Raw genomic sequence first — 144,179 nt, forward strand, 5'->3', positions numbered from 1 at the left:
TGTGTTTTTATATAATACTAATAAATGTACTTGGCGTCGCGACGCTGCTGCGCTTGACAATAATTTTTAATATGTCACTTCCTTGATACATTATTACACACTACTTCTCTTCCTTGTTCTACACTATACTTTTATTTATTTCTTATAATTTGTATTTTTAAACAAATAATCTGACTGCTTAACCTGTCACTTCTCTTTCTTGTTTTACACTATTCCGTACTATACTCCATTAAATTAATCTCTCACACGTACGTACACACATACATATACATATCATACGTATGCACGCATATGATATTGTCTCTTAAAGCATTGTACATATCGAAGCAATAATCGTATACGCACGCTGTGAACGCTGCTTGAGGGACAAACTCGCTTTGCGTGTGTGCGTGCGAACATATGTACGTGAGTCTGAACCTGGAGAAAAACGAAAAATGTCACAATTCTGATATTCGATCATCATTTCTCAGGATTGACTGCACCGATTTTATTCAAACTGGTCGCAATCGAAAGCTTATATTCACATTATATAATAAAAGTGTCGTTAGATTTTTTATTACGGCTTTAGTTTATTAAATATCTTAATCGAAAGTTTACTTGACGTGAAATTCCGGATAAGCTACTTGGTAGCGCCGCGTCGAGAACAGTGACTCTCAACTCAATGCTGAGACCTGTTTTTTATGTACTTGGCGTCGCGACGCTACCGCGTCGCTTGATATATATAATTATATACTATATAACTATAGAGTTATAGATAATATGCAAATATTTTCCCCCAAAAAATAATTTGCAGAAAGGGTATAAAATTTTACAAAAAGGTGTGAAATCCCTCTAAAAAAAACCTTACAAAGGTAAAAAAAATACGCCAAGTACATAAAAAATATTCTACCTTGTATGCATCTTTAATAAAAAAATTCCTTAAAAATAATTTTTTACAGTAATTTTCCCTCAAAAAATCATTTTCCTAAAAAACAAAACCTTAACAAATAATTTTCATAAAAAAATAATAAAAAATAAAATATCAAAACTAAATATGAAATCAATAATTACTATTAGCCGAGTACTTAAGAGCAATTTGTAAATATGATAAAATATTTGCCGTGAAATATCAATTTTATACAGTAGAAATATTATACATAAGTTCTCCCTAAGAAATTAAAACGCATTTTATATTTATTCAGAGAAAATTGATTTTTAAAATATTTAATGAGAATTAGGATTCTTTTAATTCTCAAAACACTTTTTATATAATGTATATAATTTAAAAAAAAAGTTTTACGCGTTTTAAATCGCACAGTCTTTAAATCGAAGTAAGTTATGAAAACTTGGCGTGCCCGGATTGTTTACATTATAAACAAATATATCTCCAATAAAATGTAAAATATTAGACATTATGTAATTAAATATTTAATCTGTATTTGATTACGATCCGGGCACGCCAAGTTTTCATAACTTACTTCGATTTAAAGACTGTGCGATTTAAAACTTGCGTAAAACTTTTTTTTTAAATTATACACATTATATAAAAAGTGTTTTGAGAATTAAAAGAATCCTAATTTTCATTAAATATTTTAAAAATCAATTTTCTCTGAATAAATATAAAATGTGTTTTAATTTTTTAGGGAGAACTTATGTATAATATTTCTACTGTATAAATTTGATATTTCACGGCCAATATTATATCAAATTTACAAATTGCTCTTAAGTACTTGGCTAATAGTAATTATTGAGTTCATATTTAGTTTTGATATTTTATTTTTTAATATCTTTTTATGAAAATTATTTGTTGAGGTTTTGTTTTTTAGGAAAATGATTTTTTGAGGGAAAATTACTGTAAAAAATTATTTTTAAGGAATTTTTTTATTAAAGATGCATACAAGGTAGAATATTTTTTATGTACTTGGCGTATTTTTTTTTACGTTTGTAAGTTTTTTTTAGAGGGATAATAATATCTATAGATTCTTAAAAGCCTAAACGCACGTTAAAAAAACTAGAGACATCCAATAAAATAATCCCATCTTAAGATAACCGTCAATGGTTTTCATTTTAAAATAGACCCGCTATATTTGCAATAGCGATAAAAAAACAATTCTCTTTCTAAATAATTTAGGAAGATATGGAAAATATTCTCACCTCGAATCCATCCTAGTGAAACCCTCATCCTAAATCGATCTATTTTTTTCTCATGCTGAAACAGCATATATACCGTATCGACTAAGAAATCTGATAAGATTTCATTTTACATTATTTAAATTAAACATTCGGATATATCCCCGCACGTAATATCTATAAATTTATCATTTAGATTTACGAGTCTCTTTCTAATTATTTTAGGTTAAGAAAAATATTTTCATGATGAAAAAATCTTCCCTAATAAAACATCCTTAAATATTTCTCACGCGGTGAAATATTTAAGGATGTTTGTGAGATGAATCACCGATATAGCTTAGAGAAAATTTTTTAAAGTTTCTAGAAACGTTTATAGAAGTTTCTCGGTATTTTTTCTTTGATTATTGTAAAATATTTTGTTTGAACACGCATTTATGCTCACTTCTGCGCATATTATTTTCCCCCCACTCTTTTTTAAATTTTTTTTAGGGGGAGAAGCAGTAATATAAGCGCGACGACAAACCGCGTATTCATTCGAATTCCGTCGTTAACAGAAGTTAAGCCTCGAGCGAAAAAGAAAAATTCTACGCAAATACGCTATCGTTGTTGACTATTTTTTACATAGTACACTCGAAAGTTAATAGTAATGGCTGGAACGACGGAAATAGCCAGTTTTGTGAAATCCGCGCATGTTTGCGATATTAAGGAGTCGGGAAATGGAGACAATAAAATCAGCAACGATGGAAGAAACCGACATTTGTTGCTATCAACAACATGTGGACTTAATTCATCCTTCACTAAGAAAATACAAGTGGGATTGCAATCGACGAAGGAAGACTGCTTCGTTCCAATTGTTAAATTAACGAGCAATAATGCTGATGGGATTTGTCTCGACTCCGACACGTGGCAGCAATTTCAAGCCTGCATGGATTATATCAGGAAGTATTTGAAGGAGGATCAAAAAAGAACGGGGGGATTAAATCCGATTATTATTAACAATATCACCATCAACTTTACCAGCGCTTATTCCGCGAAACCACCGAATATTCAGCGACTAATGGCGAAAAGGAAAAAAAACAACCTCCGTTGAAGAAAAACTTATAACACCGCTATCGTGATGCAGAAAGTTACTTTTCTCGGCTTGGAAAATATTATAAAATGCGTAGATACGCATTTGTCGCAATTAATTAATATCGTTGATACTGTCAATACATGTGCTAACTATATAATAAACGAAATAGAATTAAAACTTCCCTCGTCGTACATAAATTGTGAAATTATAAAACTCACAATTAAAGGAAATTATGAAGAAATCGAACAGTGTCCGAACTCAAATTAATAATTTAACATTTTTAGATGTATATTTCAACATTGTATTTGTAGAGATACTTTCGCTTAAATTTAATGAAATTTCTCGTACGATTTTACAGAAACGAAAATGTTATGAAAACCAATAAATAAATGTACATCGATAAAATGTAATAATAAATATCGTTTTTCTTAAAAAAGTTGACAGAGTATTTTTTTTTACTGCGTTTTCAATATATCTCCCAATATCTCCTTCTGTCCTTTATTGCGAACATGCAGCAACACGTCGTATTATTATTATTAGCATTAAACGAGTATTTTTTCTTATAAAGAAACAAATAATTTTAAAAATTTATTCTACTCGTGTAATAGCTATGGTCGACTCAAAATAAAAATCTTTGATACATGAAATAATTACAAATTTTTTTTATTACGTTTTTAAGAGATCATACGTATAACAATACTTAATTAAGGTAATTAGAAAAATGCTTGGCGTCAGTTGCTTTCTCGAAAAACAAAATAAGAAATCAAATAGATTATTCGCTTTTTCGAGTGGAGAGGAAAATATATAAAATGGACAACGTTTAACCGAATATAAACATTTTCAAGATTTTCTTCGCCCGAGGAAACTTGTACGATTTTCGCTCGCGTGTTATTCCTTTGAAAAAAAAATGGCGTGTAATAAGAATTTGATATCGAGATGTGTAAAGTGTTGATGTAGAAGTGTAATTGGCTGCGAATTTATCTCCAAAGATAAATTCCGTGAGTTACATTTCCAAATTAACGGAAACGAGTGAACATAATTATAGTGTATTTTCAAGTTTCGCGTGTGCCTGCTCCGACACAATGCTTGCAATTTTATAAATTGGAGCATTTCGGCGGCCACACGAAATTGCTAAATCTTGCTGGCGAAATAATTAGTGCACGAAGAGCCTTGAGAGAAAATGAGAAATACGAAGAAGAGGAAGATGTAGGTGGACATGTAACCTACCTACTCCAAAACTACAGCAGGATCCAGTCGGCGGGTAATTATTTTACTTATTTTATTTATTTTTATTTTCGATGAAAAAATACGAAAAATCGCGATCATAAAGTTAAATATTTAATTACTAATTAATCACAGGAAACATTAATCCCGCGAGAACAGCGACGGTGCGACCTTCGCGTAGACGCCGCGTTGAGGAAGAACCCGAGGCAGGTCCTTCACGTAAGTTTGCACGTAATAAAAACACATGCTAATTTTTCTCAGATAGATTTTTCGGTAGTAATAAAAATAATAATCAGTACTAATAAAAAATATTCTATATTTCAGGAAGACCGCGATTACTCGAGGAAAATCCGGCGATTCCCGTTGTCGTTCTTGACGAGAAGCCTTCATTGGCACACAGTACAATTGGACACGTTGCAATTGCACACCGTGCTATTAGACACATAAGATTGCGCACCGTTCGATTGGACACGTTACATTTGCACACCGTTCATTTAGACACATATCTTTTGCGCACCGTTCAATTGGACACGTTGCTTTTGGACACAAAACTCAATTTTCCATAATTTAAAACATGGACGCATGTATGTAGAAGACTTGAAATTTTTATCAATTTATTAACTTTTAATTTTATAAACGAATGACAAATACAGTAAATTTGCGCACAGTTCGATTGCGCACAGTTCTTTTGCGCACAGTTTGATTGCGCACAGTTCTTTTGCGCACAGTTCTTTTGCCCACAGTTCTTTTGCGCACAGTTCGTTTGCGCACAGTTCAATTGCGCACAGTTTTTTTGCCCACAGTTCATTTTGATAGGGGTTCAACATTTAATACAATTTAAATTTATATAGAATTTAATACAATTTAATACAATTAAAAAATATCAGAAATGTATGTGTACACACACACACACGCGCGCGCGCGCGCGCGGGGAGTGCAAGGGGGGCCTTCGGCCCCCTTCCCGCAACCACCTCGCCGGTAGGCAAGGTGGACCTCGCTTTACAACTTACAGCATATATCCATTGTGGTTGTGCGCAATTGAACTATGTGCAAAAGAACTGTGCGCAAAAGAACTGTGGGCAAAAGGACTGTGGGCAAAAGATTTGTGGGCAAAAGAACTGTGGGCAAAAGAACTGTGCGCAATTAAACTGTGGGCAAAAAAACTGTGTGTAATTGAACTGTGCGCAAAAGAACTGTGCGCAAATTTACTGTATTTGTCATTCGTTTATAAAATAAAAAGTTAATAAATTGATAGAAATTTCAAGTCTTCTACATACATGCGTCTATGTTTTAAATTATGGAAAATTGAGTTTTGTGTCCAAAAGCAACGTGTCCAATTGAACGGTGCGCAAAAGATATGTGTCTAAATGAACGGTGTGCAAATGTAACGTGTCCAATCGAACGGTACGCAATCTTATGTGTCTAATAGCACGGTGTGCAATTGCAACGTGTCCAATTGTATTGTGCTCCAATGAGCCACTCCCGTTCTTGACGACGACGACGATGACGACGAGGAAAACATGGACGATGACGCTGCCGACATCACATACGCAGTCAGCAGTCCCGATAGCGAAGTGTTCTCGCCAGGTAAGATGATGATGTAAAATATAGATTAAAACGAAAATCCGAATATAAAAGTATTTTTAAAACTTTTTAAATTTTGTTTCTATAATATTAAATATTCAAATCTTAAAATATTATTAGAATTTCTGCGAGAGATGAAGGAGCGCGAGAGAGTGGAGATTAATGAAGAAGTATCCGAGGAGCGCGGGAAAAAAGAAGTGCAGGAAGAGGAAGAAGTGATAGTGGTGGAAGAAGAAGAAGAGACAGAGAGGGAGGAAGAAGAGAGGGATAATGAAGAAGAAGAGGAAAATGTATACGCTCCCTCCAGAGAAGGTAACTTTATTAATTTATTTCTCGGTATATTTTTATGCTCGAATTTAATCCAACAAATTCTTAATTTTTCTTTAGAAACTCGTCGCTGGGGGATTAGCTATTCCCCAGAATATTAATAACAGAATAAAAGGCAGCGAATATTGCTAAAAAGGTGAGTTATTTCGTTGTATTATAACATTCATAGTACGGATTACAATTCGAGTATAAAAATATTAAAATAATAAAAATAATAAAAATGGTATTTTATAATTTACACGGTTTTTTATTTTTAACAATGCAATACGGAGGTGGTATTGACGGCGAACAAAATTCAGCGCTCTCCCGCAGCAATGAGGAAGAAGGAGGAGGAGGAGACTGAGGGGGAGGTAGCTCGGAAAATATTTCATCCGAGACTGGGGAGGGTGAATAGGACGCGGAGGAGGAGCATGAGTACCAGCAGCAACAACAATAACAACAACAGCAACAACTTCAGCAATAGGTCGGAAATAATAATTTTAATATTTTACATTTAATATCGGAAAACGCGCGACAATTTAGAAGATTCCGGGTAATCGGTAGAGAAGCGAGTTTCGCGATACGACCGTTGATTGAAAGCGCCGATATATATCGCTCGTTAGAAATCGCGTTTCGCGAAATTCACGCGTATGCGTTAAATTCATCAGGTTTTAAGTTTTTATTGATAATTATTATTTAATTTATGATTTTATAAAAATAAGATTAATTATATATATATATATATATATATATATATATATATATATATATTATTTATATTAAAGTTAATAGAAAATTTAAGTTTCTTTATTATATTTTCAAAATATAAACTTTAATCAAGTTCATTAACTAATTTTAATAAAATAGAATTAAATCTCAAACTTTTAATAATAGAATATTAAATAAAAAATAAATAAAATATATTATTGATAGTAATTGTCTAATAAGAATATATGGATGTTCAATGATTTGAGCACCTGCTCATGTTAATAAAATGAAATTATTAATATAAATTCAATAAGTAAGTTGATTTAGGGGGTAAGTACTTAATGAACTTAGTTTAGAGTTAATAAGAGGAATGAAGTATAAAATAATAATTGATGATACAAGAGCAATTAGAGCGAACCGGGCGATTACGTAGGATTATCGTTTGATTCGCCGAATTTAACGCATGGTCCTGCGGGTATATCTTTTCGTCCGGCGTGTGATTTGAGTCATGAAGATATTTGAAGACTCGTGAGTTCGTTAGCACAGAGCGCCGGTGGTCTCGATATCGCTGACCAATTTAACATACGAGTTTATAATGTCTCAATGCCTTCAGGTCGCGGTCGCGTTGCGTTAACACGCGGGAATGTCGCGAAACGTTCAATAGTCGAAATTAATAATTCGGATAACCCCCCCCTGTGCTTCCTTCGCACCCTCGTAGTAGCTCAAACTTATAGCGAACGCGGTAATATCCGTATAGGTGAGCTGCATGAGAAATGGAACGCGATAAGATATCCGCATTCTTCGTTACAACGCGAATGTGCGTTGCAATTAACGAGAAATGCCGGTGTCGTAATATCGGAAGAGGGTTGCAGGGTTCGCGAAATCGAACGTTTCCAACGTTTTTATTTCGCCGCCAACAATATTGCGATTGTTATATATAATTTTAATACTTTTGGTCGCGGCGAAAAACCGTTGTATGACGGAACCGAAATACTCGCTTCTCTCGGACGCGAGTCCTCACGGCGATTAAATATTTTGTATTACGAGGATTCGCATCATTATAATCCTATTTTAAATTTAAAAGCCGCCGCTGGTACTCGTGATTATTGTGTAGCGTGTAATGTAGGCTTTCGAAATGATAGGCCTAATAGTCACCGGTGTTTAAATAAATGCCCGCGATGTTTAGCCGTATCGCCGTGCGATTCCACTTACGCCGAAATAAAATGCGACGCGTGCAATCGGTTATTTTACGGTGCAAGGTGTTTCAGTTACGGTGCAGGGGAGCGTCATCGTAGCGAGAAATCGTACGACGGTAAAACACGCGCTAATGTTTGTAGCATCGTGCGATTTTGCGATAGTTGCGGTCGTATCGTTAAATCGAATTTAAAATACGAATGCGGCGTTTTTTATTGCAAATTATGCCGTTCACAACAACCGCGCAATCATATGTTTTATATGCAACCTCTTCGTCAACATGGCGATATTTCCTCTGCCGGGCCATCTTCGTCAACGATGGTACCGGATGAGATAGATATATCTAGCGCGAGAGAAGAAGCACGGAACATATGTGATAACGCAGAAAAGAACGAACGTGCATATGAACGCGGAAAGGGACGTGTGGCATTCGTATTTTACGATTTTGAAATGCGACAGGACGAGACGGTCGAAGGAACGGGAAATATAAAAAAACATTCCGACATTATGCATCACGCAACAGATTTGCGAAGCATGCGCGGGGGAAAATAACATGTCCGTGTGGTGTCGTTGGTGCGGAGTGCGAGAGTTCGTATTTCAACACGATCCGGTTAAACAGTTTGTAGATTTCGTTACGCGTCCAATAAAATATTTTAAACAAATAATTTGTATAGCGCATAATGCGAAAGCGTTCGACGCGCAATTTATTTTGAAATATATTGGAAAATTGCAGAGATATTGAACTGAAAGTAATTTTAAACAGCACAAAAATTATTCTATTAACCGCGGGACATACAAAATTCATCGATAGCGTTAATTATATGCCGATGTGCTTATCCGAATTACCTATAGCTTTCGGGCTAAAGGAAACTGAGGATAAAGGCATTTTTCCGCATTTATTTAATACTATCGAAAATCAAACGTACGTCGGACCGTTACCAGATGTACAATATTATTCTCCGGATAGCATGAAATCGCAAGAGCGCGAACGCTTTCTCACATGGCATACCGAAATGAAGGAAAAAAATACCGTGTTCGATTTCCAACGCGAGATAGTGCGTTACTGTCGTAACGATGTTGATATTCTTCGACAAGCGTGCGTAGCGTTTAGAAAAATTTTCCTAGATCGCAGAAATGTATGTCCGTTCGAGGAATGTACAACTATTGCTTCGACTTGCATGACGGTTTTCCGGAAAAACTGTTTGCAAGCCGATACGATAGGCATCATTCCTACGGGGGGATACAGATGCGCGAGCAATCATTCGCGTAAAGCCTTACAATGGCTGATATGGATGGAGCGCGAACTCGACCGTCGTATAAATCATGCGGGGCGTGCGCGGGAATATCGCACGATCGAGGATATGCTCGTCGACAGTTACTTTGAAACGTCTGTTGCGGGAAGGACGCAGTGTCACGTGTTGCAATTTCACGGTTGCTTTTGGCACGGATGTCCGTCTTGTTTCCCTGTAAATCGTGATAAAGCGCTTTCGTCGGGGGAGGATTGCGGAGATACATTAAATTCGCGAAATGAACGAACTCTCGGTTTCATGGCGACTTCGTCAGCGGGGATACATAGTGTCGGAAAAGTGAGAGTGCGCCTTCGACCAAGAAATGCGCGACAATCGCGTAATGTATGATTTTCTCGCGAACCATCCGATGGTAGAAACTCCACCGCTCGATCCTCGCGACGCGTTTTTCGGTGGTTGGCTTACGGGAAATTTCGCAACTCAATATGAAGTCACGGGTATGGAGAAAATACGTTACGTCGACGTATGCTCTTTATACCCGTTTGTATTGAAGACGGACGCTTTTCCGATCGGCCATCCGGAAAACGTCGGCGATGAATGTAGCGCGTTAGTCGGAAGGTCGCCGAATTATAATTTCGACTTGGTCGAAGGCCTCATACGTTGTAGAGTATTCCCTCCTCGTGATTTATTTCACCCCATACTTCCGCATCGCGTGCGAGGAAAATTACTCTTCGCGTTATGTCGTAGTTGCTGCGAAACATTTTCTCAGACACCGTGCACCCATAATGATAGCGAGCGTGAATTCGAGGGTACCTGGGTAACCTGCGAATTACGCAAGGCCGTCGAGAAAGGTTATCTCGTAACGTCAATAAGCGAAATTTGGCAATATGAAGTTAGCCAATACGATCGTACGTCGCGGCAGGATGGCTTGTTCGCCGATTATATTAATACGTTTTTACAGCTTAAACAGGAAGCCAGTGGTTGGCCGAGCAAATGCGGGAAGAACGACGATGAGGCAAAAGAGCGATACTTGAGGGAATATGAAAAAACCGAGGGTATCGCTCTTGATAAACGAAACATCGCGCGGAATCCCGGTTTACACTCGGTTGCGAAACTGTGCTTAAATTCATTCTGGGGAAAATTCGGCCAACGATCCAATTTGCCGACTATCGAAATCGTAAAAACACAACAACGTTTCGCGACATTATTAACGAGCGTCGAATACAAGATAACCGATATATTACCCGTGAATGACGAGGTAATGTATGTTTCGTGGCGACTGCGACAAGAGGCTCTCGTTCCCTCGCCGATAACAAATGTCGTGATAGCCGCGTATACGACTGCACTAGCGCGTTTAAAATTGTACGAGTACCTAGAACGTTTATATCGTCGTGTATTATATTACGATACGGATTCGTGTATTTTTATAAGCACCGGTGATTCGAACAAATACGAGCCGCTTATGGGAAATTTTCTAGGCGACATGACGGATGAACTCGAAAGCTACGGCCGTGGTAGTTATATCGAGGCGTTCGTGTACGGGGGGCTCGAAATTTTACGCCTACATCGTGCGAACACCGGAGGGTAATACTCACGAAACTTGTAAAGTTAAGGGTATTACTCTCAATTACGAGAACTCGCGGCGTATTAATTTTAATACTATAAAAAAGCTACTATTAGCGAGAGAAAAAGAAACACAAGAAAACGAAGAAGAAAATAGCAAAACTTCGATAAATCTACGCTTTAATGCGATTCGACGTACGGCGTTTCATGAAATTGTTAAGCGAAGTGAAACAAAAATATGTGCGCCGGTATTAGTAAAACGTAGATTTATCAATAACAGATATTCGCTTCCATACGGATATGCGACGGTATAACAATATTCTTATTTCTTGTGCGTCTTTTTCTTTTTTAAATAAAAATCGCTCATTTTCCGATTTTATTTTAAAAAATAGAATTGTGAATATTGTAAGTAGCATAAGAAAAAATTGTAAAATTTATAACAATATAAATATAATTGTTCTTTATATATATTTTTGTATATTAATAAGCAAAAAATTTTATTAAAAAATGCCTGGTTTTGAAAAATATTAATAAATGTGAAAATTTTTTATCTTAATTCGTGTTTAATACCTTTAGGTTTTCCCTTCTTCCTTTTTATACCACCCCACCTCGCGTTTGATCATCTGCATGTTCATCTTTAATTTTCCATTATCAGAATCCACTGAAGCGCGAGAGAGTGTAGTCTCATTATAATTATTGTCTCGTGCTGAGACTGTCTTTTTCGATAAAGCGCGTCATGAACCGTTCGAGCGGGGGGCTTGTTTCGATGTTCCATAGTGGGCCCGAGACGGAGTGGGGAGGTAAGGATTGTTTCGTCGAGACATATAGCGACTACCCCGAAAGTCGGTAGGTGGGGGTTCGTTCTGCCAAGACGTAGCGACTAAGGGTTAGGTAACGGGAATTTGACTTGGAGCCCTATACCGGACCAGAGCTGGAGTGGGAGGATTGCTTCTTCGAGTTTAATACCGCGGAGGAAGGGAAATAAAAATTTGCTAATTCGGCGACATAGCCGGAGTCGACCAATCACAGCTCTGGGCCATTATGGTGCAAGCCAATCAAAATCGAGACTTCCGGGAGGTTGGGTATTGTTTCTTCAGGTATTTAGCACCTAAACTAACTTCTCAATATCCTAGTCCACCAATCAGAACGCCTCCCTCCACTTCACCTGGCCACGCCCACGGCGCCAGGAGCCGAGTGGTGGGGGTTTGTTTTGATGCACCATAGTAGCCCATATCTAGTCTTTATGCATACCCTTACTCCCCGGGGAGGGAGCAAGGATTATGCGGGACTCCCGGTCTGACCTAATCGGTCCTACCGGTTTACCCGCTAAAACCCCACCGGATGCCTACTCGGGTGTCTGGGGGAAGACCGGGTGCACGTAGGTGACTTCTACCGGACGTCCTCCCCCACCCACTTGACTTAATCCTTTTTTTTGTAACTCTGTGGAAATTCTTTATGTATACCCCAACCCCTGAGGAACAGGGTTAGGGTTGTGCGTGTAACGATGCACCCCCGAATGCATCGTTTCCCGGCGAACACCGGCCGGAAGCTGCCGCCCGACGAACACCGGTCGGGCATCGGCAGAGGCGCTGTGCGCCACATTTTTAATAACTTAGGAAACATACCGGGTAGGAATTACAATAATCGATTATCGCGACACTGCCGTCGGGAGCCGACAGTTGAGAACCCGCGCTCGGCACCCCGAACTCCCCCGGGCGGACCCGAACCGCTCCGATATTTTTACCGCCGCTCGGTGGGAGTAATTACCGATTACGCCGGCGCGGGCAATTAACCGAGTATAAAACGGGCTCTCGGCGGCACAGAAAAACAGATCCTTCTAATCCCTCTCGAGCAGCTAAGCTAGTCTGACGGCAAGCAAGCAAACACGAGAAATCCTTGCGAGAGTAAAAAGGCCAGAAGGTAGTGCGAACGCTGCCTCCACCGATTGATATCGGCGCCTTCGAAATCGCCTCCGATTCCAGATCCAAGATCAGGCGTCGCGCCTTCACGAGGTGGAACACGAGCCGCCTCCGAGCCGCTCGCTAGCGTCGCGACGCCTTCCGAAACCCGACTTCCATCCGGGGAAATAATTAAAGGCAACCCGAATATTAGCCCGGATTTAAAGCCGACCGATTTAAAGCCGCACAGCTGGGGCAATAAGAACCGTGTCAAGAAACGCGACAAAAACGCGCCCGACGAGTCGCAAAAACACGAGCGCGCCGTATCGCACGTGCGATCGCATATCGCACGTAGCGCGAATTATATTGTTCCGCGCTACTAATTGTAATAATTATTAACGTCGCTACGGGTTCCGGGGCACGTCCACCAGACGAGTATACCGAGCGACGTATTCTGACGCATAACTCGCGCCGAATACAACCGAGGCGGTTATCCCGGTACGAGATCCGTAGGGTTGCGGCCCGCGCTATCAAATCTCGAACGGCCTTGCACTCGAACACACACTCACACGCGCGCAATTGTAAACACGCACTCTCACCTACACCGATTCACCTACATATACACACACACACACACTCACACTTCTGTACACTCATTCAAGACACAAATAAAATATTTCTAAACAGATACTCGCGAAATATTATTCTATCCGCCACCTGGAACCGACGGCTATCCGAAGCTGAGATTCTGCGGTACGAAAACCGCATGTTATATGCGGGAATCCCGACTATGTCCAGCCGGTGTATTCGCTAATACCACAGCGGTGGCCTTCCGCGCAATGGAGGGGCAGGCAGGAAGTCGGAACTAGCAACTACAATATTTCGACTTCCTGGCTGTTGAGTCCCTTCCGCGCTTAGGACCCGACGGTTTTGTGCTTACCGTCGGGTCTCCTTCCCAGAGGGGAGAGCTTTTGGCCCTCCCCTCTTTCCTTCCTCACTGTGGATGGATGGGGCCACACCATCCACCCGCCTTCCTCAGGAGTCCACTATTGGTCGACACAGGTTCCCCCCGTGCCGACCGGACCTCGAGGGAGTATGCCTTAGTGGCAATTCAGCGCTCCTCCTGGCTAGAGGAGCGCTCGCATATTCCCATAGGAGGGGAGGGTTTAAGCACTCCTCTCCTGCGGGTCCCGCGTTGGCCTCCCTCTCAGAGGAGACTTCAATGATCTCCTTTTTGCGAAGGGGAGACCTTTACTCTCTGTCGTCCGCCAACACATTGATTTGTGTGTGGGCGGGTAGAGAGAGAAGGGAGACTCCTCCTTCTTTCCATCCCGTTCTACAGGAGGGGAGGGTTAAAATGCACTCCTCTCCTGTAGCCCTGAGTGCATTTTAACCCTCCCCTCCTGTAGGTCCCTCGTTGGCCTCCACCAGCGGAGGCATACGGATGCAAACTAATGCACCGACTATCGTTCCTCCCTCCTATTGCTATCTCCCATTCGTAGATGAGGAGCCTCCTCTCGCTACATTTCGTACCCTTCTGGACCTAATAGAAGGGGAGGGTGAATGTGTGTCCTCCTCTCCCTCTCTGTCTGTATCTCCTTCCCGGTCGTCGTCGATGACAGCCGCCGCCTCGTTGCGGCGGATTCGCTCCACCTCCTCTTTCAAGAGCGTGACGCTCTCGCAGAAGAAGGAGAAGGCAGCCCTCTTCGCTGCTTAGTATCCTGGTTATCAGGATCGGCAGCGAGAGGTCTCCACCAACTTCTTTAATGAGATCACGGCGCAGCACGTCCCACGCTGGGCATTCCTCCGCTGGGCAGTGTGCTGCGCCATGTCTCTCCTTTCCCGACAGTGGTGGCATTGCCTGGTGCGTTCTTTCCCGATACGACACAGGTATTCGCCGAAACTCCCATGACCTGTCAGCAACTGTGTCGTACGGTACGTGACCTCCCCCTGAGCCCTGTCTATCCACTCTACGAGACAGGACCGGATGGCGCCGACGGTCCTTTGATTCTGTGTTCGTGGGTTGAAGAGGTGAGCTGCCCACCTCTCCACCATAAACCGTCGAGCTCAGAGCCGGATGGCCTTCCTGACCCTTGGTGGTAAGGGTCCCTGGCTCCTCCGGAGTTCTTTCTCGCGCTAGCATCGTATGTTAGGGGTGGGGTCTCAGTGAGTGAGTCTCCTCCCGTGGGGGGTGGCCACCATGGGAAGCAAGAGGGGGTGGAGTGCAATAGTCCCTTCATCCCACTCCATAGGGAGTATGCGCTGTGCTCCCCTCTTCTCTAAGGAGGGGGCACTTGGTGCATTTCCCTCGGGGTTCGGTCGGCTCGGGTGGGGAACCGGGTCGGCCAAAGACGAACCCCCGAGGAAGGCGGACGGGTGGCGTGGCCCCACCTGTCCGCATAAGAGGAAAGGCGGGGAGGGCTGCTGAATGCCCTCCCCCAGGAAGGAGACCCGGTGGCAGCCAAAAGCCGCCGGGTCCTAAGTGCGGAGGGGAGCCCACAGGCAAGGACCTGAAGTATTACCACAAAGTTCCAGGTTCTTGTCTGCCCCTTCTGCGCAAGGAAGGCTACCTCGGGGGTTTTAGCGGGTATACCGGCGGGATCGCACTTGATCACTGCCGGGACTCCCGCATAACCTTCACCCGATTTTCCTAGGGTGAGGGTATCCATAAAGGATTTCCCCCGGGATATAAAAATAAAAGGGGTGGGGCCTGCCCATACCGCCGCATTTGTGTGGCGGCTTCTTCACTAATTGTGGCGCGGAGGAGCATCACCTCCACGCCACTTCCCCTCGGTGTTTCCGGGAGGCGGGGTCGGAGCTCGAGTCTCCCGCTCGAGCCCCGGCCCCCCGAGCCCGGAGTGGGCCTCCCTCCCTCCCCATTGTGGGGCGGGGATCGGGCTTACACTCCGGGCTCTTCCTTTTTGTCCCTCCAGGGGCGTGCTCCTTCCCCTCCCCTTGAGGGAGTGGACTCGGCAGTGCCCATGGAGGGCTCCATCTCTCCTCTATGGGTGTGCTCCATGGAGCCCTATGACTCCCCGGAACGGAACCCCCATCTCTCCTCGGCCGAAGGCGGGAAGGCCGTTTCAGCGGCCCCCCACCCCCTGTCAATGTTTGGGGGAGGGCGGTGGGGGCTATGACGCCTCCGCCTTCTTGGAGGTGGGCCTCCATTCGGCGGAGGCATCCCCCGTCTCTTGGCGGATTAGGAGAGGTGCCACGGCGACGACCCCTGCCGCGCCTCTCCCTCTCCGCGTCCTCCTTCTGCAGCATCACTTTGCCGCAGAAGGAGGACACTGCCTTCCAAGCCTCTCCGCTCCCGACCATCGCCGTTATCACGGCCGGGAGGGAGAGGTCCGCCCCAACTGCGGCCACTAAGTCCGCACGCTCGGCCGTTTACGCCGAACAAAACTCCAGCGTGTGCTGCGCCGAGTCGTGCGGGTGATCGCAGTGGTGGCACTCCGCGGTGCGCTCCTTCCCAATCCTGCACAGGTACTCACCGAAACATCCGTGTCCGGTGAGCACCTGCGTCATCCGATGAGTGATGCCTTCTCGCTTGACCCTGTCTATCCATTCGGGTAAACAGGGTCTTATGGCCTCGACGGTCCTTTTTCCCGCAATGTGCGGATCCTCGAATGACCTCTGCCACTCTAGGATCATAGACCGTCGAGCCTGGTCCTTGATCATTCGACGGATCCTGCCGGTAATCTCTGCCCCGTTTTCACTGTACATGTTACTGTACATTCGGGCCGCGAGATCCAACGGGGGCATACCGGTCAGGACCATCGCCGCCGCGTGACTGATCGTTGCGGGGGAGGGTCCCGTTAGCGCACGGTGCGATAGCGCACCAACCCGATAGCACACGAAAAATTGACACAATTCCCGATAGCGCACCAACCCGATAGCACACGTTCGGATAGCACACAAGGTTCCACATGGGTTTGCAACGGGGTGAGGGGGCGGGAGGCGCGGGTGCAGTCTGTGCGTGTACTTTCTCATTGGTGTGCTATCGGGATTGTGCGCGATTTACTTTGTGTGCTATCGGGACGTGGGCTATCGGGTTGGTGCGCTATCGGGAATTGTGTCAATTTTTCGTGTGCTATCGGGTTGGTGCGCTATCATACCGTGCGCTAACGGATCCCGCTCGTGACCGCCACATCTTCGGCCCACACAGGGGCCCCGTACAGGGCCACCGACGCTACCACGGCGGCATAGACCCGGCGAACCCTTCCGCCCGGTCCCCCGAGGTTCGGGAGCAGCCGGCCCAAGGCCATCGCCATTCCCTCCACTCTCGGGGCCAGACGGCGAAAGTGTTCGCCGAAGGACCAGATCGCGTCCAGCTGGAGTCTAAGATACTTTATTTTCTCCCCAACCTGGACGCGAGCCTCGCCTATTCGGATGAGAGTCGGAGGCGACAGGCCCCGCGACCTACCATGAAATATCACGGCTTCGGTCTTTCTGGCCGCCACCTCCAACCCCAGGACTCTGATGGAGCGCACCACGCTCTCAAAGGCTATCTCGGCCTTGGTGATTGCTTCCCTTCAATCCTGTCCCCCGGCGAGCACAAGTGTATCGTCTGCATAGCAGACAACACTGCTGCCGGGAGAGAGGGCCGACCGGAGGACATGGTCGTAGGCGAGGTTCCACAATAATGGGCCCAGAACCGAGCCCTGTGGAACCCCGCACTCAATGTTCCTCTCTCGTACCATCCCGTCCCGGTCTGTATAGACCAGGATTCTGTCCCGGAAGTAGTCCCGAATTATTGAGGTAAGATATGGGGGCATACCATGATGGTTCATTGCCCCCAATATCCACCTCCATGGCAGGGTGTTAAAGGCGTTAGTAGTGTCTAGTGATACCGCCATCAACACCCCGCCATCCTCCACTTCGGCCTCCACAGCGGACCTGACACGAAGTATCGCGTTCACGGTGGACCGTCCGCTGCGGAAGCCGTACTGCTCCTCATTCAGATCCGGATCGATCCAGGACAAATGCTGGATGAGGCGATTGGCTATGATCTTCTCCAGTATCTTGCCCGCCTCGTCCAGCAGACATATGGGACGGTACGACGAGGGTGAGTCCCCCGATTTGCCCACCTTTGGAATGAGGACCAAGTTGGCCCTCTTCCATTCAGGGGGGAAGCAACCTTCCTTGAGGCACCTGTTAAACAGGTGTACCCTGCCAGCTCCTTAAAGTCCAGGGCCCACACTTTGCCGTGAACGCCGTCAAGGCCAAGAGCTTTCCCAGATTTAATCCTCCTGACGGCGTCCCTCATCTCACCCTGGGTGATCCCCAACTCGGCCTCGTTCCACTCCTACTCCGGATTGTTGTCCGGAGCGGGAACAGGCGCGGCGCCCCCCCCCCCCCCCGACTGGAAAGAGGATCGCCACAACCTGTTGGACGAATTGGGGGTCCAAGATCTTCGTGGTCGCGCCCCCTTTCAGTTTTTTCATAACAATACTGTAGGGGCAGCCACACGGATCCTGGTTCAGGGTGAGGATTGATCCTCCCAGGCCGTGGCCTTTGCGGCTTTAATCGCCGCTTTAAGCGCCTGTTTGCGGCGTTATACGCCTCCAGTGTCTCCTCAATCCTTGCGGCTCTGCTACGACTGTTTCGGGCCCTTCTGGCCCTGTCGTAGCTCCTTCTCAGACGGAGGAGCGCCTGAATTCGGCAATCTCCTCTGTCCACCAGTATGCCGTTTTTCTGGGAAAGGGGTGGATCCGGGGCATTGACGCATCACACGCATCCTGCATTACTCCCCGGATCCATTGCATCTCTTCCTCAAGAGGCATCTCCTCTTCCCCTCTCCCTTCTCTCCCATACAGTCACAAGAATTGAGAAGTATAGGGCATCCTCCTCGATTTTCTTGAGGGTCCATCGCCGTACTTCACCTTTCGCCTCCTGGCGGCGGGTGAGCACCTCTCTGGAGGCGGGGGCGGATGCCATCTCTATGTATCTGTGATCAGACAGAGATTCGGTATCCGCCACCACCCTCCAGTCACTGACTAGGCGCGCGGCCAAGGGGCTGACCCAAGTCAGGTCAACAATGGATTGCCCCTGTGGCCGCACGCAGGTGCTTCTTATGCTTGAGTTCAAAATACTCAGGCCGAGTTCCGCCGCCCATTCCGCCAGGACGTAGCCCCTCCTGTTCGATTACGGGGACCCCCAAAGTCTAGATTTGGCATTGAAGTCTCCCGCAATCAGCACCGGACTCGAAAGGAGGAGTCTATTGGCACACTCCCTCATCCGGTCTAGCCTTCTCGTGTATATGGCAACGTCCAAGGCCAGGCTCAGGTAAGTACTGAATACGGCGATGCGCTTCCACTGTGCTGCAACATATCCCTCCCCCGCTTCTATCAAGGTGCAAGGGGGGAATCTGTTGCTGCCCTCCATGTGATTGCCGCCTTACCGTACGGGGACGCCATCCATAATGGATGATTTGCAGGTACCTTGTACGGTTTGGCGACAATCCCTATTTCGCAACCACGCTCCGTCAGAAGAAAAAGAAGTCGTAGCTTCCTTCTTCTTCCCTCTCTTCCTTGTGATCTCAGCAAAGTTCTCTTCCATCGGTGTGAGTTACATTAGCGGTCTCTGCTTTAACCTTTGGCTGGGTCTCTTCCTTTTTGGGGATGACCGTTTGTGTCGGTGCCTTTTTCCCCTTATTCTTCTTCCTCTTCTGGGTCTTCCTACTGGGGGACAAAGCTGCCAGATCTCCGCCGCAAGCAACATGCAACACGGCGTGGAGGGGGTAATGAGGATGTGAGCGTAAGCGTACGTGTGAACTCGGCGCTTCGGCTAGCTTCGGATAGTAGAAGAGGACAGAATACAGTCTTCTGTCTTCTTCCTACCAACGAAAGCGACGGCCGACGCGCGACGCTACACGCTGCTCGCTCCTCGATATCTCGATATGCGCTCAATGTTTCTCTTACAGCTTTTTTATCGTATAATATGTTTATAATATGTATGTCTATTATATATATATATATATATATATATATATATATTATAAATATATTATACAAATATATATACAAATATAAATATATACTAATTATATGACAAAAATATATTATAAAACTATTTCATATAATAATTGAACTTGTTTTCTACATACATATACATTTAAAATAATAAAATAAAAAAATTTAAGGAGTGTGGCGATTTTCCACACCACCTACGGGGTATCACCAATGGCGCGTTAGGTTTTTTTATGTGGACCTTCGCCTAGAGCCCTATTATACCACATTGTATTGATATGTATAAGAGGAAAAAATATCTAGGAATAAAGGATAAATGGAAGAAAATATTGGATAAATAAATATATTCTATGAATTATTTATTATTTTTTTATTATCTGTATAATATTAATAATAATAATAATAATTTTTTATTATATTTGCGCCTCCTCGGCCCCAGCTGCCTCCTCGGCCTCGGTCGCCTCCTCGGACCCGGCCGCCTCTTCGGCCCCGGCCGCCTCTTCGGCCCCGGCCGCCTCTTCGGCCCCGGCCGCCTCCTCGGCCTCGGTCGCCTCCTCGACCGCCCGCGACGCCCCAGCCGCCCCTGCTGCGCTGCGCGTACCAGCGGGCACGGGCCCGCCCGCCTCCTCTTCTTTTTGCTTATTTTCTGAAAAATAAAACAAATAAATTATTATATATATATATATATATATATGTATATAATTTTATAAAATATAATTTAATATAAAAAATAATGTATCATTTTGCTCCTGCTGTTGCTCTTCCTGCTGTTCCTGCGGCGGCGGCGGCGGCGGCGGCGGCGGCGGCTGCGGCTGCTGCGGCTGCTGCGGCTGCTGCGGCTGCTGCGGCTGCTGCTGCTGCTGCTGCTGATGCTGCATAAATATTTGCAGCTGCTGCTGAAATAATTGTTGCTGCTGCAACAATTGTTGCAGCAGCTGCTACATATTAGGTGCATCCTGCAGCACCAGCGCATTCATCTCTTCATTAATTTTTTCTATAAAATTAAGAAAGAAAATTAGAACAGAAACATTAAAATTTCTTAATAATTTTGTATAAATAATGATTTACTTACTAATCTGTCGCCGTGCTGAGCCGTGGTGAACAGACACTGAGGCACACTCGGCATTTGTTTCATGCCGTTTCATTTGTTTTATACCGTTCATTTGTTTCGCGGCATTTTTTTTCATCAGATAATCTTGTCGCCTTGTACTGTCAAGTAAACGTATTTTTTTATACGTGCTCTGAAATCTTGGTGTTCAAGAAACTATCACAATCCCGATTTGTGTGAGTTCTGATTATTTCAAATTTCTATATTTCTATCTATTCTAGATATTCTAAATATCTATCATTTTTCATCTTTAGCTTATTTTATTCACTCTTCTTTAATTCTTTGTTTCTGCCTATTTTCTTTTTCACAAAAATGTGTGATGAATTAAAAAAAAATCTAAGCGAAGCTTTTCAGATGCTTGGCTCAATGATGATCGAATTAAATGTTGGATACGCAAAGTAGCTTTTGATGAGAGCTTGTATCATTGTATTATATGCAATAAAAATATTTCGTGCAACACACATGTTTTAAGACATGCGGATTCTGCGTGTCATAAAAATAATATTAAAGAAAATAATTCATCTTTAAGTACTGATAATAAAAATAATAATAAAAATTCAGATAAAAAAATATCCGAAAAATATAAATTTCAAGACCAATGGCTAGAGATTGAATTATTTAAGCCATGGTTACGCAAAGTATCACATGATATAAATTCATTCTTTTGTTCATTTTGCGATAAATCCATGAGAGGTGATTTATCGAAAATTTATCGTCACGCAGAATCCAAAGCACATATAGAAATATGTAAAATTAAAACAGAAACAAAGAATACAAACGAAAATATAAACATAACAGATGATTCACTTTTGTCGTTTGAAGAGCGAAAAAAAATAGCAGAAATTCGATATGCTGCATTAATTGCTAATAAAAATATTTCGCATCAAACTGCAAAAGAAATCCTCAACTTTTTTCAACATATTGGAAAAGATCCTAATGTGTTAAAAAGCATGAGCATGGGCCGAACAAAATGTAAAAACATTATTACAAATGTTTTGTGCCCAGTTGAAACAGATCGTGTCGTCAATAAAATTCAGAATACAAAATTTTCAATTTTTATTGACGAAACATCTGATATAACTAATAATAAATGGATGACTTTTCTTGTTCGATACGTTGATCCAGAGACATTAGATATTCGCTCACAATTAGTTAAATTAATTGATATTGATGCCAAAGATTCAAGCGCAGAAAAGTTGTTTGAGGCATTTAAATGTGAAATGTGGAAATTACAGATACCATTTTTAAATATCGTAGCTTTATCATGTGACAATGCATCTGTTATGACAGGAAAACATTTATCGTTTAAAAAAAAATTAGAAGAAATATGTCCACATTTATTAACATTTTCATGCCCATGTCAGTCCTCCGCATTAGCAGCGCATGCTGCATGTTCTAAAATGCCTGCATATTGCGAGGAATTTCTAAAAAAAATTGCTACTTATCTTAATAGCAGTCCAAAACGTACGGCTATTTTTCGTGAATTTTGTGAGTGTTTCCAAGAAACAAATCGCAAAATATTGAAATTATGTGATACGCGCTGGCTTTCGCATTATTTATGTATCGAAAGACTTCTTGAATCTTGGGATACAATTAAATACTTTCTTACTGAAATGGTTGTGAGCGAAAAAACAAATTCTGGAGAATATCTATTGTCTATGATGAACAACGTAGAGATAAAAAGCTTATTTTCTATTTTTAAAATACGTTTTGAATTTCTTTAATGCATTTAATGCATTTTTTCAAGCATTAGAAACAAGGATTCATTTATTGCATCCAAAATCTTTAAACTTTCTTTTCCAAATCTGTCGAAATTTTATAAAAGAAGAATATTTAAAACCATTTTCTCCAAATATTATATTCTCCTTAAAAGAAAATCAAAAACCTACTAATGAAATTATTTTGGGATCAGAATGTGAGGAATATCTGAACGAATTAACTCTGAAAGATCACATAAACATAGTTACAATTGTTCGAGAGAATTGTTTAATATTTTATGTGACTGCTGCAGAAGAAATTCGTAAAAGATTACCTCTAAATAATATATTTTTATCAAAGTTACAAGTTTTTAGACCATATATAAATTTATTTGATAACAATAGAGAAACATCATTCAATGATGTTTCTTTTATAGCTAAAACTATCGGCGGTTTTGATGAAGATGATTTAAAGAAGGAATGGATGGCCTTACCATCAGATTTTACAATGGAAGAAAAACAAAACTTTTCTAAATTAAATTTCGACAGCATGTGGAAAAAAATTTTACAAAATCGACACAATAATCTTGCTAAATATCTCAATTTAACAAATGTTATAAGTACTATTAGATCTCTTTCAAATTCAAATGCCGATCCGGAAAGAATGTTTTCTCTTTTAAATAATTTAAAAACAAAAAAACGTAACAGTTTTTCGTCAGCTACTGTTAATGCTATTTGTGTATTTAAATGTGCATTAAAAACGAGAGGCGAGACAGCTATCAAAATGAAAATTGGTGAAAAGCATTTGTCCCTTATGTCAGCGGATAAATTATATGTTACCGTTGCTAAAAAAAATAAAAGTATTTTAAGGTTACATGCTGCAGATACTATTGACATAGCTGGCCCCTCATCTCATAAATAATAAATTTATTAAAAACATTACGCTTGTAAAAATAAGTACGTGAAAAACATCTTGTCTGTGTAACAGACATCATATTTGTGGAAAGCAAAAGTATTAAAAACATCTTGTCTGTGTAACAGACATCATATTTGTGGAAAGCAAAAGTATTAAAAACATCTTGTCTGTGTAACAGACATCATATTTGTGGAAAGCAAAAGTATTAAAATCATCTTGTCTGTGTAACAGACATCATATTTGTGGAAAGCAAGAGTATAAAAATTATCTTGTCTGTATAACAGACATCATACTTGTAAATGACAAAATAATGCAATGTGGTATAATAGGGCTCTAGGCGAAGGTCCATATAAAAAAACCTAACGCGCCATTGGTGATACCCCGTGGGTGGTGTGGAAAATCGCCACACTCATTAAATTTTTTTATTTTATTATTTTAAATGTATATGTATGGAGAAAACAAGTTCAATTATTATATTAAATAGTTTTATAATATATTTTTGTCATATAATTAGTATATATTTATATTTGTGTATATATTTGTATAATATATTTATTATACAGGGTGAGCCATTTTAATTAACGCACGCAATTATTTCGGAAACAAAGCATTTTAGAGAAAAATGTTTCAGACAAAAGTTGTTTGGTTTCGAGGGGGCCATAAGATGGTATCATTGGTTTGACCTTGAAAAGTTATTTGAAGGTCACATGAAGGTCACCTTCAATTTCTTAAATGGAACCTACTATTTGTCATTGCATATTCCTGTAGCTTATCTCGAGAGCTTTCCAAAACACTATAATTAAGTATTTTTTCGTTAAGTACTTTTTGAGTTATGAGGCTTGAAATAATTTCTTAATTTTACATAAACCGTAAAATATCTTGTAAAATATTCATTTTTCGATTATCTTACCTTAATACTTTTACGTACAAAATAATGAGAGGAATCAACTGGTGTAAAGAAAACACATAGTTGTTTTGAAGAAAAAATATATAATTTGCAATTAACAATTCCATATTTTTTCTTAAAAACAACTATGTGTTTTCTTTACATCAATTGATTCCTCTCATTATTTTGTACATAAAAGTATTAAGGTAAGATAATCGAAAAATGAATATTTTACAAGATATTTTACGGTTTATGTAAAATTACGAAATTATTTCAAGCCTCATAACTTAAAAAGTACTTAACGAAAAGGTACTTAATTATAGTGTTTTGGAAAGCTCTCGAAATAAGCTACAAGAATATGCAATGACAAATAGTAGGTTCCATTTAAGAAATTGAAGGTGACCTTCAAGTGACCTTCAAATAACTCTTCAAGGTTAAACCAATGATACCATCTTATGGCCCCCTCGAAACCATAAAACTTTTGTCTGAAACCTTTTTCTCTAGAATACTTTGTTTCCGAAATAATTGCGTGCGTTAATTAAAATGGCTCACCCTGTATATATATATATATATATATATATATATATATATATATAATAAATATATTATACAAATATATACACAAATATAAATATATACTAATTATATGACAAAAATATATTATAAAACTATTTAATATAATAATTGAACTTGTTTTCTCCATACATATACATTTAAAATAATAAAATAAAAAAATTTAATGAGTGTGGCGATTTTCCACACCACCCACGGGGTATCACCAATGGCGCGTTAGGTTATATATATATATATATATAATAGACACATACATATTATAAACATATTATACGATAAAAAAGCTGTAAGAGAAACATTAAGCGCATATCGAGTTATCGAGGAGCGAGCAGCGTGTAGCGTCGCGCGTCGGCCGTCGCTTTCGTTGGTAGGAAGAAGACAGAAGACTGTATTCTGTCCTCTTCTACTATGCGAAGCTAGCCGAAGCGCCGAGCTCACACATACGCTTACGCTCACATCCTCATTACCCCCTCCACGCCGTGTTGCATGTTGCTTGCGGCGGAGATCTGGCAGCTTTGCTGGGGAATTCATTTGAAGAGGAAGATGGTCCTCCCTCTTTTCCCGACGATGATGATGACCCCAGCTTCAGTTCCTTTATCCTCCTCTTTGTTTCCCAGGCTCTTTTCCGCCTGTGCCTTTTCCTTCTCCAGTTGCGTGATTACTTCCTCTTTGTTCTTATCGTCTAGGGAAACAACCATGACGTTGCTCACAATCTTGGGCTTGTTCCTCTTATTTCTCTCTCCCCTAATCGTGGGAAGTCCTCCTTTTGGAAGAATGAGGCTGTTCCTTGGTCGTTTCCGACAGTTTCAACCTCCATTTCCATCTCCCTTTCCTCTCCTTCGGGGCTCAGGGTCTCCCCACCTATGGGTAGCCGTGGGACTCTTTGCTCCCTTTTCCTCCCGAGGTTCTCCCCATTTTTGGATAGACGTGAGCGACTCGGGTTTTCCTTCCTTGGGTTTCTCAAGGCCTCTCCACTTTTTAGTAGGAGTGAGGCTTTTTGAAGCCCATCCTTATCCATTTTTTGTGACTTTTCTTCCACTCTGGTACTATTTTGGAGTGGAGTGCCAGTTCTTATACTCTCTCTGGCCTCTTTATCCTCATAGCTGCTATAAAGTCTCTCGTACTTTTCTTGGAGCACTTTATTATCCTCTCTGAGCTTTCTAATTTCTTTCGCAAGCTCGGTGAGCTTCGCATCTGTGTCGATACCACTTGCCCTTTTGGTCAATTCAACCAGGGCTCCCATTATCGTTGCAGTAGTATCTTTGATCAGATTCACGGTTCCTTATAAATTTTTGGAACGATCTGCAACCACCTGCACTCTTCTCGTTTTATCGAGAAGTTCGACGGCTATTTCCTGCGTAGACGCTACTTTGAAATATTCTGCCCTCTCCTCTTCTACGTCTTGCCATTTTCTCGTGGCTTTATACGGCTCTGGATTTGGGACTTCTACGTCCCCGCGAAGAATATTATCCAATTCCATTTCATCAGCCTCTTTCTTTAGTTCTTGCTCTCTCTCCCTCTTTCTTAGCTTCTTTCTATATTCCCAGGTTGTTTCAGGGCGCTCTCTCGATCTCTTCTCCCCAGGAAGCTTGTCCGGTGGTTCTCCCAATTCACCTGAGATCATCGCAGGTGCAGATCTTATAGTACCTGTTGATGAATCTCTGGATCTACATGTCGATGGGTTTCTAGATCCACCTGCCAACAGATCTCTAGATTCACTCCCCTTTTCGTCTATTCTTTTGAGCATTACAACAGCCTTTTGCTGCATGTCGTAATCCCGGATGGTGTTCTTAGTCCAATTTGGGCTAAGCACATACGAAATGTACGCCGCCTCGTTGAGATCCCTTGTGTACTGTCTCCCCTCCACCTCTACGGGAGGGGGAGGATATCCATGGGTTCCTACTCTACCTACACCCTCCCTCTCTTTTATTTTTCTTTTTTTTTGTTTTTTAGTTTGAGTATTTATTTTGTTTTCATTTTTCTGGGTAATCATTTTTAGGTTGATCCCATTACCCACTGCAGCTCCCTCGGCCGGGTGTACCCTCACCCCCGCCAGGAGTGTCCCGAAACATGACCGGTAACACTCCCGACGGGGGACCCCGAGTTCCCCCGGGGGGCCGAGATATACCACAAGCGGGTAGCCAGAGGCAGCACCGGCACTAGGTTCCAGCCCCTTACTCATCCATAGGGATTTGACGCCCCCATGGGCTTTCAGGGGTCCCACGCCTCCGAACTGGTGGGCACTGCAGTGGGTGGCGCCATCCAGGAGGCCCCATGGACGGTTGGAGCGAGACCGCCGCTCCCCGACCTCGCCGTACCCATGGCGACCAGCTGTTTTCCCCTCCCCGGGTCCTCTAGATACGGGGAAAATGCGCCATCCCGGTGGCTGCCGCTTCGGAAGGGGAAACGGTTACGGCAGCCACCGGGTACTCAAACTCTCGCCACCAGACCCCGGCCTCGGAATATGTCCGAGCGGCTCTGGCGGCTGGCAGCAGTGGGAGACCAGTGGGGGAGAGATTCCCCCCCATGGACACCCAACTGCTGCATCCTCCGTCGCACTGACCCGAGCTCGGAATACGTCCGAGTGGCCCGGTGCGACCCAGGCCGACAGTCCGGGCAAGCCCGGTTGTCCGCATATCTCCGGACTTAAACTGTCGGCCCGTCGCCTCTACTACCTAGTGCGTATCCTGGAGCCACGTTCCAGGCCGTTTTCCAGGTGGTGGAGGCCCTCCTCCTTGTGGGACGCCGCTTCCCCTCCACGCCAGGGGGACGCTCAGCTATGGACGACACCCCGACGCAGAGTGGACCCACATCCCCCAACTGGGAATCCGGAGACCCCATGCCAGGACGCACGCTCTGAAAAGAGCGTCGCCCCCAGACACTGCGACCGACTGGCGATCGCGATGTCGCAGAGCAGCAGCGGCCGGGACTGGGCCGCGGATCGTCGGATGACATCGGGCAGCGACAGGAGCCACAGCTGTCCACCAACCGAGGTTGAGCCAACGGGAGATCCTGAAACAAAGAATGTAAATAATGTAAATAGTACATGTGTAAGTTTAGCACGTAAGCGGATAGGGTATAGTGAGAAAAACGAAAATCAAAATAAAAACGCGTTAAAAACAAAAACTCCCAAAAATATATTTAGAAATAAATTAAGTAATAAAATACATATAACCGTAGAGAATATACGTAGAAATGTAGGAATTAGATCGATAAGTTATCTAGTTAGTAAGATAGCGCGCGTACGCGTCACCCGTGGAAATAACAAAGATCGGAGGGCGGCGTTAGTTGAAATACGCGTAGCGAAATTAACCGAGTGAATTTATATCGTCGAGTCGACGCAAAGGCGAATATTTCCAATTCCGAGACTAAAGCCGAAATAAACGCTGAAGCGCATACCGCCGGACGACTCACGGGTATTTCAACCGAAGTTAAAGTCATTAACCGACAAAAGGGTCGACGGGAGCGCGCACACGACCTAGGACAACATAGGATGCAGACGGGTCCAAACACACGATGGACGGCGCGGAAGAGGCGACGCGCGATGGAGCACGCGAGTGCGAATGCGAGTATAAGATAAAGGCGATACGCGAACATCTGATCCGCGACATGTACAGCAAAATGCTCGCGAAACGATAGACTAAGTGGTAGAAAGAAATTGAAATGTAAATATGTAAAAAGTGAAAACAAATATGTAATAGATTTAAGGAAAAATAAGACGGTCACAAGATACATAGCAAGCGCGAACCACGAAGAGTGCCGGTCACGGCGCCGCGACGCAATTGGGCGCGGGCGTCATGGTGGGGCGCGTCACTCGTTGAAGAGTATAAAGCCGAAAGACGCAAGGAAGAGAGACCACTCGCGGAGTTACCGAACGCAAAGAAACACGTGTCGGGGAAACCGTAGCGCAACGCGAAAGCATAGTGAAGTGCGATAGACCGTTAACGCGCGACAGAGTGAATGCGCGACGCCAGCTGTAACGCGACGAGCGAGCGTAAATATAGACAACATATAGCGTGACGCCCGTTTATACATGAGCGCGAACGCGAACGAATATGTATGAATGTAACCTTATGTAAAGTTTATACTTATATATACAGGGTGTCCTAGACCACCTATACATCCCTTTTCTTTCAAAAACTAAGCATTTTAGAGAAAAATGTTTCAGACAAAAGTTGTTTGGTTTCGAGGGGGCCATAAGATGGTACCATTGGTTTGACCTTGAAGAGTCATTTGAAGGTCACGTGAAGGTCACTTCAATTTTTTTAAATGGAATACCCTATATATTTTTACACATTCTTGTAGCTCATCTCGAGAGCTTTTCAAAACACTATAATTAAGTTAGTTTTCATTAAGTACTTTCCGAGTTATGAGGCTTGAAATAATTTCTTAATTTTACGTAAATCATAAAATATCTTGTAAAATATTCATTTTTCGATTATCTTACCTTAATACATTTATGTACAAAATAATGAGAGGAATCAATTGGTGTAAAGAAAACACATAATTGTTTCGAAGAAAAAATATGTAATTTGTAATTAACAATTACATATTTTTTCTTAAAAATAACTGTTTCTTTTTCTTTCTAATATATGATTTGTGTTTATTATTTTTACTATTAAGAATAATCTCAGATAATTCACTTTTTCCTGCTTTATTCATATATTTAGTAATGTACCAGGTAAGTAGCGATGATTTTTCACCAATAAATTGAATATCCATATTACCTTCCCATGCTGTAAGAAGAACAGGATTATAGTCATTTATATTAACTTCGTTATCCATTCGAGGAAGATCATAAAGTCTACTTTTATGTTTCAATTGTTTTCTTCCTGCTATCGAAGTTGCTACATCTCTCATATTCAAAGTTTCAGTAACAGGACGAGGAAACCCAAAACGACATCGACGAATAACTTTACGTCCTACTTTTTTAGAGCGAAGACAATTATCGTTATGTATATGTTGCTGATGCGAATTAACACGCCTGTACAATAAAGGAGAAATATTTTGATCCGGCATTTTACAGCTTATATGTTGTAAAATAAATTTAGACACTTCTTCAATAACAGATTCCCCGAAAATCGGTGCATTTTTAATCCAAATTAATAAGTGAAAGTGTTGTATACCTCTACCTTGGTATTCTCGTCGCCAGAAGTAGTGCGTTACTTTTCCAATTGGATGATCCTCAGAGGTAATAAAATCAAGCATTGCTCGAAATTTATTATCGAGAAACCTAGATGTTGATACAGGATCTCTTGCAACGAGTACGCTAACGGATAAAGAAACGTCATGCCATCCATTTACTTCACGAATATATTCACCTAAATCTTCCCATAACCATTCACTCGGACTTAGGGTTAAAAACCATGTCGCAGGTCCATAGTGTTGCGTCATACAATTTAAATCACTTCTCGGTTTACGCCAATATTGCTCTGTATTTCTAAGTGTTGAAAATATTGTACTCAAATTAGATTCCAATAATTCTTTCGACATTGCGTCTAAATATTCTGCAGCTGTATAACGAACTCGCGAATTTGTTACGTTCATTTTATGAAAAATTCCACGATTTAATTGACGCATATTTGCATCATTCAATAAATAAAATAAATATTGTTGATTTAATCTATACTGTGGATGTTTAGATGTTAATCGACATTTAATAAATTCATGATCATAAAGTTTTACTTTTCTAGTTTCATGTTGTCCATTAATACCAAAAGGATAAATATCTGGAAAACACATCAAATCCAAATATTTTTCACGATTATCCAAAGGCAAGTCCTGAATTTTTAACATTTGATATAAAGTTGTTGCAGTTTTATTTGCTTTCTTTTCATATAAAGGATATATAGTATATTGTTCATAATAACTATCATCTTCATCAGTAATTTGAGTTAGCATTCCCTTCTGTTGTTGATTTTCTAATACAACTTCCACATCATTTTTCGTCTCTTCTACAGACTTATTTAATACTTCAAGTTCGTCATTCGTACGCGAAATAAATAATAAATTTTCATCAGTAACTTGAGTTAACATTGCCTTCTGTTGTTGATTTTCTAATACAACTTCCATATCATTTTTCGTCTCGTCTACCGACTTATTTAATACCTCAAGTTCGTCATTCGATGTCTCTGTATTATTTTCTTCTTCCATTTGGAACTCTGAACTTTTTAATTTTGGCAAACATAATTCACTGTAATTATTTGGCAATATAATATGGGAATATAAAGCATTGTTGCGCTTTAACCACATTAAAGCGTCAAATACTTTTTTCACATCAACTATTTCTTCCCAAATAATCTTTGATTTTGTTGGGATACTTCGAATTAAAATATAAAATTCGGGATTCATATCTATTGGATCAGTAATAGAACATAACTTATTCAATGTCTCTTGCAATGGAAGCGGTAAGTGAAATGTTCTACCTTTAACTTTTTGGACCATTTGTCTTTGAGGCAACTTTTTATTAATAACAGTTCCCATTTTAAAGATAGTTTGAAATGCTTTAGTCCTTTGTATAAGAATTTTTTCAAATGTGTTAAGAGATGATATTACTTCAGGCACATTATCTGTGAAGAGATTATTCAAAATGCAATACGCAGGCATTAGGCCATTACGAAATTTGCTTGCACAATAATTACATATATATTGCGCATTAATTTTGCGTTGTTGTATATATACTATTAAATTTTTCCAAAATTGATTGTCTATTTGAAGACTATTTACCTCAGAAACACTCCTTTTATAACACAATCTCTCACATGATATGCAAATATTTCGTGGCGTGTCTATTGAACGTTTAATAAAGGCCTTAAACGCTTTATGATAACGCTTTATAATATCATCATCGCTCAGAATTGTATTTAATTGTTGATGTTTATACATATCAGCTTTTTCTTGTGCAGAAATTACAATTTTATTCAATGTATTCAAATCAGCATTAATTAATGCTTTATCTATATTTTCCATTTTTCGATAAAAACTAGTAAGTTGATAAATTAAACGCCTAATATATCTTACTTTTGGAAAATGAGGGGATAATAATTGAATTGGAAGAAATATTCCTTTACAAAGTGTTAAATCAATATAACAGCTATGCGTATGACCTAATTTTTCACTTGAAATCTTAGTTTTCATAGTACATTCATAAATACTTTTTATCAATTTTGGTACATTCTTTAAAGTGCATATATTTATAGTTTCGAGAAATTCTTGATAACGGCTAATTAACGGTTTATCAATTTTACATTACAACGGTTTATCATTTTAAAGTATTGCATGACCATTTTTTTTGGGAATTTTTTAATTGGCCTTCTATTAACGGTAATATATTTATAACTTGTCCCTTTGTATTTATTATTAAAGATTCTGATGAAGTTATATCGCGATATGTAGAATCAATAAAGTAATTTTCAGATGAGGCTGTATGCTTAGATATACCACATAATGCACGTAATTTTTCATCAATTGTAGAACATTCAGCCACAAGAGTTAAATTCACTTCTGATTTCTTTCTAATTAAAGTTAACATTTTGTATATGTTGCGAATATGACTATTTCTAATATGCATATACCAACGTATAATTTTTTCTGCTTCTAATTGTTTTTCAATATGACCTTTAATATTAATTTTTTTCACAATATCTTTTACTTTAAATATTTCTAAAGAATTACAAATTTTTATAGAATTTCTCGACCAGAACTTTTCATATTTTTTATTAATTTTTTGGACAATAGTTAGATTTTTATTTCAGATATAGATTTTGTACTTTTTTTCAAATAATATCGCTTATTGTAAAGCCATTTACGATCAGGATTTAATTTTATTTGTCTATCTCGTTCGCGCTGAAAATCTTTGGAATAACGGATACGTTTTTGTATCCGTTTATTTTCTAAATCTGCTTTATATCGATATCGTTCTTTAATGCATTTATCTTTTGAATTCTGTTTATAACGATTGCGTTGTTTAGCGCGTTTATCTTCTAAATTCTGTTTATAGCGATTGCGTTGTTTAGCGCGTTTATCTTCTAAATTCCGTTTATAGTGATCGCGCTTTTTAGCGCGTTTTTCTTCTAAGTTCTGTTTATAGCAATTGCGTTGTTCAGCGCGTTTATCTTCTAAATTCCGTTTATAGCGATCGCGCTTTTTAGCGCGTTTTTCTTCTAAGTTCTGTTTATATCGATTGCGTTGTTTAGCGCGTTTCTCTTCTAAGTTCTGTTTATATCGATTACGTTGTTTAGCGCGTTTCTCTACTATGTTCTGTTTATATAGATCGTATTGTCTAATGTGATTACTTTCTAAATTTTGTTTATCAAGATTATCTTCTAAAACTTGCATATAGCGCAATCGCTTGTTAATGCATTGATTTTCCAAATCATATTTTCTTTTATTAATATTAATATTTTTTTCTAATTCATCATTATCACCAGATAGAAAACATTTTTGAACATATTTATTTTCAGAATTTTTGATTCTAAAAATTTGTTCATTAATTGTAATACTATTTATTTCATTATCATTGCACACATTTTTATTGCTATTAATTTTGCAGTCATTATTATTAATATGTAGCTTTTGAGAAGTACGTATAGTACATAAACGAATTGCTTTTCAACCTCTCGTGCTTTTATTACTGCTAAGGGAAGTACCTCCTGAAAAATATATTGAGGATCTTGTGGAAAATGCTCAATAACATTAGACTCAAAAATCTTTATTAAATGCAAACGCATTAAACTATGATTATATTTTACTTTCTCAGGTTTAATATTAAATAATAATGAAATTGCAAAAGCTATTGCGTAAACACCACAATCATTACCGTTTGGTTGATGTTGCACAGTTGGAAATTTAACAGAGTATTTTTCGAAATCGTATGTTGGGAATAATCTTTTCAAGAATTCTTCATGATGCTTATGTAATTTTTTAGTATTTAACGAATCATAAATAAATATATTTTTTGTGTTATAATAACTGCACACCCAATGTCCATCATATAAACTTGACGAACTATGTAATATTTGTATATGTTTTTTATCTTTTGGCACAGGTTGAATTGTATCAAGACATTGTATTCGCCATGTTTCAAGTCTATAATCTGAACAATTTTTTAAAAGATGGTTAAAATGGTCCATATGAATATCAGTTAACCATTCACCTCGAACAATTATATTTTTTTCTTTAGGCAGCATAACTATATGAGTCTTTGTTTTTACAAACATTTTATATATATATATATATATATATATCTATATATATTAGATTTTATATATATATTTTTTTATATAAATATTTTACATACAATAGGTCCTTATAGGCGCACAGCAGCCTTCTGTCGGCTCACAGCAGCCGCTTTTTACAGGCGCACAGCAGCCTTATATCGGCGCACAGCAGCCGCTTTTTACAGGCGCACAGCAGCCTTATATCGGCGCACAGCAGCCGCTTTTTACAGGCGCACAGCAGCCTTATATCGACGCGCAGCAGCCGTTTTTTTACAGGCGCACAGCAGCCTTTAAAAAATAAAAAATAAAAAATTAACCCACTTCTCGAGCTCTTCGTCACTTACTACCACTGAAATAATCTGGAATAATAATATACAATAATCTTTAATAATCATCAATAATTTACAAGGTCAAATGTAAAAAAAGTAAATATAGAAATATAAAAAGTATCTGTTTAAACTATACCAAAATATTATCCAGAATAGAATTCCACTTATAGCCACACTTTTTTATATATGATTTTTGTCGAAACTTATAAAAAGTGGATATTTAAAATATTGATTTGATTTTATTTTAAACGAAATCTTATAAAATGTGTATTTAAAATATTGATTAAAGATTATTTCACTTTATAAAAAAAGATATTAAATGCTAATATATACGCTAATTGTACATATATGACTAATTGTGTGTGTCTAAATAAATATACGTTTAACTTCTGAATAATATTTCTAGATAATTAAAAAAAGTAATCATCCTACATTACTCTTTTTACACATCTAATATAGATATTAATTTAAATAGTATTTATTTATGATAAATAAATCATTAAAAAATGCATATTAAAAAATGCATATGCTTTTATATGCAAGATATTTCATGTAAAGTTTATGAAAAAGTAATGTGATTACCCAATTAAAAATTAAAAAAAAATAATTTCACTTCCTTATAAGTAAGCATACATATACAAACATTCATCAGAATTTAAATTGGATTAATATCTTTGAATCATATTTGTTAATTATAATTTGTATATTTACTTTCCTTTTTAATTTTTATTTTTTGGCAGATTTTGCTGTTGTTCAATACATTTAGTTAGCAAGCTATTTTTTGGCAGATTTTGCTATTTTTCCATACATTTAATTAGCAAGCTATTTTTTGGAAGATTTTGCTATTTTTCAATACATCTAATTAACAAGCTACGTTTAATTTCGCGAAGCTATGTATATTCTTCTATATGAAATATCTTGCATGTATAAGATCATGCATTAATGATTTATTTATAATAAATATATATTACTGAAATTGACTAAAATATTATCCAGAATGGAACTTTTATATATGTTTTTTGTCGACAACTTCTAAAAAGTGCATATTTAAAATATTTGATTGATTTTATTTTAAACGAAATCTTCTAAAATGCATATTTAAAATATTGATTATTTCACTTTATAAAAAAAGATATTAAATGCTAATATATACGCTAATTGTACATATATGATTAATTATATGTATATATGTATTATATGTATATAAATACATTTGTATTTTATATATACATACATGTACATATTTATACTTATCTATACGTATCAATACATATAAATACCTCTTCTAATCTTTCTCTGTCAATCTTCCGTTTTTTCTCTTTTAAATCTTTTTCTTTTACGAATCTTTTTTCTTCTTTCTATTTTTTCTCTGTCTTTTTTTCTTTTCTCTTTTTTAAGCAAAGTTTTCAGCTTCTTTAACTCTAAATAAAAAGTAAAAATGTTAATAATATTAATTTTTAATATTCACTTATAATTTCATTCTTTTTCTCTCTTTTTTTTCATTTTTCTTTCTCATATCTCTTAATCTCCAAATAAAGAAAAAAAAGGCGCATTATGTATATGTAACATATATATAAAATATATGTATATATATATGTATATGTTTTATTGCTTGTGTCAATCTTTTTATCATGCGGGAGATTACCGACTGCATAATAAATTGATCAGTACATAAATGTAAAACAACATTTTAATTCACCTTTACTGGAATAAAGTTTTACATATGCAGCAAAATTTTATAAAAAATTGCTATATAAATCGAATTAAAGGTTTATTATTAACATTTATTAATTAGTCTTTATGAAGTACTTAAATTTCTAAGACCAAAAATAAAAAATCAATTTTTAAAAATCAATTTTATTATACTATGCTCTAGGAAAACAAAGTATATGGTATATGTGATCTTTTTTAAGTATAACATATATTAATTTAATTGTTTATGATAAAGGATATTTGATTCTGCCTCTCAGAAAATAACAGGCAAATAAAATTAAGTATAAATCAATATGATAACTAACAAATAATTTCAAGTATCAAATTCTTTGTTCATAAATGACGAAAACATCAATTAAATTAAATGGGTCAATATCTATATGTGTATATACATATAAATACATATAAATACCTTTTTCAATCTTTCTCTGTCAATTTTTCTCCTTTTCTCTTTTTAATCTATTCTTTTTCTTACGAATCTTTTTTTTCCTCTTTTTTTCTTTCTTTATTTGGCTTTCTCTTGGTCTTCTTTTTCTTTTCTCTTTTATAAACAAGTTTCAAAATTCTTTTATTCGAAATAAAAAGCAAAAATGTTAGTAATATATTTTCAATATTCTTTTATTATTTCATTTCTTTCTCTCTTTCTTTCTTATATATATATATATATATATATATATATATATATATATATATATATATGATTAAAAGAGAAAGGGCGGGAGAGAGAGAATGAGATTGAAAGATACATATATATATATATATATATACAGGGTGAGCCATTTTAATTAACGCACGCAATTATTTCGGAAACAAAGCATTTTAGAGAAAAATGTTTCAGACAAAAGTTTTATGGTTTCGAGGGGGCCATACGATGGTATCATTGGTTTGACCTTGAAGAGTTATTTGAAGGTCACATGAAGGTCACCTTCAATTTCTTAAATGGAACCTACTATTTGTCATTGCATATTCTTGTAGCTTATCTCGAGAGCTTTCCAAAACACTATAATTAAGTACCTTTTCGTTAAGTACTTTTTGAGTTATGAGGCTTGAAATAATTTCTTAATTTTACATAAACCGTAAAATATCTTGTAAAATATTCATTTTTCGATTATCTTACCTTAATACTTTTACGTACAAAATAATGAGAGGAATCAACTGGTGTAAAGAAAACACATAGTTGTTTTGAAGAAAAAATATATAATTTGCAATTAACAATTCCATATTTTTGAAAGAAATAATAATAAAAATATAAAGAATGTAAATAAAATAAATAAGAATATAAATATATAAATACATAAATATGTAAATAATTAATAATAACAACATTAATAATAATATAATAGTAATGATAGCAATATTAATAATATAATAGTAATGATAAAAAAATAAATAATGAAATAAATAAAAAAAAAATAATGATATAAATAATATAAAAAATATAAATAATATAAATAAAAGAAATAATAATAGAAATATAAATAATATAAATAAAAGAAATAATAAAAATATAAATAATATAAATAAAAGAAATAATAATAAAAATATTGATTGATTGATTGTGTTCAAAAACATCAAAAATTAATTAAGACTCTCGCAATGGCACTCGACTAAAAAGGAGAGTCGAGGGCCCGACCGTTCGTTCGGCGCCCCTGGCGGCCGATAGCGAGATATCGCTTTGTCAGCGAATATCCGAAAACAGCGCTCGCCCTTCTCGAAAGATCCAACAACAACAAATAACCCGTTAGATCGCTCAATTTAAACATTGTCTCGGTAACCGTCGAGTTCACGAAAAATCGGGATCTTTCGAGAAGGGCTTGAGTATAAATTGACGCGATCGCGGAGCACTGGGCCTTTTGTCGAAAAGTCTCCAACGCGCTCATTTAGTTCTCTGAAATCAAAAAACGTTCTTTCCGTTGCTCGCGGAACAAATCGATTTTCTCCGTTGCTTGCGGATTCAAAATTCAGCTTGAATTTTCCGATCTTTTCTTCGTCGTTAGTTGAAAAACTGTAAATATATTAAAATTGTATTTGTGAATTAGAATAAAGGACTGTACATAGACACATATATATATCGGGACTTGTCGTTCTCTTTCTTTCGTGCCGCGCTCACTTCTCGGTCTATTCTCGCGTCTTTTGCTAACAGATTGTTTATTGCTGCCCCTCAGGGATTACAAGGCGCTTTTACAAGGAGCGTTCCCGATCACAATCCAAAAAATTTACATCCCCCCCGACCTGGCCCTTGTGCGACCACTACATTATAATTTCCCACACCCTCCCTGCGTACCCTCCCCTTCCTTTCTTTCCATCCCTCACCCCCCTTTCCACTCTTCTGACCCTTCTCCTCCCAATCTATGCCTCCTCTCATGCCAGCACCTTCTACTTCCGCACCATGCTTCCTTCCTTGCCTTTTCTCTGTCCATCCATCAGTCTCTCTTCTCTCCTTCCCCTACTTTGCTTCCTTCGCCCTGCCCCTCTTCTTTCCTCACGTCCGTTCCTCTCCTTCTTCATCTTTTCCTTTCCTTTATCTCTCCTGCCTCGGGACTGACTGCAAAATCAGATAATCAAAGGACAAAGATTCTTATAATCGTTCTTAAAAACCTAGCAGTTATCGACTCCCTCCTCTATCCTCCCCCTTCCTTCCACTCCCTTCCGCTCTCTCACCTCCTTTCCCTACCTTTTTCTTTTCCCTCTCTCCCTATTCTCTCCTTTTAACCCTACTCCTATTCCCTTCCTCCTCTTCCTTTCCTCCTCTCCACTTCCTACCTTTTTCCCTCTCTCCCCTTCCCTCTAACCATCACTCTCCTCCTCTGTCTCCTCTTTCTCCTCATACCACTCCTCTCCCAACAGATCCCACCCCCAAGCCTTTCCGTCTATCCAGATCCTTCTATTAGTCGTAACCACTGTCCTCCCCCTTGCCCTCTCCGTCCTCGCCAGCTTCCACCTTACCCTCCTTTCCTCCATTGACAAATCCTCATCTACCCCTACCCCCCAATCCCTCCTTATTTCCCATCCTCTTTCTAACAGATCCTTCTTATCCCTCACCCTCCCCATGCATGTTATCAACACTATCCCCGCGCTCCTTCTCCTTTCCCTGTCCTCCCTAATCTCTACCTTTCTCCCCAGTTCCTCCTTCACTATCCCCTCTATCACCCTCTTCCTTTCCTCCGCGCTGTCCCCCTCTACACCTCTCCACACTATGTTCCTCCTTCTTTCCCTCCTCTTTTCCGCCTCCACCTCTCTCTCCCTTTCCTTTCTCTCTAACTCCTTCCTCTCTCTTTCCCTCCTCATTCTCTCCCTCTTTTCTTCAAATTTCCTCCTCCACCAGCTCTCCACCTTCTGTCTTCCCTTCCATTACTCGCTGTGACCCTGTCACTTCTCACATACTACTCCGTCCACTATAACCCCCCTCATCGATTTCCTCATCGATCTACGCATTGATCTTACTCCCCCTGCTTCATTCTTCTCACCCCTAGAGCCATCTATCTGCCGCCCGCATTCTTCTTCCATCCTCTAGCGCCATCTCCATTCACCGTCTCTACCGCTCTTCTCGCTCCTTCTTCCTGCCTCCAGCGCCACCTTCACTCTCCCTCACCTCTCTCTTCCCGCCTCTCCCACCATCCTTCCTATCCAACTCAGCACTTTTTGTCGACTTTTCACTTTCGAATAACTCCCTGACCTTTTCTTCTCCATCTCTGCCTCCACAGCCCTCCAATTCCCTCGTATAACTCCACCTCCTCCTCAACTTTCAGTTCCCATCTCCTATTCCAACCATCCTCTTTTCCTTTTTCTCTTGGCCCACCTCTTCACACCTGTCACCTCAACCCTCGCCATTTTTTCTCCTCCAATAATAAAAATATAAAGAATGTAAATAAAATAAATAATAAAAATATAAATATATAAATACATAAATATGTAAATAAATAATAATAACAACATTAATAATAATATAATAGTAATGATAGCAATTTTAATAATATAATAGTAATGATAATAATATTAATAATAATAAATGTAAGTGTGAAAATTTTAGAAAGCAATTTATAAAAATATAAATAAATATACATAATAATATAAATACTATAAAATAATATAAAAGAATATAAATATAAATATATAATATATATATAATATAAATATATAAATAATATAAATAAAAGAAATAATAAAAATATAAATAATATGAATGAAAGAAATAATAAAAATATAAATATATAAATACATAAATATGTAAATACATAATCCTTTAACATATTATATATTAATTATTAATTTTTAGTAAAACATAAAACTGCCCGTTGGAATCGAGGAGGTCGTGGACGTGGTCGCGGACGTGGACGCGGACGTGGACGTGGAGGTGGACGTGGAGGATGTGTTACATTATATTTTAATATGTAGTAATGTATACAAATATTTTATAATTTATTAATAACTTATATACATATATGTACACACACACACACACACACACACACACACACACACATATATATATATATATATATATATATTTCTTTAAACTTTGTTACAGATGTGATGCTCCCAAGCAGAAGCTGCCAATTAACGTTTCCCCAAAAAATTGAGGAATTAATATTAATAAATCATTTTAAAACAGTTTAAAATTATAAATTATAAAAATAATAATATTATAATAATAATCTTAATAAATTAGGGAGAAATAAAAAAAATAAATAAAAAAATATAAAAAAAAGTTGTCTCTTTCCTTAAAATTGAATTTCCTCCCTCCGTCCTTCTCTTACCCTCTCTCTCTCTCTCTCTCTCTCTGTCTCTCCCTCTCATAATTTATATTATATATTTATTATTCTCATAATTTATATTATATATTTATTATATATTCTATGAATTTCCTCCCTCCCGCCTTCTCTTACCCTCTCTCTCTCTCTCTCTCTCTCATAATTTATATTATATATTTATTATTTATTCTTTATTATTATTTAACTTATTAATTAATAATTATTATCATTATTTATTATTTAATTTGACATTACTCAAAATACGATTATTAATAATAATTAAATAAAATAGAAATAGAAAAAGATAAAAATTATTTATTTATTATTTAACTTGCACTTTATTATTATTTATCACTTCTCAAAATGCGGTTAATGATATATCATGTCACTAATAACACATATGACACATGTCAAATATCGCAAAGCGTCGCTAGCGCAATCTTCTTTCGAGAGTAGGAAATGTACGTTTTCTCTTTCTATGTGTTGTGTACATGTGCGTTGATGACCATGACGATGATAAAGACGTTTCTTAATTGAAAATTTTCAGATTTCGACTTTGCGTTATAATATCTCCGTTTATAGATCACGAAGTGCAAAATAAAGATACTTTCTTTATACAATTCAAACTCGCTCTATCGATTAAGGCTAGTAAGAATTCGATCCGTTCAGCCGTTATTGAAATCCGATAATCTGAGTTACTCTCAACTGTCCGACTCGCATATAGATACACGGAGTGCCGCGCGAATGCTTCGCATGAACTTGGCGCGAGACACTACCGTGTCTCTTGATATTTAACTTTAATCTAATCTAACTCAACCTAACTTAAGTTTAACTTAATCTGACATGATACAACTTAGAGGAGAGGCTGATTAAATTAAATCGTTCAATATTAAAAAAAACTCATTGCTCGATCAAATTGTTTCTTTTAACTTTGAATTATTTTTATTTATTATATTTTATTATTATATTATTTCACCAAATATTACATTGTATTAATTAATATTTTATTTATTATTTTTTACTTTATATTTAACTTACATTTAACGTTGTTTTTTTATACTTATACTAATTGTAAGCTTATATTTATAGCTTATTAGTATATGTCAACATTTTTAACAAACATAGTATTTTATACTTCTATATCATTTTTATAAAATGCCAAGACGTAGAATTCAACGTACTGCAGAAGAAGAGGAAGAATTTCAACAACGATGTCGTGAAAAAAGAAATGAGAATCAACGACGTCGTCGTCAAATTGAAAAAGAAATAAATATAATAAAAACAAATAATTTGAGAAATCATATAATAGAATTAAATAATGAAGTTGAGGAAGAACACATTGTAGCCTCTTCTAATGATAATTATAGTATAGAATTTAGAAATCCAAACGTTGAAAATTTTTTAAATATTGTAACAAGTAAACAACGGGCGGAAAAGCAAAGCAATTATAGATCAAAAAAAAGACAACAGCCTCTTCTAAATATTAATAGTACAAATGCATTAAAAAACGTTATTGAATATTATATAGGTTCTATGGATGTGATTTGTATTCATTGTAGTGCTAAACATTTTGTAGCTGAAAAAATTCATAATAAAGGTAATTCATTTCATGATTGTTGTAATCACGGTGCTGTGTATTTAGAAACTTTGCCTCAATTTCCACACTTCCTACGTAGTTTATTCGACGGTAGTCATGCAAAATCAAATAATTTTTTCCAACATATTCGTAGTTATAATAGTTCATTTTCATTCGCATCATTTAACGCTAATTTGGTTAATTTTGAAAACAGGAGACCAGGTCCATATTGCTTCAAAATACATGGGCAAATTTATTATCAGATTAATACAGCATTGTATGCTGCTGAATCTGAAGAATCGTTTTCAGAATTACAATTATTATTTACATTAAGAAAAGGCATGGATCGACGCCGATATAATTTTCAAAGAACTAATGAAGTTGCTGCTGTTTTTCGTACAACTGCTGATGGAGAAATTCCAGAATCATACGTAACAATACGTAATAGAAATATGGATCCAAATGTTGAACAATGGATATATCCATTATTTTATCCCTATGGTACTCAAGGATGGCATTGTCATTTAACAAAATTAAATAGTAATAAACGAATAACTCGGGGACAGTATATTAAATATCGTATGGCTATTCGTGATGAATTTAATGTTTTTTTATTAGGACGTCGTCTATTTCAACAGTGGCTTGTAGATAGTTATGTAAAAATTGAAAAAGATAGAATTGATTATTGCAAAAATCATCAAAAAGATTTACGTTCTGAAACATATCAAGGTTTAAGAGATTATGTACAAACTATGGCAAATAACTTAAATGGCCGTATTGGTAAAATAGTTATACTTCCTTCTACTTTTATTGGATCGCCGCGTAATATGTTACAAAACTATCAAGATGCTATGGCAATTGTTAGTAAATTTGGTAAGCCAGACCTTTTCATTACTATGACTTGCAATCCAAAATGGCGTGAAATTGAGGAAAATCTTTTGCCTGGTCAACAAGCTTCTGATAGACCTGACATTTGCGCTCGTGTATTTAATATTAAAAAAGATTATTTAACTGAATTAATAGTTAGGCAAAAACTTTTTGGTGAAGTAGCAGCGTTTGTGTATGTTATTGAATTTCAAAAACGTGGTTTGCCACATATTCATATGTTAATTACTTTAAAATATAATTTTAAAATAGTAACTCCACAGATTGTTGATAAATATATTTCTGCTGAAATTCCTGATCCATGTGAGAATCAAATTTTATATGATATAGTTATGAAACATATGATTCATGGACCTTGTGGTGATTGGTGTTGGTAGTAGATGGACATTGTTCGAAACGTTATCCGAAATCTTTTTTAGAAGAAACTAGAATGGATGAAGATGCTTATCCTTATTATCGTCGGCGTGATAATGGTAAAAATTTTGAACGTCCTGGTGGATATATAGTTGATAATCGTTATGTTGTTCCATATTGTCCTATTTTATCAATTATATTTAATTGTCATATTAATGTTGAGGTAGTTTCAAGTATCAAATCAGTTAAATATTTATATAAATATATTTATAAAGGACATGATGTTGCTGCTATAACCATTGAGCCAATAACAGAAAATATAATTATTGATCATGATGAGATACATAATTATATCGAAACTCGTTATGTCGGACCTGTAGAAGCTAGTTGGCGAATTCTTGGTAAAAAATTACAGGACAAAAGTCATGCTATAATGCGTTTACCAGTTCATCTTCCGAATGAACAAAATATTATAATTGAAAATGTATGGATGACGCAACGATTTCTGCTTTAAATCAAGTTACAATGTTAATAGATTATTTCTCATTGAACTCACGTGATGAAGAAGCAAGACAATATTTATATATTGAAATTCCACGTAATTATACATTTAAAAAAGAGAAAATAAATGGCAGAAATGTATCACGTTGGGTTAAACGCAAAAACTATTTTAATTGTATAGGACGAATGTATTCCGTTAGCCCATCACAAACAGAATTATATCATTTACGATTATTGTTACTCACAGGAAAGGGAGCTACAAGTTTTAATGATTTAAAAACTGTAAATGGAGAATTTTGTCCATCATTTTCAGCGGCATGTTTGGCGTTAGGTTTAATCGAAGATGATGATGATGAATGGAAACGTGCTATGAATGAAGCTGTTGGATGGATGACGCCAAGACAACTTCGTAGATTATTTGTACGTATATTATTACATTGTCAGCCGCAACATCCTGAAGAGTTGTGGGAAAATTTTAAAGTAGCAATGTCTGAGGATTACGTTCGACACTTTGGTATATTACAAGGACAAAATAAAGCATATGCGCAAATTAATAGTATGCTGCGTGCTGAAAATAAAAGTCTTGCTGATTTCCCACAAATGGAACAATTAATAGAAAATAATGAAGAGGAGAATTATATAACACTTGAAGAAGCTATGGAAATAGGCACTAAACAATATAAACAATTAAATGAAAAGCAAAAAGAGATAGTCGATACTTTATTAGATAAATTAAACAATGATAACAATCATAATAATTGTTTTTATATTGATGGTCCTGGTGGATCAGGTAAAACATTTATATATACAACTATCTATCATTTAGCTAGAATTAGAAATAAACGCGTGTGTACAATGGCTTTTACGGGTATTGCAGCGACATTATTGCCTACTGGAAAAACAGTTCATAAGACATTTGGATTACCAGTTCCATTATTTGCTGATTCATCATCTGCTATTAAAATACAATCTAAAGAAGCTCAATATTTGAAAGAAATTGATATTTATATTTGGGATGAAGCACCAATGGCACCACGATATGCTTTAGAGATTATGGATAGAACATTGCGTGATATTATGAATAATGATTTTCCTTTTGGCAGAAAAATTGTTTTATTAGGTGGTGATTTTAGACAACTTTTGCCTATAAAAGTACATGCTACTAGAAGTGAAATTGTTAATCTTTCTATTAAATTTAGTTCAATTTGGAAACATTTCGTAAAATTTTCTTTAACACAAAATATGCGAGTTCTCCCAGAAGAAATTGAATTTGCAAAGTTTTTATTAGATATGGGAGATGGTATATTAAATGATTTCAATGATAACATACAGATTCCTGAATGTTGTGTAACACCTATTAATGCAGATATTGTGGAAGATGTATACGGTGAATTAATACGAAAAAAGGAATTTGTCAAAGTAGCTAAATGTGCGATACTTTCTGCAAGAAATGTTGATGTAGATGAAATCAATAAAAAAGTTGTGGAATTATTAGATATAACGGGTGAACGAATTTATACAAGTGTAGACAACGCTGTAAATAATGATAATGGTGACATTGGTGAAGCTTTATTACCAGAATATTTAAATAGTTTATCCCCACCATCTCTTCCTCCCCATGAATTGCGTTTAAGACCAAATTGTATTATTATGTTGATTAGAAATCTAAGTATCAATGAAGGTCTTTGCAATGGAACAAGATTAATAGTTATAGAGCTTGCAGATCATTTATTAAAGTGTAAAATTATAACAAGTGACAAAGCAGGAGATATTGTATTTTTAAATCGTATAACATTATATTGCGAAAATATATATCCTTTTACATTTTCTAGAAGACAATTTCCGATAAAATTAGCTTTTGCTATGACAATTAACAAATCTCAAGGACAAACGTTTGATAAAATTGGTCTAGATCTTCGTAAAGATGTTTTTAATCATGGACAACTTTATGTTGCCTTTTCGCGAGTTCGTTCTTGGCAAGCATTAAAAGTTTATCTTGGTAATCATCGAAATAATAAATACGTAAAAAATTATGTATATAAAGAAATATATATTTAATATATAAATATAAATTTATATATATTTATTATTTTTTGCCTTTTAGATTTGATAATAAATAATGATTTATGTTAAAGTAATAGTAACAGTAGAAATAAGAATTTAATTTATTATAGGAATAAAATTTTTTCTATTAAAAAATATATATATACAGGGTGTTTCATTTTAATCCGACCAGTCGAATATCTCGAAAACCAAGCCCGGGAGAGAAAAATATTTCAGACAAAAGTTGTTTGGTTTCGAGGGGGCCATAAGATGGTGACAATGATTTGACCTTGAACAGTCATTTGAAGGTCACATAAAGGTCACCTTAAATTTCTTAAATGGAATACCCTATATATTTTTGCACATTCTTGTAGCTGACATCGAGAGCTTTCCAAAACACTATAATTAAGTACCTTTTCGTTAAGTACTTTTTGAGTTATGAGGCTTGAAATAATTTCTTAATTCTACATAAACCGTAAAATATCTAGTAAAATATTCATTTTTCGATTATCTTACCTTAATACTTTTACGTACAAAATAATGAGAGGAATCAATTGGTGTAAAGAAAACACATAGTTGTTTTGAAGAAAAAATATGTAATTTGCAATTAACAATTCCATATTTTTTCTTAAAAACAACTATGTGTTTTTTTTACACCAATTGATTCCTCTCATTATTTTGTACATAAAAGTATTAAGGTAAGATAATCGAAAAGTGAATATTTTACAAGATATTTTACGGTTTATGTAAAATTAAGAAATTATTTCAACCCTCATAACTCAAAAAGTACTTAACGAAAAGGTACTTAATGATAGTGTTTTGGAAAGCTCTCGAGATAAGCTACAAGAGTGTGCAAAAATATATAGGGTGTTCCATTTAAAAAAATTGAAGTGACCTTCACGTGACCTTCAAATGACTCTTCAAGGTCAAACCAATGATACCATCTTATGGCCCCCTCGAAACCAAACAACTTTTGTCTGAAATATTTTTCTCTCCCGGGCTTGGTTTTCGAGATATTCGACTGGTCGGATTAAAATGAAACACCCTGTATATATATTTTTTAATAGAAAAAATTTTATATATATATTTTATATATATATCTTTTATAGGTCATATATATGTATAATACTTCTATATTGCTAACTCAGTAGGAGGAGTGAGCGAAAACATAACGATGTAAACGATACCTTCTCTCTCGCATAGTTAGTCTGTTTTAGCACTTCCTTTTGGCGGAAAAATTATTTTATTAGGTGGTGATTTTGGACAACTTTTGCCTATCAAAGCAATGCTACTCGAAGTGAAATTATAGATCTTTCTATTAAATTTAGTTATACATGGAAATATTTTTTTAAATTCTCTTTAACACAAAATATGCGAGTTCTCCCAGAAGAAATTGAATTTGCAAAGTTTTTATTAGATATGGGAGATGGTATGTTAAATGACAGTATACAAATTCCTGAATGTTATATAGCATCTATGGATACTGATATTGTAAAAGATATATATGGTGATTTAATACGAAAAAAAGATTTTGTTAAGGTAGCTAAATGTGCGATACTTTCTGCAAGAAATGTTGACGTAGATGAAATTAATAAAAGAGTCGTTGAATTATTAGATATAGATAATGAACGAATTTATACAAGTATAGACAGCATTGTAAATGGTGACAATGGTGACATTGGTGAAGCTTTGTCACCAGAATATTTAAATAGTTTATTTCCATCATCTCTTCCTCCCCATGAATTGCGTTTAAGACCAAATTGTATCGTGATGTTGATTAGAAATCTTAGTCTCAATGAAGGTCTTTATAATGGCACTAGATTAATAATTATAGAGCTTGGAAATCATTTATTGAAGTGTAAGATTTTAACAGGCGACAAAGCAGGAGATATTGTTTTTTGGAACCGTATAACATTATATTGTGAAAATGTATATCCTTTTATTTTTTTAAGAAAACAATTTCCAATAAAATTAGCTTTTGCTATGACGATTAAATCACAAGGACAGACGTTTGATAAAATCGGATTGGATCTTCGTAAAGATATTTTTAATCATGGGCAACTTTATGTTGCTTATTCGCGAGTTCGTTCATGGCAAGCATTAAAAGTTTATTTTGGTAATCAGCGAAATAATAGATACATTAAAAATTGTGTATATAAAGAATTATATATATAATTTTATTTTTAACTCTGGTAAAGTATGGTTTATGTTAAAGTAACAAATAATAGTAATTTAATTTGTTTCGGGAATAAATTTTTTTTAAGAACATAATACAGAAAAATAGAAAATATAAATAAAATTATATAAATTTTTAAATTAAAAAAATGAAACAACCATATATAAATAATATAAATAAATGATAAAAAATATCATCAGTGTTGGCTCTTGTATTATTTACAATTTTGTGATTTTTTATTTTATCATTATATAATATAAAGAGAATTAACTTATAATATTTCAATTAAAATTTATGAAAAAATATAAATAAATTAAAATATTATAAATTAAAATATAATCAATAGTAATCAATTAACTTTATTACAATTAATGATAATAACAATTAATGATTATAACAATTATAATCAATTTTATTATTAACAATTTATATTCTAATATGATAAATTTTAAAAAATCTTTTAAATATAGTTATTTATATATTAAAATGTAAGAGTTAAAATTATATACAATAATTTAATATTAATATTTTTTATTGTTAATCATTAATACAATATTTAAATGTTAATAAAATAATATAACAATTAATGTGTATAATATATTTTTAAACAAACTAATTTTAATAAATTTAATAACTTTGAACAAACTTAAATTAACAAAGAATTTAAAATTTTAATTTTATTTCGTAATTATTCTGTATCACATGATAAATAAACTTAATTTAACAAACATAATAAAAAATTTTAATTAATAATTTTTTTTAATTTATAATAATTAATATAAATCTTCTTATTCCGTATCTGTAAAAAAATACGACATATCATTAGTGCAAATAGTTTAAGAAAGAACAAATACACATGCCCTGCGTTCATTATGTTCACTTTCATGCTGAAAGCATCATTCTATCTTTTTTTGATATCTACTATAAAAAAAGTCATTTGTACCCTGAAGTGCCTGTTATATCGTTCGTATTGTTGCCGCTTTTCCGCATATGTGATTGGCGGTCGATTCGAGGTACGAGGCGAACTTGATCGCGGTTATGATAATGACAGTTCGTATCGTGTCAGTTTAACAGTGATAAAGGTTAAATGTTGTGGTGATCGCGGTGTTAATATCTCTTAAGAGCTTGTGTCGTGTCACGCAAGATTTAGTAGAATAAACGAAGGCAAATTTATAAATAGGAAGGATAGAATGAAGCAGTGATGAATGAAAGAAAGTAAGTATATATATTATATTGTGTGCAATTAATAATTAATAATTAATAATTGTGTGTAATGTCCTGTCAATATTCATATGTTGTTTATGTTCAGTATTGTTAAATAGTATAAAAGGAAAATATTCATTTCTTTAGATGATAAATAATGATAGTTGTTTTACACGAATCCGTTAAAGAAAAGATAAAAAAAGGGTAGTCGAGAAGACGCTATTTATGTAGTCGAGAAGACGCTCTGGATGTTTTGAAGTGTTTGATTGACCATTCAGATTAAAGAAATCTTTCCTCCTTTTACCTGATTGGTCAATCAAACGCTTCAGAGCATCCAGAGCGTCTTCCCGATCGCATCTTATATATATATATATATATATATATATATATATATATATATATATATATATACAGGGTGTCCAATTTTAAGTGTCCACCCCAAATATCTCTCTCATTTTTGATTTTAGAGAAAAATGGTTCAGACATGTTTTGTATGGTTTCGAGGGGGCCATAAGATGGTACCATTGGTTTGACCTTGAAAAGTCATTTGAAGGTCACGTGAAGGTCACTTCAATTTTTTTAAATGGAACACCCTATATATTATTGCACATTCTTGTAGCTTATCTCGAGAGCTTTCCAAAACACTATAATTAAGTACCTTTTTGTTAAGTACTTTCCGAGTTATGAGGCTTGAAATAATTTCTTAATTTTACATAAACCGTAAAATATCTTGTAAAATATTCATTTTTCGATTATCTTACCTTAGTACTTTTACGTACAAAATAATGAGAGGAATCAATTGGTGTAAAGAAAACACATAGTTGTTTTGAAGAAAAAATATGTAATTTGCAATTAAGAATTCCATATTTTTTCTTCAAAACAACTATGTGTTTTCTTTACACCAATTGATTCCTCTCATTATTTTGTACGTAAAAGTATTATGGTAAGATAATCGAAAAATGAATATTTTACAAGATATTTTACGGTTTATGTAAAATTAAGAAATTATTTCAAGCCTAATAACTCAAAAAGTACTTAACGAAAAGGTACTTAATTATAGTGTTTTGGAAAGCTCTCGAGGTCGGCTACAAGAATGTGTAAAAATATATAGGGTGTTCCATTTAAAAAAATTGAAGTGACCTTCACGTGACCTTCAAATGACTCTTCAAGGTCAAATCAATGGCACCGTCTTATGGCCCCCTCGAAACCATACAAAACATGTCTAAACCATTTTTCTCTAAAATAAAAAATGAGAGAGATATTTGGGGTGGACACTTAATATGGGACACCCTGTATATGTATAATGGCGACGGTGCCAGGCCTTGGACGGGATCGGACGTTTGTATATTACGTGTACGAGTCCTTTATTCGCATCAGTTCGCAATTTTTGTGCTTTCCTCTTTCCAAGAGGATTTGATTTTTGGTACTGTTCTTTTGCCATTAACAAATCTAGGAGTATGTCAGAATAGATAAGACATTCATGTATAATTGTACATTTTACAGGAATGCCAGAGGGTTATAGTTTCAACTCACCTCTGCAGGAAACATTCTTTAAAGATGATGCTAATCATAATCCACAGTAGTTCGATGAACAAATCGTTTCTGCAGGTTTCGTAATGGATGGCATAAGGAAATAACAAAAAATAAAAGTGGATATTATGAAACATATTACTCTTGTTATTTTTGAGATTTTTGAGTGAGTTTGCGCTGTATATAGTGCTTCGATAGATATGAAAATAAATTTTGGTGTGGATCCAGATGGTGCAATTTTAGTTGCTGATATATTATTGATAATGATTCCTGGAGACTGTGGACTTCTGGAGATGAGAAACTGATGAAAGACAAGCAGGTAAAAATCTTTTTAGTGAGCAATTTATGTTTTTTGTTATTATGTTTCAATGTTACACTTTTTTATTTAAGAGTATTTAAGATTATTTTATCTGTTATCAGGTATACAGAGATTTATCGTATGTAATACAACAATTGAGAAACAGTAAAACAGCGAGTTACAAAAAGTCGAGCGAGAATTATCAAATCTACCTACTTTGACTGAGATACAAAAGAAGCTCTCTGTGTTTTATCAAGTTGCAGTTGAATATCTGGAAGACGTTAAATTTTTAAATCCCTGTTTGTTCGAATTTAAAAAATCAGCAAAAGCTTTGACCGAAGGCAGAGTCTTGTTAATATCATACGCGAATCATTACAACAAATTAGGTTTATTACTGCAAGTCGTGCATCATAAAAGTTCTACTCAATACTTGTTGTCAACTTGAGTATTGATACTCAAGAATGCGGATGGATCCAACTCCAAAGCTGCTGAATTCAAGAGTCCTCAGATGTACGAAAAATGATGCGAAATTATTGGCTTAACGAAGAAAAGGCTATTTGTTCCGAGCACTAATGCAGCGCACGAGGTAACTTTGTACTCATGGCATATATTGAAAATAACCAAGTGCCAGATAAAAGTCGATTGCTCTTTAGTGCTGAATGATTGGGAAAAGCGGCAAATCTCACGATTTAAGTAAGAATTAATATAACAAAGCAGCAAAAATTTTTATATCTTATTCATTTGCTATTTCCTTTCTCTAGAAACGACCCACCAGGGCAGACTTGTCAAATGGTGGTTCAAGAATTAACTTCTTTATCATTTAATGCTGCTGCCAATGCTCAAATTTTATGTCCTTATGTCGAACCTATATCGAAAAGCAATTTTCAATTAAGAATAAAGCATAGAGACAAGTTAAAAGTCAAGCTTAACGACATGAGATGTATAGAAATACCAAATTTCGAAGAACAGTTTAGACCTGTATGCGAAATCAACTCGAAGATAAAAAACGGCAACTCCGGCTTAAACTTAACGATGAAGGTATGGCACTGTATCTAGATTATCTGAATATGGTGGCATTGCTCAAACAATTGAAAAATATAGATAGCAATGAAAGAGGTTTATTATGATAAAAGTATTTCTATATATGTAATAGCATTGCATGTGAATAATATTTCTTTCTAACACAATTAATATTGATTTGCAGTTGCTTTAAAAGGAAGAGTCGCGTTGCAAATGGGTAGTAACGAATTGCTGATAACGGAGCTGGTTCTCAAGAATGTGTTAACAGTTTTACAACTAGCAGAAATAGTAGCGCTGCTATCAACACTGATCTTTCAACAATGCACAGATTCAGAATCTACACTCACACCGAATCTTGCTAATGTACATGTCATCAATTGTCTTTTTTTGGAATAAATAATTAATAAAGTTTAAAGAAAATTACATATCGAATAATTAAGAGCATCGGAAAGCTAAAACGATGTTCTTTTTTTCCAGGGTTATGAGATAATGAACAAGGTGCATGCGGAATTGGAACGTTTAGAGCAGCAATATCAATTGTCGACTATACCGCCATTAAATTTCGGTTTGGTGGAAGTTCTGTCTACGAATGGGCGCAAGCTAAATCGTTCGCGGAGATCATGAAAATGACGAATGTTCAAGAGGGAATTATCGTTCGATACATACAGCAACTCGGCGAAACCTTGAGAGATGTTAAAGATGCGGCTGCGACTATAAGTAATCCGATTTTGAAAGAAAAAATGGAAGAAGCCTCGACTGCAATCAAACGCGAAGTATAAAATAATTTAAATGTCTAAAAGACATTTTAAAAAATTCTCTCTTTTTAATAATTTTTTATTTTCACATCGTAAATAGTTGGCAAGCCAAGTGTGACTTCCCACACAACATTATGTCGTCTTAAAGATGTCTTAAAGACGTCATGAAATTTCTAAAGACGTCTTAAGAAGTTATCAGAATTACATCTTTATGACGTCTTTAAGACGTCTTATGTCCCGATTTAAGATATCTATCGGGCATTGTTTTAAGACGTCTCACTCAAGACGTCCCAATCAAGATATAATTAAATGTCTCACTCAGGATGTTATAAAGACGTCTCAGACATTTCAATTAAGACGACTTTTAGACGTGCGTAATTCGGTCGGTAAAATAGCTGCATTGATTTATTGATTTATTCTATAATAAATAACAAAACTCATCTTAAGTTCATTTCTTTATTATATTTTGAATATTTATACATATTTTTATGAACACTATATGCTCCTAATAAATAATTTACGATTACTTTTTAAATTATATCTTATATGATATAGAGAGGAGAATATTACAAGAGAATTATGTATTAAATAAAATACGAATTTAAATGAAGTAATAAAGAATAGAATATGAATGTAAATATATCATAATAAAGAAATACATAAAAATATACTTTAATTTCTAATAGAAATAAACTACTTTAATATTTTTCAAAATGTTTGTGATAAATAAAAAATGATTTTTACTCTATTCATTTATGTGTATAGCATATATATGCTGTGTATGTACATACATACTATAATACAAGATTGAAATCTTATGATCTGTACAATCTAAATCATATTATTTTAGTCATTTTTATCAAGGACCTATAGCTTACTATTCTGCTGAATTTACTTCCAAAATTGAACAATTGCTAGCTTAAATCTAATTAAGTTAAACTCTAGTCTAGCTAAAATGATTTAGCTTAAAAGAAAATGGATAGAATTTTTTCTTACAGGATTTCTCTGAGAGCAAAAATTGCAGATCCATAATTTTGCACGATAGTCTACTTGATATAATGGATTTAAAATAGCTCTGCATGTAAATCTTGTACATAAAACTGGATCATATTGAATTGGCGGAAGATCTACTCGTTCCTTAATTGGTTGATACAAAGTTTTCAATGGTACAACTAGTCTAGTAGCATCAATACGCGATGATGACCAAGCATTCCATTGCGCACATCGTCACAATCTTCATTTTGTTGAATAAAATCTTCATATGTCATAGTGCTGTAAAAAAATATACAAAAGATAATTAATATATTTTTTTTTACAATATAGAATTTAATTTTTTACACACACACACACACACAAAATTAAATATATAAGTGAAATATGATTTAAGATATACATTTACATATATTAAAAAACATATATTAATTTCAATGTTTTCTCATTTTCAACACTAAAAATGTTATGCAGCAACATTATACAGCCCTATTGTTTTTTAAATAATATCGTATGGAATTTTCAATAATTTACCAACCTTTTTCTCCTTGTTTCTTAAATAGTTGAGGCGATCTCCCGCATGTCGTAACCATTCTTGGATGGTCTTTTTAATATCGTGCATATTACTTTTTTCGTCGTCCGAAACGTATGCTGAAAAACGATTTGTTACATAATTATTAAAATATTTTGTGCTTTAATTCCAATAGTTAGAATAGGGTAGTCATGAAGTAAAGTATAGCTATAAACGTTTGCAACTTTTGGAAAGAATATAAAAATTTTGATCCGTAAAAAATTGGAAAGAGTATAAAGTGTAGAAGAATATTTGAACGAAATTTGAAGTAAGATCTTATTAATAATTCTGAAGAAAAATTTAAAGTTAAAAGTGCACGTTACATCTAAGCATATGTTAGATACTATCTCGAATACTGATGTTCGAATACATTAAAGGTGCAACTATTTTTAAACAATATTACATAAAAAGGAGAAATAAAAATATATCTTAAAGAAATAATAATTACCCATAATAACTGTGACAAAACTTGTGTTCTTAATTGCCGTTGATCCTTTTTGGCCTGTCCATGATAATTTGCGGCACAATTCATCCGATAATGTGTATTTTATAATATTCCTTGTCTTGTGAACGAAAGTGTTTCCTCCAATTTTTGCAATTTTCCTTTTCTATAACAGAATGTTACAAAAACGTTTAATAATATTTTCAATTTAAGCCGCTTGAAGAAAAAGGAAACATGAATTTAATATATTTTAAGAGCTTCTTTCAAAATTACTAAGCGACAAAAGGCAGCAAAAATTGTAATAAAATTTAAAAGAATGTTATATATTACGCTTTAAGTAAATTTAAGTAAATATTTTATACTATACAGGGCGATCCTGAAAAACGTTATGTCTTTAAAATGACGTATTCCTGACACCATTCTAAGACAATTTTTCCTTTACCAAAATTTGATTTGAAGCGTAGTTTTTGAATTATGAGCAAAAATAGTTAGTAAATCACGCGTCGGGTACAGAAGGCAGGCAGGAGCGGCGCGGCGTGCCGCGAGCGCGGGCGCAGCTAACCGCCCGACGGGTGATTATCACCACATGAGTCGCTAACTATTTTATCTTATAACATAAAATTATGCTTTAAATAAAATTTTGGTAAAGAAGAAAATGTTTTAGAATTACGTCAGAAATACGTGTTCCTTAAAATAACGTTATTTTAATAATGAAAAGTTGTTCCGGATCGCCGGCCGTCCGACGTTGCAATCAGCTGATTGCTACACGCGATGTGTGTATGGCGGAGTGTGTGCGTAAGAGAGAGAGAGAGAGAGAGAGAGAGAGAAAGAGAGAGAGAGGGAGGGTAGGAGGGACAGACATTCATACACACGCACGCACTTTTTTTCTCGCTCTCTTTCTCTCTTTTACGCAACACTCGTACACTCTCTCATTCAGTCTCTCACTCACACTCTCTTGGACACTCACTCACTCACTCACCTGCTTACTCACTTGCTCACTCTCCTTGTAGCAGCGTAGCGAATCTTCATGCTATGTATTGTTGTTATCTGCTGCACGGTTATGATTGCTAGAGATGCGCGACACATCGAAATTTTTTCGATTATTAGTCTCACACTCGATTGACACAATACAGATTACACGATAACGAGTTTACTGTTTATTCACTCACTATTGATTTATCGATACCAAAAATTACTTTCAAAGAAACGCGAATGCAAACAGCACATGACTCGACGCGACGGACCGCGGAGACTGCGCGACCACAAGAGTTATGTTGCCAGAAACGCGACACGCGACATCAAACAAATGACTTGCACGTGGCGCGTGATTGACGCGAGATAAGACGAACGATCGGCTAAAACCTTCGCATTGCGAATGCGGTACAAAACATGAAACGTATAATGACATACTTAAAAAATTAATTATTTATTATAAATAATAACTATTTCTAATTATAATAAATAATTATTATTTTAAAAAGCATGTGTTGTACGTTATTACGTTTTCGAAATTATTGCATTCACGATGCGAAGATTTAAGTCAATCGCAAGAATAACGTAATTAAAATTACATTTGGAAAAATTTATTTTTATTCTGCTCACAATGAAATGTTCCAACGTGAAAATGTATTGGTCGCTCTGAAAAGAGCGGATTGACTAAAAAAAATTTTAAAGCAGATGCTCAAAATGCCCGCCATCCATCCTAATGCAAGCTCTCATGCGTTTTAATAAGTTTCTTTCGACGTTTTCCATTATTTCTTCGTCAATATTCCAAATAGAGAATCGTAATCTTGTCTCCAGATCTTCAATATCTTCAGGAAGCGTTTTATAAATTACTTCCTTGCAGTATCCCCATAAGAAAAAATCTAGAGGATTGAGATCCGGAGATCTTGCGGGCCAACGTATCGGGCCGTACCGACCCATCCAGCGTCCGGGAAAATTCTCGTTTAAGTAATTCGTAACGATCCTGGCGTTGTGTGGCCCAGCACCGTCTTGTTGGAAGATAATATCGTTTCTTTCAAATAATGGCACATCTTCTAAGAAATGTGGTAGATTTTCTGTTAATAAATCGACGTAGGTTCTTCCAGTTAAAATATCTGGAAGAATAACTGGACCAAGTATTTCAGTGCCCATTATTCCAGCCCATACATTAATCTTCCAACGAGTTTGAAAATTTCGAAATCGCGTGACTCTGGGATTTTCTTCGCTCCAAAAGTGCATATTATGCACATTAAAAATTCCTTCTTGTGTGAATAGCGATTCATCGCTGAATATCACACGAGAGGAATATCTGGGATCTCGTTTCGCAGAAAATTTTCGCAAAACGTTCGTCTTGCAGGGTAATCTGCTGGTCGTAAATGCTGCACGCGTGTATAATGAAACGCGTGCAACTTTTCTTCTTTTAATATTCTTTGTACGGTTGTATAGGATAAATCATGTTCTCGAGCAACTATCCGAATACTTGTTTCGGGATTATCCTCGAAAGTACGTATGACTCTCTCCGTGTTTCGTACATTTCTAACATCGCGATTTCTCCCAGCGTCGTGTTTGTTCGGCAGGACACTGCCAGTATCATACAGTCTTTGAGCTGCTCTAAGTATGACGTTACCCGATGGATGTCTTCGGTTTGGATATAATTCGGCGTATCTTCTTGCAGCAGGGTTTTGCTGCCCGTGACACTCGCCAAGTGCCATCAGCATGTCATAATATTCTTGACTTGTGTACACTGCCATATCTTCTTCGCGCTTATTGATAATCGCTGATAATCGCAGGCTTATTGATTGCATCATCGATCGTGCGTCTAATTTATACGATCTTCGCTGGGGGTCTATGCCCCTCCTCGCCTCCCGCGACCAATCGCGAATGTCGCGGACGCTAATTAGTGATTGGTCGCGGGAGGCGAGGAGGGGCATAGACCCCCAGCGAAGATCGTATAAATTAGACGCACGATCGATGATGCAATCAATAAGCCTGCGATTATCAGCGATTATCAATAAACGCGAAGAAGATATGGCAGCGTACACAAGTCAAGAATATTATGACATGCTGATGGCACTTGGCGAGTGTCACGGGCAGCAAAACCCTGCTGCAAGAAGATACGCCGAATTATATCCAAACCGAAGACATCCATCGGGTAACGTCATACTTAGAGCAGCTCAAAGACTGTATGATACTGGCAGTGTCCTGCCGAACAAACACGACTCTGGGAGAAATCGCGATGTTAGAAATGTACGGAACACGGAGAGAGTCATACGTACTTTCGAGGATAATCCCGAAACAAGTATTCGGGTAGTTGCTCGAGAACATGATTTATCCTATACAACCGTACAAAGAATATTAAAAGAAGAAAAGTTGCACGCGTTTCATTATACACGCGTGCAGCATTTACGACCAGCAGATTACCCTGCAAGACGAACGTTTTGCGAAAATTTTCTGCGAAACGAGATCCCAGATATTCCTCTCGTGTGATATTCAGCGATGAATCGCTATTCACACAAGAAGGAATTTTTAATGTGCATAATATGCACTTTTGGAGCGAAGAAAATCCCAGAGTCACGCGATTTCGAAATTTTCAAACTCGTTGGAAGATTAATGTATGGGCTGGAATAATGGGCACTGAAATACTTGGTCCAGTTATTCTTCCAGATATTTTAACTGGAAGAACCTACGTCGATTTATTAACAGAAAATCTACCACATTTCTTAGAAGATGTGCCATTATTTGAAAGAAACGATATTATCTTCCAACAAGACGGTGCTGGGCCACACAACGCCAGGATCGTTACGAATTACTTAAACGAGAATTTTCCCGGACGCTGGATGGGTCGGTACGGCCCGATACGTTGGCCCGCAAGATCTCCGGATCTCAATCCTCTAGATTTTTTCTTATGGGGATACTGCAAGGAAGTAATTTATAAAACGCTTCCTGAAGATATTGAAGATCTGGAGACAAGATTACGATTCTCTATTTGGAATATTGACGAAGAAATAATGGAAAACGTCGAAAGAAACTTATTAAAACGCATGAGAGCTTGCATTAGGATGGATGGCGGGCATTTTGAGCATCTGCTTAAAAAATTTTTTTTAGTCAATCCGCTCTTTTCAGAGCGACCAATACATTTTCACGTTGGAACATTTCATTGTGAGCAGAATAAAAATAAATTTTTCCAAATGTAATTTTAATTACATTATTCTTGCGATTGACTTAAATCTTCGCATCGTGAATGCAATAATTTCGAAAACGTAATAACGTACAACACATGCTTTTTAAAATAATAATTATTTATTATAATTAGAAATAGTTATTATTTATAATAAATAATTAATTCTTTAAGTATGTCATTATACGTTTCATGTTTTCTACCGCATTCGCAATGCGAAGGTTTTAGCCGATCGTTCGTCTTATCTCGCGTCAATCACGCGCCACGCGCAAGTCATTTGTTAGATGTCGCGTGTCGCGTTTCTGGCAACATAACTCTTGTGGTCGCGCAGTCTCCGCGGTCCGTCGCGTCGAGTCATGTGCTGTTTGCATTCGCGTTTCTTTGAAAGTAATTTTTGGTATCGATAAATCAATAGTGAGTGAATAAACAGTAAACTCGTTATCGTGTAATCTGTATTGTGTCAATCGAGTGTGAGACTAATAATCGAAAAAATTTCGATGTGTCGCGCATCTCTAGCAATCATAACCGTGCAGCAGATAACAACAATACATAGCATGAAGATTCGCTACGCTGCTACAAGGAGAGTGAGCAAGTGAGTAAGCAGGTGAGTGAGTGAGTGAGTGTCCAAGAGAGTGTGAGTGAGAGACTGAATGAGAGAGTGTACGAGTGTTGCGTAAAAGAGAGAAAGAGAGCGAGAAAAAAAGTGCGTGCGTGTGTATGAATGTCTGTCCCTCCTACCCTCCCTCTCTCTCTCTTTCTCTCTCTCTCTCTCTCTCTCTCTCTCTCTCTCTCTCTCTTACGCACACACTCCGCCATACACACATCGCGTGTAGCAATCAGCTGATTGCAACGTCGGACGACCGGCGATCCGGAACAACTTTTCATTTTTAAAATAACGTTATTTTAAGGAACACGTATTTCTGACGTAATTCTAAGACATTTTCTTCTTTACCAAAATTTTATTTAAAGCATTTTATGTTATAAGATAAAATAGTTAGCGACTCATGCGGTGGTAATCACCCGTCGGGCGGTCAGCTGCGCCCGCGCTCGCGGCACGCCGCGCCGCTCCTGCCTGCCTTCTGTACCCGACGCGTGATTTACTAACTATTTTTGCTTATAATTCAAAAACTACGCTTCAAATCAAATTTTGGTAAAGGAAAAATTGTCTTAGAATGGTGTCAGGAATACGTCATTTTACAGACATAACGTTTTTCAGGATCGCCCTGTATATCTAAATTTGCGCACTAATAACCGCGTGTCTTTTGATTTTTATTTGCCTTTTTACCCCTTAGTAATTTATTATTATGTTGAGCCTATTATTTTCATTATTTTATTTTTCACAATTGTTTTTATTATATGAATAAATAAATAAATATATATATATATATATATATATATATATATATATATATATATATATATACGGGGTGTGTCAGACCACCCGTATCAGCCGAATATCTCGAAAACCGAGAACGGCAGACAAAAATGTTTCCTATAAAAGTTATAGGGTTTCAAATAATGCACAGTAATATTAGTACGACCTTGAATAGCGTTGTCAAGATCATGTGAAGGTCACCTTCAATTTCTTAAATGGAACCATTTATTTTTCATTGCGTTATTATTCTTGTAGCTTATCTCGAGAGCTTTCCAAAACACTATAATTAATTTAGTTTTCATTAAGTACTTGTAGAGTTATGAGGCTTGAAATCGTTTCTTAATTTTATATAAACCGTAAAATATCTTATTTTGTACATAAAAGTATTAAGGTGAGGTAATCGTAAAATATTCATTTTTCGATTACCTCACCTTAATACTTTTATGTACAAAATAATGAGAGGAATCAATTGGTGTAAAGAAAACATAGTTATTTTTAAGAAAAAATTGTAATTGTTAATTGCAAATTACATATTTTTTTTTCGAAACAACTATGTGTTTTTTTTACACCAATTATCTTATCTTAATACTTTTATGTACAAAATAATGAGAGGAATTAATTAGTGTGACACCCAGTATATTCAATATCTAGATTTTGTCTTCTACTTTTATCTCTACAAAAGAATTTTTGTTGTTGATTGAATTATAGAAATATACATTTATTTCACATTTAAAAATAGAGAGAAGAAGAAAAAAGAAATGGACGCAAAAACAGAAAAGTACTCACTAATTGTTTCCGAATCTCTCTGTCCTTTTGGAGATCCGTGTCAAATTTGAAAAATTCGTCAACTGTTGATAGCGGAAATTCCGGCAATAATTGGACTTCGTCATTATTATATATTGTATTAGCTGGTCCTGCGTTATTTATTAAATTTATTATTATCTCCAACTGTCTCGTATTCTTTTGTATGAGATTTTTAATAATTTTTTGTTCGGTACGACACGCATCTGTATAAGATAAAAAAGAAAAATATTTATTTCTCTTTATAAGTATCATTAAAATTATCTGTTTAGTTATTTTACACAAGTACATACATACGAAATTAAGTACATATAACATATTGCTATTATAAGTACAATATAACGATATAATTAAGAAGGAAGAATAAAGAATAAAGTTTAATACATACCATAGCATTTTTCCAACTGATTGCCATTGGCATTGAAAGTTGTCATGTCATCACCGTCAAGCACATTATCGGGGCTAATCATATTGTCACCAATATCATCATCATCATTATTATCATCAGGCACATTGTCATTATTAAGCCTATTACCATCATCACGCACATTAGCATTACCGCAAGACACGTAATCACCTACTAAACTTTCGTTCAACCATTCCTCATCAGTAATGTCAACATCTGTAAATATAAAGTCTGTGAGTTCATTTTGTTAGTTATACTGTTCATCACAGTGTTATTAAATTTCATTCATTGTAAACTATTTTATATAATTTTCACTTAACGCACAATCACAATCACAATCGCACTCGATGAAAGATGGGAAGAAAGGAGCATCTCAGATAAAGTTTTCATTTATCTTATGATAGCAGTCATTTGTCATAAGTTGCTAGTGTATTCGCAATATATACTGTGTCCATTTTGTGTGAAACATTCAATTTAATTTCAAATAACTGCATTATTGCATATTTGCAACACTTGATCCTTTCTCCCACTGACATACAAAAGATCCAATTGCTCCAGGAACTTTAATTTTCTGAGATGTTTTTACTTCTAAGATTGCATTGAATGCTATTTTCAAATCACTCTTGGCATCTGTAGCAAATATTCGTTGAAAAGTTTGTTTGAATAATGAAGAATTAAATGAATCCCCCATCATCATATGACTACCAGTAGAGTTGCAATATTGTCGCCTTTCTAATAAACCAGTTTGGTGTCAAGAGCACAAAAATAAATATCTATTATAAATATCTATTATGGCCATTAGTTGCAGCACGTGATGCAAGTGTATCATAATGCTTAATTGCCTTTTTATGCTTAGCATTATCTTTTTGAATATCATGATGTGATCTGATTGGTTGTCATAAATCATCAGTTACAACTTGGCCAGGTCCTTGAGAACATGGTCCGCCAACAAATAGCATAATCCTTAAATACATTGATAGCATTATATGTAGGATTACAATGAAAAACATAACATATATACATCATATTACAACATATAAATACCTAGCATCAGTATTTGCATAACTAGCTTCTAAGAGACCCGTGGCGACTGCTAATGCCACACTTGTAGATCGCAATGAACGTTTCTCTGGACCAACAGACCATGGATCACGTTGCAGTTCTCCTAAAAGATCTGTCGAACTGTCTCATATCACACTTATGTACTGGTTACAAAAAGCGATTAGCAGCTGGCAATAGTTACGCACCAGGTCCTCTTGGTTGATTTGGATTTTGTCCAGGAATTAGTCTACCTATACCTATCAAAATGTAATGTGAATAAAATGCAATAAAGTAATCATGAAGAACAATGACTAATATAGTAAATATAACTTGGGACTTATTCTATTCGTACCTAACATATCTTGAACTTGTTTTGGTTGAAGATCCTTTGTGCTTCTAATTCATGAACTTGAATCATTTTGCCAAATGTGATAAGACCAATAAGAGCATTGAGTGAAAGCATAGACAATGATATTTGTAATGAATCTTTAAGTGCCTCTAATTCTTCATCATTCAGACATATGTATCCGCAAAAAGTAAAAATATTGATGGCAAACATTGGGCACGCTAAATAATACATATAAATACATACAATTGGACTGAGATAGAATAATATTTAAAGTAATATATAAGTAACATATATATATATATATATATATATATATATATCATAAATTTATATATAATAAAAACTATAATAAATCATGTAATGTCAATAAATGATAATAAAAAAAATGTTCGAAAAGAATCAAATCTTAAAAAAAGTAAAATCAAAAATATTTGTTTCATAATATAACTATTCAACATATATAACACATATATAACACTATTATTCAAATAAATGCATACATTTTGATCATTTAAATATATTTCCCTTTTGTTTCTTATTTCGAAGAATTTCCTCATAAATTCTTTTTGTAAAGTTTTTTTCCCATAATTATTAATATAACTCACAATATGTGTATTATAATGTAACTTAAAAAAAATAATATATAATGATAACACAAATTTAGAATTTATTGAAATATAAAAATACCTTTACAATATTTTTATGAATACTATATCCTCCTAATAAATAATTTGATTTTTTAAATTATCTTATATGATATAGACAGAAAATTACAAGAGAATTATGCATTAAATAAAATACGAATTTAAATGAAGTATAAAGAATAATAAAGAATATGAATGTAAATACATCGTAATAAAGAAACACATTAAAATATACTTTAATTTCTAATAGAAATAAACTACTTTAATATTTTTCAAAATGTTTCTTGTGATAAATAAAAAATGATTTTTGTTCTATTCATTTATAATACCTTATTACTTACCACGATAGTCTACTTGATATAATGGATTTAAAATAGCTCTGCATGTAGATCTTGTACATAAAACTGGATCATATTGAATTGGCGGAAGATCTACTTGTTCCTTAATTGGTTGATACAAAGTTTTCAATAGTACAACTAGTCTAGTAGTATCAATACGCGATGATGGCCAAGCATTCCATTTATGGAACGCACACCGTCACAATCTTGTTGAATAAAATTTTGTTGAATAAAATCTTCATATGTTGTCATAATGCTGCAAAAAAAATATACAAAAGATAATTAATATATTTTTTTACAATATAGAGTTTAATTTTTTTACACATACATACATATACATATACATATACATATATATATATATATATATATATATATATATATAACGTAGCATAAAGTTGTAAGCGAAATGAACCAAATCCATTTCCTACTATGGCCATGTTCCAAAATTCACTGCCAGCGCTGAAAATATATAATATACGTAACATGAACTAAAGATTTTCAGCGCTGGCAGTGAATTTTGGAACACGCCCTAAGCCCATTCTACAATGGCAATAACAAGGCTGTAAGAGTAAAAAATAAACTGTTTCTAATGAAGTAAAGACAAGAAGTAACGAAATAAAAATTCTCATTAGTACTCTAAGGTAATAGTAGTACAAAATGAGAATTGTCTATTTCATTACTTCTTCTTCTTTACTTCACTAAAAACGATTTAATCTCTACTCCTACAGTCTTGTTACTGCCATTGTAGAATGGGCTCTATGTATGTTCTACGGCGGACGCGCAATAAGAATTAAGAACGCACCCACACAACATGCATGTCTTGAAGACGTCTTAAACATGTCTTTCTTATGACGCCTTTAAGACTTGTCCAATTGACGTCTTTCTGATGTTTTTAAGACATTCGATTTAAGACGTATTTTTTTAAACGTCTTAAAGATGCCTTTCTTATGACGCCTTTAAGACTTGACCAATTGACGTCTTTCTGATGTTTTTAAGACATTCAATTTAAGACGTATTTTTTTAAACGTCTTAAACATGCCTTTCTTATGACGCCTTTAAGACCTGACCAATAGACGTCTTTCTAACGTCTGTAAGACATTCAATTTAAAACGTATTTTTTTAAACGTCTTAAACATGCCTTTCTTATGACGCCTTTAAGACCTGACCAATAGACGTCTTTCTAACGTCTGTAAGACATTCAATTTAAGACGTATTTTTTTAAACGTCTTAAACATGCCTTTCTTATGACGTCTTTAAGACCTGACCAATACACGTCTTTCTGATGTTTTTAAGAACATTTATTTTAAGACGCCATTTTTAAGATGGCCGCGGTGCCAGGCCAGCCAGGCATTAGACGGGATCGAGTTGGAAAATAAATTATTCCATTTACCAAAGTTGAGCAGTGCTTTGCACAGGTAAGAATTAATGATATTTAAAGCCGGGTCTGCAATGGCCATAGCATAAGGTTGTAAGATGTAAGCGAAATAACCAAATCCATTTCCTATGGATTTCGTGAGTTGTACGGTGGTCTCGCATACGCAGTCACGGAAGAATTCTGCCCACACAACATTATGTCGTCTTAAAGAAGTCTTAAAGACGTCATGAAATTTCTAAAGACGTCTTAAGAAGTTATCAGAATTACATCTTTATGACGTCTTTAAGACGTCTTATGTCCCGATTTAAGATATCTGTCGGGCATTGTTTTAAGACGTCTCACTCAAGACGTCCCAATCAAGACATAATTAAATGTCTCACTCAGGATGTTATAAAGACGTCTCAGACATTTCAATTAAGACGACTTTTAGACGTGCGTAATTCGGTCGGTAAAATAGCTGCATTGATTTATTGATTTATTCTATAATAAATAATAAAACTCATCTTAAGTTCATTTCTTTATTATATTTTGAATATTTATACATATTTTTATGAAAACTATATGCTCCTAATAAATAATTTACGATTACTTTTTAAATTATATCTTATATGATATAGAGAGGAGAATATTACAAGAGAATTATGTATTAAATAAAATACGAATTTAAATGAAGTAATAAAGAATAGAATATGAATGTAAATATATCATAATAAAGAAATACATAAAAATATACTTTAATTTCTAATAGAAATAAACTACTTTAATATTTTTCAAAATGTTTGTGATAAATAAAAAATGATTTTTACTCTATTCATTTATGTGTATAGCATATATATGCTGTGTATATACATACATACTATAATACAAGATTGAAATCTTATGATCTGTACAATCTAAATCATATTATTTTAGTCATTTTTATCAAGGACCTATAGCTTACTATTCTGCTGAATTTACTTCCAAAATTGAATAATTGCTAGCTTAAATCTAATTAAGTTAAACTCTAGTCTAGCTAAAATGATTTAGCTTAAAAGAAAATGGATAGAATTTTTTCTTACAGGATTTCTCTGAGAGCAAAAATTGCAGATCCATAATTTTGCACGATAGTCTACTTGATATAATGGATTTAAAATAGCTCTGCATGTTAAGCCGACGGCACACGGTACGATTTTTCGTACTGGATTTGATAAGATTTAGTAAAATACTAAAAATGCACCAATCAGAATGCAGCATTTCTAATATTTTACTAAATCTTATCAAATCCAGTACGAAAAATTGTACCGTGTGCCGTAGGCTTAAATCTTGTACATAAAACTGGATCATATTGAATTGGCGGAAGATCTACTCGTTCCTTAATTGGTTGATACAAAGTTTTCAATGGTACAACTAGTCTAGTAGCATCAATACGCGATGATGACCAAGCATTCCATTGCGCACATCGTCACAATCTTCATTTTGTTGAATAAAATCTTCATATGTCATAGTGCTGTAAAAAAATATACAAAAGATAATTGAAATAGATAAGTGAAATATGATTTAAGATATACATTTACATATATTAAAAAACATATATTAATTTCAATGTTTTCTCATTTTCAACACTAAAAATGTTATGCAGCAACATTATACAGCCCTATTGTTTTTTAAATAATATCGTATGGAATTTTCAATAATTTACCAACCTTTTTCTCGTTGTTCCTTAAATAGTTGAGGCGATCTCCCGCATGTCGTAACCATTCTTGGATGGTCTTTTTAATATCGTGCATATTACTTTTTTCGTCGTCCGAAACGTATGCTGAAAAACGATTTGTTACATAATTATTAAAATATTTTGTGCTTTAATTCCAATAGTTAGAATAGGGTAGTCATGAAGTAAAGTATAGCTATAAACGTTTGCAACTTTTGGAAAGAATATAAAAATTTTGATCCGTAAAAAATTGGAAAGAGTATAAAGTGTAGAAGAATATTTGAACGAAATTTGAAGTAAGATCTTATTAATAATTCTGAAGAAAAATTTAAAGTTAAAAGTGCACGTTACATCTAAGCATATGTTAGATACTATCTCGAATACTGATGTTCGAATACATTAAAGGTGCAACTATTTTTAAACAATATTACATAAAAAGGAGAAATAAAAATATATCTTAAAGAAATAATAATTACCCATAATAACTGTGACAAAACTTGTGTCCTTAATTGCCGTTGATCCTTTTTGGCCTGTCCATGATAATTTGCGGCACAATTCATCCGATAATGTGTATTTTATAATATTCCTTGTCTTGTGAACGAAAGTGTTTCCTCCAATTTTTGCAATTTTCCTTTTCTATAACAGAATGTTACAAAAATGTTTAATAATATTTTCAATTTAAGCCGCTTGAAGAAAAAGGAAACATGAATTTAATATATTTTAAGAGCTTCTTTCAAAATTACTAAGCGACAAAAGGCAGCAAAAATTGTAATAAAATTTAAAAGAATGTTATATATTACGCTTTAAGTAAATTTAAGTAAATATTTTATACTATATATCTAAATTTGCGCACTAATAACCGCGTGTCTTTTGATTTTTATTTGCCTTTTTACCCCTTAGTAATTTATTATTATGTTGAGCCTATTATTTTCATTATTTTATTTTTCAAAATTGTTTTTATTATATGAATAAATAAATAAATAAATAAATAAATAAATAAATAAATATATATATATATATATATATATATATATATATATATATATATATATACGGGGTGTGTCAGACCACCCGTATCAGCCGAATATCTCGAAAACCGAGAACGGCAGACAAAAATGTTTCCTATAAAAGTTATAGGGTTTCAAATAATGCACAGTAATATTAGCACGACCTTGAATAGCGTTGTCAAAATCATGTGAAGGTCACCTTCAATTTCTTAAATGGAACCATTTATTTTTCATTGCGTTATTATTCTTGTAGCTTATCTCGAGAGCTTTCCAAAACACTATAATTAAGTTAGTTTTCATTAAGTACTTGCAGAGTTATGAGGCTTGAAATTGTTTCTTAATTTTATATAAACCGTAAAATATCTTATTTTGTACATAAAAGTATTAAGGTGAGGTAATTGTAAAATATTCATTTTTCGATTACTTCACCTTAATACTTTTATGTACAAAATAATGAGAGGAATCAATTGGTGTAAAGAAAACATAGTTATTTTTAAGAAAAAATTGTAATTGTTAATTGCAAATTACATTTTTTTTTTCGAAACAACTATGTGTTTTTTTACACCAATTATCTTATCTTAATACTTTTATGTACAAAATAATGAGAGGAATTAATTAGTGTGACACCCAGTATATTCAATATCTAGATTTTGTCTTCTACTTTTATCTCTACAAAAGAATTTTTGTTGTTGATTGAATTATGGAAATATACATTTATTTCACATTTAAAAATAGAGAGAAGAAGAAAAAAGAAATGGACGCAAAAACAGAAAAGTACTCACTAATTGTTTCCGAATCTCTCTGTCCTTTTGGAGATCCGTGTCAAATTTGAAAAATTCGTCAACTGTTGATAGCGGAAATTCCGGCAATAATTGGACTTCGTCATTATTATATATTGTATTAGCTGGTCCTGCGTTATTTATTAAATTTATTATTATCTCCAACTGTCTCGTATTCTTTTGTATGAGATTTTTAATAATTTTTTGTTCGGTACGACACGCATCTGTATAAGATAAAAAAGAAAAATATTTATTTCTCTTTATAAGTATCATTAAAATTATCTGTTTAGTTATTTTACACAAGTACATACATACGAAATTAAGTACATATAACATATTGCTATTATAAGTACAATATAACGATATAATTAAGAAGGAAGAATAAAGAATAAAGTTTAATACATACCACAGCATTTTTCCAAATGATTGCCATTGGCATTGAAAGTTGTCATGTCATCACCGTCAAGCACATTATCAGGGCTAATCATATTGTCACCAATATCATCATCATCATCATTATTATCATCAGGCACATTGTCATTATTAAGCCCATTACCATCATCACGCACATTAGCATTATCGCAAGACACGTAATCACCTACTAAACTTTCGTTCAACCATTCCTCATCAGTAATGTCAACATCTGTAAATATAAAGTCTGTGAGTTCATTTTGTTAGTTATACTGTTCATCACAGTGTTATTAAATTTCATTCATTGTAAACTATTTTATATAATTTTCATTTAACGCAATTTTTTATATTATTTTTTCTAGAATATATTTTACACAAAATTAAAATAATTTGAAAATTTTTTAAGTATATGTAACAGTTTTTGATGTGGACTTAGCACCCTTTTTTAAAAAGATAATTTTTTAATAAACATAATCTAATTTAAATATTGCTATAAGAGTTTGCTTATAAACAAGTGGCTATATACTTCATGAATAGTTTAATTAGATAAGAAATAAATAAATACAATTTATTAACAACAAATCATTAATTGAACTTCACAAAGTATTTAATCACTTCTTTATATAAGCTTCTTTTTTTCCTGAAAAGTAAAAAAACATACCATTATTTTGCTTACCCTTATTAAATTGGCTGCTATTTCTGGGTACTTGCACACAAGAAGTAAGACGCACACTTTTCTTCCTCATATATTCTGCAAAATATAAAATATAATTTATATAGGATTTCATTTTAGCTTTAAGTAATACTTCGCAGCAAGTGTCATCACATAAAGTTCATTGTTATTGTTGCAGTAAGTTTGGAAATGTGTGTGTGTGTGTGTGATATATATATATATATATATATACACACACATTTCCCAACTTATACACACACACACACACACACACACACACACACATAGATAATCCATATACAGGGTGAGCCATTTTAATTAACGCACGCAATTATTTCGGAAACAAAGCATTTTAGAGAAAAATGTTTCAGACAAAAGTTGTTTGGTTTCGAGGGGGCCATAAGATGGTATCATCGGTTTGACCTTGAAGAGTTATTTGAAGGTCACATGAAGGTCACCTTCAATTTCTTAAATGGAACCTACTATTTGTCATTGCATATTCTCGTAGCTTATCTCGATAGCTTTCCAAAACACTATAATTAAGTACCTTTTCGTTAAGTACTTTTTGAGTTATGAGGCTTGAAATAATTTCTTAATTTTACATAAACCGTAAAATATCTTGTAAAATATTCATTTTTCGATTATCTTACCTTAATACTTTTACGTACAAAATAATAAGAGGAATCAACTGGTGTAAAAAAAGACACATAGTTGTTTTGAAGAAAAAATATGTAATTTGCAATTAACAATTCCATATTTTTTCTTAAAAACAACTATGTGTTTTCTTTACACCAATTGATTCCTCTCATTATTTTGTACATAAAAGTATTAAGGTAAGATAATCGAAAAATGAATATTTTACAAGATATTTTACGGTTTATGTAAAATTAAGAAATTATTTCAAGCCTCATAACTCAAAAAGTACTTAACAAAAAAGTACATAATTATAGTGTTTTGGAAAGCTCTCGAGATAAGCTACAAGAATATGCAATGACAAATAGTAGGTTCCATTTAAGAAATTGAAGGTGACCTTCATGTGACCTTCAAATAACTCTTCAGGGTCAAACCAATGATACCATCTTATGGCCCCCTCGAAACCATAAAACTTTTGTCTGAAACATTTTTCTCTAAAATGCTTTGTTTCCGAAATAATTGCGTGCGTTAATTAAAATGGCTCACCCTGTATATCCTATAATTATGCGTACCATTCAAGTTACTAAGACTGGTAACATTTCCGGATACTTGTGCGCCACTGCAAGAAGGCGTTTGCACGAGGTTCGTTTCTTCTGTAGATCCTACAAAATATTATTAATGTTATTAAACTTTGACTGCGGTCGGGGAAACGTTAGATATGCTTCGGAACATTATTCTATTTTTGTTCTACATTCCACGAAAATAAAGATATATGAATGATTTTTCGAAGCATTCATAACATCTTCCTGACCATAGCCATAGAATACAGTTAACTTAACTTTACTACTTTCGGGAAAAAAAAATTCGTCATATATGGATTTTGTCAATATCTGATCATGTCTTGCCAAATATAGTCGTATATATGATATATATTATCAAATACAGTCATATATGATAACCATATATCATATATGACTCTATTTGGCAAGACATGATCAGATATTGACAAAATCCATTTAGGACAAATTTTTTTCCCGTGAAGAAAAACTGAAACCATAAATACCATTAAATCCTTTGTTTCGAAGATTGCTGACATTATTAGATGGTACGTAATTACAAGGAGGCGTTAACGCATTCTTCTTTTTCTTGCTTAGATATTCTATCAAAGTTAAATACTATTACTTAATTTACTGTTCTTATTAACGATAAAATAATTACAATTAAATAAGTAGAATTATTATTAGAATTATTATCACTATCCAAGAAAAGAATGGGTATAATATAGTCAGATGTAAATATACATAATTATTAGATATGAAGATTTGATAACATATATAATTTTATATAATCATATCCGAAGAATGGCGTGACATGATCACATCTTTATATAATAATATTTGATCATCTATTTTCATATATAAATAGATCTAGTCGAATATGATAATAAAGATATGATCATATCACATCATTTTTCGAATATTATTATGTATGATTATATAAAATTATATATATGTCAAATCTTTTCATATCTAATTATGTATATTTACATCTGACCATATTATACGCATTTTTTTCTTGGGTAACGATTAAATGAATAGAATTAATTACCGGTTTTGCTGTAATTTTCAAGTTCATCATGAAACGGTGGTCTTTTAATTGTTCTTTTTTGTGGTTCCTGTATAATTGAATATCCTTGACTTAGTGCTTGCATTGGTCCTTCATCGGATGTGGATACAGTTTCTGCTCGTTTCTCGGCTTGTATGGCTGTTTCATAAGAATCTATGCAAAATAATTTTGATGTAATTACAAAATTCTTCCAAAATAAAATTACATAGTTTCAGTTTCATTACCATATGGCCCTACAATGCGTCTATACTGTTGAACATCCCAGTCGTCACAGGGAAAAATATTTTTCTGAACAGCTCTTCTGACGTTTATTTCTTTTGGTGGCCATTTGAAGGTTCTTGCCTTAACATTTACCCAAACGTCAGGTACTATGGAGCACCAATCGTCAAAAAATATTACATAATACATCTGAAATTGTTAAATTTTAGTACTGATTAAATGTTGAATATCATTTTCCTCAGTAATGCTAAAAAATATATTACACATATACAAATAAGAGCTCCTGCCCACAGAACGCGGAAGCGCTTGCCGCGCGGGAAAAAGTTACGCGGTAGCTAATAAACGCTAGGACAACAATACGTTGATTGATTACTGCGTCACTTTTTGCCGCGTGGCAAGCGTTTCCGCGTCCTGTGGGCAGAAGCTCTAAGTGTATCAAAAAGTGATGGCAATAAAATTGGCGTTATTTTTGGCATATAAGAGAAAATATCCAAAAAAAATATTTTTCACGTTACAGTCGTTAGAAAAAGGAAGATTAAAATCGAAGATTTTTGATAACTTTTAACATTTATCTGCATAAAAATAAATGTAGTACTATATGCATATAAATAAAGGTAACACTACTCACTGTTTTTACAAATGTAAAAGAGGCATTATATAATACATGTGATTGAAAAATATTTTTACAGCTTTAGCATCAATTTGCGTTGCTGATACTACTTCCACACTTGTTTGCCGCGTTGCTGTATGAATATTCATGTCTTGGGAATTACAAGAATACATTGCAATGGACTGAAGATCACAAAATTTTTTTCCAACAACAATAGGTATGTTATCTTTGTAGCCGATATATTCGATGCAAAACACTGATCCATCCTTTAAATAACAGCAATTATCTGCAGAATTCGTCGTCAGCAAATATTTTGCAAATTTCATACTTTTGTGTGAATTTACACATCCTAAGGGCATATTTCTTCCATCTGGATGTAGAAGTAGCGGTATATTTATTACGTTGCTATTATTAAAATTACTTTCACATTTAGTTATTGCGCGTTCATTAATTCTGTTGTTCAATTGTGACAATGGTTTTTCTGATTTGCGTAACATTTTCTTGAGTTCTTTCATAAAATTCTCGAAAGGAAAAGCGCAGAATGTATTTAAAGATCCATATCTCTTTACATCTTCACACAAATGTATTAAATTATGTATATTATAAACAATAGTGTCTTTTCCGTATAATACTTTAAATGTTCTGACAAAATATTTCAACAAATCAGTAGCATATTCATTGTTACGTAAACAATCTTCAGGATGGCATAATATACGTATAGCAATATGTAGAGCACAGAAATGTTTGTAATAATCAGCGTCCAAATATTTCTGTAAAACAATAGGTCCCAAATAAAGAAGGAATAATCGAAATTCTGTTGCCTTCCACCTATCTAATTCGTTAAGTCCTCGTGGGCGACGAGCAAATTCAATTGGTATGAATTTACGCAAATTTAAAATGTCTTTGGATAATGCTTCTATCTGTGCCGCACGTAATCGCGATTTATGGGGCCCCTTCATCAATAGAAGCAGCATCTTCTTCATTACTCCTAAGCAAATTACATGCATATAATCCAAGGGGAAACTGTTAATTATGTCTATAGGCAAGTATTCGAATGGTGATACTGTAACGTGATGTTCTTCATTTTCTCTATTGCGGAAATTATTGTTTGTACGTAATCGTGCATTTTCTTGCAGAAAAACCATCTTATGGTTATAATATTCTCCTTCACAAAAACATTTAGTGCAACCAAAATAACCATTATGTCCTTTAACACCCGTTACAAAGGATTTGGCAGGAGCATCGCAAATAATAGCTCTGATTATTACTTGATACTTTTTTTCTTTGAATGAAAATCCTTCATTGTGCAGATGTAGATATTCTTCACAAAATTCTTCTAACAACTCGTGCGCATTCGTAGGCTTCTTATAACCGTGATATGCTCCAATTAAAAAGGGTTCTGTAGATTGATTGTTATTATATATTTGCCCAAGTATGGGCCATAATTGACTTGCTGAGCTTTTAGCAAGAGGTAAGCCATCAATGTTAACGTTAATTTTTATCAAATCATTGGTACTTTCATAATGTTCTAAGCGCTCCCGTAATGCTCTTTCCAGACCATAGTGGAAATAATGACCACTCGCGCATTCACGAATAATCGTTTCTGTGGGTGTGTGTAAAAAGGTTCTCGCATCGCTAGGCAAATTTTGGAGACCTTCTTCTCGAAGAATCCGCAATAAACTTGTTACAGATGTGTGTGGAACATTATATTCTATAGCCCAAGTACGTAAGCGTTGTTGTAAAGTGTTTTTTTCTTTGTCTGTTGCAATACATGTTGAAAAAAAATCATGCATATTTTCAATGTTCTCGGAATCATGTAATTGCTCGTGTACTACATCTACTGATTGCAAAGGAGATTTATTTGTATCAAAATTCTCATTTTCGAAGCATTCTATATGAACAGAATTGTGTTTAGCAATAACATTGTCTTGCCAATTTTTCGTTATCGAAATGGCAGTAACATTTCTCTTTCGTTCTTGTGATAACAATCGTCTGTTTTGTTGTCTTCGAGATAAATCTCTGAATTTCTTATACTTCGGCATTACCTTCAATTTCTTAAATGGAACCAAAAAGGGGGTGCAATTTAAAAAAATTGAAGTGACCTTCACGTGACCTTCAAATGACTGTCCAATGTCAAACCAATGGTAACATCTTATGGCCCCCTCGAAACTATATAACTTTTGTCTGAAACGAATTTTTGTCTGAAACGAATTTTTCTGTAAAACGTCCCACACAGCAAAATATATCATAGAGAGATCTAAGAGATATCTAAATATCAGAATATCTGATTTAAATAATGCTACTCAGATATGACTGGGATATCTATAAGATATCTTCCAGATTGCAAAAATGTATGATTTTTTCAACTGAGATATGATATCTGATCTTGCAACAAATCAGATAGAAAAGATTATATTTTCGTAAAAATATTATTAGAATATTTTGATAATTAAGATATCAGATATTCTGATATCTTAATTATCAAAATATTCTAATTAGTTCGAATACCTTATTTTTATTAAAACCTATAAATCTTATTCTCAGTATTAAATCACATATGAGACGCGGTAAAACAACTACTAATGTGATGTTTGGAAATGCTGCTAGTGTGTTAGTAGGTGATTTTATATTTAAACGTAATACTTTGTTAGACGAATATTGGTGTGATATTTTAGATGAACAAGGAAGTTAATGCAATACGATAATCATTTGTTAGTGATTTTTTTATTTGGATTATTCAAAAAAATTACTTAATATTTTTGCTTTATTAGGATATTCAGGATACATACGATTAATCACACAAGACGAATACCCTGTTTTGCATGTTAACTGAGTGGTTTAGATCCGAGTACTAATTGTTTTTATTTAGAATATAACTACTCTGGGGTCTACCGGAGTAGTAGCAGCATAATCAAAATATATTGGTAACTTCATCTAACTAGTATTCCAATTTTTATCGCTGTAATTACATAAAATTTTTTGATTCATATAGTCGTTATTAGAATTTTAAAAGAACTAAGTTTTTAGTTGTTTATCATAATTTATTAATCACAATTAATACGAGTATGGAACGATACTGCATATCAATTTAGATAAAATAATGGAACGTACAATATACTAAAGTCTCATATTGTAATTAATGGAATTACTCAAAATTAATTGTGATTAATAAATTATGATAAACAACTAAAAACTTAGTTCTTTTAAAATTCTAATAACGACTATATGAATCAAAAAATTTTATGTAATTACAGCGATAAAAATTGGAATACTAGTTAGATGAAGTTACCAATATATTTTGATTATGCTGCTACTACTCCGGTAGACCCCAGAGTAGTTATATTCTAAATAAAAACAATTAGTACTCGGATCTAAACCACTCAGTTAACATGCAAAACAGGGTATTCGTCTTGTGTGATTAATCGTATGTATCCTGAATATCCTAATAAAGCAAAAATATTAAGTAATTTTTTTGAATAATCCAAATAAAAAAATCACTAACAAATGATTATCGTATTGCATTAACTTCCTTGTTCATCTAAAATATCACACCAATATTCGTCTAACAAAGTATTACGTTTAAATATAAAATCACCTACTAACACACTAGCAGCATTTCCAAACATCACATTAGTAGTTGTTTTACCGCGTCTCATATGTGATTTAATACTGAGAATAAGATTTATAGGTTTTAATAAAAATAAGGTGTCATCATTATAACGTAAGTTTTTAATATGTTTTTCAGCTTCATTTTTCGCTTCTTAGCTGTAAACAACTCGTGAATATGCAAATCCTCCCAAAGGAAAATTAGAACTAATCAACTGCATTAAAGATAACAATGAATTTTCACTCTGGACCAATTTTGTTTAAGTCATCCGTAAACAGTCGTAGTTTATCCAATTAATAACATGAAAACTCTTAAAAAATTAATGTGTTGTAACCAGTATATGATTACATATGTAAATATTTAGTTACAAGGAGAATTATTTCAAAAAAGAGAATTTAATTACGCAATGCGTAAAATAATGAAATTAGCTAATTCGTATCAATTCATAATAAGCGCCTCGTGATAACGCTATGACATGAGATATTAATTTAGTGGAATTACAATAATTTAGGAGGCATAAACTGAAATAATTGATTAAATAAGTATTGTTAATCAAAATTTCTATTTTTTAGATGCCAACATCCCTTTTTATCTATTAATAAAAGAAACCAGTATTCCTGTAGTAATAGCAGAAGACCCACAAACACTAATATTAATGAAACAAATGATTCATGAATTATTATTTCTAATTTACTCCATTAATATAATACAAAAATTTTGCATTATTTTATTAGCAAAGAAACGGCAATAAGAATTAGGCTATTAACTATCAATTGTTATTATTATTTAAATTTTAAATTTAATTTATTATGATCATGATTTTAATTTAATTACAAATTCATCTTAATGACGTAATCCTAAATTTTTTTACCGGGAATTTAGTAAATGATGATTTTCTACCTTAGTAGACGAAATAGATAAAATTTCTAGGAAATCAGAAAATCCTTCTAGTTTTAAATAAAATATTTAGGAAAGATATTTACTGTATAAATTAATAATAATCTTTATTTTATTTATATTAATAATTATTATTATATACAATATTTGATAATCTAAAGACAAATTTTATTTTGGACGAAGTGTAGGAAACAAAATTACATCACGAATAGTATGTTTGATATTAATAATAATTTTTAAATAATACAAATACCGCTACGAATATAACTAGAAAATAACTCCTCCAATTAAAATAAGATATTAATCCTAGAGGAGCTCCAGTTACAATTAATCCATCAAAATTTTGATATTGGAATAAATATTAAGTAAAGTTGGATGATTGCGAATTTTTTTATACATAAGAGGTTCTTAATATTTTTATATTCCTACAAAATAAAAATTATCAGCTTTAAAATTTAAATATTGCTCGATTTGACCAACAAAAACATTCCATTTTTGAAAAACTAATCGAAAAACAACTTTCTTTTTTTTGGCGCCCAGAAGAAATTATATTCTTATCTTGGGCACAATGTACTACACGTATGGGCAAAAAAATAATACAATGAATTAATTAACCAAATATTACAATCATCGTTCCTTGAATCTTTATTTAAAATAAATTCATCATCTTAGATATGTACACATTGAGCATAAACCAAAGTTAGTATTACGTCAATTAAAATTGCTTATGTTATTGATGTTGCCAGCATCAATAACTATCCTGAGAAAACCAAAAATATGCATAATTTGAGAAATATTAGCACGAGATCTTCGTTTATCTATAATTGCCCAACACTAAAAAATTAAGTTGTGATAGCACTCATTTTTTTATAAAAAATGAGTGCTATCACAACTTAATTTTTTAAAATAAAAATATATTCGTTTTTATGTAAGTTTCGCTTGCTCTTTTGCATTTGCTGAACGAAAACTCATGGAAGGTAATGCAAAAATCATACGATTTATAGCCCGTGATGAGGCCTTACATTTAAACTCTACTCAACATGTTGAAGATATTGTTGATATAAATCTTTGGGCTTGGAGTAATAATATTTCTGGAATTTTTGATTGCGGTATTGGTAAAAAAATTTTTTTATAAAAAAGTTAATATTTTAAATAATAAAATATTAAATGCGGCACGAGCTAATTTAAGTCCTGTACTAATTACTGGATTGCATGTAGTTATTTCTGGGCATAAAGAAGCAGTAATTACAAATTCATCTTAATGACGTAATCCTAAATTTTTTATTAAATTAGTATAACGTAAAACATGATTTTCCTTTTATTAATAAATTAGTCAAAACATCTGGAAAATCTAAATGTTTTTGGAAAGAAAAAGAAATTATAATTTATCTCTTAAGTTATATTTATCTATTAACACTAGTATTTTATCTGAATTTTATCAAATCGAGCGTTAGCATACTTTGTGTAATTTTGCAAAAAAATTATTACTGCTCGTTGTTGGAAACAATTAGGGGGTATTATATTTTTAGTAAAATTTTTAAATATAAATATTTTAAAAATTAACGTCGTTGATAATGTTTAATTTTTTTATTCATTAATAGCATTTTAACTGTTTTTCGACATAATTTTGAAATTTCACGTTCTCTAAATATTTTAAAAAAAAATACCGATTATGAAATAATAGGACCAACTTTAACCGGTATTTAATTTAGTTTTTTTTACATAACACCATACATCTTAAATAATAATAAACCGTGATTTTTAGTCCAATTTAATTGTTGATGTTTATTTTTAATTAGCATAACCTGTATTTGAAATACGAATGCATATATCAGACATAAAGCTATGCCCTTCTAATTGCAAATCAAGAATTATTTGATTATTTGCCATCAATCAATCCTCGCTATTGGAATATTACGTATTCTGATATATAAATCCTTTTATTATAAATCCCTAATCACTTAAAAAAGTAAACATAACAATAATTGAATGCAGTTGTAATCGGAGCGTCATATCTATATATTATTAGGAAATAAACAATGATTTCTCAAGAAACATCAATCATGATCATTTCTTATATAATAATATTTACAGGCATAATGATTATTATACCGTTAGGTTTATTTCCTTGCTTTTTTTCTGGATTTTTAACTTATGAAATTATAGATATTTTGATAATTAAGATATCAGATATTCTGAAGATATTCAAGATATATCAGATATCAAGATATCTCAAATACAACAAAAATTTATTGACGAAATGATATCTGATTTACGTCTGAGATATAGATTGCTGTGTGGGGTATTATTTGAGAAATATTTGAGGTTATTTAAAATGGGACACCTTGTATATAGAACGACCACCATTTTCAATTTTCATACACCGATTGTTTCGAAACTTTATCAATACTAAAATCTATCTATTCGTAGTTTACGTTACCTTTATTTCTTCGAATCGAAAGATTTTCTTCAGCTTGCACAACCACAATCACAATCGCACTCGATGAAAGATGGGAACAAAGGAGCATCTCAGATAAAGTTTTCATTTATCTTATGATAGCAGTCATTTGTCATAAGTTGCTAGTGTATTCGCAATATATACTGTGTCCATTTTGTGTGCAACATTCAATTTAATTTCAAATAACTGCATTATTGCATATTTGCAATACATGCACTAGCAACTTATGACAAATGCTGCTATCATAAGATAAATGAAAACTTTATCTGAGATGCTCCTTTCTTCTTTCAGTTAAAAAGAATGTCAAAAAATATATATTGATATATGAAATATGAGACCTAAAAGAATCAATAAGTTTTAAATATATCATGTGTTTTATACAAATAACAACTTACCTATAAAAACTAGTTTTATTTGGGGAATTATTGAATACTTGAATACGTGATCTGCGTAAATGATACATAAATTGTGGATACAAGGAAAAATTTTCTGCCAATCTAAAGCTAGTTGGATCATCTTTTGCATATTCTCCGAATTTTTGATACTGCAATAATAAGATTTTACACCTCAAAATAGATACAATATATATTTATGTGTAAATCTATATGTATAAATATATAAAGTTTAAGCTTTATATTAAGTGTAATTGGGCACAATTTTAATGATAGAAACTACTAACAAGTCTAATCAGAATATGATCAACCCATCTTCAAACATTTGGACCATCATCACTTTCTGCTCGAAATACAGTTAAACGTGATATAAAAACAGCTGTTGCTTCCTCAAATTCTATGCTTACATGATGCAAAGATGATGATTCATCTGCCCAACTGATTATTAAAGATATTCCTATAACATCATAAATATTTATGATATTATATTATTATTTATGATATTATAAATATTTATGATATACATATAATGTATAATAAAAAATATATTTACTTTCTTGCAATAGTAGTAACTCTAATTCGCCTTTGTCCATTACTATGTTAATATTGGATAATGAATTGAATACAGCCTCTTCCACTTTGCGGAATTGGGGCTGTATGTTAATTTGCAACTTCAAAGAATAATGCTGTTGTTGTAGATGGTGTCAATGAACAAAATTTCCACTGACAAGTAAGCCTACTTCTTGTAGTACTCCAACACTTGATCCTTTCTCCCACTGACATACAAAAGATCCAATTGCTCCAGGAACTTTAATTTTCTGAGATGTTTTTACTTCTAAGATTGCATTGAATGCTATTTTCAAATCACCCTTGGCATCTGTAGCAAATATTCGTTGAAAAGTTTGTTTGAATAATGAAGAATTAAATGAATCCCCCATCATCATATGACCACCAGTAGAGTTGCAATATTGTCGCCTTTCTAATAAACCAGTTTGGTGTCAAGAGCACAAAAATAAATATCTATTATAAATATCTATTATGGCCATTAGTTGCAGCACGTGATGCAAGTGTATCATAATGCTTAATTGCCTTTTTATGCTTAGCATTATCTTTTTGAATATCATGATGTGATCTGATTGGTTGTCATAAATCATCAGTTACAACTTGGCCAGGTCCTTGAGAACATGGTCCGCCAACAAATAGCATAATCCTTAAATACATTGATAGCATTATATGTAGGATTACAATGAAAAACATAACATATATACATCATATTACAACATATAAATACCTAGCATCAGTATTTGCATAACTAGCTTCTAAGAGACCCGTGGCGACTGCTAATGCCACACTTGTAGATCGCAATGAACGTTTCTCTGGCCCAACAGACCATGGATCACGTTACAGTTCTCCTAAAAGATCTGTCGAACTGTCTCATATCACACTTATGTACTGGTTACAAAAAGCGATTAGCAGCTGGCAATAGATACGCACCAGGTCCTCTTGATTTGGATTTTGTCCAGGAATTAGTCTACCTATACCTATCAAAATGTAATGTGAATAAAATGCAATAAAGTAATCATGAAGAACAATGACTAATATAGTAAATATAACTTGGGACTTATTCTATTCGTACCTAACATATCTTGAACTTTTGGTTGAAGATCCTTTGTGCTTCTAATTCATGAACTTGAATCATTTTGCCAAATGTGATAAGACCAATAAGAGCATTGAGTGAAAGCAGAGACAATGACATTTGTAATGAATCTTTAAGTGCCTCTAATTCTTCATCATCCAGACATATGTATCCGCAAAAAGTAAAAATATTAATGGCAAACATTGGGCACGCTAAATAATACATATAAATACATACAATTGGACTGAGATAGAATAATATTTAAAGTAATATATAAGTAACATATATATATATATATATATATATATATATATATATCATAAATTTATATATAATAAAAACTATAATAAATTATGTAATGTCAATAAATGATAATAAAAAAAATGTTCGAAAAGAATCAAATCTTAAAAAAAGTAAAATCAAAAATATTTGTTTCATAATATAACTATTCAACATATATAACACATATATAACACTATTATTCAAATAAATGCATACATTTTGATCATTTAAATATATTTCCCTTTTGTTTCTTATTTCGAAGAATTTCCTCATAAATTCTTTTTGCAAAGTTTTTTTCTCATAATTATTAATATAACTCACAATATGTGTATTATAATGTAACTTAAAAAAAATAATATATAATGATAACACAAATTTAGAATTTATTGAAATATAAAAATACCTTTACAATATTTTTATGAATACTATATGCTCCTAATAAATAATTTGATTTTTTAAATTATCTTATATGATATAGACAGAAAATTACAAGAGAATTATGCATTAAATAAAATACGAATTTAAATGAAGTATAAAGAATAATAAAGAATATGAATGTAAATACATCGTAATAAAGAAACACATTAAAATATACTTTAATTTCTAATAGAAATAAACTACTTTAATATTTTTCAAAATGTTTCTTGTGATAAATAAAAAATGATTTTTGTTCTATTCATTTATAATATCTTATTACTTACCACGATAGTCTACTTGATATAATGGATTTAAAATAGCTCTGCATGTAGATCTTGTACATAAAACTGGATCATATTGAATTGGCGGAAGATCTACTTGTTCCTTAATTGGTTGAGACAAAGTTTTCAATAGTACAACTAGTCTAGTAGTATCAATACGCGATGATGGCCAAGCATTCCATTTATGGAACGCACACCGTCACAATCTTGTTGAATAAAATTTTGTTGAATAAAATCTTCATATGTTGTCATAATGCTGCAAAAAAAATATACAAAAGATAATATATTTTATTTAATATATTTTAAAGATTAATATATTTTTTTACAATATAGAGTTTAATTTTTTTACACATACATACATATACATATATATATATATAACGTAGCATAAAGTTGTAAGCGAAATGAACCAAATCCATTTCCTACTATGGCCATGTTCCAAAATTCACTGCCAGCGATGAAAATATATAATATACGTAACGTGAACTAAAGATTTTCAGCGCTGATAGTGAATTTTGGAACACGCCCTAAGCCCATTCTACAATGGCAATAACAAGGCTGTAGGAGTAAAGAATAAACTGTTTCTAATGAAGTAAAGACAAGAAGTAACGAAATAGAAATTCTCATTAGTACTCTAAGGTAATAGTAGTACAAAATGAGAATTGTCTATTTCATTACTTCTTCTTCTTTACTTCACTAAAAACGATTTAATCTCTACTCCTACAGTCTTGTTACTGCCATTGTAGAATGGGCTCTATGTATGTTCTACGGCGGACGCGCAATAAGAATTAAGAACGCAGAATTCTTCCGTGACTGCGTATGCGAGACCACCGTAGAACGCACGAAATCCATAGGAAATGGATTTGGTTATTTCGCTTACATCTTACAACCTTATGCTATGGCCATTGCAGACCCGGCTTTAAATATCATTAATTCTTACCTGTGCAAAGCACTGCTCAACTTTGGTAAATGGAATAATTTATTTTCCAACTCGATCCCGTCTAATGCCTGGCTGGCCTGGCACCGCGGCCATCTTAAAAATGGCGTCTTAAAGTAAATGTTCTTAAAAACATCAGAAAGACGTCTATTGGTCAGGTCTTAAAGACGTCATAAGAAAGGCATGTTTAAGACGTTTAAAAAAATACGTCTTAAATTGAATGTCTTACAGACGTTAGAAAGACGTCTATTGGTCAGGTCTTAAAGGCGTCATAAGAAAGGCATGTTTAAGACGTTTAAAAAAATACGTCTTAAATTGAATGTCTTAAAAACATCAGAAAGACGTCAATTGGTCAAGTCTTAAAGGCGTCATAAGAAAGGCATCTTTAAGACGTTTAAAAAAATACGTCTTAAATTGAATGTCTTAAAAACATCAGAAAGACGTCAATTGGACAAGTCTTAAATGTCGACAATGTTTAAGACGTCTTCAAGACATGCATGTTGTGTGGGTATCTATGTGTAATTGCTTTTGAGCTTATTTACATAATATATATATTAATATATTACATTAATTTTTTTTCCAGATGAAATCTCCGCCGTAGAAACATTATTTGATACAACTCGCACTTCGTTACCACCCTTATTCATATCTACCTCTTATGATCAACAGAAATCCTTGCGGACAAGGAGAGCGCCATCTCAATTGATTTTAAATCGTATGAGTGCACTCGCGAAGGTATCATTAAGATTATTTCACAATCTATTGTTCGATAATATAGATATAAAACCTATATTTCGTCCTTCATTGCAGGAATATGATTGTTTGTTATATCTGAAGTCAAATATGAATCCTAGAAAACTGCAGGCGGTCGATGTATCCAATAATGTGGAAACAATTGATCTGCATCCGTATAAAGCGCATTCACTTAAAAAAATTCCAGTCATAGACTTTGATCCTGTGCAATGTTTTCTGAAAGATCTAAGAGTTAGTATTTGAAATAATTAACAAGCGATTGTATTGTTAAATTGTATGAATGGGTTTATACACGCTTTAAAAACAAAAAAAGAAAAAAAATTATATATTTGTATTATCATGATTGACGCTACTGCTATATCTAAATCATTTTTTGTATTCTACATTTATTTTTCTTTTATTTCTCCAGGATTACAATGATTATGCCTTATTCTTCCATGACACTTATAGTGGTATAGTGATTGGAGTTCTGTTGAAACCCGATGTTTTCGAGCGTGAGGATTTCAAAGTGGCAGATATTGTAGAAAACTCGACAGCAATAGTAAACTTGTTTTAAATATATCGGCATGTGAATAATATTTCTTTCTAACTCAATTAATATTGATTTGTAGTTGCTTTAAAAGGAAGAGTCGCGTTACAAATGGGTAGTAACGAATTGCTGATAACAGAGCTGGTTCTCAAAAATGTGTTAACAGTTTTACAATCAGCAGAAATAGTAGCGCTGCTATCAGCACTGATCTTTCAACAACACAGATTCAGAATCTACACTCACACCGAATCTCGCTAATGTACGTATCATCAATTATCTTCTTTTTTAATAATTAATAAAGTTTAAAGAAAATTACATATCAAATAATTAAGAGCATCGGAAAGCTAAAACAATGTTCTTTTTAAATTATAAAATATAAAAGAGTAATTTTCTATTCATTTTGTAATGTTCTTCCATAAAATCTGACATTTTTAAAATATGAGCTAAAGGATAGGATTTCTATTGACATGCGCTTTTAGTATTATAATTATTTTTTTTTACTAGATAAATATATAACCAATAAATGTATCTATTTAATAATATTTAATATTTTTGTGTTAAATACAAAATATTATTTTATAAAATATTCAGTTGTATGTATATAGTTCTTAGTTATACTGTAAGATAAGGGAGATAAAAAAAAATAAATAGAAATCTTCTAATAATATGAAAAGTGGATGTCAATAGAAATCCTATCCTTTAGTTCATATTTTAAAAATGTCAGATTTTATGGAAGAACATTACAAAATGAATAGAAAATTACTCTTTTATATTTTATAATGTAAAAAGAACATTGTTTTAGCTTTCTGATGCTCTTAATTATTTGATATGTAATTTTCTTTAAACTTTATTAATTATTAAAAAAAAAGATAATTGATAAATTACATATTATATTACTATAAATAAACAAAAAATATTATAATTATATTATTATTTATTTATACAATAAATAATATATTATATTATTATAAATAAAAATATTATATAAAATATAATAATATTATTTATTTATTTATATTTTTTATTTATATTATTTACATTAATTCTCAATTCCGATCACTTCACTTTTGACTTTTTTTGCATAATCCAAGTCCTCGTTTGTTGTGTGTAATTATTCGATAAATTATATGTATGTGAAACGCTAAAAGAAAAGATAATGTATTTAATGTATTTACATTAATTCATCGTTCTATCAATATTCAAGTTTTCTCTTTCTTTTAAAAATAATAATGAAATCTTGAATGTATAAAATTTATTGAGTTATGCGGTAAGCTTCACGAAATGATGTGTTTTGTTATGTGATATGACAGTTTGTGTTATATTGTACGAGGTTAAAAAAAGTGTTGCGCTTTAAAACTTCTGCAAATTTATACAAGAGTAAGTGTGTAGAATATTAAATTAAAATTAATATTTTTTATTGTTAAATTAAAATTAATTTTTATTTCTATTGTTAACTAATAAAAAAATACAAATTAACTTTTATATATTACAACTTATATGTACAACTTTTTTCATTAAATACATTAGATAATTAAATACGTGTAAAAAATTAAATATTAAGAATGTAGCATACAATTTCTATTATAAAATCTTTAATTATAATATTAAATTTCTTCACGCACAGGCAAGAAGCACAATTGCAAAAAAGAAAAAAAGTATATCATGTATACCATATCCGTTCTAATCTGACACACGCCAGTATCAAGAAAGTATATAACGCCTCGATCGATCTCGGTCGATTGCAACTATCAACAATTTTTGCCTTCGTGAGAGCAACCGCATCTCGTTTCATCATACACACGAGTTAAAATCGACGCGACTAAGCTCGACTAGGCTCGACTCATCTTGGCAGCGCGAAGCAAGTATACTAATACAGGTGCTCGGCTCAGTAGTAAACACGAAAAATAAAAGAAAAGTTAAATTTTTATCATTATCTTAAGTCCCCCTTGAAACCATACAATTTTTATTTGAAACATTTTTCGTATGTTTTATGTTTTTCAAGATATTTGCTTGCGGAAATTAGAATGGGACACTGCAATGTATACAGGGTGGTGAGTCATTTTAAGTTACCCACCCCAATAACTTTTTTATTTTTGATCGTACAAAAAAATGTTTCAAATAAAAGTTGTTTGACTTAAAGGGGGACAATGATGGCAAAAATTTGACCTTGGATAGTCATTTGAGAGTTACATAAAGGTCACCTTCAATTTCTTAATTATAAATTCCCATTTTTTATCGCATATTCTTGTAACTTATCTCGAGAGCTTTCCAAAACACTATAAGAAAATATTTTTCTCTCAAATATTTTTTAAGTTATAAAGTTTGAAGTTAATAATTTTTTGACATAAAATATAAAATATCTTGTAAAATATTCAGTTTTTAGTAATCTTACCTTATACTTTTATGCTTGGAATAATAAGACCAATCAATTGGTATAAAGAAAACACATAGTTACTTTTTTAAGAAAAATTACGCAGCTGTATGTTTCAAATTACATATTTTTTTTAAGCAACTATATGTTTTCTTTGCATCAATTGATTAATCCCATTATTCCATGCATAAAAGTATTAAGGTAACATTACTGAAAACTGAATATTTTACAAGATATTTTACAATTTTATGTCAAAAAATTGTTAACTTTAAACTTTATAACTTAAAAAATATTTAAGAGAAAAATACTTTCTTATAGTATTTAGAGACTTTGTAATCTTCAAACGACTGTCTAAAGTCAAACCAATAATTTTATCTTATGTGCCTCTCGAAGTTAAAAAATTTGTATGAAACATTTTTTCGTATCTTTCATACTTTCTAAAATATTTAAATGGATAAATTAAAATAAGCCACCTTGTATATGTATATAAGATGTTTCATTTATCTCTTACACCTTAAATAATTTTTTTATTTTTGATTGTATAACAAAATGTTTCAAATAAAAGTTGTTTGACTTGAAGGGGAACAGAAGATGTCGCTACTAATATTTTTTTAAAAGATCAATGTTAATTATGTTTATTTAAATAAAATTACTATATTTTTATATATAAATTGATTCTACGTAACATTCTGTGTAAAAAGTTATAAGGGTAAAATGACTAAAAAATGAATAGTTTACGAGATATTTTATATTTTAATTTGACATAATCTTACGTAAATTATGAAATATCTCATAAAATATTCATTTTCCAATCTTATCTTTTAATACTTTTATGCACAAAATAACGAGAGGAATCGATTGGTGCAAAGAAAACACATAGTTGTTTTAAAAAAATATATAATTTATACATAACCATCAACTACATATTTTTTTTTAATAACTATAGATGATTTTTTTACATCAATCGATTTCTCTCATTATTTTGTGTATAAAAGTATTCAGGTGAAATAATAGGAAAATGAATATTTTACGAGATATTGCATAATTTACGTAAAATTATGCCTAAAGTATCTCGTAAACTATTCACTTTTTGGCCATTCTGCTCCTATAACTTTTATACAAAATATTGCTTAAAATTGATTTATATTAAAAAAATATAGTAGTCTCATTTAAAAAAACATAAATAACCTTTAAATCACTTTGAAAAAAAGCCTTTTGAAAAAATGTCAGTAGTGGCGTCTTTTATCCCCTTTCAAATCAAATAATTTTTATTTAAAATATTTTGTTGTACAATTAAAAATAAAATAGTTAATATTTGAAGTGTAAGAGTTAAATAAAATATCCTATATATGTATATACAGGGTGAGCCATTTTAATTAACGCACGCAATTATTTCGGAAACAAAGCATTTTAGAGAAAAATGTTTCAGACAAAAGTTTTATGGTTTCGAGGGGGCCATAAGATGGTATCATTGGTTTGACACTGAAGAGTCATTTGAAGGTCACGTGAAGGTCACTTCAATTTTTTTAAATGGAATACCCTATATATTTTTGCACACTCTTGTAGCTTATCTCGAGAGCTTTCCAAAACACTATAATTAAGTACCTCTTCGTTAAGTACTTTTTGAGTTATGAGGCTTGAAATAATTTCTTAATTTTACATAAACCGTAAAATATCTTGTAAAATATTCATTTTTCGATTATCTTACCTTAATACTTTTACGTACAAAATAATGAGAGGAATCAATTGGTCTAAAGAAAACACATAGTTGTTTTGAAGAAAAAATATGTAATTTGCAATTAACAATTCCATATTTTTTCTTCAAAACAACTATGTGTTTTCTTTACACCAATTGATTCCTCTCATTATTTTGTACGTAAAAGTATTAAGGTAAGATAATCGAAAAATGAATATTTTACAAGATATTTTACGGTTTATGTAAAATTAAGAAATTATTTCAAGCCTCATAACTCAAAAACTACTTAACGAAAAGGTACTTAATTATAGTGTTTTGGAAAGCTCTCGAGATAAGCTACAAGAATATGCAATGACAAATAGTAGGTTCCATTTAAGAAATTGAAGGTGACCTTCATGTGACCTTCAAATAACTCTTCAAGGTCAAACCAATGATACCATCTTATGGCCCCCTCGAAACCATAAAACTTTTGTCTGAAACATTTTTCTCTAAAATGCTTTGTTTCCGAAATAATTGCGTGCGTTAATTAAAATGGCTCACCCTGTATATATATATACAGGGCGATCCTGAAAAACGTTATGTCTTTAAAATGACGTATTCCTGACACCATTCTAAGACAATTTTTCCTTTACCAAAATTTGATTTGAAGCGTAGTTTTTGAATTATGAGCAAAAATAGTTAGTAAATCATGCGTCGGGTACAGAAGGCAGGCAGGAGCGGCGCGGCGTGCCGCGAGCGCGGGCGCAGCTGACCGCCCGACGGGTGATTATCACCGCATGAGTCGCTAACTATTTTATCTTATAACATAAAATTATGCTTTAAATAAAATTTTGGTAAAGAAGAAAATGTCTTAGAATTACGTCAGAAATACGTGTTCCTTAAAATAACGTTATTTTAATAATGAAAAGTTGTTCCGGATCGCCGGCCGTCCGACGTTGCAATCAGCTGATTGCTACACGCGATGTGTGTATGGCGGAGTGTGTGCGTAAGAGAGAGAGAGAGAGAGAGAGAGAGAGAGAGAGAGAGAGAGAGAGAGAGAGAGAGAGAAGAGAGAGAGAGGGAGGGTAGGAGGGACAGACATTCATACACACGCACGCACTTTTTTTCTCGCTCTCTTTCTCTCTTTTACGCAACACTCATACACTCTCTCATTCAGTCTCTCACTCACACTCTCTCGGTCACTCACTCACTCACTCACCTGCTTACTCACTTGCTCACTCACCTTGTAGCAGCGTAGCGAATCTTCATGCTATGTATTGTTGTTATCTGCTGCACGATTATGATTGCTAGAGATGCGCGACACATCGAAATTTTTTCGATTATTAGTCTCACACTCGATTGACACAATACAGATTACACGATAACGAGTTTACTGTTTATTCACTCACTATTGATTTATCGATACCAAAAATTACTTTCAAAGAAACGCGAATGCAAACAGCACATGACTCGACGCGAAGCGACGGACCGCGGAGACTGCGCGACCACAAGAATTATGTTGCCAGAAACGCGACATCTAACAAACGACTTGCGCGTGGCGCGTGATTGACGCGAGATAAGACGAATGTAATTAAAATTACATTATTCTTGCGATTGACTTAAATCTTCGCATCGTGAATGCAATAATTTCGAAAACGTAATAACGTACAACACATGCTTTTTAAAATAATAATTATTTATTATAATTAGAAATAGTTATTATTTATAATAAATAATTAATTTTTAAGTATGTTATTATACGTTTCATGTTTTCTACCGCATTCGCAATGCGAAGGTTTTAGCCGATCGTTCGTCTTATCTCGCGTCAATCACGCGCCACGCGCAAGTCGTTTGTTAGATGTCGCGTGTCGCGTTTCTCATCAACGCAACATAACTCTTGTGGTCGCGCAGTCTCCGCGGTCCGTCGCTTCGCGTCGAGTTATGTGCTGTTTGCATTCGCGTTTCTTTGAAAGTAATTTTTGGTATCGATAAATCAATAGTGAGTGAATAAACAGTAAACTCGTTATCGTGTAATCTGTATTGTGTCAATCGAGTGTGAGACTAATAATCGAAAAAATTTCGATGTGTCGCGCATCTCTAGCAATCATAATCGTGCAGCAGATAACAACAATACATAGCATGAAGATTCGCTACGCTGCTACAAGGTGAGTGAGCAAGTGAGTAAGCAGGTGAGTGAGTGAGTGAGTGACCGAGAGAGTGTGAGTGAGAGACTGAATGAGAGAGTGTATGAGTGTTGCGTAAAAGAGAGAAAGAGAGCGAGAAAAAAAGTGCGTGCGTGTGTATGAATGTCTGTCCCTCCTACCCTCCCTCTCTCTCTCTTTCTCTCTCTCTCTCTCTCTCTCTCTCTCTTACGCACACACTCCGCCATACACACATCGCGTGTAGCAATCAGCTGATTGCAACGTCGGACGGCCGGCGATCCGGAACAACTTTTCATTATTATAATAACGTTATTTTAAGGAACACGTTTCTGACGTAATTCTAAGACATTTTCTTCTTTACCAAAATTTTATTTAAAGCATAATTTTATGTTATAAGATAAAATAGTTAGCGACTCATGCGGTGATAATCACCCGTCGGGCGGTCAGCTGCGCCCGCGCTCGCGGCACGCCGCGCCGCTCCTGCCTGCCTTCTGTACCCGACGCGTGATTTACTAACTATTTTTGCTCATAATTCAAAAACTACGCTTCAAATCAAATTTTGGTAAAGGAAAAATTGTCTTAGAATGGTGTCAGGAATACGTCATTTTAAAGACATAACGTTTTTCAGGATCGCCCTGTATATATATATATATATATATATATATATATATATATATATGTATATTTGTATACAAAGGATGTCCCAAAAGTCTGAAAACAGTCGAATATTTCATAAACTATATACATGTTAGAAAAAATCTTTCAGACATAACTTGTAGGGCTTTAAATGGCACATTATATAGTAATATTAATGTAACCTTGAATAGCACTATCAAGATCACGAAAAAATTGCTTTGAATTTTTTTAATGAAAATCCCCTGTACTTTTATTTGCATATTCTTGTAGCTTATCTCGAGAGCTTTCTAAAAACTATAATAAAATATTTTTCTCTTAAGTATTTTTTGAGTTATAAGATTTGAAGTTTACAGTATTTTGATATAAAATATAAAATATTTAGTTTTTTGTAATCTTACCTTAATACTTTTATGCATAGAATAACGAAACCAATCAAATGATGTAAAGAAAATATAATTGCTTTAAAAAAAAAATTACATAATTTGCAACATATTTTTTTTTTAATCAATTATGTATTTTCTTCACACCAATTAATTGATCTTATTATTCTGTACATAAAAGTATTAAGGTAAGATTACCAAAAACTAAATATTTTATATTTTATGTCAAAATACTGTAAACTTCAAGTACTATAACTCAAAAAGTACTTACTTAAGATAAAAATATACTACTCAAAAAAATTAGGGGAGCACTTTAAAAATTGCAAAATTTGATGATTTTCAAGAAGTCATATCTCTGCTTAGGGAGGTCGTAGGACAATGTTCCTAGGCGCATTTTAATAGGTGAAGCCTCTACTTTGAAGAGAGTAAGGTCGCATTATTCGTTTCATCGAACTATGTTTCGTGTGAGCTCCAAAATCAGATCGTGAAAAAATTCTGAAAATTTCATGACTTTATAGTCGTCCACGGATAAAACAAGGATGGAACCAAAAATGCCACTACATTAGCTTTAAAGTAGGAAGCTTTTCCTTTAAAATGTCGTCAAGAACATTGTTCTATCGTACTTAGGAGCCGAGTTATAACGCGAATGTCGGCGGTATTGCTCAAAATTATGCAAAACGCAAGGTTATTTGAAAACGCGATAACTCGGCTCCTAAGGTATGATAGAACAATGTTCTTAGCAGCATTTTAAAGGGAAAGCTTCCCACTTTAAAGCTAATGTGGTGATATTTTTGGTTTCATCCCTGCTACAAAGACGACTACAAAGTCATGAAATTTTCAGAATTTTTTCACGATCTGATTTTGGAGTTCACACGAAACATAGTTCGATGAGATGAATAATGCGATCTTACCCTCTTTAAAGTAGAGGCTTCATCCATTAAAATACGCCCAAGAATATTGTTCTACGACCTCCCTAAGCGAAGATATGACTTCTTGAAAATCATCAAATTTTGCAATTTTTAAAGTGTTCCCCTAATTTTTTTGAGTAATGTATTATAGTGTTTCGGAAAGCTCTCAAGATAAGCTACAAAAATATGCAATAAAATGTAGGGGTTTCCATTTAAAAAATTCAAAATAATTTTTTCGTGATCTTGATGGTGCTATTCAAGGTTATATTAATATTACTATGTAATGCGCCATTTAAAGCTCTACAAGTTATGTCTGAAAGCTTTTTTTCTAACATGCATAGTTTATGAAATATTCAACTGTTTTCAGACTTTTGGAATATTCTATATGTATACAGGATGTCCCATTTTAAAAGTTCCACCCTCATAACTCATCAGGATCAACGTTTGAAGGAACACGACTTGGATAAAAGTTGTAGGGAACAAAGGAGGCTATCTAATAGTGACCTTGGATTCGACATTAAAGGTCATTTTCAAGGTCATTTGAAGGTAACATTTAATTTTTTAAATGGAACTCCCTATTTTTTACTTATTCCTGTAGCTTATGTCGAAAGCTTTCCAAAACACTATAATTTAGTTTTCATTAAGTACTTTCCAAGTTATGAGGCTTGAAATCATTTCTTAATTTTACATAAACCGTAAAATATCTTGTAAAATATTTATTTTTTTATTATCTTACCTTAATACTTTTATGTACAAGATAATGAGAGGAATCAATTGGTGTAAAGAAAATACACAGTTGTTACGAAGAAAAAATATGTAATTGTTAATTGCAAATTACATATTTTTTCTTCGAAACAACTGTGTGTTTTCTTTACACCAATTGATTCCTCTCATTATTTTGTACATAAAAGTATTAAGGTAAGAATCGAAAAATGAATATTTTACTAAATATTTTATGGTTTATGTAAAATTTAGAAATTATTTCAAGTCTCATAACTCAAAAAGCACTCAATGAAGAAATACTTTATTATAGTGTTTTGGAAAGCTCTCAAGATAAGCTACAGGAATAAGTAAGAAAAAATAGGGGGTTCCATTTAAAAAATTGAAGGTGACCTTCAAATGACCTTGAAAATGACCTTTAATGTCGAATCCAAGGTCACAATTAGATAGCCCCCTTTGTTCCCTACAACTTTTATCCGAGTCGTTTTCCTTCAAACGTTGGTCCTGAAAAGTTATGAGGGTGGAACTTTTAAAATGGGACACCCTGTATATGTATGTATACATACACATATATATATCAGGGTGTCTCCTGCGTCGAGGTCAATCGCTCAGGAGATGAATGGGAATCCAAAAACAAGAAGCGTCGTCTACAATAGGTGGAATAAGCTTGACGTAAGAAGTAAGAGTAAGCGTAAGATATAAAAATAATGCATTTCGCCCTTACTTCAGTTCTCTTAAACCGAAAATAGTTCTCTTACTCTTAAGAGAACTATTTCCGATTTAAGAGAGCTGGAATAAGGGCGTAAGCGAAATGAATTATTTTTATTTCTTACGCCTACTCTTATTTCTTACACCAAGCTTACTCTACTTATTATAGATGACGCTAGAAAGATAGTTGATATTGTTAAATATAGATCCAGAAATGTGTTGTTTTCGAGTTATTGCCATTCTTACGTTGAAATTTGAAATTGCTTTGTTTTCGAATTTTTTTTATCAAAATTGAAATAAAAGATAGTTTTTATGTTTTATAACATATAATTAATTTAATTATGTTATGAAATTCATTAAAACCATCTCTTGTTTTAATTTTGACAAAATAAGATTGAAACATTTTTTAATACATTATGTTCAATACTCATAATGGAGATTATAAATTTCCAATGAAATTTATCCAATATCTATATATTTAAACATATAAATATTTACTTTTTGCAGTTTAAAGAGAAAGAAAAAGAGAGAGAGAAGAAAGAGAGAGAGAGAAAGAACAAAAGAAAGTGAAAAAAAAGAAAAGTAAAAAAAAAGAAAAAAGTAGAGACACAAAAAGGTTTGTATATATTTATTAAAATTATTTTAATATATCCAATTCTCTTTTTACATGATTTTTATATTTTTTTTAAGTAATTCTTTTTACACGATTTTTTTAAATAATTATATTTTTTAAATTATTTTATAATTTTTTATGTATATATACAAATCTTATAATATTGTAAAAGTAGAAAAAAAATTAAATTATTTACATAATTATTAATATTTAATATTTTCTTTTTCAGAGATCCAACGGAATAAGTTAAAAGTAGAAAATAAGCTAATCATAATATTGAATTGAATTTTATTTTTATTTATTTAATTATTTAATTAAAATTGGCTTTAACTTGAATTAAAATTAATTTTGATTTAATTTGAAATTGACCTTAATTTGAATTGAAATTGGCTTTGACTTGAATTAAAATTGGATTTGACTTGGATTGAAATTGGCTTTGATTTGATTTAAAATTGGCTTTGACTTGATTTGAAATTGGCTTTAACTCGATTTGAAATTGGCTTTGACTTGATTTGAAATTGGATTCGATTTGATTTGAAATTGGCTTTGGCTTGATTTGAAATTAGCTTTAGCTTGATTTGAAATTGGTTTTGACTTGATTTGAAATTGGCTTTGACTTGATTTAAAATTGGCTTTGACTTAATTTGAAATTGGCTTTGATTTAATTTAAAATTGGCTTTAATTTGGATTATTAAATTGAAATTGATTTTGACTTAAATTGTTGAAATAAATTTAAAATTAATTTTTATAAAATTATTGTATTCAATTATCTTTGATTTTTAAATTAATGTCAAGTTGAAATATAATTAAACTAATTTGATAATAATTATATAAACGAAATTAATATTAAATTAAATTATTATTAAATTAAATTATTATATTAATGTATATTTATATTGTGATATTAAATTGAAATTTTAATTATTTTAATTATACTTTTATTATTTAATTATTTGATTATTTCATTATCTTATTATTTATTACTTATAAGTTGAACTTTATGTACAAAAAATTAAATAAAAGATTTATTATCATTTTTATTTGAAATTTATATATATTTTATTATATTTTATTATATTATTAATTTGAATTGATATTATCTAAATAATAATTATGCCTCGAAGAAAGATAGTTCGATCTGTTGAAGAAGAAGAGAAATATCAACGTAACAAACGAGAAAGAAAGGCAAAATGTCAAGCTGAAAGACGAGAAGCAAAGCGAAAAACGCTTATGAAAAATTCTCAATCTTTGTCAAATGATGAAATTTGCTCAAATATAACACAAACTTCTGTAAATTTTTCAAAAAATATAAATATAGTAGTAGATTCTCAAACTTCTACTTTACTTACAGAAGTAATATATTCAGCAAATGAAACAGTTACTACTGCGTCACAAGCAATTAATACATCAATCATTACAAATGTTCCTATGATAAAAAATAATAATGAAGTTAGTATAATAAATAATAACATAAAGTTATTTAACATTAACGATGATATTAATATAATTAGAAATGTTCATAACTTAAATATAGAAACTCCAATAAATAGCAATACTATTTGTTCAATACCTAACACATCAAATAGATTAATAAACTTAGATGATAATAGGATTGCAAATTATATTAATTTACAGGAAATAACATCACAAAATGATATAATAAATGATAATAATAAAAGTAAACAAATAAGATGGTACGAAAAAAATCGAGCTTTAAAAAAAGGATATACGGATATTAATCATCACATTATTCAATTAGAAAATATTGTAGAACATTATATAGGAGAAATGAATTTATATTGCGAACATTGTGGTGCGAAACATTTTAATTCTGAAAAAGTAGTTAATAAAGAAAGCTCATTTAACGATTGTTGTAGCCATGGGACTATTGAATTAAATCCTTTACCTCAACCTCCGTATGAACTTTATAAATTATTTACTGGAAATCATCCAAAATCAAATCATTTTTATAATCGTATTCGTGGTTACAATAATACATTTTCATTCGCATCGTTTAATGCAAATATAGCAGATTTTAGTGCGCAAAGATATGGACCTTATTGTTTTAAAATTCAAGGACAAATCTATTATCAAATTAATACCACGTTATATCCGGCACCTAACGAAATACCAAGTTATGGACAACTCTTTATTGTGGATAGTAATGAAGCAACAGAGTGTCGATTACATCAAAATTCGAATCTTAATCAAGAAATTTTATATTCAATAGATAATATAATGCGTACAAATAACATTTTTGCACAATCTTATCGAATGATGCACGAAGAAATTCAAATGCAACAGCAAACATCTGATAACAATATACGTGAATTACAATTAGGATTTTTAACTAAAAAAGGCATCGATCGTGGCCGATACAATGTACATAAGATAAATGAAGTTGCAGCAGTTTTTTCTACTACAGCAGATGGTGAAATTCCTGAAACCTATGTAACAATTTATAATAAAAATACTAAAACATTAAAACAAGTCAGTACGATGGATCCAAATGTAGAACCATGGATTTATCCATTGTATTACCCATACGGTAATCAAGGTTGGCATGATAATTTACAACGTAAGAATAGTAATAAACGAGTAAGTAGAGCTGCATACGTAAAATATCGAATAGCTATACGTGATAATTTTAATATTTTCATCATGGGAAGACGATTATTTCAACAATGGCTTGTAGATAGTTATATAAAAATTGAAAAAGACCGAATTAATTATTATAAACAGAATCAAAAACAATTGCGAGCTGAGACTTATCAAGGATTAATTGATTATTTAGCAAACACACCGCCAATAATAACGATGCTCACATTGGAAAAATGATTATACTTCCATTGACATTTGTGGGTTCACCGCGTAATATGTTGCAACATTATCAAGATGCGATGGCTATTGTTCGGAAATATGGAAAACCAGATATCTTTGTTACTATGACTTGTAATCCAAATTGGCGCGAAATTAAAGAAAATTTACTTCCAAATCAACAACCTGCAGATAGGCCAGATATATGTGCTCGAGTATTTAATATAAAAAAAAATTATTTAATCGATGTTATCGTTAGACAAAAATTTTTTGGTGAAGTTTTAGCATACGTTTATGTAATAGAATTTCAAAAACGTGGATTACCACATATACATTTATTGATTACATTAAAACAGAATTGTAAAATATCAAATTCTGAAATAGTTGATAAATTTATTTCTGCAGAAATTCCTGATCCTAATGAAAATGAAAGTTTACATAATGTTGTAATGAAACATATGATTCATGGGCCATGTGGAAATTGGTGTTTAATAAATGATAAATGTTCAAAACATTTTCCAAAACCATTTCGACCTGAAACAACTATGGATGAAGATGGTTATCCACAATATCGTCGAAGAAATAATGGATTGCTGTACGAAAGACCTAGACGATATGTTGTTGATAATAGATATGTTGTTCCATATAATCCAATACTCTTACTTTTATTTAATAGTCATATTAATGTTGAAATAGTTTCGAGTACAAAATCTGTAAAATATTTATATAAATATATTTATAAGGGTCACGATGCTGCGTCTATAATTATTGGAGAAAATATAGATAAAACAATAATATATGATGAAATTCAAGATTTCATCGAAGCTCGATATGTTGGACCCGTAGAAGCGTGTTGGCGCATTTTAAGTAAACCTTTACAAGAAAAAAGTCACGTTATATTTCGTTTACCAGTTCATTTACCAAACGAACATAATGTTATAATCGATGATAATATTAATAATGATGCGATAAGATTTGCTGTAGAACGAGTAACAATTATTGGATTATTTTCAGTTAAATGCTCGAGATGAGGAAGCAAAACAATATTTATACAGTGATATTCCATCTCATTATGTATTTAAAAAAATTACAATTAACGGCAGAACTATTAATCGCTGGGAGAAACGTCAAAGATATTTTAATTGTATTGGTCGTATGTATTCCGTTAGCCCATCTCAAATAGAATTGTTTCATTTACGTATACTTTTACTACATGTTAAAGGAGCTACAAGTTTTCAACAATTAAGAACAGTTAATAACGAGATACATCAAACTTTACTGCTGCATGTTTAGCATTAGGACTCATAGAAGATGATGAAGAATGGTATCGCGCAATGAATGAAGCAAAAATTTGGATGATGCCAAGACGACTTCGTAATTTATTCGTACGAATTTTTATTCATTGTCAACCAGTTCATCCGAAAAAGTTATGGGATGAGTTTAAAATATATATGTCAGAAGATTATATAAGACGATTTGGACCTATAATAGGAATAAAGAAGGTTTATAATTATATTATTAATTTACTTCAAAAAGAAGGATCAAATATTGCTAATTTTCTTGAAATTGAACAAGAGATAGAAGAACAAGAAATAAACGACGAAGAACAAATTGAAGAAGATATATCGATAGGTATGCGACAATATGAACAATTAAATATAGAACAAAAAGAAATTGTTGATACTATTTTAATAGCAACAAGTAACAATAGTAATAACTGTTTTTATATTGATGGTCCAGGTGGATCTGGTAAAACTTTCATTTATACAACCTTGTATTATCTACTTAAAAGTAGAGGATAAATAATTAATACGATGGCATTTACTGGTATTGCTGCAACATTACTTCCAAATGGGAAAACAATACATAAAGTTTTTGGATTACCTGTACCTCTTTTCGCTGATTCTACATCAAACATTAAAGTTCAATCTAAAGAGGCTGAAAATTTAAAATTTGTAGATATTTTTATTATAGACGAAGCTCCTATGGCACCACGCTATGTATTAGAAATAATGGATCGAACATTACGTGATATAATGCAAAATGATTTATATTTTATTAGTAAAATCGTTCTTCTTGGTGGAGATTTTAGACAATTATTACCTGTAAAAGAAAGAGCTACGCGTTGTGAAATTATAAATTTATCGATAAAATTTAGTATTCTATGGAAGCAATTTAAAATATTTTCATTGACACAAAATATGAGAACTTTACCACAGGAAAAAGAATTTGCACAATTTTTACTAAATTTAGGTAATGGTTCTTTAAATGATCATTCAGATAATATTCATATTCCAGAAAAATGTATAGCAAACGCAAATTTGGATATGGTTAAAGACATGTACGGAGACATTATAAAACATAAACAATATAAAACTATGGCTAATTACGTTATATTATCTGCAAGAAATGTCGATGTTAATGAAATAAATGAAAAAGTAGTAAATTTGTTGGATGAAACGACGGAAAGAGTTTATACAAGTATAGATACTCTTGAAACGACTGGAGATAATCAAGATATATATGAAACAATTCCGATAGAATATCTCAACTCTTTAAATCCAATGTGTCTTCCACCTTATCAATTATGCTTAAGAAAATATACTATTGTCATGCTTATTAGAAATCTTAGTATCAGCGAAGGTTTATGCAATGGTACAAGATTATTGATTTTAGATTTAAGTAATAACTTATTACGCTGTGAAATTTTAACAGGTAATAAGATTGGAGAAATAGTTTTTCTTAATCGTATCACTTTATATTGCGAAAATGTATATCCATTTACTTTTAAAAGAAGACAATTCTAGTGAAATTGGCATATGCTATGACAATAAATAAATCACAAGGACAAACTTTCGAAAAAATTGCAATAGATCTTCGAAAAAATATTTTCAATCATGGACAACTGTATGTAGCATTTTCACGAGTTTGTTCTTGGGATTCATTAAAAGTTTATTTAAAGGATGATAATTTGTCCAGAAAAATAAAAAACTATGTTTATAAAGAAATATTTGATTAGTAAAACATAACAAACAAAAAAGTGATATATAATTATGTATATTATAATAATGTCAAAGATAAGAAAGTAAATAAAAATTAAAAGAATTTTTGTTTTAAATATTTGTATGTGTAATTTAATTAAAAAATAATAATTATCGTTTTATAACATTTTAATTGCATTTTTGAATAAAAATTAAAAAATAAGAAACAAATAAAAAATTTTAATATTAATTTTAATTTTTTTAAATTAACGAATGAAACTTATATTTTAATTGAATTTTAAAATTAATAAAATTTATTTAAAATTAATTTATGAATTCATTTAATTTATAATAATTAAAATAAATCATCATTAATTATTAATTACTTATTAATCATTTGATTATATTTAATTTTTTATATTATTTAAGTAATGACCAAAAATGGCGCGCGCGTTAGTGCTATATGAAAAAAGTCATGAAACGCCTGAAATGTGTGTTTTGTATCGCTTGTATTGTTGCCCCTTTTCCGCGTGTCTGATTGGCGGTCGATGCTTTCGTGAGAGAGAGGTGTGAATGTAATCGCTGAAAGTTCGGTGACAGTTTAATGACATTTCGTGAGCGGGGTTATTATAATATTAAATATCGAGAGAGAGGATCCGGCATTCTAATTAATATAAGTCGACGCGTCATAAAATATAAAAGTATATTGCTTGCAACATTTTACTGTCAAGCAGATGTCGGCTTGCAAATCCTTTCAATTTCTGCTACGTTTTTAATATTATAATACATATTTCAGGTTATTAAGAAGAAAGAATTAATAACAACAAAAAATAAAGAAATAGAAATAGAATAAAAAGGAAGATAAAGAAAAGATTTTTATCGAGAAGAAAAAGGAGCTAAGAGAGAAAGAAAGAGCTAGAGAGAGAGAGAGAGAGAGAGAGAGAGAGAGAGAGAGAGAAGATACATAACAGATAAAGAGAAGATTCACTGACAAAAAAGTATGTATACAGCGCTGACTTGATTATTAAAGTAGTATTAATATTCGAAGACGATACATTAATATTTCCATATTTTAAAAGTATATTGTTTGTACAACATTTTACTGCGAAGCAGATGTCGGCTTGCACACTTTTTTAATTTTTGCTTCGTCTTGAAATATTGAATACCAACAATAGTCGCCGCGCAATTAATACGGCGCTGACTTTATTATTAAAGGAGTATTAATATTTAAAGGCTAGCGATAAATTAATTATAGATAAAAAAGCTATAAAGCATTAAAAGCATTTGAAGTTCACGTATAACCCGCTGTATAAACCGCGCGGCGACATTGGTCAGTATTTAATAATTAAATACGTGGCAGAAATTAAAAGAGTGTGTAAATCGACATCTGCTTGACAGTAAAATGTTGTCCAAACGATATACATTTAAAAAATGCAAAAAATGAATTTATCGCTCGCCTTTAAATATTAATACTTTTTTAATAATTCTTTAAATATTGAACACCGACAATTGTCGCCGTGTGGTTTATACGGCGCTGACTTGACGATTAAAGAAGTATTAATATTTAATGGCGAGCAATAAATTAATCGTTTTCATATTTAAAAATTGTATTGTTTGGACAACATTTAGCTGCCAAGCAGATGTCTTCCTGCAAATTCTTAATATTATATTATTAATAAATAAATAATAAATAAATAATATATTTCAGGTTATAAATAGTTAAAAAATAAGAAGAAACAATTAATAACAACAAAAAATAAAGGAATAGAAATAGAATAAAAAGAAGATAAAGAGAAGATTTTTATCGAGAAGAAAAAGGAGCTAAGAGAGAAAGAAAGAGCTAGAGAGAGAGAGAGAGAGAGAGAAGATACATAACAGATAAAGAGAAGATCCACTGACAAAGAAGTATGTATACGGCGCTGACTTGATTATTAAAGTAGTATTAATATTCGAAGATGAGCGATAAATTAATATTTTCCATATTTCAAAAGTATATTGTTTGTACAACATTTTGCTGCGAAGCAGATGTCGGCTTGCACACTTTTTCAATTTTTGCCTCGTCTTGAAATATTGAATACCGACAATAGTTGCCGCGCAATTAATACGGCGCTGACTTTATTATTAAAGGAGTATTAATATTTAAAGGCTAGCGATAAATTAATTATAGATAAAAAAGCTATAAAGCATTTAAAGCATTTGAAGTTCACGTATAACCCGCTGTATAAACCGCGCGGCGACATTGGTCAGTATTTAATAATTAAATACGTGGCAGAAATTAAAAGAGTGTGTAAGTCGACATCTGCTTGACAGTAAAATGTTGTCCAAACGATATACATTTGAAAAATGCAAAAGATGAATTTATCGCTCGCCTTTAAATATTAATACTTTTTTTAATAATTCTTTAAATATTGAACACCGACAATTGTCGCCGTGTGGTTTATACGGCGCTGACTTGACGATTAAAGGAGTATTAATATTTAATGGCGAGCAATAAATTAATCGTTTTCATATTCAAAAATTGTATTGTTTGGACAACATTTTGCTGCCAAGCAGATGTCTTCCTGCAAATTCTTAATATTATATTATTAATAAATAAATAATAAATAAATAATATATTTCAGGTTATAAATAGTTAAAAAATAAGAAGAAACAATTAATAACAACAAAAAATAAAGGAATAGAAATCCACTATTAAAAAAGGCATGTTAAATCGATTCTCGCATGTATTGTTGCCACTTTTCCGCGATGCTGATTGGTTGTCTCGGTTCTCTCTCATTATGTGTTATATTCACAATATCGAGCGACTCTGTCATCGCGAAGGTTAATAGTTTAATATAACCTATTATGAAGTATATATATGTGATTAATATATATAATATGTGTTTCTTATTACAAAGTTTAAAAGAATCTTACGAAAATAGAGGAACAAATGTTACGATATTTGTTTATAGAGTTAATATCCAAAATATGTTATTATTGATTTTTAGTTCAATAATTTTTTTATGTTACAATATTATACGTAAGTATAACAAAAAATATTTTTAATAAACATTTTATAATTCAAGTGAAAGAATATAATATGTAAATTTAAATATATTTAAACATAGGTCTAATATTTTATTAATTAAAATGTCAAAAATTGTAGGGGTATATTTCAAAAATGATATTTATTTTTATTCATTGTATAAGGTTAATATACGAGTGAGTTACATATATATGTGAATTTTGGTAATATTCTTATAAATTTTCTTATCTTTGTTAAATCATACATTATTCTACTCTTCATTACATTATACATTATATATATATATATATATATATATATATATATATATATCTTTTAATACTGTTTAATTATAATTTACTTTTTTCAGTTACTTATTTCCATGTTTCCTTTTCTCAATTTTCTTAATTAACTCTAAATGTTATGGATTTTCCGGAAAATATTGGAAAAATATTATATAAAATCATGAACATTTCTAAAGATAAGTTTTATTACAAATTTTTATATACTTTATTTAAGTATAAATATGTATATAGTATACATATATATACATATTATACTATAACTAATTTATTTTTTATTTTTTAATTTATATGTCTTACAAGTAAGAAAATGGTATTATTGTTTAACTTATTTTTATTAATTATTTTTTAAGAGTTGATTGAAGATATAGAGTAGATAGAGAAGATAGAGTAGATAGATTCAATTAGTTCATCTGTAATGCATTTTTTAAAATTGCATCTATTAAGTAGTTAATGAATAATAAACATTTTTTTCTGTAATAAACAAAAAAATTTTCAAAATAACAAATGAAATATTTCATATAATATTGTTTATTTGATAATTTTAATTTGTTAGATTTCTTTACATTAATAAAGAAAACTTTCGTTAAGAATATTTTTTTACAAATTTACATATAACAGAAAAACAATTTAGATCATAATAATAAGTCACCCCTTGTATATGTTTATAAAATAAAAATAAATAATTTCATAGTGTACGGTATGTTAATCGATTTATCGCAGTCGATTTACGTGACATATTTTATTGCAAATTTCACTATATTATAATGTTGCTATGCGATTAATAAGTTGCTATGTAAATAAACATAAATAATTGATAGACGATTTGTTAATGATTTTTATTAGAAGTTTGCGAGACACGTAAGAGAGAGTTGAGAAAGATTCAACTTTATATATAAAAGGTAATAAATTCTTTTTTTAAAATAATTATTTCATAATGATTGTTTACGTTTGATTTATAACACATTTCACATATATTTATATTCTTTTAACATATTTACGTTACTTGTATAATTACACAGGTAAAATTTTATAAATTATATTTATTTTTATTTATTGTATAACTTTAAAATTAATGTACAATTACATGTGAACTATATTATATATGTAAAATTTTGTGACATTCTTATAAATTTTCTTATCTTTATTAAACCAAACATTATTTATTCATTAAATTATATACTATATATTAATTTTATTCTTGACCAGTTGAAATTTGGAATACACATATCATTTCTTAAATCATCTTATTTTTGCTTACTTTTCGAATCGTTTATCTCTTCAACTTATATTATATTCTTTTATAATTTATTTTTACGTATATTACAAAGAAAGAAACGATTTATATATATATATATATATATATATATATATATATATACATACATATATATTTAATACATACATATATATTTAATATATACATATATATTTAATGCGAAATTATTAAAATTAAATAAATTGATTTTCTAATACAAAATTTATTAAATTCATTAAATATTTTGTAAAAAATAAGATATATATTTAAATATAAAACATAATATGTATATTTAAATTAATCTTTTTGTATATTACTTTTTGTATATATAGATAGATAGATAGTTTATTGTTGCCCCTTGGGGATTACAAAGCGCTTTTACAAGGAGCGTTCCCGAACCTTTAACAAAATTATCTCATTTCTCCCCACCGACCTGGCCATTTTGCGACCATTACAGACTACCATACCCTCACCCACCCTACGCATCCTCCCCCTCCTTGCCCTCCCCCCCTCGTCCCCCCTATCACCCGCCTGGCTTCAGACCTTCCTTCTCCCGCCTTTGTTCCCTTCTTGTGGTTGACTGCATCCTCTGCACCTCTCCCTCCTCTCTCTTTTCTCCTGTCCCTTGTTTCCTCCGTCCGGCCTCACTTCCTCCCTCGTACTTTTCCTTTCACTCTTATCCTCTCCTTCCTTATCCTTCCAGCATCAGAAATGACTGCACAGACTAGACCATACCAAATTAAAAACAGAAACAAATAACAAAGGCTATCAACTCCTCCCCTCGCCACCCTCCCTTTCCACCCTTTCCCTTCCGCCTTCCCTCCTGTCCCTCCCTACCCTTCTTCTTCCACCCCTAAACCCTTCTCCCTATCCCTACTCATCCCCCCTTCCTCCTCCTACCCTTCCCTTTCTCCATTTCCTACCTTCCTCACCCTCTTTCCCTTCCCCCCCTTCTTACTACTCATCGCTTTCCTCCTCTGTTTCCTCCACCTCCTCATGCCACCTATCTTTCTCCACATCCCACCCCCAAGCCTTCCCATCTATCCATATCCTTCTATTTGTGACTACCACCACCCTCCCCCTCGCCCTTTCTGTCTTTGCCCTCTCCACCAGCTTCCACCTTACCCTCCTCTCCTCCAACGTCAGGTCCTCGTCTACCCCCACCCCCCAATTCCTCCTTATCTCCCATCCCCTTTCTAGCAACTCCTTCTTCTCTTCCATCCTCCTCATCCTCGCAATTAATACTACACCTACGTTCCCCCTCCTCTCACTAACCTCCCCAATTTCCACCCTTCTCCCCAACTCCTCCATCATGATCCCTTCTATCACCCTCTTCCTTTCCTCCGCGCTACCTCCCTCTACCCCTCTCCACACCACATTCCTCCTTCTTTCTCTCCTCTTCTCCTTTTCTCCTTCCCTCATTCTTTCCCTCCTCTCCAACTCCCTTCTCTCTCTCTCCTTTCTCACCCTCTCCCTCCTCTCCTCAAACTTTCTCCTCACTTCCCCTCCTGTTATCCCCCTGCCCTCCTCTCCTAAATCCTCTCCTTTCCTCTGTCCTTCTCCCCCCTCATCCTTCCTCTTCTTCCTTCTTTCCTCCCGTTCCTCTTCCACCATCCTCCACCACTCCTCTTCCCTTTCCTCATCTTCTATACTCTCTTCTCCTCCACTCTCCCTTTCCCTCTCTACCCCCTGTCCCTTCTTTTCCCTACCTACCTCTTCCCCCCGCCCCCCTTCACCTTCTTCTTCTCCTCCACCACCTCTACTCCACTGTCGTCCACTCTACCACTCCGCCTGCCCCTCCTCTCCTCATCCATCTCCCCCCTTCCTTTCTCCCTCTTCTCTCTTGACCCCTTCCTCCCTTCTGTTTTATTTCCCTTTCCTTCCCCTATTTCCTCCCCCTTCCTATCCTCCCCCCGTCCTTCCACTTTTCCGCCTATCTCCTCCATCCTCTTCTTCACCCCCTGCTTCCTTTCTCTCCTTTCTCCATCCCCTGCCTTCTCCTTTTCTTCCTCCTCCTCTACCCCTCTTTTGCCTTCCTCGCCCTTACTCCACTTGCTCTTCCTCTCTCCACCCTCCGCTCTTTCCCCTTCCTCCTTCTTCTCTCCCGTCTCCTTTCTCCCCCCTAATGCATTCCCCCTTTTTAACTTTAACCCCTTCACCTTCCGACCTTCTTCTCCTCTACCTCCACCTTCCTTTTCTCTCCTTTCCTCCTCTTCCTTTCCCTCCTCTCCTGCGCCTTCCTTCTCCTTCCTAACCTCCGCTCCTTCACTTTCCTTATCGGCCTCCCCTCTCTTCTCTTCTCCCCTTACCAGTCTCCTCATCACCAAAACCAACTCCACCAACACCTTCTTCAGCTCCTTGACTTCTTCCACCAGTTCTCCGCACTCCATTCTGCTGTCCGTCCTTTACTTTTCTTCCCTGTCGGCACTCCTAAAATTCTCCGTCACCACAATCGATCTGCGCATCGATTCCCCGTCTCTCTATCTCTCGCTTTCATCAACGCACCCCTGGCGCCATCCATCTGTCACTTGTCTCCTCGCTCCAACCTCTGGCGCCATCTCCACTCTCCACTCTACCGTACCTCCTTCTCCTTCCTTCTGCCTCCCGCGCCATCTTCACTTCCTTCTCCATCACTCTTCACGCCTCTCCCTCCATCTTCCGTTTCCCAACTCAGCACTTTTCCATATATTTTCTCACTGAGAAAACTCCATAACCCTTCTTTCTCCAACTCCGTCTCCAACTCCATCCGCTCCCCCGGTCTAACTCTTCCTCTTCCCCCGCTCCCAGCTCTCAACTCTTCCTCCAACCATCCTTTTTTCCTTCTCCTATCGGCCCACACCTCCACACCTGTCACCTCAATACACATTCCTACTTTTTGTATATATATATATATATATATATATATATATATATATATACATACATATATATTTAATGCGAAATTATTAAAATTAAATAAATTGATTTTCTATGTAATATATAAAAAGATTAATTTAAATATACATATTATATTTTATATTTAAATATATCTTATTTTTTACAAAATATTTAATAAATTTAATAAATTTTGCATTACAAATGTATATTAAAAATAATATACAATTTTTAATTTTTACATATAATTTAGTACATACTATTTTTTAAGATTAGTAATAATTTTATATATATATAACTAAAACTTATAGTTAAATAATATAAAAAAATATTAATAAAATATTTTTACATGGATATTTTTATATTAAAATAAATATTTTTTTATTTATAAGAATGTTCTTTTGGTTTAATATTTAATACTTTTTTCAACTATTTGTTTCAGGCATTATTTCAACTACTTCGATCTTAATTTCTTCACTTTCCGTTAATAAGAATATTGTGTGCTGTTCATTTTGGATTTAAAGAAAAATTTTATAAAATATAAATATAAATATATATATGTATATATAAATATCTCTTTAGGTAAGTTAAATTTAAAATCTTAAATATTAACAAATTTTTTTATATTGTATGCATGCATGTACGCATACATATACACACACACATACGCAATATGCTTGTATATATATATATATATGAAATGATAAAAAATAGAAACAATTAAATAACTCGCAAACAATGTATTTGTATTTTTTTTTTTAAATTTACAAAAACACTACAAAAATTATATCATTTGAAGAAATTCATTTAACAGTGTTACTCTATTTATTGCGTTTTTTGTTTCTCTCGGAATAATTTTGAGTCGATAAAAAATTTTAAATAAAAAAAGTTTGAGGCTTTTAAATACTAAAGAAATGAACTATAGAGTCGTAACCCAGGTAGCAAGCACACGTCATTTTGACGTTTCAAATTGGTCATTCACTGACTATTCTTGACGTCACGAATTGACGTTTTTATGACGTAAAAGTAACGGTCTAATGTCACAGATTTTTGACGTCATGACATGTACCGAATTTTGACGTCATAAAATGTACCATATTTTGACGTCTTTTTCTTAGCATAATAATATATTTAATAGTGTTGTCGAATCAAGTACTCTCTAAAAGTGAATCAGTGTATTATCACTGAAAAACAGTAAATAGTCACAGATTACAGCAGTTATAAGTACAGCACTGTAAATCAGTAATATTTTATTGAAAGAATCAGTTAATAAATTTTGACTATTTCAATCAGTAATATCTCAGTAATATTTCTCAATATCAGTAATATTTCTTTCGTTATTGCCAGTAATATTAAACTACAATTCATCTCTCTATCTATTTCATAAATATAATATAAATATAATAAATATAAAAATAAATAAATATATATAAATATAAATAAATATATATAAAATTAAAAATTTTATTTATATTTACTAAATATTTATTATATTAAAAATTTTGTTTTATTTATATTACATGTATATTGAACTTGTTATTTTAAATAGATAACGAACGAATAATTTTGATTAAGTAGCCAGACATTTATTTGTCCGACTTATAAGATCGATTTAATATCTGAAGCCTCTCTATTGAGATTGTATCAGAAATTAAATCGAAGTAATATTTCTAATTTTATCTGACACTCTTTGCAAACTTTATATAATTCTTATGACTAAAACTAAATACGAGAGAGATAGCGATCATAGCGGTAAACGAACAAACTAGCGATTACTGGTTTTACAGTGAATTTTACTTTAACAATTGTTAAAGTCTGATCGCAAAAGTCATGTTATATAAAAAATTTAAAAAAATTTTTTTATGGGATCGATGTACTAACTAATGACATTAATAATAAAATAATCGTCACTTCATGACTGAAAAATGACGTCAAAATAACGTTATATCAAGACGTCAATATAAAGTCATGTAACAAATCAGTCATTTTGACGACATATGACCAAAAATGACCAGTTTGGAACGCCAAATGACGTGTGTTTGCTACCTGGGAATCTCTCTTTATATATGTAACACATACATATATATATATGTATATGTATATTCACTTATACATATACAAATTTGAAATGATTTATATTTAACTTAATTTTAGTATATCTATTCAAAGTTAAACCAACATCATCTCTAAATTTAATATTTTATATTTTAAAATTTTTATAGAGAACATTTTTTTAATATATTATTTTTCTTCTTTATATATTCAATCGATCTTTGTCTTTTTGTGTACCTACTAGATTAAAATAATTATGTACTATATCTTTAAAAATATATCAAAAAGAAAATTGTTTTAAATAAAAATTGTTTGTTTTATTTTTTTTTATAAATATGTTAATTGATCTCCTTCCTATTTAAATAAAACATTTTTATTACTTTATATGTATGATTCTATATATATACAAATAATAAAAAAAGTTTAACATATTTTACATTAATACATATATTTACACACACAAACATATATTACATGAAAAATATACGTAAATGTAAATTATTGTATAATTAAATATTTCGGTTTTAAATTTTTAAATCCTCTTTAATAATAAAGTAAGATTTCAGTGATAAACGAGATTTTAAAGTAAAATGTTAATAATAAAATATTAATAAAATATTAATAATAAAATAAAAAAATAAATTAAAATATTTTAATTAAATTACAAAAGCAACTAATGAAAACTTTTTTGAGGAGGTTAGAAAATAGAATGTTAAGATAAAAGTATTTCCAAAATATTTATTATGTAATTATTTAGAAATTATTTAGAAATATGTGTGTAAAAATCACTGATTGATTGAATCATTTTATATTTGTATATTGTTAGTTAAATTTGCGATAAGAATAATATATTTCTTATTAATTTTGTAATTTATTATTTTTATATTTTTATTATTTTAAATTATTTTAAATTAAATTTAGTTTCAATCTTTATAATTACGATGTTTAAAAATTTGAGTTTTTAATTATTTGTCAGTTTGTTTAAAGTATGAATTGTAATAAGCAATTAATCTGATATTCAATATTTAAAAAAAAATAAGATAACATATTTAATGTACCCAGCAAACACCAAATAACAGTTATATAACTGTTAGTTATAATTTCCCACTCAACAATATAACTGTTACATAACAGATATGTTATGTAACTGTTATATTGTTGAATGGGAAATTACAACTAACAGTTATATAAATGTTACTTGGTGTTTGTTGGATAATTTGTTAAAGTATTTAACAAATCAATTTATTATAAATTATTTAAGTATTAATTATAAAGTTATAATTATAAAAATTATAAAGTTATAATTAATTATAAAGTTAAGTATAAATTATAAAGTATTTAACAAATCAATTTATTATCAATTTATTATAAATTTAATTACTATAAATTTAATTATTATTTTAAAGAAATGGTTAAATTTTTTAATAAAGAAATATCTCAATGTTTAAAATAAGATAAAAAAAAGGAACAACAGAATTGAGAAATTAATTAAATTATAAAATATTTTTTTGAAACAGGCATCTTAATTTATTTTATGGATAAGTTTAAAAATTAATTTATTAAATAGAGAATATCAATAAAATAAAATATTATTAATAAATTTAAATTTTAATATTTTAAATAAAATTTTTAGTTACAAACAAAATACTTTTAAAAACATTTTATAATATCATAATTAAAATAGTTCAAAAGAAATACATTTTTATGGAACAATTGTGTAATTTTATTTAAAGAAGGAAGAAAATTTTGCTGCATACTTTTAACGTGCAAAACAATAATAAAAATTTATCATAAAAATAAATGCGGAAATTGAAATATAGTTTTAAATAAAAAGTTAAAGTATTAAAATTGATTGAATTTTTAAATATGTATTTCTACCGCTTTAATGTATCGAATATGTATACATAGCGCTTTAATATTAATAATAATAAATATAATAATATACAGGGTGTCCCACAACTCGCAATTGAAATTTTAATAACATATTCCTGAGCAAAAACTGCAACAAAAATTCTAATAGAAAAATATTGAAGCTACAATAGTTTTTGAGTTATAAGCGATCAAAGTTTGACAATGATATCGTATAGAATTCGCGCATCCGTAATTACATTTACACGTGTACTGATATCATCTCTTATTGATTTTTTCATGTCAGGTAATATTGATTTTTACTGCACATCTGATTTCATTTTTTTTATTTAGTTTTATAATGATAATAGATTAATTTCTACAAATATTTTTTTGATTAAAAAGAAATGTATCTTATTTTTCAAGTTGTTGAAACATTAAATTTTATAATTCTGTTTAAATGTAATAATTGAAGTATTATTTAAATTTTTATTTAAAAAAGAACGTTTTCTGTATATTATTTATAATTCGTTAATACTATATATAATACTAATTAATCACCATAATATATAATGTACATAATAAACACATACATAAGAAACGATAAAATAAAATCAGCTGTGCAATAGAAATCAATATAACCTGACATCCCCTCAGGGGCATCATAGAGCTTGTCTCTATGGTGTACGGGCATTTGCGAACCCGAGGTACCCGAGCTTGGTGAAGGAAAACACCATGTAACACCCGGAGTGGAGGCTTCGTTAGCCGGGTAAGGTCTCCTCCTAAGGGAAGGAAAACCCCGACAGAAAACCATTTTTCTTTGTTACAGACATGGACGACGTTACAAAGGAGACGAACTCCCTGGGTTCGGATACCAGGGGCCGGCGGGAGGGTGGTACTGTCCCGGTCACCCTCTCGTCGTCATCATACGACGGGCCATCTGGATTTTTGCCGGCGGGGAATCCAGAGGAATGGACTACCGCTTTGGGTTGTGGTGAGGACTGCCGGGTGTGCTGGATCTACGCGCTATTGCGTACGCCATGTGCGGATGCGTGTGGGATCGCAGGACTTTTGGACTATGTGTCGCTCATTAAGGACGAACCGACCAGTTATGATCGCGGGTGTCCGCGATATAGTGTGGTCGTGAACAGAGAGCACTCGAGACTTTCTGAGCTCGTGAGTGGTATCGATGTGGCGAGGAAGGACTCAATTGAGCGTCCTCGCACCCCCGAGGTGGTTCGCGGGGACAGTGGTGACGGGGAGGAAGAGGAGAGGGATCCCTCCTTCATGACTGTCTCCTCGCCGAGTTCTCCGGAGGTCGTGGAGCGCGTGTCGCCGGAATGGACTCCGAAGGACAAACGCCTGCTTACTGGAAGGAAACAATATCCTAAAAGAGGTAAGCCCCAAGATCCTTCTTCCTCCGGGAAGAAGGAGACGCGTGGACGTCCCGCCACGACTGGCGATTATGTAGGTCTTGCCGAGGCTAAAGAACGCCTCAATGCGGCCAAGCGGGAGGAGCTCCTCTTGGAGGACATCGAGCGGATCTTGGACCCTGCATCGGGCCCAATCTTAACTGCGGTCGGGAGGAAGAATCTTCCTCCCCGTGGAGTTTTTTCAGCCAGCCTAAAGGGGATCACTTCGCTGGAACTCAGGAAGCTGGCTGGGACATTCTGCTCCCAAGTTGAGAGAGTTGCGGGAGCCTCTGGGATGGACGAGGTCCTCTCCAGGGAGCTTCTCGTGTCCTCAATGAAACTTGGGGGCATCGCTGAGGAGTTCGCTGCGAGGGTGGGTGCGGCTGCGGATCCCCAGGTGGATGCTCTTCGGAGTGAAAACCAGGGGCTAAGGGGCCGCATATCCTCCCTCGAGCAAGAGCTTGAGCGGGTTTCTGGGGATTTGGCCGCCCTTCGTGCGGCGCTCCCCACTATAGAGGCCTCCATGTTTGAGAAGCCAGGGAGGAAGAGACCTCGTGCGGTTTCGCCCGGGGGGTCTCCGTCGACGGTTGTTGCGGGTGATCCTGCCGTCGCTGGGGCGGGGGATCGACCTGTCTCGTTAGCCGAGGTATCGTCCCTTTTGGATGGGCGACTTGCAGCCCTGAGAGGAGACATCGCATCTATCGTCTTGGCTACCTTACGGTCTACTCCTGGGGAGGGTGCTGGGGCTTCTCTTTCGAGAGGGGCCACTCAGTCTATCCCCCTTCCATCGGATGCGGATGATCGCGCTGTTGAGCGCGTGGCTGCTCCTGTTTCCGGGGGCTCCGCCGCCCCCGCTGCCGCGAGGGTTTCGGCGGATGCTTCGGGCTCGGGGGCGGTTGTTGTTTCAGGTGGATCCCGAGGAAAGCGCCGGCCTAAAAAGGCAAGTGGGAGAGTTGCTGCCCGGGATGGGCGTAACTTAAGGGTTCCTGCCCCCCCATCGACGTCGGTGGTGTCGCTCACCATTGACAAGAAAAAGGGAGGAGAGGACAGAACTTATGCCTCGGTTCTGGCCGAGGCTAAGTCTAAGGTGAGTTTGTCTGCTCTGGGCATTGAGCAGCTACACATGCGTCGTGGTGCTACCGGAAGCCTTTTGCTGTCCGTAACTGGGAAGCGGGCAGACGAGAGGGCGAAGGCTTTGGCTGATTCCCTTTCGCAGACCTTCTCTGCGGTTGGGGAGGTTCGAGTGGGTCGTCCCATTCGTAAAGGTGAGGTGCGAATTCGTGGTCTCATGAGTTTCGTCTCGCGGGAGGAAATTCTTTCGGCTGTGGTGTCTGCTGGAGGATGTAAGCTGGAGGACCTTCGTGCGGGTCCCATTAGGCTTCCTTCGGGATCGGGCGTGGGTACGATGTGGCTCCGTTGCCCCGATCATGTGGCGCGGAGTCTCGTTCGGGCTGGTGAGCTGAGGGTGGGTTGGGTGGCCCTTTCGGTTATCCCGTTGGGTCGCCGCCCCCTCCAGTGTTTCCACTGTTTGGCCTTCGGCCATACATCAGCGAGGTGCGGATCGACGTCGGATCGTAGCAACTGCTGCTACCGTTGTGGCAGGGAGGGCCACAGCGCTTCTGGATGTACGGCGCCTCCGCACTGTGTGCCGTGCGCTGATAAAGGCAGGCCTGCGAACCACAGAGCAGGCTCAAAGCTTTGTGCTCGCCCATTCGTTCCTCCTAAGAAGAACACGGGCGATCGGGAGGACGCCTCTGAGCGGAGACGTCAGGTGCCGGGTAGACCGGATGGAGGGTCGACCCCTGGAAGTTCGGCGGTATTGGGTGCGGGCAGTCGGGAGGGGGTTCGAGCTGCGTCTGAGGACGCTGTCGGCCCCCTTCCTGACTCGCAGGGCTCTACGGAGCCCATGTCGTCGTCCCCTTGAATGGAGTTTGTCTGGTGACGTCTAATGTAGCTATGGGGGCTGCGGCCATGCTCTCCGGAGAGATCCGGAATTGTTTGGTTCGGATACGCCCTCTGTCCATAGTCTGGTGTTGGTACCTTTACTGTATGTTGGCGTGATTATCTGTGCCCTATGTTAGGTATTACGTTTAGTACGTGTAAATGTGCTCCCCACCCTCGGGTGGGTTTGTCGTTGCTCGTTTCCTTATTGTTTCCTCGTGGTTTTTCTGCGCTTCGGCGTTTATGTGTGGGGAAGGTGCTAGTTGCCTTCCGTTTCGGGGAGCAGCGGGTGGGAGTGAGGGCTCCCACTCGCATTGCACGTCTCCCTGGGGACGAGGGGAGAATGGCTAATAGCTCGGCCGTTCTCCCTACAGACTCTTGAGTCAGGGTTGTGGTGTAAGGGGGGGTGACTCCCTTCGGGAAGGGTCCTCACAGACCAGGCTATAGGGTTGTCCACTGGATGTTATGCGTGAGCGGTTCCCGGTGGACGTAAATCCCTATTAACGGCCAGGGGCTATAGACAGGTTTTAGGGTCCGGTGCTGACATTTCGGGTCAGTACTGGGTGGTAAACCGGCCCAACCCACGTGGGTTGGGGTAAACCGGGAGTCCCCCACGACGGCAATCAGACCTCCCTCGGGTCTGATTGCTAAGTGCGCAAAGCATTTCCTGTCTTTAAAAAAAAAAAAATATAACCTGACATGAAAAAATAACAAATGACAGATCGGTATACGTGTAAATGTAGTTACGGACCTGAGCGCGCGAATTCTACGCGACATTATTGGCAAATTTTGATCGCTTATAACTCAAAAACTAATACTTCAACTATAGCTTCAACATTTTTATATTAGAATTTTCGTCTCAGTTTTTGCTGAAAAATATGTTATTCAAATTTCTTTAAATTTTGATGATAAATCTTCTTTGTAAAATACAGCTTTAAGAAATTAATTTATGATAAATAATTATAACTAATTAAATTTTAAATATTCAATCTAAGAAATGAATATAATATTTATTGTTATACTGGATATTTTAAACTTTTTTTTTACTATCTTTAATTACTTGATTTTCTTAGATTTTTCTGTTTAATTTCAATAAGTAAATTGAAATCTTACATTAATACTAAAGAGGATTTAAATGGAATATTTTGTACACTATAATAAAACCTTTATGATTTTAAAAATATTTAATATATACATATACATATAAAAAAAATAATTGTCTATATATACAGGGTGGGCCATTTTAATCTATGCACCCAAATTTCTTTGTACCTAAGACAGATACGGAAAAATGATTCAGACAAAAGTTTTATGGTTTCGAGGGGGCCATAAGATGGTATCATTGGTTTGACCTTGAAGAGTTATTTGAAGGTCACATGAAGGTCACCTTTAATTTCTTAAATGGAACTTACTATTTGTCATTGCACATTCTTGTAGCTTATCTCGAGAGCTTTCCAAAACACTATAATTAAATACTTTTTTGTTAAGTACTTTTTGAGTTATGAGGCTTGAAATAATTTCTTAATTTTACATAAACCGTAAAATATCTTGTAAAATATTCATTTGTTGATTATCTTACCTTAATACTTTTATGTACAAAATAATGAGAGGAATCAATTGGTGTAAAGAAAGCACATAGTTGTTTTTAAGAAAAAATATGGAATTGTTAATTGCAAATTCCATATTTTTTCTTAAAAACAACTATGTGTTTTCTTTACACCAATTGATTCCTCTCATTATTTTGTACATAAAAGTATTAAGGTAAGATAATCGAAAAATGAATATTTTACAAGATATTTTACGGTTTATGTAAAATTAAGAAATTATTTCAAGCCTCATAACTCAAAAAGTACTTAACAAAAAAGTACTTAATTATAGTGTTTTGGAAAGCTCTCGAGATAAGCTACAAGAATGTGCAATGACAAATAGTAGGTTCCATTTAAGAAATTAAAGGTGACCTTCATGTGACCTTCAAATAACTCTTCAAGGTCAAACCAATGATACCATCTTATGGCCCCCTCGAAACCATAAAACTTTTGTCTGAATCATTTTTCCGTATCTGTCTTAGGTACAAAGAAATTTGGGTGCATAGATTAAAATGGCCCACCCTGTATATAATATATATATATATATATATATATATATATATATATATAGTTTTTTTTTTATTTTAATAATATATGCATTTATAATACATTATTAAAAAAAAAACGTTTTTTCGTACATTAAAAATTGAGTACTCAAACTAGGTGAAAAATCATTGTATAGAAAAATTTAAAGTAGTAAATTTTTTAAGCTTGAAATTTCTAATTCAATATACTATCAATTGTTTAAAAAATTTTTTTATTTTTAAGAAAAATTAAAAAAAAATGTAAATAAAATATTATAATTTATGGAACTTTACTTATGTTAGATTTTTCGGAAGAAATTTTTTATCGAATTACATAGTACTAAATACATATAATTTTAAAGAACAAAATAATGTTTTTTTTAAAGCATAGAATAAAGAAAATAAATAAATTTTCGAAAACTAGCGTGTTAAATTTGAGATTTTAAACTTCGAAATGTTTTTTTAATTCCTCATCTACAATGATTTTTTAGAGTTCCAGCGATTTAAAAATAACGCAAATTTTAGTGTATTTTAGTAAAAGGTATTTTATTATTTTTTAATAGTATATAATAATAATTTAATAGTATATAATAATTTTTATTAAATTAAAATATATTAACTTTTATAATTTTTTGTTTCAGGTACATGAAAAACAATTTTTAAAAAATAGAAGAAGTTTGTGCATGTGTATATTTTTTAAGTTCTATATAAATTAAACATATTTTTAAGTTTTATAAAAATTAAGTTTAAGTGTATTCTTAACTTCTATATAAATTAAGTTTAAATTATATTGTATATGTTTATTTTAAATATAAACCTTTAAGTTATTAATTTGATTTGTGTGTACATATATGTAAAAAATTAAATATGTAAGAAATATAATATATGTAAGAAATTATATTCAAATTATATAAAATTAAAATAAAGGATTAGATATTAACAGTATAATACTTATTATTAATAATATTAATAAAAATTGTAATGATAATGATATGATGATGATGACAATTATAAGATTGATGATGATGATGATGATGATGATGATGATAACAATGATAATGATGATAACAATGATAATGATGATAATGATAACAATAATGATGATAATAATAATTATAATAATAATAAATGCTTATGATAGTAAAAATAACTATTAAAGATAATTATTAAATAATATTATTCAAAAAAATAAATTAATTTATAATAATTAAGTTAAATAATTATTTTATAATTAATAATAAAAATTAATTTGATTAGTTTTATTAAATTATTAATTGTATTTAATTAAAATAATTATAATATATATAGTGCATATTTAAACATTTTAAAATTTACATATTTATATTTTAATAAAATGCCAAGGCGTAAAATAGAACGGAATTTAGAGGAAAAAGAAAAATTAAAACAACAACGTCGTGAAAAAAAAGCTGAAAATCAACGTCAACGTCGATAAGCTATGAGAATAACAAATGTTGATAATAGTTTACAAAACAAAATTAACCAAGGATATAATATTATTGATCTTGCAAGTGTTAGTGAAGTATATGATAATCACGTAACAACACATGTGACTTCATTACAAAAACGTGTAGACTATCAATCTCAATATCGATTACCGAAAAAAAGACAACCTCAATTAAATATAAATAATATAACATCGATGGATAATATAGTAGAATATTATATTGGTCCTATGGATGTGAATTGTATTCATTGTAATGCAAAACATTTCGCTCCTGAAAAGACATCTAATAAAGGAAATTCATTTCATGATTGTTGTAATCATGGTTCAGTATATTTGCAACCAATGCCTGATTTTCCTGAATTTATTCGAACATTATTTGATGGCAGTCATATAAAATCAAACAATTTCTTTCAACATATTCGCAGTTATAATAGCTCATTTTCGTTTGCATCATTTAATGCTAACTTGATTAATTTTCAAAATTGGCGATCTGGTCCATATTGTTTTAAAATACAAGGACAGATTTATTATCAAATTAATACAGCATTGTATGCTACACAAAATGAGAGTCCAACTTATGGTCAGCTTTTTATTGTTGATTCAAATGAAGCAATAAATTATCGTCTTAATCAAAATTCAAATTTAGATTGTGAAATCATTCAAAATCTTGAATATATAATGCGGGACTGTAATGTGTTTGCTCATTCTTATCAAATGATGGGTGAAGAATTAAAAAATCAACAATTAGAAATGGAATCTGGTGAAAAATTACCGGAATTACAATTATTATTTACTTTAAAACCAGGTATGGATCGACGTCGATATAATGCTCAAAGAACTAATGAAGTTGCTGCTGTTTTTTATACGACTGCTGATGGAGAAATTCCAGATTCATATGTTATAATACGTAATAAAAATACTAAAACTTTGCAAAAAGTTAGTATTATGAATCCCGATGTTGAACCATGGATATATCCATTGTTTTATCCATTTGGTACTCAAGGATGGCATCATTTAACAAAATTAAATAGTAATAGACGAATAACCAGGGGACAATATATTAAATATCGCATGGCCATTCGTGATGAATTTAATGTTTTTTTATTAGGTCGTCGTCTATTTCAACAGTGGCTCGTTGATAATTATGTAAAAATTGAAAAAGATAGAATTGATTATTGCAAAACTCATCAAAAAGAATTACGTGCTGAAACATATCAAGGTTTAAAAGATTACATACAAACTATGGCGAATAACTTAAGTGGACGTATTGGAAAAATGATTATACTTCCTTCTACGTTTATTGGGTCACCACGTAACATGTTACAACATTATCAAGATGCAATGGCAATTGTTAGTAAATTTGGTAAACCAGATCTTTTTATTACCATGACTTGTAATCCAAAATGGCGTGAAATTGAGGAAAATCTCTTGCCTGGTCAACAAGCTTGTGATAGGCCTGACATTTGTGCTCGTGTTTTTAACATTAAAAAAGATTATTTAATTGATTTGATTGTGAAACAAAAATTTTTTGGTGAAGTAGCAGCGTTTGTATATGTTATTGAATTTCAAAAACGCGGATTACCACATATTCATATATTAATTACATTAAAATATAATTTTAAAATAACAACACCACAAATTGTTGATAAATATATTTCTGCTGAAATTCCTGATCCCTATGAGAATCCAATTTTACATAATATAGTCATGAGACATATGATTCATGGACCTTGTGGCGATTGGTGTTTGGTAAATGGGCAGTGTTCGAAACATTATCCAAAACCTTATCTCAAAGAAACTAGAATGGATGAAGATGCTTATCCTTATTATCGTCGACGAAATAATGGTAAATGTTTTGAACGTCCTGGTAAATATATAGTTGATAATCGTTATGTTGTTCCATATTGTCCTACTTTATCAGTTATATTTAATTGTCATATTAATGTTGAAGTAGTTTCAAGTATTAAATCAGTTAAATATTTGTATAAATATATTTATAAAGGACATGATGCTGCTGCTATAACTATTGAACCAACAACACAAAACGTAATTATTGATCATGATGAGATACATAATTATATTGAAGCTCGTTATGTTGGACCTGTGGAAGCCACCTGGCGTATTTTTAGTAAAAAATTACAGGATAAAAGTCATGCTATAATACGTTTGCCAGTCCACCTTCCTAATGAACAAAATATTATAATTGAAAATGAATCTACTGAAGACGCAATGCTTACTGCTTTAAATCAAGTTACTATGTTAATAGACTATTTTTCATTGAACTCACGTGATGAAGAAGCAAGACAATATTTATATGTAGAAATTCCACGTTATTATACATTTAAAAAAGAAAAAATTAATGGTAAAAATGTATCATGTTGGGTCAAACGCAAAAGTCATTTTAATTGTGTAGGACGAATGTATTCTGTTAGTCCAACACAAACAGAATTATTTCATTTACGATTATTATTACTTACAGTAAAGGGCGCTACAAGTTTTAATGATTTAAGAACTGTAAATGGACAATTTTATCAATCATTTTCAGAGACATGTTTAGCTTTAGGTCTAATCGAAGATGATGATGAATGGAAACAAGCTATGAATGAAGCTGTTGAATGGATGATGCCACGACAACTTCGTAGATTATTTGTTCGTATATTATTACACTATCAGCCATTACAGCCAGAACAGTTATGGGAAAGTTTTAAAATAGCAATGTCAGAAGATTACATTCGACATTTTGGTATGTTACAAGGACAAAATAAAGCATATGAACAAATAAATAGTATACTTCGTGCTGAAGGTAAAAGTCTTGCCGATTTTCCACAAATGGAACAGTTAACAGAAAATAGTACAGAGGAAGATTACGTGACACTTGAAGAAGCTATGGAAATAGGTACCGAACAATACAAACAATTAAATGAGAAGCAAAAAGAAATAGTCGATCTTATATTAAATAGATTAGATAGTGATACTAATAATAATTATTGTTTTTATATCGATGGTCCGGGTGGATCAGGGAAAATATTTATATATACAACTATTTATTATTTAGCTAAAATTAAAAATAAACGCGTATGTACAATGGCTTTTACGGGCATTGCAGCGACGTTATTACCTGCTGGAAGAACGATTCATAAAACGTTTGGATTACCAGTTCCATTATTTGCTGATTCATCATCTGCTATTAAAATCCAATCAAAAGAAGCTCAATATTTAAAAGAAACGGATATTTATATTTGGGATGAAGCACCAATAGCCCCACGATATGCTTTAGAGATTATGGATCGTACCTTGCGTGATATTATGAATAATGATTTACCTTTTGGTGGAAAAATTGTTATATTGGGTGGTGATTTTAGACAACTTCTCCCTATTAAAGTACGTGGCACTCGAAGTGAAATTGTGAATCTTTCTATCAAATTTAGTCCTATTTGGAAACATTTTGTAAATTATTCTTTGATACAAAATATGCGAGTTCTTCCAGAAGAAATTGAATTTGCAAAATTTTTATTAGATATGGGAGATGGTATATTAAATGATTCCAATGATAATATACAAATTCCTGAATGTTGCATAGCACCTATTAATGTTGATATTGTAGAAGATATATATGGTGATTTAATACGAAAAAAGGAATTTGATAAAATAACTAAATGTGCTATACTTTCTGCAAGAAATATTGATGTAGATGAAATCAATAAAAAAGTTGTAGAATTATTAGATATAACTGGTGAACGAATTTATACGAGTATAGATAGTACTGTAAATTGTGGTGACAATGGTGATATTGGAGAAGCTTTGTTACCAGAATATCTAAATAGTTTATCTCCATCATCTCTTCCTCCTCATGAATTACGATTAAGACCAAATTGTATTATTATGTTGATCAGAAATCTTAGTATTAATGAAGGTCTTTGTAATGGTACTAGATTAATGATTATAGAACTTACTGATCATTTATTGAAGTGTAAAATTTTAACAGGTGATAAAACAGGAGATATTGTTTTTCTAAATCGCATAACATTATATTGTGAAAACGTTTATCCTTTTACTTTTTCAAGAAGACAATTTCCTGTAAAATTAGCTTTTGCTATGACAATTAATAAATCACAAGGACAGATGTTTGATAGAGTAAGTCTTGATCTTCGCAAAGATATTTTTAATCATGGGCAACTTTATGTTGCTTTCTCACGAGTTCGTTCTTGGCAAGCATTAAAAGTTTTTCTAGGTAATCAAAGAGATAATGCTTGTGTCAAAAATTATGTGTATAAAGAATTATATTTCTAAACTTTAAAATATTAATTTATATGTATAGACAATTTTAGATATTTTAGATATTTTCATTTTTTATTTGATTTGATGTTTTATAAAAATATGTAATAAAAATATAGAAATATATAATAGAAAGATGCAAAATTTCTCTATTTTAAATTAAATTAATAATAAAATTTCAAATAAAAAAAGATTCATAAAAGATATAAATTTATAAGCATTTTTTCTCATAAAAGTTTAAAGTTCTTAGTAACAATTTATAAATGTATGAAAAACGTAATTTTTTAAAAAGAATATTATTTTTAGTTAAATGATACAACGTAATTCTAATTGATATTTAACAAATAAAATTAAAAAAAACAGAAATAATTTATAATCTTAAATATAATTATTTTTTTAAACATAATTAAAATTATATTTTTAGTGGTTTTAATTTAAAAAAATAAAAAATATATGAGAAATATATATATGTATATATATATACAGGGTGGCCCACGTAAAGTGTTACAAATTTATATCTTTGTTCGGAAACAAAGCAATTTAGAGAAAAATGTTTCAGACAAAAGTTGTATGGTTTCAACGGAGACATAAGATGATGTCATTAGTTTAACCTTGAAGAGTCATCTGAAGGTCACGTACAGGTCACCTCCAACTTTTTAAATGGGACACCATATATGCTTTTACATATTCTTGTAGCTCATCTCGAGAGCTTTCCAAAACACTATAATTAAGTTAATTTTCATTAAGTACTTTCCGAGTTATGAGGCTTAAAATCATTTCTTAATTTTACATAAACCGTAAAATATCTTGTAAAATATTCATTTTTCGATTATCTTACCTTAATACTTTTATGTACAAAATAATAAGAGGAATCAATTGGTGTAAAGAAAACACATAAAAAAGAAAAAAAAACAACAATTATGTGTTTTCTTTACACCAATTGATTCTTCTCATTATTTTGTACATAAAAGTATTAAGGTAAGATAATCGAAAAATGAATATTTTACAAGATATTTTACGGTTTATGTAAATTAAGAAATGATTTTAAGCCTTATAACTCGGAAAGTACTTAATGAAAATTAACTTAATTATAGTGTTTTGGAAAGCTCTCGAGATGAGCTACAAGAATATGTAAAAGCATATAGGATGTCCCATTTAAAAAGTTGGAGGTGACCTGCACGTGACCTTCAGATGACTCTTCAAGGTTAAACTAATAGCACCATCTTATGTTCCCCTTGAAACCATACAACTTTTGTCTGAAATATTTTTCTCTAAATTGCTTCGTTTCCGAAATACAAATTTGTAACACTTTACGTGGGCCACCCTGTATATATATATTATATATATTCCATGTTCGCGAATCCTAGCACACCCAGTATACTAATATAAATAATAAGAAATATTGTGACATAGATGTTGACAAAAGGAAATTGTATATTGTAATAACAAAAACAACTACATAAAATAATATAATACATTCAATATAATATAATAATTTTCAATAATTTAATCATTGATCAAATATAAAGTTTTCCTTGATTACTAATTCTGTATTTCTATAAATACATAAAAAAGGAACGCGAATTTATCTTTGCTAGATGAAGAAAAGGAATACCTATATGTATATATATATATATATGTGTGTGTGTGTGTATATACACATATATATATATATATATATATATATATATATATAATATATATATATAATATATATATATAATATTTAAAATTAAAACTATATGAATATATATGTGTGTGTGTAAAATATATATATATAATATTAAAAATTAAAAATATATGAATAAATATATAGGGGAGACTGGGGACAAAAGTAATAGTGTCATGAAAGTAATAAGCCTACTACTAACCTACACAATATATTGAATAATTTGTACTATACAGTCAAACACATACGCCCTAATGCTCTTCCTTTTCAGCTAATTGTTGTAGAACGATCGCTCCAGTTGCACATGCAGGAGTGAAATTAGTGTATTTGCATTATTCACGTAAATATTTCTTGTTTTAGTTTTTTTGTATCTATGCCTAATTAAAGTGTATATATTGATATAATTATTATTTGCCGGTGCATTCTTCTAAAATATATTCTTAAGTATTTATAGATGATTTGGATAAGTCTTGCATCATATTTGGGTTATAATGCTTTTATTCTAAAAAATGTGTCCGAAGACAAAAATAACACGACACTCTGTGGACGAAAGTAACATGTTTCGATGCTTAGAGTGTAAGGACTGGTCCCATAATAACTGTAACAAAGGCGATTCTTATTACGTATGCCATAATTGTGAATCGGAATAGATACCAATCTTTTTTGTATTAGTAGTTATCATACAATTATTACACTATTACTTAGAATTAAACTATTATTTAGACTTAAAAAAGCACAAAACTGATGTGATATTAAATATAATTATTTTATAATATTATTTATAATTATTTTGCTTAACGAAGATTATTTCTTTTAAGTTTTTCAAAGATGATAAAAATAAATATTTATTTTATTTTTTATTTTAATATAATACAAATTTATAATAAAAATTATAATAAAAGTTATCTTGTTTAATAAAAGATTATAATAAAAGTTGCCTTAAATTGAAAAAAAGTCATATTTATTATATTTTCGCGAAAATAAGAACTGGTACTTTTATCCCCAGACTATGTTACTTTCGTCCCAGACCCCAGGATAAAAGTAACAATCAACGTACTTGCGAAAAGCTATAGTAGCTCTTTAAATATCTATCATTTGAGATTGAAACATAAGTATAATAATAGAATAATAAATAGTTTTTTAATATATAATCTTTTTTATTATATCTCTGTCGATAATTAATAGCTGACCTGTAATACAAAAAATGTTACTTTTGTTTCCGGTCTCCTCTATATATATTTTTTTTTTCTGAAGCAATTTGGAACTGAGATTTGTATTTGTTTATATTTATGTACATAAAATAAATGGCGCGCGCGTAGCGCGCGCTTGTATTGTTCTAGTAGAATAAAAAGAAGATAAAGAGAAGATTTTTATCGAGAAGAAAAAGGAGCTAAGAGAGAAAGAAAGAGCTAGAGAGAGAGAGAGAGAGAGAGAGAGAGAGAGAGAGAGAGAGAGAGAGAAGATACATAACAGATAAAGAGAAGATCCACTGACAAAAAAGTATGTATACGGCGTTGACTTGATTATTAAAGTAGTATTAATATTCGAAGACGAGCGATAAATTAATCTTTTCCATATTTCAAAAGTATATTGTTTGTACAACATTTTGCTGCGAAGCAGATGTCGACTTGCACACTTTTTCAATTTTTGCCTCGTCTTGAAATATTGAATACCGACAATAGTCGCCGCGCAATTAATACGGCGCTGATTTTATTATTAAAGGAGTATTAATAAAAGGCTAGCGATAAATTAATTATAGATAAAAAAGCTATAAAGCATTTAAAGCATTTGAAGTTCACGTAAAGTTTATGTATAAACCGCGCGGCGACATTGGTCAGTATTTAATAATTAAATACGTGGCAGAAATTAAAAGACTGTGCAAGCCGACATCTGCTTGGCAGCAAAATGTTGTCCAAATGATATACATTTAAAAAATGTAAAATATTAATTTATCGCTCGCCTTTAAATATTAATACTCTTTTAATAATTCTTTAAATATTGAACACCGACAATTGTTGCCGCGTGTGGTTTATACAGCGCTGACTTGACGATTAAAGGAGTATTAATATTTAATGGCGAGCGAGATAAATTAATCTTTTTCATATTTAAAAATTATATTGTTTGGACAACATTTTGCTGCCAAGCAGATGTCTTCTTGCAAATTCTTAATATTATTATTAATAAAGAAATAATAAATAAATAATATATTTCAGGTTATAAATAGTTAAAAAATAAGAAGAAACAATTAAAAACAACAAAAAATAAAAAAAGAGAAATAGAATAAAGAAGAAAATAAAGAAAAGATTTTCATCGAGAAAAAAAAGGGCAAAGAGAGGGAGAGAAAGATATAGAGAAAGTGAGAAGATACATAACCGATAGAGAGAAAATACACAGATAAGAAAGTATGTTATTGACTTGATTATTAAAGCAGTATTAATATTTAAAATTGAGCGATAAATTAATCTTTTCTATATTTCAAAAGTATATATATATATATATATATATATATATATATATATATTATTACATATATATATTTATTATATACACATATATATTTATATATATTATATATATATTATTACATATGTATATATATTATAAGTATTCATTTACGCATTGTACGTATAAATATGTATCACTTTATTTTATTATACAAAATCTAATAAATAAATAATTTATTACAGCTAATAGAAAAGCCTAAAGAAGAGGGGTTAAAAACAATTAAAAGAAAAAAAATAAGAAAGAGAAATAAAAAAGATATAGAAAAAAGAAGATTTTCATCAAGAGAAGAAGATAGAGAGTGGGAGATTGAGTTAGAAGGGGGGGGAGAGAGAGAGAGAGAGAGAGAGAGACAAGATATAAAGAAAAGAATAAATATCCTTTATTTATATCTTTTTTTATACCAAAATTGTCATATAGTTTGTTTCAAATAATTATTTAAATTTTATATATGTATAAAAATGTATTATTCTGCTTTTATATATATTACATTTATCAATATATATATTATCAAATTTAAGTTTATTTAGATTCAGTTAAAAATAAAGTTTTTTTAATTTTCTGTTATTATACTAAAATCGATTTTAATATTATTAAATTACAATTAACTTAATAATTTAATTGTTGGATTAATTACAATTGATTCTAATTTAAATTTTTAGATTAAAATTTATTTTATTATAAATTATTATATTAAAGTTTTAATTTTAAATTATATTGAAATTAGTTGTGATTAAATTTATTGTTAAATTAATTAGTTTTGATTGTTATAATAATTTAATTAAAATTAATTTAAATTATAAACAATTAGATTTAAAAATTTTTAAATTAAATTAAATTAAAAAATTGAAAAATATAAAAGTAAAAAAATAAATTAAAAAATAATAAAAAGTAAATAAAATAAAAATATTAAGATTAAAATTTAAAACAAATTATAAAACTAGATTTAATTAAAATTGTTTGGTTGAAATTTAATTAATTTTTATTTTTACCAAAATTGAATTTTATTTGATATAAAATTGAATGGCGATTTGACATTACTTGAATTGAAGTTGGTTGTGACTTGGATTATTGGACTGAAATTAATTGTAATTTGGATTATTAGATTGAAAATAAACTTGAATTGAAATTGGTTGTGAGTAGTTATTGATTTGAAATTATTATTGAATTGAAATTTGACTTGTGAATTGAAATTGGTTGTTACTTGGATTGTTGGACTGAAATGAATTGAAATTTGATTTGTGAATTGAAATTGGTTGTTACTTTGATTGTTGACTGAAATTGATGATTTGAATTATTAGCGATTGAAATTTGATTGAATTAAAATTAATTGTGATTTGGATTAGTGGATTAAAATTAATTTTGAGGCTTGGATTGTTGGATTGAAGTTTGACTTAAATTGAAATTGATTATGATTTGGATTGTTAATTTGAAATTGATTGTGATTTGGATTTTTTATTAGATTAAAATTTGACTTAAATTGATGTTAGTTTTAACTTGATTCAAATTAGTTGTGATTTAAATTATTAAATTAAAATTAGCTTTTATTTAAATCGTTTTTATTTACATCTAGATTAAAAGTAATTTTTACTTCGATTAATATTAATTTTAACTTATTATTAGATTATTAAATTAAAATTAATTTTAATTAAATTATTAGTTTAAAGTTAGTTTCGATTCAAATTAATTAATTAAAATTATGTTTTAATTTGAATTAATTTTACTTTAAATTGTTGAATTAAAAATAATTTTTATTAAAATTATAAGATTAAAATTTTTTTTTATTTTCAAATTAATATTAAATTAAATTAATTATACTAATTTAATTAATTTTAAACTGAAATAAATAAAAACTGATAAAGTATTATTATAATAATTATTATTATTTAATTATTATTTATTGATACAAAAATTAAAATTGATTTTAATATGGAGATTGACATTGGTTTTCTCTTAAATTAAAGTTGGCTCTAATTTGAACTAAAATTGACTTTGGCTTGATGTTGAATTGAAATTGACTTTGATTTAGATTATTTAATTATTTTATTAAACTAATAATTAATTATGCCTCGAAGAAAAGTAGTTCGAACTGCTGAAGAAGAAGAAGAATTCCAGTGTAATAAACGAGAAAGAAAAGCAAAATCTAAAATGGAAAGACGGAAAATGAAACGAATGATAACTAAAAAAGATTGTCAATCTTTATCAAAAAGCAGTGAGATTTGTCCAAATATAGCGCAAACTTTAACAAGCTTCTCGAGAAATATAGTAATAGATCATGTTGTTTCACAATTGGTTAATTCACCTATGAAAGTATTATCTCCAACGAATAATGTTAATGTTAACGATGATACTGATATAATTAGAAATGTTCACAATTCAACTACAGAAACTTTATTAAACAACAATATTACTTTCTCTATACCTAGCACATCAAATAGTACAAGCTTCTCGAGAAATATAGTAATAGATCATGTTGTTTCACAATCGGTTAATTCACCTATGAAAGTATTATCTCCAACGAATAATGTTAATGTTAACGATGATAATGATATAATTAGAAATGTTCACAATTCAACTACAGAAACTTTATTAAATAACAATATTACTTTCTCTATACCTAGCACATCAAATAGTACACACAATATAGTTGATAAAACTAAAGTTGTAAATCGTATTGCACAATGTCGAGCTTTAAAAAAAGGATATGTTAATATTAATACGTCTTCTACTACTCAACTACAAAATATTATAGAGTATTACATAGGAGAAATGAATATATGTTGTGAACATTGTGGTGCAAAAGTAGTTAGCACTAGGAGAGTTCTAACCCAGGGATCTCGGGGGGGGGGGGTGAGGGGCGAGGGGATCTCAGCGGCGCGGGGGAATGACGTCACGCAGGATGGAGGGGGGATGACGTCACACGGGTTCTAACTCAGGTCCTATCAGGGATGACGTCACGCGGGACGGAGGGAATTTCGGTGGCGCGGGGGCTGCGGGGCGGGGGACGCACGTATAAACAAAAAATGGCGGTATTCCTATGAAGAAGATTTTGGGTCTCTCTCTATTCCTCCCTCTCTCGCTCTCTCTCTTTATCCCTTTATATTTCTATCCCTCTCTCTCTCTCCCTCTCTATCCCTCTATCTATCTCTTTATCCCTTTTATCTCTCTTTCTCTCCGTATTATCGCAAGTATACAATATTAGTCATAAACTTATATTTTGAGATATTTCGGGGTCCGACGTTTTCGAGCAATCTGTGAATCATAGCGAGATAACAACACATTTTTGAGATATTATACAATATTACCAGTTAACAAACAATATAAATAGAAGTATTCTTTGAAGGATTGGGTGGATGGAAATGCGTGCGAAGAAATTACGTCATGATTTTGTTACAATTAAAAAAATATATAATTTATTTAAATGTGTGTGTTTGGATGGAAATGCGTGCGAAGAAATTACGTCATGATTTTGACTTAAAACTCTTTATTTATGTTTTATATATTTTTCTTACGTACTATGGACTAAAAACTAAAGCTGCCAGTTCGCAATCGACGAGTTGATGCTTGTTGAATACAGCACTCGCGCGTATTACATTTGATATTTCTTTCGGATTTATTACAGTGGACGCGATATTGGAGAATTGCGTAAACTTGACATCAACTGTTTGGATAATTTTATCCAATCGATCAAAAGTTATATCTATGCAGTGATCGAGATCGAACATACGATGTAACGTCGATTCGACCATCATCAAGCATACGTTTGAAGATTCGAGACTTATGAGTTTGACGTCGTTAATCGTACGAACTCTCACTGTTAGCGGTCCAACGCTTATGAAATTGTAGTCATCTTTAGAGTCGTTCCGAAGGAAATTTTGAATATTGCGACGTTGCTCGTAGAGTCCCTTCCACGTTTCGAGAGACAATATCAGTTCCTTTCCTCGATGATCTCCTATGGCAATCTCCACGTAACTCGGTGGATCCACGTTGATACCAATTTCGAGGAATTTGAATCCCGTAGCTGTCAATGCGTATCGTCTACCTAGTATACGAACCGCACGACGTTCCAACGAAATGCTACAGAAAAATTAAAATAATAGTAATAATACAATTTGTAAAAATATAAAAATAGAAAGAAGTTAAACGAAAAACTTACTCGTCACATTTGTTCTCAAACGATGGAATTTTATCACGACTCGATACGTAATTATTCACGCGTCTTCCGACGCCGCTGCCGCTGCTGCTTCTTTCGACGTAGTACATTTCTCTGGGAGTTATGAAAAGTGAACCACGAGAGCGGTGTTAACGCGACACTGATCGTATAAGAAATAACCGAGTATACGTGACGCTCATCTTCCAAAAGTATAATGTGGTGGGGGGGGGGATCAATGCTTCTAACGTTTTGAGTTTTAGGAGAAGGGGAGATAACGCTCAGACAAAAAAATTCTTAGAAACGCATGGAAAGGTTTAGGGAGGGGAAATAAGAGATAAAACATATTAATGTTTACATATTTTATTTTCTTGCAATTCTTTCTGGCGTTGCGACCACCAATTAAATATTTTAAATACATTTTGTAATGCACAATTCTTAACATGTTTTCCACATCGCATACTATTGGTAATATCTAATTTATTTAGAGAATCAATATCTTCATAGTCAGCATCCAAAGTTTCAATAATATAGCCGTTTCCCACATCGCCTAGTATATCGGTCAACCATTTTCGCTTTTCAAGTCCTTTAACGTACACGACAGACGATTCTTCTTCTTCTTCTTCGTGTATCGTACCAACGATAGCTGTTGTAATTACACGCTGAGCCAAGCCATACGGAACGTTTCCGTCTTCCCATTGTAATCCGTGATGATTTCTAATCACCCATGAGACTTGACATCGCTCAGATTTTGTTAGCACGCTCCACGGTACAGGACTTGGGAAAAAATAATGCGAGAGAACATATCCCTTCCTCAGAACCGCAGCTTCCTTCACGACAAAATTTCTCCCGACAATAAATCCTTGCAGATCCACAAACGTTGGTATAGACATGACGAGATCTCTCTCTCTCTCTCTCCTTCTCTCTTCGATACGTCAGTCGGGAGGAATGGCCAACTCTAAAATTATCTCGCAGCACTTTGATTTATATCCTCCTCCTCCTCCTTCTCCCCTCTCTTGTGTCGATGTTATCGCTTAGGTGATTTTGCGTACAACGTTGGTCAACGGATTGTACTGGATCACACGATCGTGTATGATGAGACAGTACGCAGTGGTATTCGCCGACACGTTCTCCTTACATTCGAATTCCAATCTCACATCCACCGTTGCGCTCTTGACCGATTCGTTTTGTCGAGAACAATCGATAATCACGAACGGACCGAGTTGTTGAAACGTATAGACGGAGAGACTCGGCTCAAGATACTCGTATCCGTAATAGTTCTTGCAGAAGCGCGCGTACGTGTCGTACAGAATGGACCATCTGCTTTTATCGAAATCCAGGTTCATATCGTCGTACGGATAACATTCCGAGTTCAGATAGAGTTTCACATTGATCAATTTGCAGTCGTCGAATTGAGATACATTCTTAGACAAGGCATTCTTCCGGCCTGTTTGCAGGGCGAAGACAACGTAGCGTGGTTTCTCCAGCTGAGTCGCGGTCTTAATGGCCCACGAATGCTTGGTTGTAAGCTGCAATAGCGGATACTCGTACAGATCCCACGAGCGAAAACCCATGCTGAGATATCGTCCGCTTTCCAGAGCACGCAGCATCGACAGTTTTTCGATCTCGCTCAACAGCACGTGAGGCATTCGCCATTGTATCTTGAATATGGTCATCACAGGCTCCAGCGTTGAACTTCCAACCAGACAATTATTATCGTTGCGCGATCGTATTAAGATCAATTCGTGACGAGCGTTAATCACCACTCGTTTATAATCCTCGCAAAATCCCAATAACATGTGGAGCGGTACGCAAAAATTGAAATGTCCATGCGAATAGGTCGGCGGCTCCCAGCCGGCGTTTTTCATAATCACAATTCTATCGGATGATACCGTTACATAGTTTTTGAGCGTAGTAGTTATTCCTACGTTTCTATTGCGATCAATCTCAACGCCATCGAGTTCGTATCGAATCTCATCGAACATGAATGCGACGCAATTATGTCCCAGTACCACATCACTTTCTCCTTCAACTGTTGCTGTTTTTTTCCCCGTTAGTTGTCCCTCGATGTATAGGAAACTCTCGTACGGCAGCGTATACAGATCCTGTTGTTGTATGGGTATTCTTATCTCGTCACTGTGTCCGAACGTTGTATTGGCGAACGGGTTATACGTGTGAGTCTCGATCTTGACGATACGATTGTCAAAGATCGGTTCATCACCGATGTTGAGAATGTCGGTCATCGTTCAGCTGTTTCGCACCGCAAATCCCAAAGATTGTAAAAACGCAACGTTCGATGCGCTGAGTTTCTTTTTCTTGGATGATTTGATATTAGCAAACGTCGACGTTGTTGTTGTTGTTGTTGTTGGTGGTGGTGTTGCTGGTCTCGTAAAGATTGCGTTATCTCTCACGTCTTTCGATCCGTTCAATACGAGCATCTCATACGTCGCATACGTACATGCAATCTTACGGTGATCTCTTCTCCTCGAAAATCGAGCAATCGTCCGTTCTGATCGACAACGCGTAACGTTAAATCCGTAATGCTCCGCGCGATGATCGGCAGGTAAATGATCTGTGCAGGCGTTTCCGATATCTTATATCCCGGTGGTACCCTCGGTGAAAATTCATGTATCGTATGAACGAGTATGCCGTTGTTGTACGCATAGTTACCCGCATAGTCACCCGCGGTTACGTTACACTCTATACGGATAATATTCACGTTGAGAATGTTAATCGGCATGTTTGATTCGTACCATTTTCGCGGCTCGAGAATACGATTCGAGAATCCTAGCAGCGATCCAATGTTGACGGGTTTGGTAAAGTTTATTCTGTAGGCACATTTGATCTCGCTCCTCATTGTATTGTAATTAGCGCGGAGCACTATCGGATATTCATTATCATCTTCATAGTCATCGCAGTCAATATGTTTCTCATCGCGATGTTTCCGTGAAATTGCATGTTTCAAAAATTCATGTATATTTTGCAACTCATACGATCCCTCGGGAATCGTAATTTCTTCGTCGTCTTTGCCAAAGTAAAATTTATTATTCGAGGAATTCACATTCGGTATCGTGTGATAAGTCTCAAAATCCGTTAGACCGAGCTCGTATTCGCCGTCGCTCAAATCTACGGTGGGAAAGAAGTTTGCCGTGAGAACGCTACTCTTCCCAGTCAACGTGAATGTCATAGACATGTCGACGAAACTGTTTAACGAATACTGAGTTAAATAGCGCAATATCTGTCTTTAAATTCACATGCATCGACCGTTCGAAGAAATTGCAAGCACAATTGTCCGCAGATGCTCTGATCGTAAGTTTGAACAGGTGTGTAATTGTACTGTATCTTCGTTACGTTTCGTCCGAGATATCGCACCAATTCATTCGGCGGTCGAAGATTGCCGAAACTGTCGAAATATATAGCGCGATTCCCCCTCTTTGCATACGCTACCCAATGAGTACCTGGTCCTTCGACGCTATCCAAATTTACGATGCCGCTCTCGTTTCGATATATACCACCGATCGGTAAAGAGTCGCGCATGAAAACACCTCTAAAATATGGAATGCGCATACGTTTTGCCAGTTGTAGCAATTGTACGTTGGTAGTTGCGCCCTGCGGCATTTTTAGCGTCTCTTTGACGTTTTTTTTTTCTCCTTGTTGAGGCTCCTCGTCCGTATTTGTAAGAAGCGAGATATAATCCGTGATCTTCCATGGCGCGATTGTGACGTAGCATCTCTTGCAACTGACGTTGCGCGGCTTTTCCGTCGTTCACCACTTTCGCTACACCAGCCGCTCCACCGATCAGGGATCCGAGCGCACCCAACATTGGTAGAATCGGCAATACACCGCCGCATTTCGCTACCGGAAGTATCCGTTTCTTCACTGTTTTTTTCTTCGTCTTCGTCTTCAGACCCATACCGAGCTTCGTCTTGGCTTTCATCGCTGCCCAGACAGTTGTGGCGGCGGCTCTCTCACCGAGAGTCGAATCTTTCGCAACGATGCGATTCCGCGCTTTCTCAGCGAGTATCCTATCCGCCGCGTGTCTCTCGGTGAGATCGTTGCCCCGAGAGTATGCTATATCGTGTTCGCGACACGCCGCGTCCAATGGGTTGACACCTCGATCGCCTCTGACTAATCGCTTTTGCAACCGCGTGCCTGGTCCGCAAAACTGATAGCCGGGAATATGGAATTCGATCGGAAGTGCGTTTATCGCGTGATTTAATAGGCCTCTACCTATTTTCGTTGACATTCGCCGCAATTCTTTATCAACGGCGCCGGACCGTCGATGTGCGTTTCCTGACACGGCTGATTGTAGTGTTCGTAACAGCGACGATACGTCTGAACCTCCGGATCCGCTTTTATGTGTTCCGGAAGTTTGTCCCACACGTAGTGGACGTAATAACCGCACGTTCTCAATAGAACTGCTTTCGACACAAATTGTAGCTGTTCGACGCTCAAATCGCGAATATCGGAAGGATTTGTTAGCAGGATGAACATTTTTTCTCTACTGAGCGACTCGTGATTTCGCGCACCTATAAATAGGCAGGCGTTCGATCCAATCAGCAGTGTTGAAAAAATGAGATTCGTAAGACAATCTTTGACGATATGCGTGACAAATTGCGACGACAGATTACGATCAATGGAGGACAACGCGGAGATGCGCAGGCATGGTACGATGCTACCGACTACTATACGCGCGATCGTTTGCGGCCCCTCGAATTGTGGTAAAACCAACGTTCTGATAAGTCTACTGGAAAGTCCGCATGGTGTACGTTTCGAGAACGTGTACGTGTACTCGAAGTCGCTGCAACAGCCGAAATATCGATATCTGGAGAATTTGTTGACGCCGATTGACGAAATCGGTTATTTTATGTTCTCCAATAACAGTGACGTCATTCCACCGAGCGAGGCACGTCCAAACTCGATTTTCGTCTTCGATGGCGTGCGACAAGCAAAATACGATAAGAGAGTACTTCTCAATGGGTCGTCACTCGAACGTCGACTGCTTCTATCTCTGTCAGACGTACGCGAGAATACCAAAACATCTTATACGCGACAACGCGAACCTGCTGATCTTGTTTAAACAGGACGGTACCAACTTGAAACACGTGTACAACGATCACGTGAATACCGACATGTCGTACGGGGATTTCAGTGAATTATTTCGTACTTGTTGGCAACAAAAGTATGGATTCCTAGTGATAGATAAGGACAGCTCATTTACGAACGGGCGATACAGAAAAGGATTTAACGTGTTCGCGATACCGCAAAACAATTAGTCGCTGCCGACACACTCTGTCGACATGGCTGAAAACGATAATATTCGCGAGCGTGAAAAGATTGCGAGGGAGATTGAGAAAACGAGCGAATCGATCCGCAAGAAACATCGCGCTTTGAAGACCGGTAAGATCGACGACGATATCGCGGTCAAGACCCATTTTAGGCCTATTATCGAGCCACTACAAAAAATCGTCGACAACTCTAGCTTAATCGCGGTGAAAAACGAGCCGGAGAGTAACGCTGACGCTATAATTAAAACATTACCCATCAAGCGGTACAAGGAGGAAGAGAAAGAGGAGGAGGAGGAGGATACGACACCGAAAAAGAGACAACGATTGAAGGTGAATCGTTTATCGACACCGCATACATCGGATGAACCGCTGATAACCTCCACACCGTCCGCGACAACGAGAATCGTATAACCCACGATACCCGAATCACTCGCAATCGAAAATGTTTTCGAAACCACGGGCAACCCGCTCGAATCATCATCTGTTCGAAACATGTTACAAAAGGTTGGAAGGTCAAAAAATGTTACGAGAGCACTTCGGGCCACTGGCACAAAAGTACACTCTCCTTAGTGACGATAAAAAAAACCAGATCGATCACGTGTACGGTGTCTATTTCGACGAGAATGAAATGTGGCTCGGTAACAAACGATTCGACATCGGCGCAGATGACTCTATAATCATAGACAAAGTGAGGTACATTGGTACACCTGGATTATACGAGTTGATCTTCAAGAGAATTCCCGATGATGACATATACACTGAGGACGATATGCAAAAATATAAGAGCATATTAATGGCGACGAGTGCGCATAAACGTCAATATGATGCGCAAGGTCAATTAAAGAGCAACAGGGGATACAAGTATAAACACATAATTGCACCGTTGATGTCGATCGAATCGAAAAAGAAAAAATGCGGTACGGGAGTATTCATGCCTGACGCTAACCGACAATAATCGGTTACGTGCACTGGGACGATCCCAACGAGCTAGTGGATCGTCTACGATTGCTCGACGCTTCGCGCCGAGCTGGCCACAACGCTCACGACAACGAGATCCTGTCGATCATCGATGAACTTCGCGAAGTTGGTCTTATTATAAATTAAACGGTGTCTCGACAAAACTGATCAGTCGATCGACGTCACTCGCATCGAGGAAAAAAATGCCCATCAACAAATTTGGATTATTCGAACGGAGAAATGAAGCAATTAGAACAAGCGATCATTGGGGTAAATCGGTGACAAGTTACTTGCGTCAAAACACTCTGTGTCGCGTCGCTACGTACTATGACGCGAGGTCGCGCAAGATTCGCCGTGTAGCGCATCCTGAGGCTGATACCGATGCAGTCAACAAACTGTACGTGGAACAATGCGTTAAAACGTTGAAGAATCAGAAGAAAGAATCAGACGAGAAGCTGACTGCGTTCGAGAGGGACGTGCGAGCTTTGCAGACTGCGATAAACGAGCTTCGGCATCCGATTAACACTAATTCAGAAACGGCTATCAATCTGTAATGAGCGGCTGTAGTGAACGGTTTAGGAGCGGCTATTGTACAATTATTAAACATCTGCAAAGGTTTATCGAACGGGTTGGGAACGGCTATCGAACAGCTATAAACGGCTATCGATCGGCTATCGAACGGTTATCGAACAGCTACGAACAGCTACGAACGGCTATCGAACGGCTATCGAACGGCTATCGAACAGCTATGAACGGCTATCGAACGGCTATCGAACAGCTATGAACGGCTATCGAACGGGCCAGGAACGTCTAGCAACGAATGATAAAACGCACGGTGATACTCGAGGCACACATCGTTTGATCGACGAATCGAAACAACGATGGATCGGCGATCGGGAATAACCGAGGAAGCGAAGAAACAACATAGTTTAGAGAAACGGCAGTTGGTGAACGAATTGCACGCGCCGGCGAGAAAAAATTTTCCCCGAAGACACGTCATAGTGCGGGGATACGATGACCTGTGGCAAGCTGACATTGTCGAGATGCGTCCGTACTCTCGTTTCAACAGAGGTTACCACTACATACTCACAGTCATCGATGCGTTGAGCAAGCACGCGTGGGCCATACCACTCAAGAGTAAAGGCGGAAGCGAGACAGCTGACGCTATCGCCGAGATAATTCGAGATAGCAAAAGATGTCCGAAAAACTTACAGACTGATATGGGGAAGGAATTTTATAACGCTGATGTGCAACGGCTCATGCGGAAACATGACATCAATCACTATTCTACATATTCGGTATTGAAGGCATCGATCGTTGAGCGATTCAATCGCACGCTGAAAAACGACATGTGGAAGATGTTTACGCTGAACGGATCTTACAAGTGGATCAGCGCGTTGCCGCGACTCGTATCGGATTACAACGCGCGCAAGCATGGAACGATCGATATGCGACCCGTCGACGTTACTCCCGCGATCGCTGAAAGACTCTTGGCTACTGTGTACAACCATGTAAATATCGCGGGTCCGGCGAAATTCAAAGTAGATGACTCGGTACGCGTTAGCAAGTACAAGACAGTTTTCGAGAAAGGTTACACGCCAAATTGGACAACCGAAGTGTTTAAAATTGCAAAAGTACAGCATACTAATCCCGTAAGCTATCTACTGGAGGATTATCGCAAAAAATCTATCGCTGGAGCGTTCTACGAGTACGAGTTGCATCGCGCGAATTATCCGGACGTGTATCTCGTGGAGAAAGTACTGCGTAGGAGGGGTGACAAGGTTTACGTGAAATGGTTGGGATTTGACAATTCGCACAATTCTTGGATACATAAAGACAATATGATTTAATTCATACAGAGTTTATTTTTAATTTTCTGGAAAAATATATGTGTATAACATATATTGTTATAACATATGTGTATAACATATATTGTTTATTCAAATGTTATATATATATATATATATATATATATATATATAACATTTGAAAAATGAAAATATACATAATAATCCTTATCAATATTCCTTGCGATAGTACATGTATTTTTATTATAAGATGTATGAGATATGCATTACATAAAAATATATGAAATATAAAAAAAATACCAAAAAATCTTTATTAATATTTCCTTTAGTAGTATATTGTATCACACACACACACACACACACACACACACACACACACACACACACACACATTTTACATTTTACATTTAATATTTGAAAAATGAAAATATACATAAAAAACATATGAAATATAAATGTGTAAGATATGTATTACATAAAACTATATGAAATATAAAAATACAAAAATATATGGTTATGTACAAAATATATACAATTAATAATAAACAAAATATACATTTATTTACAAAGGTATCCTATAATGTCCCCATGGTAACGTGTCAGTCGAATCAGGTACGATATACCGTTTGTCGTCGTACAGACTCAGAGCAATTTTCGTTTCGCGAATGGTATACACTTTGTGCAATTTCGATCTTATGCAAGATTGCTGTCGTGTCATTTCTATTTCGTCATTCAGACATCGCGTGTAATCGTCAAACGTTATCGTTCTCGCGACAACGTTACTCTTGACACCTTTAACCTTCTTTGTATCCTTTTTCCCGTCCACTCTCACCGCGTACATCTTTGCTCTAAGCCCGACGAATTCGGTCATTATCGCGCCGTTATTTTCATCTTTCATTAAACCCGGTACTTTTTTATTCACGAGCGGTATACCGTACACGTTATCAATTGGATAATCGCTCGTATCGAAACTAGCGATATCACGTTTCATATTTTCATAGACATCTTCGCACTCAATGTGGTATATAAGACTGTCTGTGTCGGTGTACATTACCCGGCATTTATCACGATATAGCGGTGACATGTACTCATGATGAAATTCGTACAAGCACGTTTTAGAAATGTCTAGTATGCACATGCCGACATAGATTGGTTTATAAAATTTTACTTCAAGTTTGCGTAACTCTATGGCAACCAAATTTTCCGAAAAGACGCTTCTACTATGAAAATTTGGATTCGCTATCATTGCTTCTGCTCCGTATCGTCCGTCCCACTTTGTTAATAATTTTACATCGACACGATTACGCACATTTTCCATCGTCTTGCCAAATACCGCGTTATTCATCAGTTTATATAAATTTTTTTCAAAATCATTTTTCGCGAGTGTTCTAAACTGTGTATTTAATTCGATATAACTGCGAAGCCACGGAGATTGTGTAAATTGTAATACGCGATGTATTTTTGTAACGCGAAGGCCGTGTCGCGTACATTGCTGTAGGTTACGGTAGTGTATCACGTAACGCTTCTTATCGTATAGCGTTGCGAGGAGTTTGTCTTGCCGCTTGCCGGGCGGCTTGTCGCGTGTCGGACAAAACGGAAGGTCAGTGTGCGTATCGTGAAGATGTTGCGGGTACTCGAGATCGACTTCGAGGATATAACCCGTAGGCGAATCTAACGCGATCGATGTTACGTCAAAATTCGACACGTCGTCGACCCATCGAAAATCGGCATAGGGCAACGGTTGACACATTGCCCATCCGTACAAATTATTTACATCTAAATACATCAAGTACGACGATGGTTTCGATGGATCGTACGATTGTTGCATGTACTTGTTATTAGCGCGCGCGTATCTGTTAGAACACTGACTCAGACCACCGCGTATACCGCGTTCGATAAACATGACCATGTCGATGTCGGTAAGCAATTCGAACGTAATCTTTGTATGCTTTAACATGGCATCCCACGTGTATCCGGGAAGAGTATAATAATACGCGGGGTCGAGTCCGTAACTTTTGATGCAACTATCGCGAAAGTTTCAAAAATATCGGCTAATAACAAGACGTCGATTTTCAGGTACAAATCGCTATACTCGCCTAGCGTTCGAATGGAGAATCGCATCCAGATGTTCTCGGCGTGCACGTAATCGCTCTCGGATATAGTTTCACCGGTCAAAGAACTGTAAAACGATTTGCGCGGTGGTAAACACGTATCTTGCAACCTGTCCACAGAGTCGACGTATTCGTACGGAAAGACGCCTTTCCGTGTTAATAAACTGAAATTTTCTGCAGATAAATTTTGAAATTCCGATTTTAAAATTTTGAATTTGTCTTTGCCTAGATAAGATGCCAATTTGTCGAGACTTGCCGCAAGAAATTTATACGAATCGATAAAACTTAATTTTATATAATTTTTCCAATTGTCTTGTGCAACTTTAACAGTTTTTGTAAACGATATATACTTTTCCTTGGTTATCGGAAGTAATTCAATTTCCCCTTCGAACGCTGTGGCTATATCCTCGATAATGAAATGCGCGTCGTAACCTGATAAATTATGAAAGACTATCGGAATATACAGGGTGAGCCATTTTAATTAACGCACGCAATTATTTCGGAAACAAAGCATTTTAGAGAAAAATGTTTCAGACAAAACTTTTATGGTTTCGAGGGGGCCATAAGATGGTATCATTGGTTTGATACTGAAGAGTCATTTGAAGGTCACGTGAAGGTCACTTCAATTTTTTTAAATGGAACACCCTATATATTTTTGCACACTCTTGTAGCTTATCTCGAGAGCTTTCCAAAACACTATAATTAAGTACCTTTTCGTTAAGTACTTTTTGAGTTATGAGGCTTGAAATAATTTCTTAATTTTACATAAACCGTAAAATATCTTGTAAAATATTCATTTTTCGATTATCTTACCTTAATACTTTTACGTACAAAATAATGAGAGGAATCAATTGGTGTAAAGAAAACACATAGTTGTTTTTAAGAAAAAATATGGAATAGTTAATTGCAAATTACATATTTTTTCTTCAAAACAACTATGTGTTTTCTTTAGACCAATTGATTCCTCTCATTATTTTGTACGTAAAAGTATTAAGGTAAGATAATCGAAAAATGAATATTTTACAAGATATTTTACGGTTTATGTAAAATTAAGAAATTATTTCAAGCCTCATGACTCAAAAAGTACTTAACGAAAAGGTACTTAATTATAGTGTTTTGGAAAGCTCTCGAGATAAGCTACAAGAGTGTGCAAAAATATATAGGGTGTTCCATTTAAAAAAATTGAAGTGATCTTCACGTGACCTTCAAATGACACTTCAGTGTCAAACCAATGATACCATCTTATGGCCCCCTCGAAACCATAAAACTTTTGTCTGAAACATTTTTCTCTAAAATGCTTTGTTTCCGAAATAATTGCGTGCGTTAATTAAAATGGCTCACCCTGTATAATGATTCTTTGTAATTTAGATTGCAATTTGAGTGCGCGGGACCCCTATATCGCCCGGTCAAATGACAATGATCGCGTACGCGTGTATCGTCTTCTTG

General features: G+C 33.6%; 9 protein-coding genes, 3 long non-coding RNA genes and 2 pseudogenes across 19 annotated transcripts in view; 7 read left to right on the forward strand and 7 right to left on the reverse strand.

The window, feature by feature from the left end:
- The first annotated feature begins 9,808 nt into the window (after positions 1-9,808).
- Positions 9,809-11,032, forward strand: LOC145974344 (uncharacterized). Its single transcript, XM_083104133.1, has one exon. The coding sequence runs from the start codon at positions 9,809-9,811 to the stop codon at positions 11,030-11,032; it is 1,224 nt and encodes a 407-aa protein (XP_082960259.1).
- A 5,263-nt stretch (positions 11,033-16,295) lies between these two features.
- Positions 16,296-16,685, reverse strand: LOC145974345 (uncharacterized). Its single transcript, XM_083104134.1, has one exon. It carries the CDS (start codon positions 16,683-16,685, stop codon positions 16,296-16,298), a length of 390 nt encoding a protein of 129 aa, XP_082960260.1.
- A 26,410-nt stretch (positions 16,686-43,095) lies between these two features.
- LOC145974347 (uncharacterized) lies at positions 43,096-54,078 on the forward strand (annotated as a pseudogene).
- Positions 53,851-62,394, reverse strand: LOC145974861 (uncharacterized). The gene is made up of 5 exons (XM_083104931.1): positions 62,135-62,394; positions 61,732-61,952; positions 55,418-55,577; positions 54,937-55,049; positions 53,851-54,680 (listed from the first exon to the last, which is right to left on the reverse strand). Exons 1-5 carry the CDS (start codon positions 62,214-62,216, stop codon positions 54,666-54,668), a joined length of 591 nt encoding a protein of 196 aa, XP_082961057.1. The 5' UTR covers positions 62,217-62,394; the 3' UTR covers positions 53,851-54,665.
- Positions 62,395-62,645: 251 nt separating this feature from the next.
- On the reverse strand, positions 62,646-64,776 carry LOC145974348 (protein transport protein Sec23A-like; annotated as a pseudogene). The gene is made up of 4 exons (XR_014439644.1): positions 64,684-64,776; positions 63,546-63,760; positions 63,197-63,450; positions 62,646-63,115 (listed from the first exon to the last, which is right to left on the reverse strand). The product of XR_014439644.1 is annotated as a protein transport protein Sec23A-like (transcript).
- Positions 64,777-66,585: 1,809 nt separating this feature from the next.
- LOC145974857 (uncharacterized) lies at positions 66,586-81,051 on the reverse strand. Of its 6 annotated transcripts, XM_083104917.1 has the most exons (12): positions 80,905-81,051; positions 80,492-80,847; positions 72,943-73,126; positions 72,701-72,871; positions 72,156-72,251; positions 71,665-71,754; positions 70,463-70,537; positions 69,782-70,018; positions 69,379-69,599; positions 68,066-68,225; positions 67,585-67,697; positions 66,586-67,388 (listed from the first exon to the last, which is right to left on the reverse strand). In XM_083104917.1, exons 3-12 carry the CDS (start codon positions 73,124-73,126, stop codon positions 67,374-67,376), a joined length of 1,362 nt encoding a protein of 453 aa, XP_082961043.1. In that variant the 5' UTR covers positions 80,492-80,847; positions 80,905-81,051; the 3' UTR covers positions 66,586-67,373. The 6 variants fall into 6 exon arrangements, 5 of the variants coding, with proteins under 5 accessions (XP_082961043.1, XP_082961044.1, XP_082961045.1 ...); XM_083104918.1 differs by lacking the exon at positions 80,492-80,847; XM_083104916.1 differs by lacking the exons at positions 80,492-80,847; positions 80,905-81,051 and adding an exon at positions 73,566-73,705 and having other exon boundaries at positions 66,631-67,388.
- Positions 81,052-81,188: 137 nt separating this feature from the next.
- On the reverse strand, positions 81,189-84,721 carry LOC145974863 (protein transport protein Sec23B-like). The gene is made up of 6 exons (XM_083104934.1): positions 84,458-84,721; positions 83,521-83,773; positions 82,538-82,749; positions 82,193-82,442; positions 81,455-82,111; positions 81,189-81,358 (listed from the first exon to the last, which is right to left on the reverse strand). The coding sequence occupies exons 5-6, from the start codon at positions 81,492-81,494 to the stop codon at positions 81,219-81,221; spliced, it is 180 nt and encodes a 59-aa protein (XP_082961060.1). The 5' UTR covers positions 81,495-82,111; positions 82,193-82,442; positions 82,538-82,749; positions 83,521-83,773; positions 84,458-84,721; the 3' UTR covers positions 81,189-81,218.
- On the forward strand, positions 83,888-96,333 carry LOC145974862 (nucleolar protein 6-like). Of its 2 annotated transcripts, none has more exons than XM_083104933.1 (8): positions 83,888-84,958; positions 85,038-85,189; positions 85,265-85,438; positions 85,617-85,748; positions 85,819-85,995; positions 87,361-87,612; positions 95,804-95,912; positions 96,139-96,333. In XM_083104933.1, exons 1-5 carry the CDS (start codon positions 84,952-84,954, stop codon positions 85,825-85,827), a joined length of 474 nt encoding a protein of 157 aa, XP_082961059.1. In that variant the 5' UTR covers positions 83,888-84,951; the 3' UTR covers positions 85,828-85,995; positions 87,361-87,612; positions 95,804-95,912; positions 96,139-96,333. The 2 variants fall into 2 exon arrangements, with proteins under 2 accessions (XP_082961059.1, XP_082961058.1); XM_083104932.1 differs by having other exon boundaries at positions 87,361-87,594.
- Positions 96,334-97,221: 888 nt separating this feature from the next.
- Positions 97,222-97,785, forward strand: LOC145974660 (uncharacterized). Its single transcript, XR_014439759.1, has 2 exons — positions 97,222-97,358; positions 97,545-97,785. It is a non-coding gene; the product is annotated as an uncharacterized LOC145974660 (long non-coding RNA).
- A 4,467-nt stretch (positions 97,786-102,252) lies between these two features.
- On the forward strand, positions 102,253-103,554 carry LOC145975121 (uncharacterized). The gene is made up of 3 exons (XR_014439893.1): positions 102,253-102,408; positions 102,504-102,705; positions 103,416-103,554. It is a non-coding gene; the product is annotated as an uncharacterized LOC145975121 (long non-coding RNA).
- A 17,136-nt stretch (positions 103,555-120,690) lies between these two features.
- On the forward strand, positions 120,691-126,233 carry LOC145974349 (uncharacterized). The gene is made up of 6 exons (XM_083104135.1): positions 120,691-121,420; positions 121,679-121,840; positions 121,976-122,092; positions 122,453-122,941; positions 123,080-124,107; positions 126,189-126,233. Exons 1-6 carry the CDS (start codon positions 120,691-120,693, stop codon positions 126,231-126,233), a joined length of 2,571 nt encoding a protein of 856 aa, XP_082960261.1.
- A 1,070-nt stretch (positions 126,234-127,303) lies between these two features.
- LOC145974148 (uncharacterized) lies at positions 127,304-128,728 on the forward strand. Its single transcript, XR_014439636.1, has 3 exons — positions 127,304-127,417; positions 128,131-128,319; positions 128,605-128,728. It is a non-coding gene; the product is annotated as an uncharacterized LOC145974148 (long non-coding RNA).
- A 3,206-nt stretch (positions 128,729-131,934) lies between these two features.
- LOC145974350 (uncharacterized) lies at positions 131,935-132,772 on the reverse strand. Its single transcript, XM_083104137.1, has 3 exons — positions 132,762-132,772; positions 132,576-132,665; positions 131,935-132,496 (listed from the first exon to the last, which is right to left on the reverse strand). The coding sequence occupies exons 1-3, from the start codon at positions 132,770-132,772 to the stop codon at positions 131,935-131,937; spliced, it is 663 nt and encodes a 220-aa protein (XP_082960263.1).
- Positions 132,773-135,257: 2,485 nt separating this feature from the next.
- The window catches only part of LOC145974351 (uncharacterized), a 10,583-nt gene continuing 1,661 nt past the window's right edge, over positions 135,258-144,179 (reverse strand). The window contains exon 4 of the mRNA XM_083104138.1: positions 135,258-135,269. Within this exon, the coding sequence (XP_082960264.1) occupies positions 135,258-135,269 (12 nt within the window). The remainder of the gene's footprint in view (positions 135,270-144,179) is intronic.

This window comes from Camponotus vicinus, unplaced genomic scaffold, assembly GCF_025532165.1.
Source record: "Camponotus vicinus isolate PSW18456_S1 unplaced genomic scaffold, iyCamVici1.0 SCAF_7, whole genome shotgun sequence".
In the NCBI taxonomy this organism is placed as follows: domain Eukaryota; kingdom Metazoa; phylum Arthropoda; class Insecta; order Hymenoptera; family Formicidae; genus Camponotus; species Camponotus vicinus.

Excerpts from the sequence above, each read along its gene's own strand:
- LOC145974344 (XM_083104133.1), top strand. The coding sequence starts at position 9,809 with ATGCGCGACAATCGCGTAATGTATGATTTTCTCGCGAACCATCCGATG.
- LOC145974345 (XM_083104134.1), bottom strand. The coding sequence starts at position 16,685 with ATGGTCCTGACCGGTATGCCCCCGTTGGATCTCGCGGCCCGAATGTAC.
- LOC145974861 (XM_083104931.1), bottom strand. The coding sequence starts at position 62,216 with ATGATTAGCCCCGATAATGTGCTTGACGGTGATGACATGACAACTTTC. Across the intron at positions 61,953-62,134 it reads TCAGTTGGAAAAATGCTATG|ATGCGTGTCGTACCGAACAA; the intron begins GTATGTATTAAA and ends TATCTTATACAG. Across the intron at positions 55,050-55,417 it reads TTTTGTCACAGTTATTATGG|CATACGTTTCGGACGACGAA; the intron begins GTAATTATTATT and ends ATCGTTTTTCAG.
- LOC145974857 (XM_083104915.1), bottom strand. The coding sequence starts at position 75,589 with ATGCCGAAGTATAAGAAATTCAGAGATTTATCTCGAAGACAACAAAAC.
- LOC145974863 (XM_083104934.1), bottom strand. The coding sequence starts at position 81,494 with ATGGACAAAGGCGAATTAGAGTTACTACTATTGCAAGAAA. Across the intron at positions 81,359-81,454 it reads GTTACTACTATTGCAAGAAA|GAATATCTTTAATAATCAGT; the intron begins GTAAATATATTT and ends ATGATGTTATAG.
- LOC145974862 (XM_083104933.1), top strand. Across the intron at positions 85,190-85,264 it reads GTATGAGTGCACTCGCGAAG|GAATATGATTGTTTGTTATA; the intron begins GTATCATTAAGA and ends CCTTCATTGCAG. Across the intron at positions 85,439-85,616 it reads GTTTTCTGAAAGATCTAAGA|GATTACAATGATTATGCCTT; the intron begins GTTAGTATTTGA and ends TTATTTCTCCAG.
- LOC145974349 (XM_083104135.1), top strand. The coding sequence starts at position 120,691 with ATGGGTGAAGAATTAAAAAATCAACAATTAGAAATGGAATCTGGTGAA. Across the intron at positions 121,421-121,678 it reads CTTGCCTGGTCAACAAGCTT|TCATGAGACATATGATTCAT; the intron begins GTGATAGGCCTG and ends TACATAATATAG. Across the intron at positions 122,942-123,079 it reads TATATTAAATAGATTAGATA|CGACGTTATTACCTGCTGGA; the intron begins GTGATACTAATA and ends CGGGCATTGCAG.
- LOC145974350 (XM_083104137.1), bottom strand. Across the intron at positions 132,497-132,575 it reads TTTGAGAACAAATGTGACGA|CATTTCGTTGGAACGTCGTG; the intron begins GTAAGTTTTTCG and ends ATTTTTCTGTAG.